The following is a 144,179-nucleotide window of genomic DNA, read 5'->3' on the forward strand; positions in this document are numbered from 1 at the left end:
TTGGCGGAGCCGGGAGAGACAGAAAGTCCCTCCGACCAGCTCGACGCCCCACCAAACACTGAACTGCGCAGGTCAACTAGGACGAGAACTCGCCCTGGGCACCTGCGAGATTTTGTGTGTACTTATGTAAATTTTTGAATGTCAGTGCCTTCTGGGAAGGGAGGGGTGTTATGTATTGATACTTTTGAGCGGGAGTTTCAAACCTGCCTACGTTTCTGATTGGCTGACAGTCTCTCCAGGATTGTATATAAGGAGGACTGCAGCCTCTGAGTTTTTGCTGAAGTCTCACTGTAAATTAAAGAGCTGTTGTCACTTGCTTGGTTGTGCCTCTCGTTATTCCCGAACCACTTCACCAACCATTTAGACCAGAGGTGGAATTCAGCAGGTTCTGACCAATTCTGGAGAACCGGTAGCAGAAATTTTGAGTAGTTTGGAGAACCGGTAAATACCACCTCTGACTGGCCCCGCCTCCATTTATTCTCTGCCTCCCAAGTCCCACCTGATTGGGAGGAAATGGGGATTTTGAGTAACCTTCCACTACAGGGGGGAGGGAGTGGAGATTTTACACTACCCTTCCCCTGCCATGCCCACCAAGCTACGCCCACAGGATCGGTAGTAAAAAATTTTGAATCCCACCACTGATTTAGACTGTCTCCCAAGACCACTTGAGGTTCCCAGCAGGCCTAGGAAGATAGTCCACCTGGATATGAAAACCTCCTTTTCAAAGCCTTGAGAAATGCTGCATCTTTGCCACTACCATAGGGGTAATACCAGAAAGGTATTTATCATTTTAAATGAGTGGTTTACCAAAAAAAAACCCAGATTCACCAGAGGGCCCGAATATCAGCTGTGAAACTGCTGTACCTATCCTCCTTTTCCCCACCTTCCAGCTACCTCTTGTATTTTCTGTCTTTCCAACATGAGAGTGGTCTAGTTTTGGGTACAGTTGTTCTCCATCAAAAGTTTGGTGGGCCTCAGGTGTTCCCTGTTGATTGCTTTATTGATAGGAATATTAATGAGAAAATATATTTTAGTGTTTTTACAGATCAGTATAAATTTAATGGTCTGGCTTTTGAACATATGTTCTTTAACTTCTTAAAATTCTGCTAGCTATTATGTAGACAATGGAATATATGGGGAATAAATAAATGAATGGATAAATATAGATATAGTTACAGAACTTTTCTTATTTCAAGATATTGTTGTTCTTCACAAGGACAAAATACTGCACTACTGGCACTTAGCAGGAACTTGAATAAATGCAACACCCCCACCCCCCAAATAATAATTTCTTTAAATTTGTTTAAATGGCAGCTTCTATTTCTAATTTGTTAGTCAATTAAGCAAACAGATTTTCATAGCATTACCCTTTTCATCAGGTAAATACAAGATAAAAATGTCCTGCCACATTTTTATGTGCTCATAATCATGCCTTTTAAACTGTGTTTTATAAACCAATTCATCAAATGCTACACAGCTGGCTCTAAATTAATCTTTTTAATTTCCAAGTTTGCTTCATTCTCCTACCTCCAGGCAGAAATGTGTCTACATATACCCCCCATGAGCATGTGCACACACACACACACACACACACACACACACACACACACACAAAATTATAAAAGAACAAATGGTATATAACAACCTACCACTTTGGATCTGTACTTCTGCAGCCGACAAAAATATTAAATACTTCAGCATGATTCACTCCGTATTCAATTCTATTTAAATGATAATAAGCATTTTCCTGATAGAAAGCTTAATGAACATATATTATTCATGCAAAATATATAGACTTACACAATAAATTCATTAATCTGCCATTGGCTTTAAAATATTGCAATGAACTTCTGTTTGAGTTTCAAGCTAGCAGGTGGAAGTAAGAATGTTCCAGAAGAAAGCAGGTGGAGAAATGTTGCTAAAATTAGGCAATAAAGTCCTAATAGCTAAGAAAAAGCTCAATACAAATGTTTAGTTCCTATATGAAACTATAGAAAAATCATTATGCCCAGTTAGACTTTGCAACTTCTTAGTTCTTGAACATCAGAGAGAAGCAGCAGGAATACTCAAACCTTCAACAAACATATGTTTTGTCTTATTTGATTATCCGCCACACTAAAATTTTAGATCATAAATCTGATTCCATTTGTGAGATTGACAAAAACCTTTTCCTGTGTTTATAGCTCTGACTGGATGGGTCATTTGAAAACTTTCAGGTTTAGTTTTTTGTATTCATTTTAAACATTTTCTTTACCAAAGAGAAAAGTAACATCTTTGAAGGAAAAAACGATAACATGGACACAATTTCTTAATTATTTGATCTTGGTAGAATTGCTGGTTCTACTCCTGTCAGCACAAACTAGCAATTATCATAACTATCGAGTGACAGTTGGAATCTGGTTCAGATGTCAAAGACAAGTTTAACCATTTGCACGCAATAAATTATTCAGGATTGTGTCAGCTGTTCAGATGAGAATTGTGTCGGTGGTTAAAGACTCACCACATGGCTAATTTAAGGTGTGCCCACTGGACCTTCTATAAGTGATTCAGACAACTCCCCATCTGTTTATATAATTTCAGTGGAAAATTATGGCTTTGTGGGCAGGTGTTCAAATCAATGTCCAGATCTATCTTCTCACCTAAGGGGGCATTGGGAGGAAGAAAATGCATAATCATGTGCCACAAATCTGCAGATTACAGAAAAGGCCAGGGTATGTCACTATGCAAACTTCCTCGTTATCCCTTGTTGTTTGTGTGAGGAAGTGTACCAATTACTTTTTATTTTTACAGTTGTTTCTCATTCTGGAAAAAAATATTAAGCAAAGAAATCCAGGAACAAAGGGCTTAAGTCCATCATGGTAGAACATCTACCATCATGGTGGGAAAACTGAAGGAAGCTATTTCCCATGTTCATTTCAACTCTAAAGAAGGTATATGCAAACTAAGTCATTTTTGTGTTAATTGCCTGGAACATGAAGCCAAGGCAGGAGGTGAGATGGGGAGAATCAACGAGCCTTATCTCAGCATAACCAAGTGGAGATGCAAGTCATCCCCAAAGAGGGTGAATGTGGCTTGCTAGTCAATGCATCAGTCTTATGTGATGCTCTTCTTTATCTGTGGGTTTGGGAATGGCAGGATATTGGCCTCCCAGTGTGAAGATTGTCTTGAGCAAGAAACAAGTATGCAAATGAGCAGTGCTCCAGAAATGAGAGATGGATGCAGAATGAGTTAACGCTTTGCCATTCCAGATCAAGCCACCAACAAAGTTCCTGCAGGTCAATAGAGCTGCTTCCCAGACCTATGTGTAAATTTCCTTCTATCTGACAGCATCCTATAATGATAGGTATGTTCATCTATGTACACAGAATGTGTATGGTAGATCTGCACTTAATGATGATGAGTAATGAGGTAGAGGAAGCTATTCATCTTAACTTGGCTGCATTGCAGCACCATCAAATTATTGCTAGATAGATGAGTCCTGCAACTCATCAATTTAGCTAGAACAAATAATATTCAGGCCAATAGGTTACTGACTGGATTGCTTTAGGCTTGTTTCTTCCGTGACAATGAACACATTTCAGAGGGAAATATCTGTTCAAGTTTCCTTTTTTGGACTTGTGCAATGTAACTATTTATTTTAGTCTCTCTCAATCGTCTGCCCTACAGATGAATTAGGACTACGACTACCATACTTTCCAGCATCACTGCAGATGGAAGTACTTAGGATTTTAGTTACCAAATAATGCTTGGTATGGGAAGCTTTGATTCTCCCCCACCCCCTACTTTTCCAGTCTCCACCAAATGTTACTGATCCTTGCTTTGCAGATAGCCCCACTTAAGAATGAAAAAATAACTGTTCTTGTGCCTAGTGGTAAATTTGGCATCACTTTAAGACTGAGCTTTGATACTTGAACAAAGTATGATGTGCTCCCATTTGGTGAGATCCATCTAATTCCTTAATATTGGCAAATATTTGTTCTTTGAACAAGAACAAATACTGTAAGAAGTGGAGTTCTTAGTGTTCTGTGGTTGGTTATTTGCTTACACACATTTCATTATTCAATTAGGTAACATCATCAGTGCACCAATGATGTTATCTAGTTGAAAGGGTTCCACAGTTCAACCCTGACCTCGATATATTCTCCTCTATGGTAACTATAAGAAATGCTATAATTATTATTTGATGCCTTCAGGTAAGAGTTGACTCCTGGTATCTGGCTAGACAAGTCCCTGCAGTTTTCTAGGCAAGATTTCAGAAGTGATTTTCCACTGTCTGCTTCCTAGAGTTCCTGAGAAAGAATAACTAGCCCAAGATAACCCAACTGGCTTTGTGTCCAAGGCAACTCTAGACATCAGAGTTCCCCAGTTTTAAGCCTGATGTTTTAACCATTACTGGTGTACCAAATGGGCTCTCATAAATAGAATACCAAACTGATTTGTAACAATAAGCTTCTTTCCTGGAAGAATTGGAAATATGCTATGTACAGGCTGTGTTGGGGAGGCTTGCTGAAATATGTTCTATCAGAACCCCAAGGACCTTAAATCGTAGTCATGGTTTGAATGTGTTCTGGATTAAAAGCTCAAAAGCAAAGGCCATACTGCTAGGGAAAGACAGGAAGGGATAGCTGGGTTTCTGGGTCACCAGTTTATTCATCCCTTCACTGGACACACAGCTCATCATGATTGGGGGTGGGGATTGTTGCTAGCAGAATATAGAATATATGTGTGAAGGAAAAATAGAAGGAAGTTCATTTTAAATCAGAGGTTTATTCAAAATTAATGTAGGATTTACATTGAAACTGGAATGTAAGGCCATCTCTAAGTTTATTACTTTATATACTGGCTTTTATATATAATCTTAAATATATATTTAATGACTTTTATCATGTAAAACATGCAGAGGATTTCTCACAGATTGCAGTATTTCCATTAAACTAAAAAAAAATCCTTTTATGATCCTGTGGTCCTTTTTGGGGGTAGAGTTAGGGTGACTGCATGGAGCTGAGCATTTACTGGATGGATGCCTCTCCTGATGCATACCTGGAGTTCACAGATATTTTTTCTTTGCTCAAGAGAAACATCTGCCACTACCTAGGATTGAACTCTCAATCTTCCAAGTGGGAGGCAAGCGTCTTCACCACTAGGCCACAATACTGATTATTTATCAGTATAAGTATTATTTATCAGTATATATATATGGTACCTCAGTGTACTTGTTCATTGGTTCTAGGAGGCGTGATGAGTACTAAAAGATTACCAAACAAACTACATGACTTATCACATGATCCTGTTTCTGGGAAGGACTTCCTGTCTCACCCTTTTCTATGTTAGTGACCTTCCTGGCATGGCTGACTTTCTGTCCGTTCCTTTCTTCCTATCTTAGTGAGTTAAGTACCAAACAAACAAGTACCGGGACATTTTTGTGTCAAAATGCATCAAGTACCAAATTCAATGAGTTTTGATAGTTGAATACCAAAGTACACTGTATGTGTATGTGTGTATGTACACACCCATACCCACACATATACAGTGGGACAGTTCTGAGTAGAAGCAGGTTATTCTGTAACAGTGAAATGGATTATAGAATGCATTAGGATTTACTTCTCATAAATATGTACATTATGCTATAAAAGCTCTGAATTTACAAAAATGCTTTTGAGACTACTTCTTTATTAATCAAACCACTAATAAATAACCGATTCACTATTGACAGCATAGGTTAGGCGCTGATGAAACTAAACTCCAGGATGATTATTAATTACTGCCTTCTAGGACTGTGGAGCAATCTGGATTCAAAAGGAAAAAAAATGATTTGGATCACATCTGGTTTGCATGCTACCCCTCCAAGAAGCCCTTCAAAAGGGGTCATTTTCTTTTCGTTGTACCCAGCAGTCAAAGGTCTCCTCAAAAGATGCATTTGATGAAAGGAAGTACTGACAAGTCTGAGTTGTTTCCCTTTCAAACCTGGATCACTTATATCCTTATTATATCCTTATTATCTAATTATCTATTATCTAATAAAACATACATAAAAGAAACATGGACTTGAATTTAAGGGAATTTTCTCCCCAAAGGAATAATAGAAAAAAGAACCTCAACTCCCATTAACACACTTTCTGCAAATCTTAAAACAACTGTCTAAAGGTAAATTTGGATGGATGAGTGGATGGGGAACTAATTTCCCTTCCAGGGAAATTCAATATGTAACTCACACCACAATTACATAGCCATGGGATTTACAGCACTGCCAGGGTTATCCACTTTTGTCTAATCAGTATTTCCACAGCTGTTCTATAATTATGGCTATTGTTCACTGATTTATCACTTCAAAGTAATGAATTGGAACTGGTCGTATACAGATCCTATATCTGGAGGTACCCTGAGCACCCTTCAGCTTTCTATTTTACGTTAAAATGCTGAGAAATGCAACTTCCTGGGATAGGTGCTGCTTAGGCATCTTCCCTACCCACCCACCCACCCACCCATCCATCTGTGCTATTTGTAAAATTTAGAATAACTTCCATGTGAGCTGTTAGGTTCACATGAGAGAAGGATCCCAAGATGGTGGCACAGGAGTTCTTTTCACGATGGCTTAAAGTTCCATGACCCTCTCTAACAGGGCAATGAAGCAGCAGAGAGGACAGCTCAACATGCCGGCAACAGCTGTAGACCCTTGATCTAGAAAAAGTCCTAAGAATAATGAGCTGGAAACAGGTGCAGGGCTAAGCCAGAGGCCTTCCTGGAAGCTTTTGCCCTTGGAAATGATTGGGATAGTGGCTTTAATCTCCCACCCTCATCCTTTCCATGTATATTCAATATAGAATGGATTGAAATTAAAAAGTAAAGCTCCAGTGTTGTGTCGCAGCATTTTTACATTTGAGTAATTTCATCAAGCTTTTTTTTTTTTGTGAGCCAGCTAGCCCGCCCCTCCCAAATCCTGAAAAAGGAGTGAATACTTTATTTTCTAAAGGTAATTTGCAAAAGAGTTCCAAGAAAAATCCTATTTTATATCTACTATTTTATACAATAATTTTATAGATATTTTTCTAATAATTAGTTGTTAAATCCATTTTCAATTATCATTAAGTGAAACATAAGGTAGAAAAAAATCAATTACTGAAAATGAATTAAACCTTGCAACTGAAAACAGAACAAGAATAAATCAGTGGTCAATGCACCCACTGATTTCTGTTTGTCTGTTGCATTCTTCTGCATTCTACTATAAATATGTTCCTAACAAATACATTAATGCCCCCACTTCCAAATAAAAGCCCTCGAGAAATTATTGGCCCTTGAATTTTCAAGGCTCTTAATGAAAAGCACAACTAAATTTCCAATTAAGCTGTTTGATAGGCAAGATGACATGTGCAAAAGAGGAAGGCAAGCTCGAAGCTGCATTTTTTATCCAAATTTCTCATGACTACGGCGGCCTCTCTTCCCGCTAACAGCTGAAGAGTACACTTTCCCATGCCGTCAGGGGTGAGAAGGTTACAACTTAAGTATTGTGGCAGTTGTTTTTCACACAAGAATGCAGCTCGCTTGAAAGAATCCAGTGCTCTTGAAAGAGATGCACGCATTCCCCCCCCCACCCATGCACATGCACGCACACACACCAGCTCTTTCCTCTCCTTTCATTGCACGCTACGCCCCCCACTTGAGTGGGCAGCTCAGTTTAACCCACCATTGATCTGGGCAACTTGCAACACTAATTGGGAACAGGGCTTTCTTTTTTTTCCAAAGTTGCTCAGTCGGTAAATGAAACTTCAGCTCCCCTGTGATCCAACGTGTGCAGGGAAGCTGCAGACCAAAGGCCAAAGGGCACAGCAGAAAGCGATTCCAGGCAGCCGTTGCTCTTTCACAGCTCCTGTTTCTTTTGCCCCAAAGCAGGCAGCTTGCTTTGTCTGGTACAAGATGGAGAGACACAAACTTCCCACTCAAAAGTAGATAGGGCTGCTCAGGCTTATATTTTTTTCCTGCTAGGTTTTCTTACCATGGAAACAAGGCAGAGAAGAGAGATATACAAAATAAACAATAAACACTTATTGATTTATTTACATTTATATTCAAATATGTATACCATGATCTCCATAAATCATACGGATATGTTTCCGCACTTGGAATCCCTAAGATTTTGAATGAACTTGCAGATGTCATCTGAAGAGAAATACAGAGCTTTGATGAGCAACTATACTTAACAAATGTATGTCAATGTTTCTGAGTGTCCCAAAGGTGCTTTTTCAAGAGGCAACTGGACTTTCTGGTTTTTGCTTTGTTTTTTGTGTGGCATGCTACACAACTCTAGTCTAGGCCATATTTTCTTCAACACAGAGATATTCTCAAGGGAATATAAAAAGTAAAGATGTGGGCATAATAATTGGATCATAGCCCTGCCCCTTTTTAAACATGTATTTAAGAAGCTGTGGAGCTTCTATCATACAATGGTGGCAATTATTAAATGTGTGATTGACACAAAAATAATAGGGAAAGCAAATGGGACAATATCAAGGTTCAGGAGGATATTGACAAGTTAGGAAAACTAAAAATATGAATACTAAGAGGAAGAAATACAAACTGGGTTTTTGGGTAGGAGACTCAAATGTGTAACTATGCAACTAAGAAGAATATAGGTCAGCAGAACATATGAAATGGACCAAGGTATAAACTAAACTAAAAAAGCAAATGCAGCCCTAAACTGCATCAACAAAAGTACAGTATGAAGTTCAAGATGATTCTTGTTCCACTCTGTTCTGTATAGATCAGAAAGTACCTCGAATATTAAGTCCAGTTCTAGGCACTACATCTTAGAAAAGACATTGATAGAGGACAGCAATCTATTTTGGTGGTGTCAAGATTGGGAGGAAATGGACAAGAAAAAAAGAAATGAAAGATAGAGAAACTGGAGTGAAATAAAGGAAGATGACAAACAAGTCTTAGGAAAACATATTCTGAAGATAATTTCCCAACAGAATGAATAGAAAGTGGATATAAGAAAAGGATGTGAAAGCTGCTTGGACTAGAATAAGAAGATCATTATTAGAGTACCATAGGAGTGAATAATCTATCCTCTATCTATCTATCTATCTATCTATCTATCTATCTATCTATCTATCTATCTATCTATCACAAGGGTGTCAAACTCATGGCCCGTGGGCTGGATGTGTCACGTGCTGGCCAAGCCCACCCCCGGTTTAGCGAAGGGGAAAAAAGTCATGATTCGTCACATGATGATAATGTGATGTTGCGAGTTTGACAGCATGATCTAGAGAGAGAAAGGGAGAGAGAGAGACAAGGAGGGAGGGAGAAAAATGCTTGTGAAAAAGGTTTTCAAACAGAGTAAGGAATAGTTAAAGAGGCATGGAAAATACAGAATGATGTTGACCGAAATAAAACATTGTCTTGGAAGTGAATAAAAGAGGCCAAACAAGCAAAATAAATGGATTATGCCAGCATCCTTGAAGAAGATTAAAGGAATTATATAAAAGTAAGCAAGCTCATCCCTCCGTTAAAAACAAGTTTCAAATTTTACTATTCTTTAAAAATATAAAGCCATTAACATTCTTCTGATGTTTTGTTTGATATTTAAATGTACAATTTTAAAAAGCGATTCATTTCTGCCTAATCCTAACCACAATGAAATCACTAGTCAGAAATGTGGAGGGATGGGTTGGGCAAATTAATTTTATTATAATAAAGATCCAATAAAGCAAATTTAAGAACCTCTAAAATGGGATTGAATGGGGGAGGATATGGTCTACATTCAATATTTTAGAGTTGAAACTACAACTCAGCATATTTTATTGAGGCTTAATTAGACTTATTTGTGATTTCCATATTCTAATCTGCTAACCAACCAACAGAGAGGAAAAAACCAAACAAGAGCAACTAAAAAAGGAATGATTATGAAGTAGGACTAAGCAAAAAAAAAAAAAATCAGCATGATTTTGCTCATCTCTAAGATTTGCTCTCACTTGAGTTAGAAAATCATGATTTCAATAAATGATGACTATAGTCATCCAATATATTTTACCTGCCGAAATTTGATGTAAATTGTAAGATAATGAAATCTGGAAAAATCTACCAAATTTCTCATTTTTAGTATGAATGTAAAATTGAAAGAAGAGAATAAATTTTATTGCCAATAATAAATAATCTACAAAAGTTTATCTTTACATTTAACTTTATTTTAACCACAAAATAATTGAATGATTTCAATATTTTAATTCAAATGGAATATTCTGTACAAATAAGTATTTAACAACAAGAGATTTTTTTAAAAAAGAACAAACATTTATTATTTATTTTTACTTTCTTTTCCTTCCATTAGTCCCAAAAGCACAGCATCAGCTTCCAATAAGAGTGTATCATTTGTTGCACCCAAGAATTTGGAAGAGAGTTCGAGGTCAATAAGTTTCAGGCGGACTTTGGATCCATTTTCATATTTCCTGGTGAAAAAAGAAAAAAATGCAATGACATATAAACTTATATATTTTGAAGTGGCATTTTAAACTCGACTGTTGTGAGTCTATGTTGCAAAATTCCATTAATCATATATATCCTTTGCAATCTTCAACAAGATGCAGTACAAGATGCAACCCAACAAGACAGACACAGACTTCAGAGGATAATTAGAACTGCAGAAAAAACAATTGCTACCAACCTGCCTTCCACTGAGGACCTGTATACTGCATGAGTCAAAAAGAGGGCTGTGAAAATATTTACAGACCCCTCACATCCTGGACATAAACTGTTTCAACTCCTACCCTCAAAACGATGCTATAGAGCACTGGACACCAGAACAACTAGACACAAGAACAGTTTTTTACCAAATGCCATCACTCTGCTAAACAAATAATTCCCTCAACACTGTCAAACTATTTACTAAGGCTTCACTACTATTAATCTTCTCATTGTTCCCACCACCCATTTCCTTCCACATGACTGTATGACTGTAATTTTGTTGCTTGTATCCTTACGATTTATATTGATATTGTTTCCTGATTGCTTATTTGTACCCTATGACTATCATTAAGTGTTGTACCTTATGATTCTTGATGAACTTATCTTTTCTTTTATGTACACTAAGAGCATATGACCAAGACAAATTCCTTGTGTGTTCCAGAATTCTGTTTTGTTCTATTCTGTTCAGATCTGTTCTATTCTATTCTATTCTATTTTTATTTCTATTTCTATTTCTATTCTATTCTACTTTAACAATAAGTCATTTTCCCTCTCACAATGTAAAATGTAAAAATAAAACTAGCCTTATTTCAAGAGCTGTCAGAAACAATGAGTTATACCAGGGCTGTCAAACTTGCGGCCCGCGGCCCAGATGCATCACGTGATGGCCACACCCAGTTTAACGAAAAAAAGTCACAATATGTCACGTGACACCGCCACGTCGTTCCAAGTTTGACACCCCTGAGTTATACTAAGTCAGAAGAGTAAAAACCATGGTTTGCTGAATACACAACAGCCTGATTTACACATAAAGTAGGCCATAATAGGTAGGTTCAGGCTACGCTAAAAGCAAATGAATCAATTTTAGGCAAAGTTATGGAGTTTTCTGGATTTAAAATCATCCACTTAAAATATGATTGACAATTTCAAACATATGTGTTTTTCAGGTAACTGTTCTAAAAAATTGAATTTTATAGCTCTCCCATCCTCATACGGAGTAACAGCCCACACACTTGTGCAGACTGCACTTATTGAGATGAATATGGTAATTGGAATCATACTCATTTGCATAAGTTGTCCCACTGGACTTCTCTTGTTTAAATTCTTAAAAGTAGAATTCCAGCTACCCTGCTCTGTTTCTAACCCTTGTCTGCAATCACTGGCACTTTGGATAAATTTGGAGGGCAGAAAACTGTTGTTCATACTCAGTTTCTTTCCCTCCCAAGAGGCCTAGATTCCTTAATGCTCAACCATGGATGTCAATCTACCTGGAAGTAAACTTGCCAACTCGTCCCAGATTATGAGCCAAGGTACTAACAATATACCATAGAAAACCAAGTGTCAAACTGACTCTGTACTATCTCTCTTTGAAGGCCTGAGGGACTGAGGAGCATTGGCAGTGTATCTTCTGCAGCTAGAAGCCTCTAATCACTGAAGGGCCTTCCCTCCCTCTGGTATGCTGCAGCATCCTCCCTTTGGCTGTGTTAGAAGAGAGGAAAAGGCAGATCTAATCAGCCGGCAGAGACAATACAGTTGCATCTGTCTCCAGACATAGAAAGAAAGAACCTTTCACCTGACCTAGGTTCAGATCCCTTCGACAACATGGCAGCGATGAGAGGCTGGTGTAAAATTCTTGCACAATCGTAAATCACATAGGGATCCTGGCTCAACTTCATCTACTGCAAAGGGCCACCATGATATGAAAGTAGCCTGTCTGGGGCTGGAACTGGGACCATCTCTTTGAGGATAAGCAGGGGAGGTAACTTAGCAGAAGGAAGGAAACAGGCCAAGTGATGCTCCACACGCATCCATCGGGGCACACTCACATATGACTAGCAAGGAAGTCCTAGCAGAGAGTTCTATGGGGAATATAACAATGTATTACTTGGCCCCACACTGGCCATGAATGTCAAAGCATGGATGGTGAAGACTGCACTAAAAGTGGATCTTTCTTTCCGACATCCAGGCAAGGGAGTTCAACCCGCCTTCACAATGAAAAGTTCAGCCCCCCTCCAGGCAAGTTTGTTAGGGCTTGCTAAGAGATACTGTTGCACCCCATCCTTGCCCACTTTTCCCAAAATGGTCACTCTCTTATGCACTTACAAACACCTGTGGAGGGTAAGGAGACCCTGGTGATGCTGGTCTTACCTTGTTTACCCTGCTGTTCCCCTCCCCCCATTCCTTTAGCTAGGGAAGATGGGAGGAAAGCCAGTGGGAGAGAGAACAAAGGCAGCAGATAACTATCAGTCTGTGGGATTAGATAATGCCAGAGGGCTGGCAAATGGGCAACAGAAATACAGATACTTCCAGAGCAGAGATGATGGTAATTCTTATGCTTCCCTTGGCAGGCTAAGTTCTGGCAGTGATCCAGCTTTCCCTCGGGGAAACGGCAATATGAACATTACTTCTAGCACTTTCCTAGCAAATGAGATTTTGATGCATATGGAATAAACTGCTGAAAAAAATGTTATGTGCAGTATATTTTTTATCAATACATACATATATATACATTGAGTTGCCTGTTATAATAATATATCTAAGCAGAAGCCGTAGTGTTATTTTCATAAATACCATTCTTCCTTCATAAAAGAAATTTTAAGCAAATATTTGCACAGATTATACTTTCTGTGCGATTGATTTTTCTCACAGAACCATCGTCAAAGGCAACGTAGATGGAGGTATCTGTAAAAAAGTATGAGCACACTGAAGTAGTCTAATGCTCCATTTTAAGATCTATTTGCTTCCTATTATTAGAGTTAAAAGAAAACATCTGTAACTCACACAGAATTGCTTCTTATAACAACAATACTGAAATGAATTCAGCTGTAATGGCTTCTTTTGCTTGAATGAGAGTGGGGAAATTCTTGAAGTCATGGCCAAGCCCCTTCCTAGGGCAAAATATACATGGAAGGGAATTTTCTCAGCAATTTTTATCTGTCTAATTCAGGGGTTCTCAAACTATGATCCGCAGGCCAGATACAGGGCACCGAAGTCATTAATCTGGCCTGCGCGGGACCATGAGGCTGTCCTGCCCACATTGCCCCACCTATCCACCAGCCCCCACCTGCCTTCTGGAGGCCGAGGCCAAAAATGGGATCTGCAGAGGCTTCAGGAGGCCAAAAACGGACTCGTTTTTGGCCTCCCTGGCCTCCAGAGAGAGAAAGAAAGGGAGAGGGAGGGAGAGAGAGAGAGAAACACACACACACACACACACACACACACACAGAAGTCCCTCACCCCACCCCCCCCAAGGCATCCACATCCCTTCACTAGCCTGCTTTCTACCCCCAGGAGCATAACAAATTAAAGTTTGTGTGTATTGTTTAATGGATTGCTAAATTGGCCACGCCTACCCAGTCACATGACCACCTAGACACGCCCACCTAGCTGGTCCGGCCCCCCAACAGTCTGTGGGACCATGAATTGGCCCCCTATTTAAAAAGTTTGAGGACCCCTGGTCTAATTAATGTAAAGAGAAAGAGAAGATGACACAAACAATCAAATTAAAAGACAAATTGTAATTTTAACCAAAGCTGAGACAATCAACAAAAGAAATTATTCTGGTATTAAAATGGTCGTTGCTTACCTGAACGACCCTTTTGTACTCGACGTTCAGACACTCCTCATACTGGGATACGATCACTCCTATTTGCTCAGCTGAGTGTCAATCAAATCCCTCTGGAGCTGCATCCTCCTCACTTCCTGCTTCCTCCTCAGACTTTTCACGAAGACAACTTGGCTCAATAGCAGCAGAATCGACCATTAGAAACTCCATCAGGTAGACACACAGGAAGCAGACAGCTACAGAGGGAGAAAAAGCAGACCTCCACCAAAGCCAGGCACGGCCAAGAAAGGGAGGGACGGAGTGTCTGAACGTCGAGTACAAAAGGGTCGTTCAGGTAAGCAACGACCATTTTCCTACTCGACGTTCAGACACTCCTCATACTGGGATATACCCAAGTTAGAAGGAAAAGGGAGGGAATTAAGCCGTAGACTGGCCTTGTGGAGAGATTACAGCCTGTAATACCCTTCTGCCAAAGGCAGCATCTGCAGAAGCAAACTTATCCAGCCTATAGTGACTTACAAAGGATGAAAGGGAAGACCATGTGGCCGCCCGGCAAATATCATCTACCGAAGCCTGGGTAGCCCAAGCCGCAGAGGTTGCGGCGCTACGGGTAGAATGGGGCAATATACCACCCGGGACAGGGGCCTCTCTTAAGTCATATGCCTTAGAAATACAGGCTTTGAGCCACCTCCCTACTGTGGTTGAAGAAACCTTCTGACCCAGGGAAGAGGGAAGGAAGGATACCAACAGAGCCTCAGTCTTTCGAAAAGGGGCAGTCCTTTTAAGATATCTTCTCAATGCCCGTCTCACATCTAGAGTATGCCACCGCTTCTCAGCAGGATGACGCGGGTTCGGGCAAAAGTTAGGCAAGACAAGTTCTTGGGCTCGATGAAAACGAGTATTCACTTTGGGAACAAAAGCCGGGTCGAGGCGTAGAACAACCCGGTCAGGATAGAAGATGCAGAGATCACTTCTCATGGACAAGGCCGCAATTTCGGATACTCTGCGCGCCGAAGTTATTGCTAACAAAAAGGCCATCTTTAAAGACAAATAGCGTAGACTGGACGAAGCGATGGGTTCGAACGGTGGACCCGTCAAGGCCTGCAACACCAAGGTAAGGTCCCAAGTGGGGTAGCGATGAATCGGTGGAGGCCGCAAGTTTGAGACCCCTTGGAGGAAGGAACGGATCCTGGGGTCCTGAGACAGAGGAACACGAGATTCTCCTGACAGGACAGTGGCTAGAGCCGCCACCTGTCGGCGTAGAGTCGCGGGGGCCAAGCCCTTGGAGAACCCCGCATGCAGAAAACACAAAATGTCCGGAACAGAAGCAGTTGTGGGGTCTACGTGATGATCTCCGCACCATCTCGTGAAGGCAGTCCATGAGGCATTATAAATACGAATTGTTGATGGCCTTCGAGCTGCCTGAATGATGGAGATAACATCGTCAGACAAATTGTCCTTAATGAGCTTTATGCGCTCAAATGCGACACGGCTAATTGAAGCCATTCTGGTTCCGGATGACGGATGGCTCCTTGAGTTAGTACTATCTTGTCTGGTGGAATCCTCCACGGTGGTTCGACTGATAAGTTCTTGAGATCGGCGAACCACTCTCGACGGGGCCAATATGGTGCTACTAGTAGAAGGTTCGCCCGTTCGTGAATGACCTTCCGCACTACCTTGGAGATGACAGGAAGGGGAGGGAAGGCATAAAGAAGGCCCCGGGGCCACTGACTCCGAAGAGCATCCAGCCCCTCCGCTGCTGGACATGGATAGCGGGAGAAGAATCTCGGCAATTGGGTGTTCTGAGCCGTCGCAAACAGGTCCACTAGGGGAAGGCCGAACCTCCTGGACAGGTCCTGGAACAAGCTGGGGTCCAACTTCCACTCGGCGTGATCTATTTGGTCTCTGCTGAGCCAATCTGCCTCTCGATTGAGAGTCCCCGAGATGTGTTCGGCTTTTATTGACGAGAGGTGGAGCTCCGCCCATGACAGAAGACGCTCCGCCTCCTGCATTAGTGTCCAGGAGCGGGTCCCCCCTTGTTTGTTGATATGGGCCTTGGTGGCCACATTGTCCGTTAGAATCAGAAGGTCCTGGCGATATACCAGGCGTTTGAAGTGTATCAGGGCGAGTCGGACCGCTCTGAGCTCTAGCCAATTTATGTTGTGCAGCTTTTCCGCCAATGACCAGGCACCCTGGGCTAGCTGACGGTCGAGGTGAGCCCCCCAGCCTCGCAGACTTGCATCTGTAGTCAACACCATCCGAGCTGGTTCGAGAAAGGGAGAACCCTTGTTGAGGGCTGGAGACAGCCACCACCTCAGGGAAAGGCGAACTGGAGCTGGAACCTTTACCTTGAGAAGAGACTCCGCTCGACCTTGTCTCTGGTAAGGGAGGAGGAACCATTGGAGGCGACGAAGATGGAAACGCGCCCACGGAACAATGTCTATGCAAGATATCAACTTCCCCAGAAGCTGGGAGAGAGACAGTAAGGTCACAGTCCGGTGTAGTAAGACTTGAGATGTCAGTTCCCGAATGCTGGCTTGTCTGTCGGGAGATAGGGAGACCACACACAGTGTCGAATCTATTGTTGCTCCGAGATGTAGGATACTCGATGTGGGAACAAGATGGCTTTTGGCAAGGTTCAAAGTGAACCCGTGGTTTTGAAGGGACTGAAGTACTAGCTCCCGGTCCTGGGTCGCCTGTTCGGGAGAAGACGACAGGATCAAAATATCGTCGAGGTAGCACGCCAGATGAACAGGAACCTTTCTGAGCGACGCCGCTACTGCCGCTAGCAACTTTGTAAACGTCCTCGGAGCGGACGAAAGGCCGAAAGGCATCGCCCGATATTGAAAATGGTGGTCCCCAAACGCAAACCGGAGGAACTTCCTGTGCGACTGATGAATAGGGACGTGCAGGTACGCTTCCTTTAGATCTACAGATTGCATCAGATCTCCCGGACGAATGCAACCCAGCAGAGACTTGAGGGAATGCATCTTGAACCGACGGTACAAGATGTGTTGATTGAGACGTCGAAGGTTCAAAATGCCTCTCCAATCGCCCGAGGATTTCGGTACCAGGAATAGTGTTGAATAAAAGCCGGTCTTGAGTTGATGCAATGGAACCTGTTCTATGGCCTGGATTTGCAAGAGATGGTGAATTTCGAGCAACAGAAGAGACCGCTTCTCCGGCTGAAGTGGCCAAGGGCATTGAAGGTAAAAGTCCTGTGGCATGGTGGTGAATTCCAAACGTAACCCTTCGGTGACAGTTTGGACAATCCAGGCATCCGAGGTGGTAGATGGCCACAGGTGAGAGAATGCCTGGAGCCTGCCCCCGATTGGGACCAGAGGCGGTGAGTCACTTACCGCGCCTGGAAAAACGGCCCGCTGACTGTCTGAAAGGTCGCCTGAAGTTGGATTGTCGGCGACCGCGGTCACGAAAGGGCGCCCTGTCCGAAGTTGACTGGTACTGGGACTGCGAAGATCTGTAATAAGAGGCGCCCCCGGCGCCGTGGTCTTGTCGAAAAGGCTGTCGATTATAAGGAACATAGCGCCTGTCCTGACGTCGGAAGGACGTGGGTAACACCTTCTTCTTATCCCTATTCTCGACCAGCACCGAGTCCAGGGATGAGCCAAATAAGGCAGGGCCCTTGTAAGGGGCAGCAGTCAAGCGCCATTTGGACTTGGCGTCAGCTCTCCAGTTACGGAGCCACAAGAGACGTCTTGAAGATACAGTCGAAGCTAAGGCCCTGGAAGCAAACTTAGCTGCGTCTAAGGACGCGTCAGCCGAATATTCAGCAGCTGCGACCAGTTTGGCCAGGTCCTGCTGTAATCGTGCGTCCTCAGGGGGAAGCCTGTCCTTCAATTGACGTAACCACACCAGCGATGCCCGATTAAAGAATGATGAGGAGGTTGCAGCACGAATGGCCCAAGCCGCCGCTTGGTGTGTTTTGCGAAACCCCATCTCGGCTCGTTTGTCCTCAAACTTGAGACCATCCCCAGCCTCACCTACCAGGATGGAAGACGATGTAAGACTCGCCACCGGATCATCAATTGAAGGTAACTGCAGGAGGGCATCCAGCGCAGGGGCCGAGGCATAGAGTTTTCGATCAAATGAATTCGGACCCGACAACGAGGCGGGGCGGTCCCAAGGCTTTTGAACAACCTGGCAGAAAAGATCTGGACATGGAACAAAGTCCTCATCAGGTTGAGGTAGATTGAACAGGTTACTGTTGGGACCAGATGGATTAGAAGAAGAGGAGCCCTGAAGAGGTGTGGAATCCATATTAGTGGCAGCTTTTGCCTTGCGTAGGAGAGAGCGAAACAAGGAAGGCTTAAATAGACCGGGAAATGCCGGCTTGTCCTGAATCTCTTCTTCATCCTCCGACATCTCAAAATCTTCCAGGAAATCGTCCTCCCGGGCTGATTCAGGCACAAGGCTACAGTCAACAGACCTCTGCTGATGTTGAGCACCAGGGGGATGCATGGAAAAGGCCGAAGTGGCAGGGCACGTAGGAGCAGGGAAGGCACCAGTGGCTTGTTGCAACCCCATTTGATACATATGGGACATGGCCTGAGTAAAAAAGGACTGAAAATCCACAGGCTGAGGGAACCCTGGGCCCGCTTCAGGGCGGAGGCCGGCTGCAGTGGGTGTAAAGGTAGCTTCAGGGCCTGGCCTAGAAGCTTGAGAAAAATGGCTTGCAAAACTAGAGGAACGGGACCTAACACTGGCCCTTGACTGATTAGTCGCAGACATTGGAGCCTCCTGAGAAGTTGATGGGCCATCCTCCCTCAGACCACTGGCCAACAATTCTACATTATGAGAGGCCGAGGGCTCACAGGTCACCTCATGGCTCAAGCCTTCAGGAATTGGTCCTTGACCAGGGTCCTGGGCCCGTTGCCTAGCCTTAGCAAACTGCTTTTCTAATGCCTTATGCCTCCTTTGGGCATCTTTATCTGCTGTGGCAGATTTGGAGGACTTTGCCTGCCTGGCCTTAGATTTCTTCCCCCTGAGCTGTTTAGGGGAAGGTACTGGGGAGGGGGAGGGACTCCTGTCCATATCAGAAGAAAGGACACCTTCCTCCCTGTCCTCCATGATCAATCACCCCAATGAATTATTAATTAATTAATTGTAAATAGAACTTATCAATTCTATATATATGATGGAATATTAGCAATATAAATTGTAATATATATATCTATATGCTCTGTTATTATTATAATCAGTAATATTTTTTTTTGATATCTTTAATTGTAATAAATGCAATAAATATGAACAATCACAACCAGTTTATCAATATAACAAAGCAACAGCCCCCCCCCCTTTTTTTTTTTTAAATAAGAATGTAAATTAATTTAAACAATGTGTACTTCCCTGAACTTTCAGGCACCCCTCTGCAGGCCGTTGTGAATTGCAGGTACGATCAGGACAGCGTCCCCACCTGCCAGCAACCTAGCGACCCTGGAAACCAAAGCCCAGGTCGCTATGGCCACGGAGCTCCAAAAACTGTGCCGATGGTCAGGGCTCAAAATGGCGGCCCGCGAGGGAAAATTCCAAAAGTCCTAAGCCAGGCGAAACACAGCGCCTGCGGCCGGACTGAAGCTGCAGCCAAAAGCAGTCACAATTTTCAAAGGCAGCTGATGAGTATGCCAGCCGGCAGGGACTCAAGCTGCTCGATCAAGTGGTCACTAAGGCAAACCGGAGCCTCGCAAGGTGACTGGCAGCAAAATGGCGGCAATGGCGGGAAAAACGTTAGAAATAAAGCGCCAGCCAAGCCAAGCCGCAAGCGGTGGCCGGAGCCCCGAACCGCCGCTACGCGCTTAAACCTTCTCCAAACGAAGGGAAACGAAGCGCAGCTCTTTTAAACAGCAAATAAAAAATATTTAGCCAATTCAGAAAGGAAATAACTCAATTCAGAACGAAATGTAATCAAGAGAACAGACACTCGATGCTATTGCAAAGGCTGAGTGAAAAAGTCTGAGGAGGAAGCAGGAAGTGAGGAGGATGCAGCTCCAGAGGGATTTGATTGACACTCAGCTGAGCAAATAGGAGTGATCGTATCCCAGTATGAGGAGTGTCTGAACGTCGAGTAGGAAAATGCTTGGTTTGGTCACTGTCACCATTTGGAACCCAGAAATTCCCAAATAGTTACCAAAGAATGTGATATTTCATCTTTAAACCTGATTTGGCAGATACCACACATGCCTATGCCAGAATGTTAAAAGTTCAGTCCCCACCTCCCATCCCAGCTGCATTTTTTGTTCTTTCATACTTATTTCTATTTTTTCCCCTGATTACTAGAGCTAAACAAATCCCAGCTCTTACCATTATGACTCTTTTTTACTATGTACCAAAAGGAGTCTGCTTGTCTGAACAGGACAGGAAGAGAGCAATTAAATTTGATTTTGCATTTCTGCATGAAGAGGTAATTTAAAAGCTTTTCCTTTGGACAGGTTTCTTGACATTTACCCCTGCCCCAAGACATTCCTTAGCATGTGCCAATTCACTCCAGTAACTGCTCTCATCCCAAGAAAGAGGAATTCATGTCTTTGACACAATAAATACAAAGCACACTGAAATGAAGATATCCTCTTGGGGTATCACACTGAACAACACAATCCTTGCAAATAATCAGGGGTCCCTCAAACATACATTCACACAGGAATACTCCTTCACTCCTACCATGTGAAGTGATTTAAAATTAATGTACCATGCCATTAACGTGTCAGAAAATCAATTATTAGTGGCTAAACAAATTAGATTTGCTGTTATTGTCAATCACAAAATCCAACCTTCATTATGGAGTCCCAATTCAAATTGGTAAAATAAACCCTTCCCACATGTAAATCCATTCTCAGTTCATGAAATAAGTTTTTACTTAAATTCTTAGATGACATTTTTTACATCTCTAAACATGCCATTCCCCAAACTTATTTATTTGGGGTAATATTTTTCTTTAATATATGAAAGTATTCTATCACGCTTATTGACCTCTTCTATAATTTTGTCTTCCAAAATAGAGGTTCTCAAACAGAGGTTGCAACTCCTTCCCCTTAGGGGACTACAGATGGTCACTTTGATGGGGTTGCAAATGGGGGAGGGGGGAGGTCTTGCGTACAAAGCTAAAAGTGCTAACCAACTGCCTTGCCTTTGCCTGACCAAGGAAGCTGGTCCAAGGAAAGGAGGCAGTAAAATTCAGAGCAAGTTTTAACAACAGCATTTCTTCCACATTTTAGGAAGGGAGCAGAGCAGTGCTTCGGCAAGTGAGCTATTGTTGAGGGAGGCAGCACAATGCCAATTTGGAGCACACTGGGAGGACAGGTGGCCTAGTCTCTTGTCAGAAGGCAACAGTAATGGTGATGCTGTGAGCACTGCAGGGTGAACCTGAAGAGGAGGGGCACTGGAGAATAGAATTGCAGCAGCCCTGCCAGCTGTCCTATTCCTGAGACTTTCATTCCTATATCACCACCTAGACTTTTGCCAAGTGAAGAAGAGTTGCCTTCAAAACTGCTAGGGTATCCTTGCTCAATGCCACCACCAACTGGAAATTCTCTGCACACAACCTGTAGGGGTAGGAACAGAATAATTGGTTCACTGCAGTACCAAACATGTACTGAATGTTTTAAGGTTCTGGGTTCTATATGTCCAGTATTTCACTGTTAAGGTTCTGGGCTTTATAGGTGCAGTGCTATGAGCTTGTACTGTTTGAGCCAGCAACTCAAGTGATCCCTCAGGAGAACTGAGAACTAATAGTGAACAGCCAACAGCAAAGTGCAAAGGGAGATGTGTGAATTGAAAGCTGATTAGATAAGCTTAGACCTCTCTCTTGCAGCAGGGTCTTTAAGCCCATCACCTGCTTCCTCTGGAGATGCATTTTTTCCTAATGGAGCAGAGCCACCAATCATTCTGCATCATCTAGGCAACTAAAGAACAGAAAAGACCTTCCACATTTTTAAAAAGCAAATTTGCTACAATAGTTACTGCCCAATGGCAGTATTACAGCAGCATATTAGTGTATATGAAGACAGGTAATACCGGTAGAATCAAGTGGGAAAGACGGCACTTTTTCCAAGACCACAGCTACCAGAGGCCCTTTTACATTTGGCACTAGTAGAAAAGTATTTGGAAGGAGTCATTACTTAACAAAAAAGTAACTAAGCACATTTCAATCTTTGAGCACATCTTTAAGGAAGCAAGAAACAGGAACACTGAAGAGCTGCACATGAAAAGCTAGAGAGCTATCAGAATGAATCCTGCTTTCCTCCACTTGTTTCGTCAAGTTAGCACTTGACTTGTCCAGACAACATGGACGCACAATCTCAGGGACTTCTAAGTCAGCTAAACCTGTGACAAAGGGGTGGGGTGGGGTGGGGGAGAGACCAAAGCCCAGAAGTAGTTTTGACAGATGGCCAAACCTGCAGGTTAAGCCATCTGTTAAAACCACCTGCCATCCACAGCAGTTTTATTTATTATTCCTCATTATTTATTATTTAGCTCAATCTATTCAGGGTTCAGCTAGGTATGAGAATCCTAATGTATTAAACTATCTTCCAACATTTCCGGTAACATTTTACACTGCAATATTGTATAGCCAAAGGGACTATATAAAACTAGATTATTTATACACACACACACACACACGAATATATATATATATATGTATAGAGAGGGAGAGAGATTCCAGATTCTATCAGCAGCATAGTTTCCCATGGTCCTTAGGGATGGTCTTAAATCACTTTTTTCAGTGGTGTAACTTCGAACAGTCACTAAGTGAACTGTTGTAAGTCAAGGACTACCTGTATTCAATTATATTCTGCGCAGAGGGAAAGTTAAAAGCTGAATTCATGTTTCCTAGCATGTTATGCCAGTACAACAATGTGCAGCCCTTCCCTAACTTAGAAACAGGTCTATTTCCAATAAAATAAAGCAAAATGTTTCTGTGTGAAAAGAACAGATAGCGGCAAGCTTTTATATAGTTAGATTTGAGCTTCATCAGTTACACAGAGCAATTTTAATGGTCAGGCATGACGGAACCCGTACCACACAAAAGCATTTGTAACACCTTAGTATTTAATAGCATCTTTTAATCCAAAAACTGCTGAAAATTAGCAATATATTTATGATATTTAATATGTAATAAAGCATTAACCTGAGTGGTTAGGATGCCCTTCCAAGACTAATTTGATAATTTTCTTTTTAATTAACTAATACTTCAATTAGCCTATTTGGTGACTTGCCTGTTAATAGATGTCCCATTCTGAAGAAGCAGCAAAAAACAAAACAAAACACACCCAACCCCACCTACTGATGTGGTTCTCAGTGTGTGGAGGTGGAGGGACTGGGGGAGGATAATATGCTGTTATATACAGAACTGACAAAAGAAGTCAATACTTTCACTGCACTTTAAGGCTTCTTGTAAAGCTGAAATTTCAGTTAATGAATGGATTTGTTCGTAAGCTTCCTTTGCACTTGAAATTCAACAGAATCAGGTCTCACACAAGGGAACATAATGATGACAAGCAGTTCTATGAAAGATACAGCTCAATTTCCTTTAGTCATTCAGGTTTAGAGCCATATTCATGCTCTTAAAGGCTCAGTTTGCAAGAGAAGTCAGGAATACTTTCCAGATACTGGAAGTACCTAACGGTATTTCAGCATTTTTATTTTTGTTGTCTCCTAGGTTTGAATCAAGAATTTGTTTTCGACTCACATTGCTTCCACTTTGCTGAGACTCAAACACAGAAGGTGACATTCAAAGAAGGACATTTATTGCTGGCTGTCCCACAAGTAAGAAATAGGAAAACATCCACAAGGAAACCAAAATGCCACGTGAAGCCTTCCTTGATTAACCATTTTTCAGGGATCACAATGAATTTAGCAGGGTGGTATTTTCAACATTTCACAATATGTTGGGGTTTATAAATGGGGTTTTAACATGTATTATGACTCCTAAATGACTTTTGGGAGTTGAGGCTAATTTTGTCTCTTTTAAAAGGCAAGACTGGGCTTGTAACTATACTGCTCAAAAAAATAAAGGGAACACAAGCAGAAGACATCCGAGATCTGAATGAATGAAATAGCCTTATTAAATACTTTGTTCTTTACATACGGTAGTTTATACACTGCTCAAACAACTAAAGGGAACACAAAACTACTGTATGTAACGAACAAAGTATTTAATAAGGCTATTTCATTCATTCAGATCTCGGATGTCTTCTGCTTGTGTTCCCTTTATTTTTTTGAGCAGTGTATATAGATGGAAAATCACCACAGAATATAATGGATAGAGGTTTAACTAAGAATTTGAAATAAACCATAGGAAAAAGCAATGGCAAATCACATCCATACCATTCCCAATAAATCTACACAGAAGTATGAGATATTCAAATCAAAAATTGTACATTGAGAAACATATCCATCACACGAAAACATTTATTTTGTAGTCATGCAAACTAGTCATTGTAAACCCCACAAGAAAGAAAAGTAGGAAAAATCTGGAAGCCAGTGTAAATACATGCAGAGGTCTCTAATATGCTGAAGAAAAAAGGGATATGTATGGGAAATGAAAATAGATGCATAACAAAGAAAGATATAAGACAGTAGAAAAGCATAAAGCTCAGACTGAGCAGAGGCTTGTGAGATATACTAAATGTAACCACAACAAATAGGATTAAGGTGAACTAAAGAAGGCATTTCTCTATAGCAAGGAGAAAGCAATGAATCACTAATAGATGATTGAAGGAAGGCAGAACTTTCTAAGTCCTATTTTGTATCCATCTTTTCTAAGAGAAATGAACATTTCTCAAACAAACCATTTCTATTTTTCAACTAATTTTTCTCCTGATGTATCCAACCTCACTTCCATGCAACAAAGTGGGCAGAAGCACGCTCTTATATTCATCTGTTTTCATCTATTTTGATGAAGATGCATTACTTGCAACAGATCACAATACATTTTGTACACTTATCCATAAACACATGGAACAAGTGAGGGGAGTTCACACAATCTTGCTCTACTAGACCTATTTACCCAGCTTTCCATATATTCTGACACATTTTTACGTCCATTATACATCATTCTTATTGCATTCAAAAACTTACTTTACCTTCCATATTGACACAACACATTCCATAATCCAAGCCATTCACTTAATCATACCTTGTGAAGATACAATCAAGATATATGAGTGTTCTCACATTCATACATTTTATTCATTATCTCCTTTAGTGCCTTTATAAACACTTTCCTGCGGGGGAAAAAACCTCAGGGGCATGCTTGCTTAACAATTTATTTACTTGAAGTTTTTGCACTCTTGCTACATTACTCTATATATAACAGTGATTTTCCAACTTGCATGCATGGATCACTCTCTACACAGATTCAATGAATTGCATAACCATTTTATAAGCAAATCATATCTACATTTTAACATTTCTTTTATATCATCTGTGCCTGCAGCCTTAACCATTTTCAGCACTTCATAATATTTATGGCTTCCTTTTCATCCATACTTTTGAGGGCCTACTATTCATAGGATTCATTTGAATTCCACTCTTCAGATTATCACAGATATTCTCACAAAAATCTTTAAATACTCCCTCCAGCATTCTTTTCCTTAACTTCCCTAATAACTTCATCATGTGCATTATCAATCCACTCTGCAGGAAGCTCCTTGTTTAATCCTTTTTATCCTCTTCTATAACCATTACTATTTCCACCAAAATTATGCATTAATTGTCACTTTTAATCCTAACCATTTATGTTTTCTGAGTACTTTTTTTGCAACTATCTTTTTCTCTTTAAAGAGATTATACAATCAACTCAAAGGAGATACTCCCTTTTAATAGATCAGATTACCCCTCTAGATCTATCTGTGTTCTGACCTAGGCTTCCTGAGTTAGTAAAACACATCAGTAGTCCCCAAAACCTCTTTTATTGCAACAGCTATGAATTCTGTTCATTCACAGATGAGTTCCAAATAGTTGTAAAGAGTCCTTTGGGATAAGGCTGATAAGCACCCACCTTTATCTCCCTTGACACGCTGCCAAAGACCTAATTGGCAAAGCCTCACGGAGTCCAGAATCAAACAGAGCTTCAGACTTTAAACTGAACAGAATTAACAATGTTGCTTCCTGCAAAGGCCCATGTGACATTGCTCCTCCTTTAAGTCTTATGGGAGGGGCCAACCATCTCCAAACCTACTCCCAAGTTGTTTCTTTTGTTTTAACTGTTCTTGCCTTCTGGCAGCTCTGCGCATGCACGCACTGGGAACAGGCTCCCCCTGTTCCTCTGCCTTGCTGAGGTCCGACTCTGGAGGCTCCAGAGGCAGCACATACCTCCCAGATGGCCCTTTCTCTGCCTCCGATGCAGAGCCCTCGTCTGAGCCTTCCCCAGACTCCAGGACTGGCCCTTGTTTCTCACCAACCTCCTCACTGTCCAACTCTGCTGCCGGCTCCACCGGCCGCCGGCAGACCACAACAATCTGCATGGAAACTGCAATTATAGTCTGAGACTAAGATTAAGTTCCAAGATGCTGACCCCCCCCCCTCCAAGATTTGGCAAGTGGCTATAAGAGAAAGTTTCATTTAGAATGTCTTTCTCAGAAAAGATCACCTAGAGCAGGGGTGTCAAACGCAAGGCCCGGGGGCTGGATCCAACCTGTGGGGTGCTTAGATCTGGCCCACAGGGCCACCCTGGAACCAGCAAAGGACTGGCCTGTGGTGCCTCTGCCAGTGAAAACAGAGCTCGGGAGGGCAGTGTATGGCCTTCCCAAGCTCTATTTTCATTGGCAGAGGGTTACAGGAGTTCATTGCAGCTGAAAACGGAGCTCAAGAGCCCATTTTTGCTGGCAGAGCGCTCAGGCTGCCACAAGTGCCCCCGATATGAGTGACATCGAGCTGGCCCTGCCCATACCCACCCTGGCCCCCCGAGGTCAAAAACAACTCTGATGCAGCCCTCAATGAAATCGAGTTTGACACCCCTGACCTAGAGATACATTATGGTCATTGCTGTGAGGTGGTGCAAGCTAACTTCTGTCGACAGGATCAACAGAAGTTCGATCCTGACTGGTTCAAAGTTGACTCAGCCTTCCATCCTTCCAAGGTCAGTAAAGTGAGGCCCCAGATTGTTGAAGGCAATATGCTGACTCTGTAAACCACTCAGAGAGTGTTGAAAAGCATTGTGAAGTAATATATAAATATAAGTGCCATTGCTATTGCTATTTAAGACTGCCTTTAGCTTTTTCTGATGTGTGCTATTATATTACGTTGGTTTAATCTTTTTAATTTGTATTGTGGTAGCTGTTTCTTTTGGGAAAAAAAATTCCCCCTAAATATGTTACAGTATTTTTCAAGAACATATTTAATTTCATTTTCCAAGTTGTTAAGTCCTGAGCTTAAAAATCTACATTTACATGCAGACCTGAAACAAGCCATGTGACTATCTACCATGTGAAGTACCTCTCCTATGTGCTAGAAGGTTATGTTATTAGCCAGGCTTGGCTGAAACAATTCACTGCCCACAAAGCAAATCTACTGTCTACAAGGAATGGAGTGGGGGAGGGAAAAGGGACATAAAACTAAAACAATACATTATACTACATTCCCATCAGTGTAACAGTTCCCACCACAGGCAACACTTTGTCTTTAACAAAGAAGCTCACATTCTATGCCTGTAAAATCCCTATACAGACTAGTACTGTATGAATGCCAAAAGGAACATCTGTGTGTTCAGAATCATAGCAGCCCAACTTTTTAAAGTCCTCTCATGCACAATAGTCCATCAAAAAGCCCAATGAGAAAGAATTCCTTCATTCCTTTCCTATTCACTGACATGTATTTTAAAATTTCAACGCCTAGCATTCAACCACATGTATTCATATTTCTTTATAGCAATAGCAATAGTATATACTGCTTCATAGTGCTTTCATGGCCCCTTCTAAGTGGTTTACAGAGTCAGCATATTGTTCCCACCAATCTGGGTCCTCATTTTATCGACTTTGGAAGGACGGAAGGCTGAGTCAACCTTGAGCAGGTTAGGATCGAATTATTGGCTGTGGGTAGAGTTAGCTTGCAATACTGCATTCTAACCACTGCGCCACCATGGCTCCTAATATATTTCTTCAGATTATTCATTTGTCTATTTAATAGTTTGTATTAAATTTAACTTCTACTGCTATTGTTAATCTGAAATTATTTTTACATTGAATTAATCTGGATTAATTTTTTTGTTAAACAATTGCAAGAGAAATTAAGAAAACTCATTTCTAAATAGTAGAAGAACCAAGATGGAAAAAAGTATACAGTCTAATTCTAATGATAAGATATATTTTGAAAACAGAGGGTACATCCAACAATTCAAAGAAGTTTAATGGGAAAAGCCAACCAAAATATACAGATTATCATGATTTTATAGGACTTGAGCACTAATTTATAAATGCATGCTAAATACTGTAACCTATAAAGAGAAAGTACAGAACTGTTTTATAATGTATTTTATTAATGTTTATACTTTTTTTTTTTTTTTGCTATTTGGGTATTTATTAAAGGTAAAGGTTCCCCTCGCACATATGTGCTAGTCGTTCCTGACTCTAGGGGGCGGTGCTCATCTCCATTTCAAAGCCGAAGAGCCAACGCTGTCCGAAGACATCTCCGTGGTCATGTAGCCAGCATTACTAAACGCCAAAGGCGCATGGAACGCTGTTACCTTCCCACCAAAGGTGGTCCCTATTTCTACTTGCATTTTTTACATGCTTTCGAACTGCTAGGTTGGCAGAAGCTGGGACAAGTAACAGGAGCTCACCAAGTGACGTGGCACTAGGGATTCAAACCGCTGAACTGCCGACCTTTCAACCAACAAGCTCAGCATCTTAGCCACCGAGCCACAGCGTCCCTTCTGGATATTTATTAGCCTTTAGCAAAAAGATTATTTTATAAATGCAAACCAAACAAAATACACATCTGTTTTTCACGTGTACTTCAATAGTGTTGTCTTCAGTAACTTTAACTACAATCTACACATCCTACACAATGCATCTAAAAGGAGCCCACATGACTGCTATACCTCAGGAGAACAATGGTTAGGTAGACTTTTTGAGTTATACCAGTCACTTAGGTAAGGCTCCACAACTTTATTTTGAAAAATAGTGAAAAGAATAGGTTTTTGAAGCACTACTACTATATAAATATTTATGTTCTGATGGCGGGGTACAGTTTGTAATACTGTAAGCTATATAGAATGTAGAAGAGGAGAAGGAAGGAAGGAAGGAAGGAAGGAAGGAAGGAAGGAAGGAAGGAAGGAAGGAAGGAGAAAGAGAAAGAAAGAAAAAAGAAAGAAGGAAGGAAGGAAGGAAGGAAGGAAGGAAGGAAGGAAGGAAGGAAGGAAGGAAAGAAAGAAAGAAAGAAAGAAAGAAAGAAAGAAAGAAAGAAAGAAAGAAAGAAAGAAAGAAAGAAAGATTGCATTAAAACTAGGGAAGTTCTTACAGTCCAGTTCTGAGAAAGATTTTGAAAGCTGTATCCAAAATTTGAGGGTCCACAATCTGGTTGGAAAGAACTGAAAATATCAGGAAAAAGGCATTTATCATTTATACCCCACATTTTAACAGATTGCATTTCTCTTTAATTTGTTGATCTTTGCTTCTATCTGCCCACTACAGGCTGTAATGAAATTAAGTTGAAATATGTATTAGAACTTCCAAAGTTAACTAGGCTCATTCAGAAACCTCGCTATTGGGCTCCTGGCAATTGTTCAAGTAAATAATAAACTCCTGAGGTCAAGGATGCAAAAGGAATAGCCAGCCTTAAATTGCAGATCACGGGCAATTGGTTAAGGCTGTTAAATTATCATTATCAGTTCATTACAAATTGCCTTTGCTTGCAAAAAGATCAGTCTTCTAGCAAAAAGAGAACAATAAATTCTGTATTGCTTGCTCAGAATAAGCTCCTTAGAGTAAAAAAGAAAGATGAGGACAAACTGGTCCTGGAAAGAAAAGAATATACAGTTATTCAAAGAAAGTTTATTGATTTCAGCTATTTCGGCTCAGGATTTTTCTGGCCTAGGGCTTTGCTATGAGATTGTTCTTTGCCACATTTTTCAGTCTCAACAAATATGCAATACTTGTGTTATATATTTCATTTCAAGTGTATTAAATATATATGATTAATTTCCCTTCAGCTCAAAACAACTTAGCCCATACTATTAAGATTTCAGCAAACATATCTTTCTATTCAAGTAACCAAAGTGACTGTATGGAAGAAAAAATATTTAAGAGAACCTATCTTTTAAACATAATAAGGGTGAACAAAAGGGATGCGCTGTTTAAATGCAAAGATGTATTATAAACATCTGAGAGGAAATCCTGATGTTGTTTTCAGTGCAGGTAGTCCTTCAGTTATGACCATAGTATAATCATCCCCATCAGGGTTGTAACTTACGACATTTGTAAATTTTACTAATTTTACAACTTTTTATGGCAGTCAACCTTTTAAGTGATCTATCATAAATTAGGATTGCCTGCACAAAATTAAGCTTACATTACTTTAATATTATTTCAAAAAAGAAAATTTTAATTCAGTTTAATATTTGAACTATTTTGTTAAATACCATGTTTGGTTGGGCAACTGAAAGTAAATCAAAGCTGGTGTTTGTGTATTCCCTTTAAAAACATAACAAATGTGTCTTCTTATAGATTTATTGTTTGAAAAATATTATATATGCCAAATATTATATATGTTCCGCTAATTTTATATAGAACCATCAGCATCTAAAAGTAGTTTTCTATTATTATCCCAAATCGTATAGGTCTTCCCTTAATTTCAAGACTGTGTTTTCACTGCACCAGATGGATTTAAAGATTAATGAGCTCTCATTATAAAGTCCTTCAGTTACGTGTGACTATCATTGAGAAAGATTTGTTATATTTAGAGCTTAGTTACAAATTATACTACCGTATGCTAGGCTAGAGTGACATTCCTCAATCATGTGATATAGTAGTCTAGAAAATAGGGGGCCATCACAATAAACAGAGCAGGGCATAACATTATTTTTATTGAACAATTGTAGTCAAACAATTAATTTCACATATATTTGTAAAATAAATTAATATCCTGATTTAAATCAGGCATGTAGCACTATCCATAAACTCTTTGTGTATTATTGTGCATTCCGTTTATTACAGCACCACCTATAGGCCCCAGCTGGTTAAATTAGGATTTTTGCTCTACTATATATTGTTAAATATGGATTTTTGAAATCTAAACTCAATATCCATTCAGCTCTATTGGTGAAAATTTTAATGAGAATTAATATAAACTATTCATAATTATAGTAAGTAATCGGATTATGGTTTTGCAATCTCCTTAAAAAATATCAAAACCTACGCATCGAGCAAAACTGAAGTTTTCTGCTTGGCAAATTATTTGAAGCGTACACTGCTGATTTGGTTTATTGTGCAATGTTGACACATTCTACCGATATTATTATGTTTCAAAATTTGATACTATTAAGAACTGGTTATTTTGCTAATGGACAACTTGGTAGAAGGATTTGGAATACAATAAAGCTTCTTTGCTTGCAATTGAATGGGAAATACAGTTTGCCAATTTCTCTTCCTCGTTGCAGTCCTAATGCTATTACACCTGTTTTCTGGAAGGTTCTCCAACCCTCCAGAATCTTTTCCTGATTTTTTAAAAAGCAGATTATAACTATTTTAAAAAATGATTCACAGAAAGCAGATTAAATTTCAATATTCAGTGTCTTCCTGGAACACATAGTAAACTATCACTGAAAAAAAAGTCAGTCTATGAAAAAATCACTTAATTAATTTAAAAGATTATTTTTTCTATTTTCTTATCTTGTTTAGAGACTATCACTGCAAGAAGGGGGGAAAGGTCTATAGCTAGGCTTATCAGCATATACAACAAACCACATAATAATAGCTAAATCTAAGTGCGAGCAAGATTAATTGCATCTCAGTCGCTCTTTTATTTGACATCTCAGAACTGCTTTCAGCTTTCCCACAATATCGAATTGCGTCTGTGTACACACCAAACACCTAAGAGATAATTCATTTCACTTTCAACTACCTTTTCAAATAAACTTTTCTAAACAAAGGCATTTATCTACATTTAAGTGGCAGCTGAAATTCTAGCACACTTCTCAATAAAAAGAACAGAGAGGCTTTACTCCTTCACAAAAGATTTGAGGCACGTATTAGTGGTACCAGCAATCTAGAAATACCCTTGGGCTACAGAATTATTTTCTCACACTCTAACAAAAGAGGAAAAAAGTAGTCACATAAAAGTGATTTTATCCACTCATACATTGGAGTCATCCAATCTCTCACTTCTGTACCTCTATGCACCTAAATAATATTAAAAGCAGGCTCTCTGATGAAGAAGATGCACGATTTGGAAATGAAGCAATGCTTGACCTAGACTTAATCATGAGAATAGGCACTAACTGTGATGTGAAACGTATAATAAGCCAGAAGTCCACATTTCATGTATCCAAATCGACACTGGACATCAACATTTATCACTGAAGCATTCAAAGCGCAACTTTCCATATAAAGACCCCATTTTATAATTTGTAGGTTTTCTCCTTTTACTTCTTACTTACCTATATATTGCAAAACATTTAGGCAGTTGATAATAAATTATGATTGTTAATATTTTCATCTGGCTCCTAGGCTCCTTCTCTGAGAACTTCATTTAATTTTTAATAGCACATTAAATAATTAAACTGAGCACATTTTTTTCTCTTGTATCAAAGTTTCAGTACGGTTTTACACAGTTTTAGAAAGAGTTCCTTCCGACTCATATCCACTTGTATTTTAAATCATTTAAGTTCATTTAGAATTTGAATGATAATTTATCGAAATTGTTTGAGCCAACCTTATCAGATGCTTTTTAGAATTGTAATAAAACAGCATTGTGATGATTTACCCCAATACGTTAAATCGGTGCAAGGTTATAAAATAGACTTTCAATATCACATCCCTGAGCCACAGATATAAAGTTCTGTTTGAGTTTTATTTTTGAAAAACAAACTAACACCTGGAACTATTGACATAATTAGAATAAAACAAGCAGAGAATAATTTATAATCCAATATTTTAGCTTTTCAAATCTTAATCCTAACCCTAGATTTGTGGCTGTATTCTGATATTAAGCACCCATAATTTGCATCAAGGATACATTTGCCTTGTTCTTTCTTTCACATACTTTGTAAATGTTTAGTTTAGTACAATATTCACTTCCAGTTTCAATGCGGTTTAATACAGATAGTCCTCAAATTACTACAGACTTTTTGGGACCAGAAGTCCCATTGCTAAGCAAGACAGTTGTTAAGTGAGACACACCTGATTTTCTGACTTTTTTTTGTCAGTGATTTAAGCGAATCACACAATCATTAAGTGAATCTGGCTTCCCTTATTGATTTTGCTTGTTGAAAGCCAGCTGGGAAGGTCACAAATGTCAATCACATGATGCTGGGATATGTATACTGTACATGCCAGTTGACAAGTGGCCAATTTTGATTACTTGATTGTAGGGATTGTGCAACAGCTGTAAGTGTGGCGACCTGTCATAAGTCACTTTTTTCAGTGCCTTTGTAATTTTAAATGGTAGCTAAACGAATGATTGTAAGTCAAGGACTAGCTGTATACTGATTAAATCCTCTCACTCATATCCATTGCTTCATATTCCACGCTTTGTACAAAGCTCATTTTAAATGAAGGATATTTAGGTTTAAAAATGATTTGCTAAATTCAGGTAATACATTGCAGTCAATTTAAACTATAAGTAACAGCTTCTATCATCTTTGCCATCAGATATGGAAGAGCCCAACAGTCACTATATTGTAATGTATTCTTATCATGTAAAGCATGAAATGACACAGTGTATATTTTACTTAAATGAGATATTTATTCAACTTTGATTTTACTGCTTCTATTAAGAACAGTTAGACTAGGAACTGATCCATGATTGTTTAAACTTCAGGACAAACATTCAACATTATTTTCTTTTACTGAAGAGAAACATTCATTTATAAGACAACAGGGATATTTATACTGTAATCCAAGTAAAAAAAAACATTTAAATTGATAAAGTGAAAAATAGAGTATTCTTAGGTGTATATTCCAAAACCTTAATTGCAACATTCATCTTTTAAAGGACGTTTTGAAGATCCTAGAGAAAAAGCATTAAGAAGTAAAGATTTCCTCTTCTATAACAAAAGGCATTTTTCATGATACCAAGACCTTTTCATGTTTTATTACTTACATTTGAAAATAATCTTTACCCAGGAAGCTTGTATTAAAATCTACAAGAAGCTCAAAAGTATAATGCATTCTGTCACTGAAGCCTCGTCTGAACAATGAGCAGTATTATCATATTAGAAAAAAATGAATACAATAGTATATTAAATATCCTGTTGTGTTCTTGGCCTCTCTCCAGATTCTCTGTTTTGAAGACAAACTCTGGAGTTCTCTGCCGTATTTCTCAGAAAAAACTGAATGAAGTAACAAAGTCTAAAGAGGCTTAGTGATAAGCTTTGACCAATTACCACTGACAGCATGGCTTTATGTTACACATCGTATTTTTAGGTTTTCGCTAATCCCTCTTCTTTTTCATTCCAAACCTTATGTTACTTGAGAATTTGACAGGAAGTTGCAAAAAGACAAGGCTGTCCACATATTGGGAGTTCAAATGGTCAGTTCAAATATTGAAAGAAGATTTTTCATTTAACCAAGAGTAAGCAAACAAATGGTCAAAACAAATGGAGAAGTATCACTTTAGTACCACTAAACTTAGTTAAGTCTAATACTCATTACACAAAACAGTTAACTGTGACATGCATACAGAACTGTCAAAAGTTGCAAGCCATAAAAATGTTTAGCGTTCTATTAACTATTGGAAACATTTATTACATATGAATGAATTCTCAGATTCCAACAGTCAACCTAAGTAAATAAATACATGGCTTGAACTGGTGTTCTGCAATCAGATATGGATATCGAGGAAATTTGGCAGACACAGGAACAGCATTACTTTGAAAGAACTTCATATCATCTGTTTGCAATTCCTTAAAGCAGCCATATCAATGATATCAAAATAGTATTTTTTTTACTTTAATTAACTATATGTTCTAATTATAAACTGTTGGTAAGTTCGTAAAACAAGTACAGTAAAATCTCCATAGTTGACCACCTCCCTATATTAACCATCTCCCTAAGTTGACCTAATTTTCATAGACCGGACATATCCTATATGTACACAACAGAAAGCCAACCGCTCTATATTGACCACTTCTGTAAGTTGAATCTTGGCCACCTAGACCTTGACACATGGCATTAATTCACCCTCTATAACAGGGCTGTCAAACTTGCGGCCCGCGGGCTGGATGCATCACACATTGGCCACGCCCACGGCCGGTTTAACAATGGGGGGAAATGTCATGATACGTCACGTGATGATGCCGTGACGATGCGAGGGTGACACCCCTGCTCTATAACTTGACGAGTTGAGTCCAGTCTGCACCAAGGGCAAGAATTGGTAGCAATGAATTTCTTTCAAGAAGAATATCAAAGAATACAATATTTTTTACTTTGATTCGGTGCTGATGAGTGTGGACTCTTTTTCAAGGCGATGCCTGACAAGAGCCTCGTTATGAGGGGTGACAAATGTAAGAGTGGAAAACTTTCTAAAGAACATTTCAGTGTTCTGCTGTGTGCTAGCTTAACCGGAGAAAAGCTAAAACCTTTGATGATTGGTAAATCAGCAAAGCCATACTCATTCAAGAACCTGCAGCCCAAAGACCTTCCTGTCAACTGGAAATCTAACAAATCTGCATGGATGACTGGTGCCCTATTTGAGGAGTGGATAAAAGGTATAGACTGAGAAATGAAGAGGAAGAAACGGTCCATTCTCCTTGTAGTGGACAATTATCCTAGCCATCCCCAAGTGAATCATCTTACAATCGTAAAACTGACATTTTTGCCTCCAAACACTACATCAAAACTTCAACCTCTTGACCAAGGCATAATCAAAACATTCAAAATGAACTTCCAAGCCCAGCTTCTGTAGTGGGTCATTGCTAAAATGCAAACCTATAGTCTGCCTGCAGAAGCAAAGTCCTAACCCTAACCCTGAACCAGAAGCAATTTTCCAATCAATATTGACTGAGGTACAACCCAGCAGAAAAATGCTGGAAGCAACTGATGAGGCAGAAGAATTAAGTGAGAACACAGAAATTGCAGATATTCCGAAAGAAGAGGATGTCAGTCATTTGATAATGCAGTTAAAGTCATTTGCCGGGGGAAATGCTCAGGTATGCTGAATGGTATAGCCACTGGTTAGAGTACTTTCTCTGCTTACCTTCACAAAAAGAATCAGAAACAGACTAAAATTCTATCTTTTTTTTTTCAGAAAGAATGACCAAGCCATGAGAAAACAATACATATGTAAATGTATTGATATTATATGATACAGTATTGTGTGAATGAGATAATAAACTGTTCAAATCTAAAACCACCTATATCCAATCAACTAAATCTATAGTGTTATTCTAGTTCAGGGGTGTCAAACTCACGTCGTCATGTGATGTATCACAATTTTCCCCTCTTTGCTAAAACAGGCATGGGCATGGCCAGCGCATGACACATCTGGCCCGTGGGCCGCGAGTTTGACAACCCTGCTCTAGTTCATGTTAATATGCAATAAACTTCCTACCAGTAATTAACTTTCATGGACAAGCAGTATTATCTATACCAGGCACAGGTTGAGATTTGTATAGCTTTGAAAAAAGCAGAAAGCATAAATAATAATTTGCCATTGAGAATTAACATCACACTGCACTGAGAAGAGTCAATAAAGGAAGCGCTAATCCTCCATCCCTGGTACAACTGGCACTGATTACAATTTTAAGAACCAAATTATTCAATACACCAACCTATTCCCAAACAGACTATTCTATACTGGACCTTGTTCCCACACTTAAAAGCTTTCACCCATCTTCTCAGCCTCTGACACAGAGGCAGCAACATTGCCACGGGTTAAAATCTGGATCAATGATAAAGTTCCTGAAACAGGAACTCAATCTGCTTCTCACTAGCAGAGACCTGGCCACTGTACACCCATTTTTATGTTTTCTCATTTGGGAATGATTCATAAGACTACAGGGACGATATCACCATATAATTGGTACTCACATTGCTTTTTCAAAATTACACTAGGTCCTCTATCTTGTTAGATTTCAACAGGTCTAAATTTTGGCTATATGTAGACTTTTCTTGCTTGTGGACAAAGTAATTAATTATATTCAATTTCATCAGAAACCATAAACTTGGTTATCAGACTGCAGTGACTGAATCATGCAGCTGCCAGGATAGACAACATAGTTATAGCCCTAAGGTTGCTCTGGCCTCATAGTGGAGCCTGAGAATCTGTCAGAAAGGTGCTCTCACAGGGCAAGATATCAAGAAACAGCTGCATAGGTTAAGCATATTATGTTAGTTTTTCCTTCGTTTTCAATACTGCTCTGTCTGCAATATTGCATCTTGTGCTTAATAGCATGCTGGCATACACTAGTGAATAGCGAGGAGCAGACGTCATGAAGTATCTCATAATTCCATTTGTATTTCTTTTGATTCAGAAATAAATCAAGAGAAATTGCATTCATCAGTTCCTAACGAAGTTCTCCATTTTGTGAATGGTACTTTCTTCATGGCAAATATTTATTTTGTTTCTTTTTAATCAAGGAGTCTGGTTTAAGAAGCAATCTCATATCCTTGAGATTGGATTAATTAAGATTCTACCCATATCACCACTGCTTTTCATGTACATAGAGTGTAATAATTTGTTCATTAGGTAACTTGCAGTTTTTATGTAGACGATGTTCGGCCTAACAAAATATGGAAGGTCTTATGGCCTTTCTACTTCTGCATTTTGTGTCCAGCAGTGACCAATCATAAGCACTTTCCAGGAGCTCATAAATAGAGCCTCTTCTACGGTTGTTTCCTAGCAACGAGCATTTCAAACACGTTGCCTTGATTCCAAAGTATGGCAAAAAGCAATGGATCACCAAATAATATGTGATTTTAAAGAAGCTATGTTAAACTATCACAGCAAAACCAACCCCAAAAAGCTTGTTTCAAGGGGCTCAGTCTGGTGGGGAAGGTACTTATACAGTAGGTAAGTATAAGCAAAGATGCTACAACAGAAAAGACTTACAACAAATATTACAAATTTCTTCTATTGTCTTAAGAACCACCCATTTTACGATTGATGGCTTTCTGCCAAAATCTGTTAGTATTCTCTAGACCAGGGGTGGGAAAATATGGCCCCTTTATGACCTATGGACTTCAACTCCCAGAATTCCTGAGCCAGCTTGGCTGTCTCAGGAATTCTGGGAATTGAAGTCCACAGGTTGTAAAAGGGCCACAGTTGCCCACCCCTGCTCTAGACTACAAAAGCAAGAAAGTTATTTATTCCAAAGGGCATTACAACATTTCAAGGAAGCTTAAAGCAATGTATTATTCTTTAGATATGGCATTCAGTGCAAAATGATTTAGTTTCATGTAGTGACATGCCAAGGTGAATCTGCTGTTTCAGTTATAGGAACAGGAGGGAAAGCAGACTATGCTAATGACATTACAAGCAGACCTAGATATTTTTACAGGTATTCCACGACTTATAAACATTTGTTTAGTGACCATTCAAAGTTACCACAGCATTGAAAAAAGGGACTTATGACCTTTTTTTCACACTTATGACCACTGTAGCATCCCCATGAATAGTGACTAAAATTCAGATGCTTGGCAACTGGTTCATGATAGTTGCACTGTCCCAGGGTCATGTGATCACTTTTTGCAACCTTCTGACAGGCAAAGTCAATGGGGAAGCCAGATTCACTTAACTACTACGTTACTAATTTAACAACTGCAACGATTCACTTAACAACCATGTCGGGAAAGGTTGTAGAATGGGGTAAAATTCAAATGTCTCGCTTAGCAATAGAAACGTTGGGCTAAATTGTGGCCATAAATCAAGGACTATCTATATATTGCACAAATTCTGCAGACAAAAATATACAGTTAAAACTACCATCAAAAGTGATAAAGCATTTATCTATCTCCAGTGTCATGAGCCGTGTTGGTGCAGTGGTTAGAATGCAGTATAGCAGGCTAACTCTGCCCAGAGCCTGGAATTTGATTTGGCTCAGTTGACTCAGCCTTCCATCCTTCTGAAGTCTTTAAAATGAGGATCCAGATTGTTGGATTTTTGAATTTTGAAAAGAATTCTAAGCATAGAAGTTTGAGTTCAAATTACTTAGAGTTCAGAACATTTTCCATGGATCTGAAACAATTCTCAGAGTAGCAGAAAATTTGATAGCCCTGTGCCTCAGAAAATGCCTGCCAAATAAGCAAATCTTTAAACGGAAGCAAAATCACCTTGCTTGAAATATGCCTGAATCTGACTGGGAGATTATTCCGCAGTGTAAACACTGTAGCAGAAAAATGCCCTTCTGCTACCATTAAATGGCATCCTCATCAAAAAGACTAAAGATACAAAAACATTTTATGGTTGAAATGTCCTGACTTTAGAGCATTCTGACGTTACTGGAAATGTTTTTACCAGTTTGATGCAGTTGTTAAGGTATATCTCAAGCCCAAGGATGACTTGGGGTCAATTATTCTCTTAGCCCACAGGTGTTAAACTTGTGGCATCACGTTGCCGTCACGTGACATTTTGCGATGTTTTTCCCATTTGCGGAGCTGGAATGAGCGTGACTTGCGCATGACACATCTGGCCTGCAGCCCGCCAGTTTAACACCCCTGTCTTAGCCGAACCTACTCCATAGGAATCCTACTGTGAGAAGAATTGGACTAGAGGGTACTGTATATGCTCCTTGAGCTCCTGGAGAAAAGTTGTGATATAAATATACGAAAGAAATAGATGAATTAACAAGCATTACATCCTAATCTCCACTTCAAGGTCAACATGGAGAATTCCAAACCATGAAAAATTTTGCTTGCAAACACTAGATCCGTGATGGAGAACCTATGGCACATTTGCCACAGGTGGCACGCAGCGCCCTCTCTGTGGACACAGAAGCCGTCGCCCCAGTTCAGCTGTGCCGTGGATGTGTGTGTGCCTCCCACCGGCCAGCTGGTCGTCAGTTCTCTGCCGCACATGCGTGGGGAGATAGGGTGCACATGGGGGGTGCATGGATGCACAGGGGGTGGGGCACATGCACAGGGCTGCACGCACATTGCATTTTGGGGGTTTGGGCGCATGCGTGTATTCACACGTGCACATGCACACTTTGGGCAGTCGGTCCGGAAAAGGTTAACCATCACTGCACTAGATGAATGGAGTGGTTAACAAATATAGTAAACTAATTAATAACAATCAAAGAGCTTCAGTGCTAGAGTTAAATATTTGAAGGAGATTCTACTGAATTAGCTGCGGTTCCTAGACCATTCTCAAGTCCAGTTTTGAATGTACCACTATGTGGATTAGTTTGACTGGGCAATCCCTGTCAAAGAAAGTTAAACCAGTTGTAGTTATCACAGGAATTCTAAATCCCTCAGGTTACTTTCAAGACCTCTAGCAAAAAGACAAGTCTTGAAAGCACCCAGTACGCACATTTTTATGCGTACTGAGAAGACTCATCATCTACACCTCTATGATTCAATCTATCTGATGTATTGACTAATGTATTTCTGATATCTTTTTTATTATTAAAGTCCATCAGCTTGATATAAAAAAAAAGAAAGCTCACCAACAATCATATGGAATTTGTCTGTAATTATTTAGACCATTATTAAATGTGCTTGTAAGCCTAAACATCTGCAGCCTTATTTTCCAAATTCAAGTCTCTTTCATCCTCAAAGTCTTTATACTGCACTATTAAGCCCTAATGAAAAAGTGTTGCTTTTTAAAATAGTTGTCTTTGTTTCCTAAGAATAGGCAGGAAATACTACTTTGTATCAGAGCAGGATTTTCAATTGGTGCAACGGGTGTCAACCTTACGTTACCCTGAAAGGCAAGCAATCACATAATTTATTGCCAAAAATGTTATTACTACCCCAGCATACTTGCTCCTTAAAGGACTGAAGCCTACACATAATATTGCTTTAAGTATTCAGGTTCTAGGAACTTAATATAGAGGAATGGTATAACACATATGTGGGCCACAGCAGTATGTCAGTTATGTGAGTAGAAATCACAATAGTATTAAAATATGAAAAGAGGTGGGAAAGTAGGTTATAACATTTACTTCCCCAATTCAACTCATAATAGTTAATAATTTCTTAATTTTTATTGAAGAAAAATCACTAAAAACCAGGAGTAAGGTAACATGAACACTGCTATCTTTCTTACATATATAAAAGTGTCTACCTTGTTGACCTGTCCTATCATATTAATCCATCATCTCTTTAAATTTAATATCATTAAAGTCAAACTTTAAGAGCCTAGACATGGCAGAGAAAACCACATATTTTTCCCCCTTTGGGAGGTAACCAGATGTCAATAGCTGCAGCTGTGACTACATAATTACCTGTTTGCATTAACATAGACCACAGTTTAGATTTAATAGGTCAGATGACAATGCAGCAAAATGCATTTACCCTATGATTACCCCTTTTCAAACATTCTCTCACTCGCAACTTCGACCCTGGGAACATTGCAGGCACAGACTTGGGTCAATAAGAAACATTGGCCAGCACAATAGGCCTTGCCTCAAACAGCGCTGTTGACAGACACCAGCACAAAGGAAGTGAATAGAGTCCCCCTCAGTTCTCACACAGAGCGAAGAATGACTCAGTGTACTGCTGCTTTGGTGCACTGTTTGTACAGTGTATACAGCTTTTGTCCTCAGCCACTGTTCCTGGCTCAATGCGGGCTAAAGAGCCTAGGAAATGAAGGAGGAAGAATAGCTCTGCACTCTTTCCTGCAGCCAACAGAATATCCATATGCACATGACAAGGTCAATGAAAAGCCTAAAGTCACCAGTTGACTCTCTCCCACCTTAATTACTCCCACAGTACCTCTGGACTTATATTGGAGCTCCAGCTGTAATACTCAGAACAATTTTGCCTATTAGAATATTAGCTTGAGGTTCCTTTTCCTTTGAAAATGTTTCTCCTGTTAGTTCTAGTGCATCACTAAATGACCGCATCATTGGGATGTCTGAGAATTGAAAATAAGAGAAGGGCACCAGAATTCTGAGCACACATTTAAAGAACTGTCAGTAGAAAACAGGAGAAAATGAATTAGGTTCAGGCAGCTTAGTACACAAACAACAAGCAAGCATGGTAGTTTTTTAGAAAAAAATAGGAACACTCACAATGTATCTGAGAGTTATTGGCTGTTGCACTTAAGGAAGTCATTCTTAAGTAGTTACTTGAATTAGTAGAAATTAGAGCAAAGAGGACTAGGTGGCTGCCTCCCTTCTCTTTGTGAGTGTCCTATGGACATTCAGATGGTCTATGTGCTGGATAAACTATATTTTGACCAAGAACAATAGAATACACCTTTAACAATTTCAAGAAAACAACATGTTTATGTTGAAAAATCTTGCCTAACCACCACAACAAAATATTGAAATGGGATTAAGTGGGCTCTACTGTGTGTTCACCAACATTAGACCCAATGTGGGACATTCAGCTTAAAAACCCCACAAATTTTCAGTAAGTATAATCAGTGGAAAAACTGCTCTACAATAGTTTTTGTTGAGCACAAGAACAAAATGAATGTGCGCCAGAGTTACAATACATAATAGGTATGTAATTAATAAAGAAAACAAATAGTCGTATCTAAAAATACCGCTATTCCAAATACATTGGTCTCTCAGATTCCACAATTTTCTTCTTTAGTAGCTATGCCACCTGCTTATTATATCAATTACAGGTACAGACCTGACATTGCTGAGTATTCCCAGTTTTTAACAGTAGTGTTCTTGTTCAAAATATCAGGCAACTCTAACTGTAGCCTTCTTCAGAGCTCCCAGATTACACAGCTGCCTGAATAAGGAAGGAGGGAAAGATATTCTCTCTGATATGATTTCTCATCAAAAAGGATCAAGATCCAAAATGGCTGCTTATATCAAATCTGAGTATATTTTTGCATTTCACTGATAGACTGGATACAGTTTTGAAGAGAGAGAGGAAACATTAGGAAGAGAAGCACGAAGAACACTCTTCCTGTATTTTCTTTAAATTTTAACACACAAATACAAAATGGATTGTGGGGGAGAAAAAAGTAGTTCTACACAGAGGGAAAAAATTGGATGATTTTCTAACCTGTCAATATCTATTATATGAAGTATCTCCACTTTGTCCAGGATTCTTAAAACAAGGCTACTGAATGCTTTTCAGCAAAAGCACTTCAATCTCTCAGGCTAACTTTCTGCATAGTCCATCAATAGTTGGATTATTCACAATTCTCCCCTATTGACATATACTGTACATACTTCCAAAATCAGATTTTATCCTCTCTGGACAGCAATCACCCTTTAAAAAAGACTTTTAGTGTAAAATGTTTTTCATGTCAACTTACCAATATTAAAAACTATACAAATACGAACCTGCATTTTACGTTTTTTATGACCTTAAAATGTGTATATGTGATTTGCAACACAATCTGGTATGTAAACTACCTTCACTGAACTTGCTAATCAACCATGCCTCATTCCCCCATGTTGCTCCATTTCAGCTCACTGAATTGCCATCTTTATTCCTAATCCAAAATAATATTGCAAAGAAATAATGTAGAGGCAGGCTCAGGTCTCTGTCTCTCTGCATGTCAGCAAAGTAATTCCTGAAACCTCTATAACAAGAAGCAAATTTGGTGAAAGGTGGGTTGGGTTGGTGGGTGGGACAGAAGTCTGCAAAAGAAAGATTCAAGTTTGAAATTGGGTAAGATTCAGCCAGAGGTAAACAGAGGTTGTAGAGTAAACCATCCTAGAAAAAACAATCTGCCAATACAACCCTATGAGAGAGATGATTGGGCTGTATCTTGAAGCCCTGCCAGCATTTTCATTCTAAACTTCCTTCTTCTTCCTTAGTCACATGATCCAGAACAAAACTTATTGTAAATAATTCCAGAAGGCATCTTCTGCATGCTTTTCCTAACCTAGAAAGTTTCTTTTTAACTGACACTATTCTATGAATATAAAGCTTTTGCATGGTTTTTATTTTTCTTAAATGGCTAAGATTTCATAAACCCAAGCACATTTTTGTTTTTTAAATGTTCCAATTGACTATATATCTTGATAACACTTATTACTTTTTAGTCTCAAGAGTGATTAACTTTGCAGCATCGAATTAGAGTTTACTTTTTATGTTAATGTACCATTTATAATGATTGGTTAAAAGTTGAGTAGAATTTCATAGTTGTGCAATTTCTTTCAAGAAGCACACTCATAAATAAAAGATACATCTGCATCATAATTTTTTTTTGATGTTTAAATCTACATCTGGTGCAATAAAACAGTGCTGAAGTCTTTAGCCTTTTTAATGTATTTGCTACCCCTGTATGCTATCATATGTAATACTATTTAAGGAAAATTGAATTATTAATTATAATGTCTATTTTGAGGAAGGTGATTTATAATGACTTGTATTTTGTCTCCTGGTGTGAATTCTGCTGTCTACGCTATTAAAAAAAATAGTCCAAAAATATTTAGAAATTTATGGTTTCACCCATTTCAGCAACACCATCTTTGTGAAATACTGAACCATAAAAAGCAGCACCTCAGTTTGAGGCTGAAAATAACTACTGCAGAACAACACAGTGGGTGGCAAACAAAAAGTGCACTGTAAGGCATTTAAACAAATAAGATGAAGTCCACAAGAGATAAAAAGTTATAATTTCCTAAGTGTACATTACTATAAATAATCCTGGGAGCTATTTGCTGAAAAATGCATAGATTCAGTCTGCAATCACATAGCTAGTCTGTAAAAAATGCACTCTAATGTTTGACAGTAGACATAGAGGCACCACATGCATTGTTTGGGCGAAGAGTTACTGTGAATAACCCTGTAAAAGCAGTTTTTTAAAAGCCACCTTCTTGAATCTAACCTTCTCTAAACAAAAATAGTTGCTATTTCTTCCTTCCATTTCTTTAATCCGTGAAAATAGCACAAGGAGAACAATCTTACCAAAGATCTGAGACTTTAGTGGACTATGACTAAGAACAAATAAAACAAACCATTTTTTATAAGTCAACAAAAATTACTAAAAGTCACTGTGTCAGACCTGCCACCACTTAAACCTCTAAGTAGAAATGATCCTTGGCTCCATTTGTTGAGAAAGATATATATTAGAAAAGTGTACTGCACTACTGCAATACACTTGACTTCTAATAAAACTATGCCCTCCTGAACAAATGGAGCCAAGGATCGTTTCTACTTAGAGGTTTTAAGTGGCGGCAGCACTGAAAATCACAACTAACAAAAGTCAAAGTTGATGCCATGCCGTTTCTTTTTCTAACGGGGAGAGGTGCTTTAAACGAAAATATAGAAAAGCATTCTTGTCAGCAAATGTAATCATTTTAATTGGGATTTTAAATTTTATGGATTTGGGGTTTTAAATTTGGGTAGCCAATGATTTAATTCTTTTAATTATCTTAACTTTTGCATTTGTATGTTTTTTAATTTTGGCTGTTCACCGCCCTGAGTCCCTTCTGGGAGAAGGGCGGTATACAAATTAAATTAATAATAATAATAATAATAATTTATAAGTTGAAAGTGTCAGGAGCAAACAAGCAGGCCCACAGGTGAAGATTTCAATTAGCTGTTTTATTGCTCTAGTCTAGCCTGTACAAAGGAATCTTCTCAGAATGAGAGTTTGCACCTGAATGTGACTAGATACGGTTCAACTGCATTCAAGAGGGGTCTGACTTCGCCCTCTGGTGCCCACATAGGGATTCCAGACTAATTCTCCGTTTTACCCCCTGCCTTAGCCAGTCTTTCCCCTCCACAGAAAGGGCGGTATCACCTATGTGAAATACCTATTTCAGAGAAAATAACATTTTTCACATTCATATTTGATACTGACCTCATTTGATGTTCAAATGCTACTGTAAGAAAACATGAACTACATGTATTCACATGGCCTCTTTGCTCTTGTTGCACAGTGAAACAAATGAAGAAGCCATAAATACCCATAGCTTGATATATAGGAAATTAGGAAACATAATGAATTGAGGAGGGAGCTTCATCTTGACACATTTCTCTTATTCTTTTGTGGTTTATATTACACTAATTGCTGTGTAATAGAATGTCTTTAACATTTATTTAATCTTGTATTGCTTTTGGATCTTATTCATTTTTCCCATTCTCATTTTGTGGCTGTAGGTAGCTTATACCAATTTTTATATTTTATTTGTTTTATTTATTTTGTAATATGTTATTATAAGACAGTGAATAACAACATATATAACAAGTAAATCTAGATTTCTTCACTCACCTGAACTTACATCCTGATCACCCCACTGGTTTATGTAGCATTTTATACATGAGACAATCTTTGGAGATGTGTCCAGAATGCAATAGCCAGACTAGTAAAACCATTTCTCCACAGCAGAAAAGTACCACTTTTGAGATTGCTGCAATTCTGAGGTCCAATTCAAAGTGCCAATTACTTCTTAAAAATCCCTTTATATCACAATACTGGGCTACATGAAGTATTGCCTTGCCAAAGTTGACTTGTAATTATCATTAGAGAATTCTCTTGTGAAATTCAATGACTAGAAGCAGCAGCAATCTTCTCTCTAGTGATCTCTGTATAATGCTTGCGGATGGGCATTTTTACATTTTTTTTCTAGGCTGAATTTATTTCCTTTCTTGAGTTTACTGTTTTTACATGATTGTATTATACATCATTCAGAGACATATGATTGGTGTGGTAAAATAAAACACATAGTGTACACACACCCAATTTACAGAGCTAGAATATGACCATTTAAAGATGGCCACTATTGATAATTATAACTACTTTTAAATGAATATACAACATGAAAAAATAACAGACGATTCAGGAATCATGAAAACGTTATACTACAAATTTGGATACAGTGCAGTAGGCCTTCGGCAATTTTACTGAAATTTTTTTTAAAAAACCAAGTGTTTTCAAGGAAAAGCTATCAAGATAACATTCCAAGAGAGATGGCTTTTGAAACAAGCTGTTATGTCCAGTTCAAGTTGCTGGTGCCATTTAGGTTAGTCCACATAGGTATAGGTCTAATGCCTTCTCAAAGACTTTAGTATAACTCACATAAGTGGAATTTCTTTTCCACCTTGTCTCTTCCTTTTAATTAGTTTTATTCTTTATATCTGAATAGAACACTGGAAATAAATTGTGTAAAGGGGTTCAAAACTCTGCCCGTCCTATTCAACAGCAGAAAATGCTCTGAACAGAACAGGACCAAATTGGGTAAAGCTGGAGCAACCAGCAAAAGAAAGATCAAGTTTGAAAATGGACGAAATCTAGATCTGAACTCCAGACAAAAGCATCTTATAAAATATTCCCCCAGGGCTGTCCTATGGAGCAGCATTTGGGCAGCTGTTCAAAAGGCTGTTAATAGCTCCATTCGACACCCTCCTGGTCCTATGGCCCAGGCCCCAGAGCATATGTGCTTCTTAGTGTATACATACCAACAAACCACAAAGAGCAACATGAGGAAAAGAAACACAAATATAGACATATTACTATATTACACAAAAAAAATGTAGATGCTTGTTACGGCCACTGTGGGTATAGGTGTTGAAAAGAATTTAAGAACTCATAACCTATATGTTTTCCCCAAATTATTTTTTCTTTGAATTTGTGTTGTTTGCATAGTAGGTACGAAGCTGTAAAAGTTTGTACCCATATTGGTTGTTGTGAAAAAGGACCCACTTATTCCAATTCAACTAGAAGAAACTGTCCGAAAATGCATTACTAACATGACGAGCTCTTATCTTTGCATCTTCTCCACACAGCTATCAGTATAGCTAAGGCTATTAAGATAACTGCAATTCACAGTAGGAATAGGAGCAGAATGATTTAGGAGGGGGCACTTGTGGAGAGCCAAAGAAATGACCTTGGGGAAACTATGCAGCAACAGTTACAAAATATATAAGCCTGGGAAAGGCATTTAAGCATTACAGCATTAAAAACATTAGGGGGGAAAACCTTCAAACTGGCTCTGCCTTAACACTCTGGAGCAGTGTTTGTCAAGCTTGGCAACTTGAAGAAGTGTGGCCCTTAACTTCCAGGTTGTTGGAGCTGAAGTTCATACATCTTCAAGTTGCCAAGATTAAGAACACAGCGCCAGATATAAGAAGGAGGGAAAGGGGGAAAATCCTGAGGCTTTAAAGACTCTGCTAGCTCAATAAGAATTCCAGTGAATAAAGTCTGTTTTCCTGACCTGGTCAAAGGAGAAGAGTAATATCATCAAATTTTGGCAGTTTTTTCACTTGGGAGGCAAACCATAAATTGCTAGGTTCCAACTTGAACGAGGTACTAATAAATGGCTCTTATTTATGGATTCTTCCACCTCAGTTTCTGCTCTTTCTTTTTGCTTCCTTAAAGATAGTTCTGAAATCCTTTTCTCCCCTTCCCCTGCAAAATATTTTTTCTTCTTCTCTCACGCTTGATCTTCTCAACCATTATTTTCTGTTTTCTGAGCCTCTTTCTGGAGACCTGCCTCATACCTTTCTCTCCCTTTAAAAATGCAAAATTTGGCCTGGGTTAGGCAAAATGCAAAAACTAAATGCAGCAATCTTGAATACCAATTTGATGTTCCGTTCTTCTGGATGTCAACTCATCAGGAAAATGATATTCTGTATAAATGTTGCCATATTTAAGGCAGCATATTTGAGGCAGAAAGACATAAAAGATCCTTTTTGCCATTGAAGCCTTGCACATGCATGATCTCTTAAGCTGATTACTCTTTGTAAGGAAAATGCTCAGTCAGTATTTTTAAAAAATGAAATATTTAGAAAATTTGAAGAAGAGATATTATTCAACAATAACATCATACAAATAGTTCACTATAACACATACTATCTAGATTTGTGCATACTAAATATCTATAGTATGACTATACTTACTTGCCATCTGCTGGTCGCTTGCAAACACAATGAAATTTGCCACCAAAATCAATGTATAGATCATCTTCTAATATGTAAAATATTTTTCCTATGACAATTTTGTCTTTGGCAGGTCCCATCTGAATTAAAGGACAGGACCTCAACATTGACGCAAAGGATTCCACATTCTTGGAAGGCACCTAGATAAAGCAGTCATTTTAATTTAGGAAATTATCAGATTTGATGTATTAACATTCAATGTAATTTTTACAGAGACATTTTTATTTTATAGAGAAATTAAGGGTATCAAGAAACAGTAGCAGGAATCATATGAATAATCTGAAACATTCATTCATAGACCATTGATCTTGATGGAGATGTGGGCAGTGTTACACTTATTTATTCCTAGATAAAGAGTTCTGCATGGAAGTTGAAGTGGCTAAGAATGTAACATGTACGGCAGTATGTTCCATTTCATAATAGTTAAAAAACAGCAGGCAGTGTAAAATACAGCTATGGAACACCTTAAATGTGGAGGTCGGCTCCACAATTGATAGGGCTTTTGGTTAGGACAGGTAGAGGAAAAAGGATGCCATTCCATGATGGGAAAATCGGACTTCCGTTCAGCAGAGGAAAAAGGACACTGCGCTAGGAGACTCTATGGTGGGGGAACAAGACTTCCCGTTGGCTCCACAATTGAACGGGGGGCTTCCGGTTAGGAGCTTTGTGGCTCTTTGAGTGTTTAAGGTTGCGGACCCCTGGCCTAGTCCTACAATGAAATAACAGGGCTTTTTCAAAATCTCTCTCCAGAGTTTCACATGGCCTTTCTTTTATAGTATTAACAATTTTATGCTGTGCATTTTAATCATTGTTTAAAATAATTGTAAGATTAATTTAGAATAGTGGGGTCCTGGGTGCCCTCTGAAGTTGGCTGTTTTCTTGCAGACATTTCATTACCAAATTAGATAATATCATCAGACTTACCTAGTTATTTAGTTTGGTAATGAAATGTCTGCAAGAAAACAATCAAGTTTAGAAAGCACCAAGGAGCCTCATCGTTCAACCCTGAACTACAAAAATTCCCTTCTAAATTTAGAATGCCCTGCTGTATATAGTGGAATTAAGTAAAAATAAATAGTCTCAAATGCTTGTCTTGGAACCTGAACTTAACAGTTCTTAAAGAGTCAGACAAACTAATGTAAATCTGTGGCCTAAATCTGTAATCTAGTATGCCAAAAGTATTCACTTCACTGAATGCTGTAGGACTGCCAAAGATGATCAGGCTACAAGGCTCTTATTTTAACTGCCAACATTCAGCCTCAGATGCATGAAATAATGCAGTAGATCATAATACATTAAAAAGCAAATATGACTGGATATTTTAGGAATAAATTAGGCTGAACAGCACAGACAATTTTAAATTATACAATATGCTATCTAGGGCCGGGATGTCAAACTGGCGGTCCACGGGCCAGATGCGTCACGTGCAGGCCACGCCCACCCCAGCTCCGTGAATGGAAAAAACATCGCAAAACATCACGTATTGGCAACGTGATGCAGCGACTTTGACACCCATGTCTACAGTATGAGACCCAAATGGAATGAAGTGGCAATAACACTAAAAATGCACTACTAATTATATGCTCAGCTATAATACAATAACAGATTTTGCCAGGGTGGAAAAAAATTGATAATTTTTTTTAAAAAAATCAAAAAATCAGATTTTTTAAAATTTAAATTGGATTTTTTTTATTCTTATCAAATTTATTTTAATAAAATGCTTTTGGAGTAAAAATCTATCTAAAGTTAGTTTTCTATTTAAGATAAATTGATAATTTAGTATATTCAGCATGAAATGGAGCTTAGTTATGTAGCATGAGGCTGTATATTCTGCAATATCAGGACTGTTGGTGAATCAACAGCAGATCAGAGGACGAGCTGCTGCGGGACAGATGACAACTGCTCTTTAAAAATTAGGATTTAAATCAAGCCTTTTTACTAGTGATTTAAATCATGATTTAAATCGTGATTTAAACTGACTTGATTTAAATCAAATCTACCCTGTCATTTTCTATCAAACTGTTGCAGAAATGTATGAGCCAACTACAAAAACAATTTCAGAAGGTAGATTGAAAATCTTTGTGGAATCGCTCTATGTCAACACATGTGGAGCAAATCTCTCTGGGCCTAGGTATTAGAAGGCAGGTGTACTTAGGTGTTCTTAAACTAACAAAAAAAAAAAAGCAAAAGAACACACAAATTACTGTATTGCACGAATTCTTTAGGAGATTTTGTTTACTAAAAAGAATAGTGCCATATGTTGATACAGATAAATCAAATGAACAGACAAGTTTTGGAAAGATTGAAAGACATAAAACCAGATAGTTAACACTGAATGAATAATGGAGACTGAGCAATATATTTTAAAAACAAAAGTTTCCTTTTGGATTATTGCTTACAGAAAAGCCTTTGATTGTGTAGATTTATGCCAGAAAATTAAATATGTACATATTGGACTAATGAGTATGCCATAATATCTAATTATTTTTCTATGAACCTCTAAAATTTGGTTTCCATTTGGAAACCAAAAGAAGGACTTAGAAGTAAAAATGGAAAGTGAATCATCTATTCTAGATTAATAATATGTCAACATGTCAAGCCATATGCCTTGTAGTCACTGCCATTGACAATCAAGAAAACACATTTGTTTTCTGTGTTTAAGGATAGAATGATGGACCGTGTGCTAGAGAGGTAAAGAGATAAAATAGAAGGAATGAGCTGGAAAGGACCTTGGAGGTCTTCTAGTCCAGTCCCCTGTTTAAGCAGGAGAAGATGGGTCCTAAGGGGGAAAAAAACATAACGGCAAACTTATATAAAAGAATGAGAGAAGGCTGTTCTTATGATAACAAAGATCACAATAGTTAAAGCCAGGAAAAAGACAGAAGGGCTGTAAAGGGTGCCCAGCATTAGAGAGATTACAAAGCTGTCTTCGAGCCTAGGCAAGAGGGAAAACGTTTCTCCGTACAGCCTTCAGATACCGAATTAATTCAGGGTCAGCCTCAGGCCGTCCCCGGACAAAGCATTTAGGCCAAGGGTCCCCAAACTTGGCAGCTTTAAGACTTGTAGACTTAAAGACTTGTGGACTTCAACTCCCAGAATTCTCCAGCCAGCATAGCTGGCTGGAGAATTCTGGGAGTTGAAGTCCACAAGTCTTAAAGCTGCCAAGTGTGAGGACCTCTGATTTAGGCGAGAGCGTTAAAGGACCCCATTAAGGCGGCACTTCTGCAGTTCCGGGGGAAGAGTAAGAAAGGATGCACGGAGCCGTACCTTGCTTCCACTATCACCGCCAACTTCCCCTTCTTTTGAAGAAGCCTCCCGGCGACAGCCAAACGTCACCCCAGGACTGACGCAGGAGACGCGCCTTCCTACCGAAGCAGCTCCCCGATGTAGAGTTCGCCCAACAGCAGCAACAGCTAAGAGACCGGCGACTACCATGACTGAAGCCGAACGCGGCGGGCTAAGCTCCGCCCACACCGGAAGCTGTACTCTCCAACTCGTCTCCACACATCATTAGAGATTCTGAGTAGGAGGGGCTGTGTCTGGAATAGAGCGGAAGTTCACCAAATGTCATAGGGGGGGAAAAAACTCTCGGGTTGAACCAGAACCCGAATCCTTCGTTCCGCTGCGGCGCGGAGCTTTAGACGCTCGGCTGCTTTCTTCAAGGTCGAGTAGTTCGAGTGTGGTTACGTGATACACGCTTGGGAGCTCACCTAATCTTTCTAGGGCGATAAAGCTGATGCTCCTTCTCAGCAAAGCCAGGGATTAGGAGGGAGAATGGGAATCCCAGCTGGGACAGAGAATTCTGAAATCTTGTTTTGTTTTGTATACTTTGTTTTTACAAATAACTTCAAGGCTGTGAATATATCCAGCAAACCTTCTTTCCTATATACTCCCCACAGCGATCCCCGAAGCGGGTTGGGCTGAATGTGACTGGCCCAAAGTCATCCAGCCGGCTTTCGTGGTTAAGGCAGGATATGAACGCACTTTCCAGCTTTCTAGCCCCTGTGCCTTAATCACTAAGCAATTCACGATCTTGAAAAGTGTCCACTTCAATAGTGAGCGTTCTAATAAATCAATGGTATTTATTTCATCATCATTGGACCGCTTAGGGCATTATAAGTGAATTTCAGATTCCCCCCCCCCCAAATTCCATGCCTTCCCGCTCCATCTGTTTCTCCATTTCTCAAATATCAGTAAATGTCAGTCTTCCACTCAACTTTTTAACATGTTCATGAAGTTTTCTCAGAAATACCCAGAATTAAGCTATGGTTGATAATTATATTGTAAAACTGAAATCTCAAAATAACTGTACATGTATGAACATCCTATTGCTTAATAATTCAGAGTAACCAAATCAATTGTGTTTTAAGTTACCAAAGTTTAAAAAGATATACTCTGTTGTTCTATCAAGAAGTTCAGTCTTTATTTTTGTTCAACTACTGCCGCCTTGTGGTTTTTACTTGGAAGTTAATTATAGCAAGAATTGTTTTTCTAAAATCTAAAATAGTTGTTTTATTCCTGACAGACTGACCCACAAACTGGCCTAGTGGGTTCACAAATTCAGCTTGTATTGTGTGTTGGGCAATTCAATCAATTGGGTAAGGTAAACCTTAATTAAACATGGTTAAGCATGTTATAGTAGCACACGAGTGAATGTTAGTACCTAGAGTACCCTGGAAGATAAATAAACTTTTCAAAGGGGAGATCCTGGATTTAGTATGCCACCTAACACCATTCAAGCCATCAATAAATTGGCAAAATGACAAAATGTAATACTTATCTGCAAATCTATTCTTGGAATATCAAAAGTTTGGTGTTACCTGTCTATATTAATTATTTAGTATAACAAGGCTTGTACACCTGTAAGGAATAATGATTTCCTAAAATAAATATATTTTCATTTATTCTCATATCTTCTATGTTGTACCTTATGACGTCTCAGGATCAGGCTGCATCAAAATGTATCTCCATTTGTAAGGAAAACTAAAATGTATCTGTAATACAGTTATTTATCACTTGTGCTTTATAATCCAAAATTGTATTATGCTGCTTTGGAGACTCACCTATGGTTATGACCACATGCACCACATACAGCCCAAGATTATAAAAGACTTTATAATCTTATAACCCTATTTTGCTTTTTAGGGTATCTTTACCCTAATATTTTAAGTTACAGAAACTATTGACAAAACCAATGATCAAAGGAAGCATTACACACTTGGCATACCCCCAAATGAAAAGAGTACTGTTGACTAATCAGTACTAAGAGTACCATTGATTAATCCAAGGCCTGGGAGAAAAACTGGGTTTAAAAGGCCGTTTTAAAATAAGATTGAGGAACCCCATCAAATATGTTTTTATCTATGGGATCTGGAGAATGCAGAGATCAGCCCTCCTTCCAGTACCTAGCCTTTTTCCCATGAAAGTTACTCTAGACAACAACTAGCACCTGGAATTGTGCTACTGGTTACTAATGCAGCTTCTGAACCAGAGGTATTACATGAGCATATCAAGATGTGCCTGTAACTGTCCAAACAGCCACCATCTGCAGTTTCCAAGCAGTCTTCCAAGATCAGCCCCACATAGGAGTGCACTACAATAGTCCACACCTGAGATGAAAGGACAGCGGCAGTTTTCATCTTGTTTTACATTGTCTAAACTCTAACATACCAGTTGGAAGCCAATATTTATTTTACAAAAGTTCTAACTGCAATTGCAGTGCAGAATTTGTATGCGTGTGGAAGAGCATATGATTCCAAAGCACAGCAAGAATTCAGTACATATAAATAGGGAAAAATTCAACTGAACAAGATTGTTGTAAACAAAAATAAAATCACACTATATGAAACCGACTGGAACAGTTAAGAAAGGATTCTCTTGTTAAAAAGACTTATACCCAGCACAATTTACCGGTAATTCTGATGGAGCTGAGGAAAGGACGGTGGAATAGAACTAGGAAACATGGTGAAGCAAGAGAAAAACCAATAGAAAAACAAAGTACCTAAAAGCTGCATGTACTAGAAAAAAAACCTTTGAGCTGATATATGAAAAATCAGAAAACTGCCAACTTAACTCTCTAAAACAAATTAACATCATGACTACAAGCAGATCCTGGGAGCAATATACCGTGTGTTAAGAATTATAGCTAAGTATTTTAAAAGTAACTAATATGCAACTGAATTCAAAGTAAATATGCATACAACTGAACTGTATGAAACATAGAACCATGTTTGAAAACATTCAGGTAGCCTTTTATGTTTGACAATACAATGCATTTTATTTGTATACGTAATCAAGTATTCAGATTAAATCTGAAATGCTACAGAAAGCTGTCAAATACAGCGTAAGTTGACTTATATGATGTGTAACATTTTTGGTGCAGCTATAAAGACAAAGCCAAAGATACGGTGCATCTTAAGGACGTGTTCTAGTTCAGTTTAAGCTTGGTGATTAAAAGTAGCAAAAACATATGCAAAACATATTTTATAAGGTGCCAAAAAATAAACATATAAAGGTGGAGTACATTTTGCTTCTGCAAAATCAAATCTTTTTAGAGCAACAAATTTAATTAACATTTTATCTGTGAAATTGATCTATGATCGCAATATTTAAATATATTCTCAAGCTTCAACATGGGTTTTCAATTTAGATAGGCTCACTGAAGGCCTTTTCTTACAGATGCAAACTCCTAGAATCCATGTACATAAGTATATAAACTGCCCACAGCTTTAACCAATTATAATTGAGAGGAGGATGGAATATACTGGCCCATGATTTAAATTCATGCGAGAAGAATAAACGTATAACACTTTTAATAGCATGGAATGATTTGAAAGCACTACTGTGCTGTATTAGGCTTTTTACATTTATCATCTGCTTCATGCCTATAAGCTCATTTTACTTCTGCAACTTTCAGTAGATAAGGCAAAAACTGAATTAAATCCTCCTGTAACCTCCAAGGAAAAAATGTGTCCCAGGCTGGGATCTGTCAAAAGGAATATTTTCTGGAGAACTTCAATAAATCAGATGACATGCTTGGAGCTACCCATCTTCAGCTTTGAAACCGGCAAAAAAAATGTGGTACAGTAGCCATTGCAAAACCCAAACCAATTTATTTGGCCAAAGAATATTAGTGAAAGAGTATCAATTAAGAGTATCCACTTAATAACTAGACAAAGACTTTCAAGGTTTGTCTGTGAAAGCATACATGAGGTGATGGGTCATAATGTAAATGTCACATGTGCATAATGTTCCAGCTCTGTTTTTAATTTTTTGTAATGCAGTAACTTAGTGATTACCTAGACCGGAATTAAGCCTAATCCTCAAAATACATAAAAAATTCCTGTCCTGCAGAATAACAAAGGCAAGGGTATTTTCCTATTTCAAAAATACTCTGAACCTCAAGAAACTATTAAATATTTGGAAAGCTAACTGCTAAACAGATGAACATACTGGAGGAGTCAACAGCAGAGGTGATGCACTTCAGCATTTGCTTGCAGCATCTGGCAGTGGACAGTACAAAGGTGAGGCAATCATTGAGTCTCCTCTTCAGTCTGCTTTGGAGTAGCTTCTGTGGCACTGGCGTTGGCAGCAGAATTCAAGACATCTCCAAAGTCAGCTCCAGCAGGCTTATTTCCCCCAACCTTAGACTAAAAGGGCAATTTAAAACTTTTATGAGGATAATCTATGGATACTGTAAATAATTTATGCTTTAGACCAGTCTCTTTCATCTTTAGCTACTGCAACATCAACTCCCAGAATTCCTCAGCCAGCATGTAGATGACTATACATTTATATATTTAGCAGTCATTTACCAATTTAAGGCAGCACATCAACTTAAGAAGGGTTTCCATACAACTATAAAAATTCCCCGTCCTATCCAAAATACCCCTTTAGCATTTTTCGGGAAAATATGGCATTTCAACAGCTTTGCGGTAATTTGTGGCAAAATACTGGAGATTAAAAAAAGACCTCTAATACTGAAGAAGGTAATTTTTCCTTTGTAATATATTTACACCCTATTTTATGTTAAAACACTATTTTTATTTGTGCAATTCTTTGAATGGAAACTATTACACCTAGGAAGCCCATCATCTTGGCTTGCTAAGAGTGTCAATTCAGAACCTTTTACACAAAAGCAATTCTAAAAAAAAAATTCCCGTTCTCCAGATCTGCTACAAGTACACCACCCAGAATTCCTAGCAACATGGCTTTAGTTGGTTTCAGGTGTGGATTTATAATTTCCAGAATCCTGACATATTGTGTACTAATAAAGCTAAAAAGTCACAAAGTGGAATAAAAGCACTTTCCACTACAGTACAATATTTCCAAAAGTATTCATGCTGAATCTACTTTGATCTACTTTCAAGAAGAAAAGCTCTTCTCTATTCTATCTTGAAGTTGCAATAGTGCTAATTGTTTATCATTCCATTGTTGGGAGAAATATAAGTGTTAAACTACCAGTATCTTGGTAAATCAATTCCTTGGTAACCAATTCCTTCTCCTTTTAACAACACATTTTATTGTTAAAATTTACCTTTAAGTTTTCCACTTTTTCTTCAAATGACTTGAATGTTGGAGAATTTCTAATTAAAAAAAAAGAAAAAAATGATTTCCAAGTTAGAAATATACATGCAATCTCAGACAAAATAGTGGGAGCCTACAAACAAAATTAAATAGTATAGTATTTAAGATATAACCTCTGATACTTTAAATTTAGTAAGCACCCTTCTTCCTCATCACAATCTGGTTAGCGATGAGGATTTAAAATTTTTTAAAACGGTTATCACCCTCATTCTAGATTTGTTTACTGAATTCTATAGTTAAAATAATTTTACTCTGAATCAAGTTCAAAGCTGTACCTTTACAAATAGGTTTCCCCCGCTATTGATTACATTTTCAGTGTATCTCTTACTTTAAATACAGATGAGTGGCCAAGCAGCTTATATATAAATCTGATATTTTATATATATTTAATATCCTGGTGTACCTGTAGCAACCAAAATGAGAGACATTCCTATCCACATATAGCAAGTTTGGGCACTCTAGCAAACAACGCATACTTTACCTCATAGCAGGCATACTAATTGAATGCTGTAGACAGCGTATACTAAATGGCAGCATTAAAAGAAAGGAAAATCTGGTTATAAAGACTGATTAGCATGTTCCTGAAGAGAACAGATATTTTTTGACAGTATCGTAATGATAGAATTTGTAAAAGAATACAGGAGTTTCAGGTGCCTTTACATAATGACTCATACTTTTTCCAAACCTTTTAGACATCTCATTTGAAAGAATAAATGTTTACACTCTGTAGGATAATAAGCAGAATTTAGAAATAAGAATATGATTCTATATAAAAGTATAGAATATACTATATACCGTAAATACTTTTTCAAAGTATTGTAAATATGTAGATATCTGAAGATTTCAAGAAAATAGTGTCAGTACAAATTATTCTCTGCATTAAAATAAAATAGAGTGATTTTTTTATCTGTGCCAGGAAATCAACCAGAAGATTCCAGCTTTAATTTGACATATAAATTTTGCGTTATCTAAATATTCTGTTATATTCAAGTTTTATTAATAACTGTCCTACTTTCAACTTGCAAATATATAGCCTAATGCTATGGAATGGAATTCAGAGGCATAGTCTATATAATACCAGGGCACATAAAAATCTTGCATCCCGGTGCCGAAGCATTTTTCTGCAAATCCTCATTCATCAACTATACAATAATTCAAAACCATATTAACAATTTAATTCTAAGTGAGGGAGATTGGGAGTTTTCAAAGTCCACGCAGGGGAGTTCATAACATTCATAACATGCTAATGCTGAGAAAACCTTCTATTTTTATAGCCTGGGCTGCCTACCGCTCCTAATTCAAATTTTAGATTATTTCCTTTTGTTAATTTGTGCGTTAAGAGAAGCTTGTAGAAGTGAAGAGTTCATGCAAATATATTTTAGTCAAGTCTCTGCTAACTCAGTGTAAATTGCAAAATTCTCAACTAATCATGTACAAAAAAAGTTCTAACAAAAAACATTATTATTAGGTGTTGTTTTTGTATTAGAATCAAAATTATATATCTATAGCAATCAAAATTATTTGAATCAACATTATATCCACAATAAAAACAAAGTCTCTACGGCCTTTTACTGTCCTTCGATCATTGTTTTCGTTTATTATGCTTCACATCTATACGGCAACCGAAATTCTTTTGAGTGTATTACAACATCAGTAAAATCTTAATCAGTTTAATTGCAAGTAATAACACAGGAAAAGCAAAGAAAAGCCATTATACTGATATCACCATTAGAGCTCTGTTGCCTGTCTGTTGGTGACAGTCTGCTGAAACATTTCAAAATGACAGCTGAGAAAGAAAGTGTTTGTATTCTTCTACAATCTAAAGAGATTCTGCAGCACAGACCGTATTAGGCTTTTTTAAAAAAAAAAATCTGGTACAATTAAGCTCCATTACAACATAAATAACTGGGGGTAGAAATAAAACATACTTCACGTCTTCCAGCTTCTTTGTGATGGCAGAACCCACTGTTGAGAAAGCAGCCGAAGCTTTCTGTCCAGCCTGAGTCAATGTTTCTGATGTCTTCTTATACCTAGATTGGAAAGTCAGTCAATTTAGGTTATCACGGTTTTTCTACCCCCTGAATCTTAAAAGGTTCCGGATGTAAATATTCAACTATTTCCCTTTCAGGATGTTTAAAATTAAGATGTAATGTACCCCCCATGAAAAGCATAATAAAGCCTTTTAATGAACTAGAATTTCCAACTGAACATCAGCTTTAGATTGAATTCTAAACTAAGCTTTCCTTTCATCTATTAAGATAAATTAAAGCTACTGATCTGTTGCCAGGGTTTGTTATTGTATTTGATTTTTTGAAAGGCAACTACGTACAAGAAAAGTCAGGTCTCTTTCATCTTAGACAATGATTGGCCTTCAGCTACCAACATTTTTAAAAATTGAAGTCTTTATTTAGTAGTAGTAGTAGTAGAAGTAGTAGTAGTAGTAGTAAATTGGGCAAGGATGTTGATATACTTGTTAGGAGAATTCTAAATATTACCTGCATCAAAATCATCTGCCATGCTACTTTAACTAATAAAATTGCCATGACATAAATAGTACATACATATTAAACATTTGAAAGCTCTCCTAATGGAAGAAAAACCCGCAAACAACTATATTCACACGTCCTGCTAAACCATCATGTGTTTTGTTTGGTTTTGTCTACCTGTAATGTGTGAACCCTGGCTTTACAATTATAAAACATGATCTATGGTCTAACTTTTGTCTAAATTAGACTATAATGGCTTGTTTAATAACCATGTTTGTACACTAGAAAAAAGCAATAATCAGATATTCACGCAGAGAAATCAACTTCCCACTCCAGTAGTTCCCAATTAAAAAAAACAAACAAACACCTGCCTCCTTAGATCTCAAATTATAGGTTTTTCTGGACAATATCCAAAGAACTCAACTACTTAAACTCAAGTACTTTCACATCACTCTCAAATAGCAAGATAAACATACGCATTTGTCGAAGTTACATCTTGCCACCCTTTAGAAATATTTTGTTTCAGTTCCTGCAGTGAAGTGATGCCTAGTTTCCTCTTTAGTTCAGCTAGATGCTTCTCTTTGGCAGCTAACACCTGTGACAAAGTCTGGATTTCTTCTTCTACCTATGGGAACAGAATCCACAAAGAAAAGCAACAAAAAGAATGTTACTAATAAGAAAAATTTCACACAATTACTAGCATTTCTTTCAGAAGATTCGTGTGTATATTTTACCGCAGATTTCAACATACACACTAGATAGAATTAAATCAAATACATTAGGTCAGTTCAATAAGTATCTGGTATTCAACCTCTGTATTCTAGTTCACAGCAGGATCTACACTATGTTTCATAAATTTAAGCAAAAAAACCTTTACATATCATAAACTTGCATAAGTGCTTTATCAAATCTCAACTTTACTAAGAATCTACTACAACACTATATATTTGTTTAATTAATTTGTATAACTTCTATGTCAACAAGTGGCTGGGGGCAGAAAACATTTTCAAATAAAAAGTAACTGCACCCCAAATACAAAAATTAAAACGCATAGCAGCTGAGGAAAATATTAAAATCAGCAACTTTAACACAGCAAGGAGGTGGGTCCTTTCACAATCAGGGGTTGAGGCCCCAAGACAGGTCTTTAGAACCTCACAAAAGGCTAGAAGGGTTAGGGTCATCCTAATCTCCAGCGGGAGAATTTTCCATATGATCGGCATAATGGCAGAAAAAGCACATCTTCTAGGCTCCACCCATGAGCATTTCTTAACCAATAGGATCCAAAGCATGCCCATCCTGTTGGCCCAGATTGGATGGGTAGACACAAGTAGGCAAGAGATGGTCCCTAATGTAACCATAACTATTTATAAAGATCCCAAAATGACCTTTAATTACTGTATGTGTTGTGGCCCTCCAGCAGAGCTGGTGGCAGACTCAGACAATAAGGAGATTGGGGAGGAACATGGCCCAGTCCTGGAGTCTGGGAAAGGCTCTGATGAGTGTTCTGCATCAGAGAAAGAGATGGGGCCAGGGCCGTCTGACAGTTGTCAGCTGACTTCGGAGTCAGACATCAATGGGGCAGAAGAACAGCTGGAGCCTGTTCCCAGAGGGCGCATGTGCAGAGCTGCCAGGAGAAGGGAACAGCTAAGGAACAAGGGTCGACTCAGGAGTAAAGCCACAGGTGGACGGTGAATGGCCCATCCCATAGGAGCAAAAGGGGAGGGGAGTTTGCAGGAGATAATTAGTTCGCTTAATTGGTTCATGACTCTCAGAGACTCCTTGCCAAGTTTTGAAGATGTCAACAGGGCAGCTCTCCAAGCCAGATAAGGTCTGTGACTATAAATTCTCCTTTGAAAGACTTTGCTAGTTATACTTATTCCCCTAAATCTTAACTTAATAGTTTCTTTTTACATTTTCTCCCTCTTAAGTATAACTGTATTACCTGAAAGACCATTACGAAACAAACACTTCAAATGATTGATTATTTATAATTGTTTACTGTATAATGTATTTTTATGTTTTTGTTATATGTGTTATATGTGTTTTATATGTGTTTTAATAAAGTTTATAATTTTTTTTTAAAAAAAGAAAGAGACTTTGCTAGATGTGAATGAGAGGAATTCATAGTAACTTAATAAAAAGGGGGTTTTGTCAGGACAAGGAGTCTGCTTCATGCTCTTGGGAAGCTTAGGTCAGAACAGTATGAGGGTTTTTGTTTTTTGTTTTTTGTTTTTTACAGAAGAGCAGTCTATGGAAGTATAGCTTGGGATGTCATCATTAGACAGATGGCTTTTTTAAATTCATAGGGAAGTGTTAGTGGATGACTTAGATTATTTTAAAGACATGAAATGGGTGCCTTGAGCCAAGCAGGGGTTTACGGAATTCATTTGCTTCGTTGCTCCACCAAATGAGAAATCAGCTTAATTTGTAAATTTCTGTTGATTATGAAACTTGAAATAGGTACCTTTAAGCCTTCCGTTTCATTCCAACTCACCCAAAACATTTTAGCTCCCCCACACGCCAGGGATACTAAGGGAGCCACATGCTGATATATGACTTTCCAAAAGGATACACCATACCATTCAGATCATTTTGAAAAACCAAGCTTATTTTATTCACAGCAACATCAGAAAAAGAGCAGACAATACATACATTACCGTATTTTTCGGAGTATAAGACGCACCTTTTTCCACCCTAAACGGGGATGAAAATTTAGGTGCGTCTTATACATCAAATGTAGGCCCACCTACCCACTGGCCCCCACCCTTTGACCTCTGCCTCGCAGCAGTTACCTCCTTGCAAGCAAACAGCAAGAAAAAACAGCTCCTTTCAGCTTCAGAACATCCTAATTAGCACAAGTTGATTGGATCGGCTTCCCGACTCTCAACTGATTTGCTCTCAGCTGTTTTGCGCAGGCTCTGCTGCTTGCTGCAGAGAGGTAAATTGCTGGAGCAGATTTTTTTTCTCCTTGGGCTAATCAAGCTATGCTGAAAATGAAATGAAAGTAAAGCAGACTGTTTGCTGTTTGCTGCAACGAGGCAAAATTGCTCAGAGGCAGAGGCAGATTTCTTTTTCTTCTTTTCCTCGCCAAAAAAGGTATTATACTCCGGTACGTCTCATACTCTGAAAAATACGGTATGTCAATAATAAGTTCACAGTCAACATGCAGGCAGTTGTATTTGTAGCGCCAAACCTCCAATAGAGTTAATTAGGGTTAAATTTTAGATCCTCCCATTCTGATGACATCTCTAGGCATAATCCTTGAAACCTTTCAGAAGGACAGAAAGCAGAAGTGTGGCTTCCAGATTACCATGATTTCTTAAATCATAGTTAAATACAACATCGCTTTGCACAATCTGTTAATTCAATCATTTTATCTTTGCCAAATATAGGTGTATAAGTAAATGTTCCTAATTAGTGTTAAAGATTGCACAAAAAGTTATCATTCCAAATTAAATTTACCTTAGCAAGCTCTCTTCTAAGCTCTTCTTGTTCTTCTTCAGAGAGAGCTTCTACATTAATTGCAGCAACCACATCTTCTCCTTCAGGAATGGCTTCATTTTTCAGCAGACCTTTAAAAAAGCAGATCAAAATTGTCAACCTGACATCACACTACAAAGATGTTCCACAGTGAGGTAGAATGGAAGCCAATAGGACAGGCTAAGTATGAAAAAAGAACTGATGTACTGCAAGATGTGAAAAAAGCTAAGTATCAAATGTGAAGTTCAACTGACTAAAGCTCATTTTAGGGAAATTATAAAAATTATAAATCAGGGGGCAAAGAAACAGGTTGTTGGGGTTTTGATTTGTTTTGTTTAGGTAATTTAAATGCCAAGTCAAGAATCAATTCCAATCAAAACCCAGACAACTTAGTTTCAAGTAGCACATTTCATCATAAATAGCTGCGAGGAATAGAGCACACTATTGATGGTTGCTCCTTCCCCCGCCCTGTCTAACAGTAAGCTATGCCAAGCAATTTTACTTAGCCACCCTTTCTGATCCACATGACGTCAATGCCCTGTTTTCATTTAAAGAGAAAATTGAAAGTATGGCTGGACAGAACTTTGTAGCCCCACTGTAATTTTTGATTATGATCTGCAAACTAAGTATTGGACCACAAGTTGATGCTTCACTGGGGGCTCCCTATATCCAGGAGCCAATCCTATAAATGAACCTGAACCAGTTATTTTATAATTAAGAATATTACCGATTATTATATTGCAAAGCAATTACAACAGCAATAGCTCTAAGCATAACCCTTTTCTTTTAGGTCAAGGATAAGCAATTCTCCTATTGGTCTAACTTTGACTCATGATGTCCTGATTTGCCAGTAGGCTATAGGAGCTGTCACCCCTCTCCCCCCAGTAAGTTGATCATATTTTGAGTGGATGCCAACGTCGATTTTCCATTCTGTTATTTTTGATCTTATAGTCACTCCATAAAAATTTGACAACTCAGTCTTGGGGTGCTGTAGAGCTGCAAATGAGGTGGCAAAGTCCTAATGCATTACAGCATATAATCTCCACCCACTGCTAGTAAATGTATTTATTTATAGAAGGTGGGGTGGGAGCAGAAGTATGAATTCCTGTCAGGGAGAATTATTCTGATGAAAAACCAAGACGCCCTGCTTAAAAACAGTTTAATAAAGATTGAAGAAAGCCATATTTAATAATGATCAATTAAATTAGTAAAACATTCCTAATAGTGACCTGCTTTGTTTAAGAGGGAAAAAAAATAAAAGTCTCTTGTGATATTTAGATTTTGGATCTACTATGTGGCTTTCCTCTCTAGTATTACTGTCCTCCGAAGATTTCTCATTTCAGACTTTCAAAAAACTAGCCCCGTTGGCCTTAAAAGTAGCCACTGAACTTAAGAAGCAAAACTTGGAGAGATTCGTGACACAGCATATTGCAGTAACTGTCAACAATGGGCACATACTTATCTCCAGACACAAGATACTGCAAAGAGTATGCCCATCCTCCTTCTCTCCCCATAATATACTCCTGTCACAGAAATTTCTTTCTACTGCTCTCATTTTAGAGGAATGGCATTTAATGTTACAAACAATGAAGAAGTGACACACAAAACTATTTGTTTCCAGACCTGAATAAATTAATACCATGGCAATTTATTAGAGTCCCTGTGATTTGAAGAGTCAGTAGTTATCTGCATAGTGTGCTATCCATTTGCAGTAGGATTGAGTTTATGACCAAACTGAATCCTATAGTTATACTGAATGAACGAATGAACAAACAAACATGAAATAATTACAGGGTATGAGAATATAATTTTACAACATTCCAAGTCAAAATTCAACAGGCTATTCCATGGGATGTATTAGGCCATTATTATTATTTTTACCAAAATATTGCTCTTTGCGGTTTTTGGCTTGATTTACCCCATTTTCAAACTTTATTTTCTCCTGTGATATTGTATTGGTTTTTATCCTGCTTATGGATAGAAAGACTGAGTTCTAAGACACTTTATATGTTATATTAATTACAGAAAACTTAAATCTGACATCATTCACTTAGTGTAAACATGGAAAATTTAAGTTGCAATGGAAAGTATATAGATATTTTTCAGCAACTGAATAATAATGGGGTACTATTTAATATGAATAATATGCAAACTCTTTTATCATATGTAGCTGAAAAAAGTTGTAGAATTTTCCAATCATAAATCCCTTTTCCTCTCACCATGAAGTAGAGTAGGAAGACAAAATATTCTCAAACCTGACATGCTAATTTACTGTAAGTTATCTGGAATACGCTTTTTATCATTATTATTGATTTACTAAATTTGTTTGCTGCCCATCTCACTGCCAGGCGACTCTGAGCCACATACAACATTATTGCAATATTTGCAAACTCCGGCAAATTCATAATGAGCATTTTCCAATATTTAAAATTTACAAAAGTTTCACTCAATCCATTTAGAAATTAAGATGCCTACAAGTGGTAAGGATATATAAAATGTGGGGGGCTCTAGGGGTTGTTGAATTACTGCTCTGAGCATTCTACACCATAGACCACATTGTCTAAGACAATTTAAGCACTGCCACTGGGCAACATTAGAATGTTTGCTCCTGGTTTAGAAATTAATGCTAATTAATGTTTATTGAACACTATTTATAAATTCTCCTATTGTATAATACTTGGAAGTATCCAAAGCACAATTCGCATCATTGTAAAGATTTAGGGGCAGGAGAAACAAACAGTGAGTTTTGTCATGAACTATGGAAACATCAAATCTACGACTTCCTGATCTGAATCAAATTATACCTCTAGGCTGTCAACTACTTTGAAGTTGTTGTAATCGGATAGAAAAATCAAATTATATACCAATCAGAAAGCCTCAAAATCACTTAGAAGAGTACTATTGCTTGTTAATCAAATACAGAGGCAAAAATTGCAAAATAAAATAAATGATGCCTGAACACTTTTATTTGCAAAAAATCTAAAGTAACAGTGCAACTTGTTATTTATATCTAAATAGTATGTTATGAATTTTCTAAACAGCTAAATCCACCATCTGAGGTGAGTTTTATTTAATCCCTAAAAGAGAAGTCAAATCTAATACATTTGGAACACTATTTTTCAATAATTACATTTTGGGTATACAGTCATTTCTATTTCCCATGAATCAGAAACCAACTGTTCTACAACCCTAAGAGCCTCAAGGCAGGTTTAGAAGTTGCATGGCAATATCAAATATCAAGATTCCATTTTATTTATTCATGTTCTAAACTAGGCTTTCAATAGTTTCTATCTAAGCAGTAATATTCCTGTACACAGTAAGATTACAGTACAAAAAAGGTTGTTTCTAAATATTGAGAATCTTTTTACAGTATGACTGTTTTCAGAACCTTATTAAATGTTAAAAGCAAGCTGATCTCTTCTTACAATAGTACTCATTTTCAAAACATTACAGCTATTAAAATATAAGAGAGTTACCAGAATTCTTCAGTACAGGAGATTCAGGAGGGGAGAAAGTCATTCTGGGCAGTAAATAAAGGTAGTTTTTATTAACTCCAGTGTCAAAATCAAAAGGAGATTTGTAATCTTCATAGAGATCCATATCTCGCCAGTCCATCACAGAGACCTTAGAATGCATGAGCACTCCTTCTTTCCTGTACCTAGTGACACATCCATCTTTCTTATTCGCTTTCCACCACTGTGCCTTTGCCCTGAAGTATGTCTGAAGCTGATCTGATCATAAGATTTAGGCTGCCAGATTGAAATGTCACTGCAGAAATACTTCTTTATTGCATGGACTAATGCGAGCAGCAAACCAGAAATATGTGGTTTACGCCCCCTCAATACACCAGAATGGTCTTTAGACATTAAATACCTATGATCCTGGAAAGCCTTAGCCCTTGCCGGATTATACCAAGAATTTTTAGGGTTTTTTTTTTAAAGTGTCAGCTGACTGCTGTTGCACCAGAATATCCTTAATCTTCTAGGACACAAAAGGATTACTAGACATAATCTATTCTATCAGCCATCTGTGTAAGACTTCATGCTTGATTAATGGAATAGATTTTTTTTCTCCCAAAAATACAAGCTGAGTTTTGCAGCCGTTATCCCTACAAAAAAATAAAAGTTACATCGATTTCTTGCATTGTAGGAATGCATATTTAGCAGTTATACAAAAGAGAACTGTATTCTGTTTCATAGTATCTCATATAAACTTTGAAAAATATTTGTTTCTTATTTTAGAATAAAATAAAGAAAACACCTTTCTTAATTCACACCCTTGCAACTTCTAGCATTAACTGGATATGAAGCTGTTGCGCATTCTAAGTTTTAATAAATAGACAGATGAAAAAGATCCAAGGCCTCAGATGAAACTATCCTGTTATTAGCTACCGGTGGCATTTTGGTTTTATTAGATGTTATTTCCTACAATCTATATATAAGGATATAAAATCTAGTCTTCTACAATCTAGACAACTGCAGAAATGTATATGTCAATGTATATTGAACTTGTGAGTGAGATATAGGTTTATTGGATATGGATATAGTTTATTTAGGAGGGATTACGTAGTGTGCTTGACATGTAAGGAAGTAAGATATATGTAAATTTGTATATAGATTAAGGAATATATTACTTATTAATTGGAATTAGACGGAAATGTTAGAAACCAGAGATGTCAAACCATGTCCACTGTTTTTAAATTTGAATTATTAATAAAAAAAGTTTTTATAAAAAAAAATAAAAAATAAAATAAAATCTGGACAACTGCTAGATGGCAGCAAAAAGGATTAAGAGAGAACTAGAACTCACAGTGTCCTGTTTCTAGCCTGGCGCCTTAGTCACTAGACCAAATTCGTTCTCTATAGACACATTACAGTATCTTAATGTATTTTCCATGACCTCCATGGCTGCTCTATCAAGTGCTACTCTGCAGCTTCTTTTTTGACTACAGGTAGTCCTTGACTTAAGACTCCCAATTGCGCTCACAATTTCCATTGCTAAGCAAGATAGTTGTTAAGTAAGATAGTTGTTAAGTGAGTTTTGTCCCATTATACGACTTTTCTTACCAAAGTTAAGCCAACCACTGCAGTTTTTAAAGTTAATAACATTAGTTAGTAAAGTTGTTAAGTGAAACTGGTTTCCCTATTGATTTTGCTTGTCAGAAGATTGCAAAAGGTGATCACATGGGAATGAAGATTTGAGAAAATCAGAATGGACAGTCAATTGAGAGGAGCTGTCAGTGCAGATGCTCACTCTTTATAACCCCAACCACTTTACACTTCTCCCAATTTGTTCACCTGCAACAATGTCCTTCATTGTTATTATGGATGGCCGCATAGTCAGCCAAATGTTTAGACTGGGGTTGGCATTTTATCCACCTATCGAGTGCTTCCCAAGAAACTGAGATAGACAGATATTGTTGTTTGATGGGTTAAAGGTTAAAGGATGTAAACTTTTTCAAATATTGACTGATGGTCAATTAAGAGTGTGCTAGAAATATGAGCTTGTCAAAAGGACAGCTATAAAAGTATTCAGGAAGCTACATGCTATGATACCAAGTACAGGTAGTCCTCGACTTACAGCAGTTCATTTAGTGACTGTTCAAAGTTACAACGGCACTGAAAGATGTGACTTATGAACATTTTTCATAGTTATGACCTTTGCATCATATCTCCATGATCATGTGATCAAAATTCAGATGTTTGGCACTGGTTCATATTTATGACCTTTGCTGTGTCCCAGGGTCATGTTATCACCTTTTGCGACTTTTTGACAGGCAAAGTCAATGGGGAAGGCAGATTCAATTGCTTAAGGTTACTAACTTATTAACTGCAGTGATTCACTTAACAACTGTCACAAGAAAAGTCATAAAATGAGGTAAAACTCCCTTAACAAATATCTCATTTAACAACAGAAATTTTGGGTTCACTTGTGATCATAAGTTGAGGACTACTTGTAGATACCTCCAAGTTTTCCACTGCCATAGCGGAAAGAAGAATTTAAGAGTTTTCAATATGTGAAAATAGAGTAGAGGCATGGAGAGGAAGTCACGTGTTTGTCTTATCCATATTACTATTGTAGGCTAAGCTGCCTTCTTTTATCTGTTCTCATTGCCCTGTCTCCCAAAGTCATTTCCACATACCATCACACTAATGTAAAAGTTAGGACAAAGAGACAAGAAAAGTGCACACCAGATGAATATAACATTCCTGAAATACTAATGCTAAAAGTATTATAGGATTTGCCTCAAGTGTCTTCATTTAAAAATTTGTGCAATTTTATTCAATAGAGTAGGCATAGCCGGAGAAAATATTTAATTCTGCTTGCAAGTATTCTTTAGGACATTTTCCAAAATGAACACAATCTGATTTTTTTCCAATTTTTAGTGACAACTGTAGATCATCATTTTGGCTCAAAATGAATATACTGAATTAGGGAGTTAATTTTTACTAAAGAGAGATAGCCAAAAGGTTAGAGCCCAATGTGATTCCCTCAAGATATATTAAACTTGAAATCTCATCCTAATTATTAAGTTCAACAAGTGTGGAGGACTGGGTTTGAACACATCTATTAGAATTGTGGGCATTGGCTATATCCCTAGTATTTTGAAGCTATCAGAACATAACAATTTCTGGATTTCTTGATCATGGAGGTTAAAAGATCCATGCACAATAGGAATGCTATGTTAAATATGCTGTTTAACTTAACTCAGTAGGAGGGTTCAGTTTTATTTATTTATGAAAATTTATTTTGCCAGTTTCTCACTCACGACACATGGGGAAGAAGACTTTCAAACAATATAGTAATTTTTAAAGTTCTTCATTGAAAATAAATAATAAATTATCAAGGCCTTAATAATATTTTTTTTCTTCTGTTACCTACTTTGATATTTTTTTTAAAAAGATACTTGAAACTTTGATCTTACATTCTTCAAGATATTTAGGATCCCAGAACACATTACAGGTAGTGCTCAACTTACAATAAGAACTGAGATCAGAATTATGGTTGAAAGTGGGACCAAGCATTAAACGGGTCACCACATGACCTCACCTAATTTTATTACCTTTATTGCAGCAGTCATTAGGTGAATACAACAATCATTAAGCAGAATGTGGCAGTCATTAAGGTAATCCATTGTCTGCAAATGGGAACTTTTTTTTGCCAAAAGCGAAGTAAATGTCAGTTTTGAGTAAAATAAGTCATAAATCAGTCACATGACCATGGCATGCTGTAGGTCAGTTATCAAGTGCCTAAAATGCAATCATGTGGTTTCAGGGGGCAATAGTCGGAACACAAAATGTTTCTAATGGTGTGAGTTGCCATGAACAAGGCCTCCCAGTCCAGGAAAAGACGCAATTGATGTATAAAACAAGTCTATGCAAAGACCCCCTATTCATAGCTGTCACCTACTCCTTGAGCAGGAGCCATAAGTCTAGAAGCACCCTAAAATTGTGCACCAACTGAGTCCAGGGGAATGTCATTCACTCAAAGATGGAATTTCATTCAGCTGGGGGTACCAAAAACCTAACCACTGTGTCTTGTCAGGGTTTCTCCCCATCCAGACTGTTACAAACTCCAAACATATATAATTAAGCATACTGATTATACAACATCCCATGTTGGCATCCCACACTGCAAGGCCTAGGGTTCATCTATTCTCTCTCAATACTGAAACTGGCCATGGAGGAAGGAAGAGAACCACTGTAACACAGTGCCTTCCACTCACAACTCTTGAAGCCAGATAAGAAACATACCTTCGTAGATGGTAGCAAAAGCCAATGAGAGGTCCAAGAGGGCTAGAACGATTGTACCACCTCCATCTTGAGTTTTCCAAAGGTCACAAGCATGACCAATGCTACTTCAGTGTTGTGCCTCAGTCCTAACCCACACTGAAAAGGATCATACTGCAAAAGTCTTGGAGCCAGAAATATACCTGGATTCTTATTCTGATTATAAGCACAACCTCCGAGACAAGCCCAGCCTGAAAATTGCAGGTGTTTTTCTAGAAAATGCATGTGCCATCTTAATATGTTGAATCATCTAACTATCAATCAGACTCTTGAGTTATTGCATATCTGAGTTTTTGCAAGAGGAATCTGTATTAAAGATACTGCACCATTGTGCTATTTTAGACAATGGACACATTTTTTGGTTTCACAATGTGGCTGCATTTAAATTTTCAGCATTAAAATGCAAGCAGGATGATTCCAAAACTACAGTATTTTTATAAGCAATCCAAGTGTATCATTAATGTGTTATTTATAAGGTTTGCAATAAAGTGCTGGAATACCCCATATTAAGAAATAAATTAAGGTTTTTAAAGTATATTTACGATCTTTAGGATTTTAGGATTAATTCAGAAAAGATTTTTGTTTGAACATTCTGAAAATGTTTACAATGGTTTGGAAGCAATTTCATTATACCAGAAGTATATGAATATATGGGATTGCTACTATTTTCCTGTTTGGTTTAACAGCTGTAAGTTTTGTAAGAATTCTGGGAAGAGTAGCATATGTCAACATGATTCTACTTTATCTTAAAACTATAGAGCACAGCAAATTACATATATAAACAGTAAAAAACATTGCCAACCCAGATTTTCAGTCTTGGACCAGCAAAGTTTCTTCCCTGTCTGCTTCTGAACTGGTTTTCTATGAAAATTCCTCCTATTTTCCCCACAACAACCCTGTGAGACGAGTTTGGCTGAGAGAGACTGACTGGTCCAAAGTCACCCTATTGGCGTTCATGTCCGAGATAGGACTAAAATTCAGTCCTGATTTCTAGTCTGGCTCCATTTAAAATTTGTTTTCTATATATGTCATGACGTTTTTGTATTTTGCCTTTTTCTATTATTTTTTCATTTATGTAACCTAAAGAAAATGAAATATTAGATTTTTCAATCCAAACCATTTGTTCATTTTTATTAAATCGTACTGATTTGTTCACTGCAGAAATTATATATTAAATCATAGTCTGAGGTAATTAACCATTTTGGTCAACTGACAACAAATACAGACTTGCTATTTAATCCAGCCAAATGAGATTCTTGTTTAATTTATCAACAATATAACTTTAATTTATCAATGCAGAAATAGTTCGCCACTACTTCTTTGAAGCTTGTTTTGATCTTGGCTTTTCTTACATATCCCAGCTAAAATATTAACCAAAGTTGACAATGGCATTTTTTTAAATAAACCAAGACAGGCTAAATATTTACATTATAATTCCAGGTGAATGTAGTGACTAGCCTGCTGCAAAGGCAAGACTCGTATAACCAGTGCTGTGGAGTCGGAGTCAGAGTCGGAGTCGAGGAGTCGGAGGAAATTTTGGGTACCTGGAGTCAGAAGTACAAAAAACTGAGGAGTCAGAGTCGGAACATTTATCTCCCAACTCCACAGCCCTGCGTATAACATTCTAAATAAAACCCAATTATTCCTCAAGCAAGCAAGCAAATAATGTTATGTTTTAACCTTATACATTGAACTAAGCCACTATGTACTGGTACTCATAACACTTTGGAATATGCTTTAATAAAAGGTAGTTGATTTACTGGGGCCTATTTACTGTTTTGCCAGACAAAGAGCTTCTCCATATGTAAATCTTTGCTTGGGATGGAAAAAGAGTGGAACTCCTTTCTGTCAATTATTTTAGAGTACATATTTACATCATAATACAGGTAGTCCTTGACTTACAACCACAATTGAGCCCAAAATCAATTGTTGCTAAGTGAGATATTAAGTGAATTTTGCCCCATTTTACTACCTTTCTTGCCACAGTTGTTAAGTGAATCACTACAGTTGTTTGATAACACAGCTGTTAAGTGAAACTGGCTTTCCCATTGACTTTACTTGTTAGAAGGTTGCAAAAGGTGATCACATAACCCCAGGACATTGTAGCCGTCATAAATACATGATGGTTGTCAAGCATCTGAATTTTGATCACAATACTCATGGGGAATGCTGCAACAGTCGTAAGTTTGAAAAATGGTCATAAACCAATTTTTCAGTGTTGTTGTAACTTCAAACAGGCACTAAACAAAGTGTTGTAAGTCGCGGACTACCTGTATAAGTATATTCTCTCAAATCACTATCCACTGCAAAACAGATATCAGAAATAAAACATAGTTCTATCCATTATCTTAGAATCCTTAAAAAGAGTGTAAAAAGTCAAACCTCCAAGAGACCATGGCTAGCACCAATTCAGCCCTTCTCCTTCAGGTGTATTAAGACCAAATCCATCTAGGCTGCCTATAATTTCTATTAATCGTCCCAACCAACCTGGAGGGTATGTTTGGTAAGATGATAGACCTTAGTGCTAGACATTTCTTGTTTACTCGAAATGCTATGTCCATATAGAATGTCCATATAATTTCACAAATGAGGCAATGCAATTCACCTATTCTTGGACTTTGGCTATTTGCCCCACGAGCATGGCTAATAAACATCTCAAGTTATAGTCCAAAATTTTATGGAAGCTACTTTTTTGCATACTTCTGGTCCCATCCATAAGCAAACAAAAATTCAGTGCCAGTATAAGTGGGAAATGCTATGCAATAATCATTCTTAGCTGTACAAATGTAACAGGAAGTTTTAATCTGGACTGTTAAGCAAGCTAATGAAATGTGACTTGCCTCATATATTGCCAAAGTTTGTTCCTTAAAAAATGCACATAAACTCTAAGTGTTCATCTGTCTAGCAAAACTTATTCAAATATTCCCTAGAAAGCTTCCCACTTATAGCAATAGCACTTACACTTATATACCGCTTCACAATGCTTTACAGTCATCTAAGCAGTTTACAGAGTCAGCAAATTGCCAACAATCTCATTTTACCGACCTCGGAAGCATGGAAGGCTGAGTCAACCTTGAGCCGGTGAGACTTGTACTGTCGAACTGCTGGCAGCTGGCAGTCAGCAGAAATAGCCTGCAATACTGCATTCTAACCATTGTGCCACCACTTATACTATTCTCAGTACTTTATATAAATTTTTGGAAAAGATAATAAAAGATTATTTTGAAGGACAAGATTTGCTCTATTGTAAATTTTGAAAAACTGTAGTATTTCCTAGGAGCATATTCTGTCAAAATAATGCAGTACTACAACAGAAATTCATTCTCTTTGAAATTAAAATAAGCATTTATAGTAGTTCACTGTGATTTTGTTACCCCTTCCTCTTTAAATAGTCTACTAAAAAGTGAGATTTAGAAAGAAAAACCCAAATCCTGTTGTTTTTACACAAGCCCAGCTGGGAACCTTGTTTAACCTTAATCATAGTTAAGCTCACAAACAGCATTTAAGCACAATTATGTCTTCCAATTTCTTGATAACATTGTTGTAAAGAATGATCATTCTTTACAAAGAACGTAAAAAAGCAAACATTAAAAACACACTTATTTTAGACAAAAAAGGAATGGAAGGAACTGCTTTCCTCTTTGCATGAAAAATATTGAAAAGGGTAATTTAATTTTAAAAAACTAATTCTTGTAGATTGCACAAATATTGAAATGACTCAATCTTGAGCACAGTAGTTACTATTCAGTCCCATTGTGTAATGGACATTACACATTTACACAAGACATTTTTCCATGTTTCTTTTTCTCTTCCAGTCTACTCTTCCTCTGTGTCATCATTAATGTAGGGTCAATTTCCTTTGAGGTAAATATGGTATTAAAACAACATAGAAGACAAAGACTTGAGAAAGCATTTTATGTTGAGGATTCTGTTTTTTTTTTTTTAGCGTATGGTTGATCACACACAGTATTAAAACACTTCATTTTTACAGGTTAAAAACAATAAAAACAATAAAAAAGCAGTAAGAAAAGCTAAAAGGAAAACAGAAAAAAAAAAAAGTACGAACATTTCAAAGTTTAATGTCGAGTTTGGAGATCCAGTCAGTAGCTGCCGTAGTTATGAAGAGGAAGTCCCTAGAATCTCCTGGATACCTTCTGTTAGGGCATTCCCTCACTATATGCTGGATAGTCTGTCGAGGGGCCCCGCAATCACATTGTGCTGAAGGTGTCTTTCCCCATTTATACAGGGAGTCAGCACACACCCTGTGAGTTGTTCTAATTCTATTATATGTCACCCATATGTGTCGGGGTAGGCTAAATCCTGGAGGTATACTACTAGGACTGATATGCTCGGAGACATCTTGGGGGGAACAGCTATTCCACGCCTCCATCCACTTTTGGGTGGTGTTCTGATGATCGGCCATCAATTTACGCGCTGTCAAGATTGGAGGATTCTGTTAATAATAGCCTTAAGTTATTAGTACAGGACATATTATTATGAGAAATTGCAGATCAACTAAATTATTACTAAAGTAAAAATTCCAAGTTCACTTGTGCCATTTTCCTGGCAACAAAACATAAAAGGTTTGCCAATCAATATTTATTACTATCTCATTAAACCAAACCAATTTCTTCAAGTTACAGATTGCTATACAGATGGTCCTCAATTTATGACCATAATGGAACCTGCCCATTATGATCATAAGTCATGATAGTCATAAAGTCAGTCATCACATAACCAACCAATTTTATGACTTTTTTGGCAATGGTCATTTAGCAAATCACCATGATCATTAAGTGACTATGGGAACCTACTGTTTGCTATGAGGTGTGCCAACAACCAGTAAACTCTGGTTTTTGACAAAAACATTGTAAATTGTGGTCATGTGACCACATATTGCTGCAAATGGCGATAAATGCGAGGTGGATATCAAGTACCTGAAATGCAGTAATGTGACCATGGGGGGCCCATCAGGACCAGGTCATAAGTACTTTTAGGCGTGCGGGGAGGAGTCCGTTGTAAATTCAAAAGGTTATAAATTCAAATGGTCAGTAAGCCACCAGTCATTAGTGAAGAACTACCTGTATAGAGTATACGTAAGAGAATTTCATCCATTTTAGCATTTCACCCATCAATATATATTAATTGGGGGGGGAGGAAATAGAGCACATCAACATGTTGAAGATTCTTAGTCATCCAGATAGAGTTGTCTGAAAGTTCTTTTCTAAAAAAGAAGTCCAGTTGCCACAATGCAACTTCCAGATAGAGCACATCAATTCAGAAATCAGGAGACGATGTGTTCTAGCCCCATCTTATTGGATTATCTTGGGCCAGTGATTTTCTCTCAGCACCAAGGAAGGAGCAATGGCAAACTACTGCTAAAAATCTTTGCCAAGAAAACCACAGGGACTAGTCCACGGAGTTGTCAGAATAAAAAATTGACTTGAAGGCATATAGAAATCTAACAATAAATTAGTTATTAAAACAGCTACCACACATGCTGTTTAAAAAGTCCATGTATTAACATTAACAACCAACCACTATCAATTCGCACAACACACAGAGCCATAAAGTAAGCAACCACATTTGAGGTTAGCCTGCTGTACAAATCCAATACGTGCAGTTAGTTCATCATGCAAACTGTGGGCTATTCCAAGTCTTAAACCATTATTTCCTTTCAGAGGCCAAGGACCTAGCAAATCAGCTGCATTTTCAGCTGCACTTTCATACAGAGGTTCCGAGACTCTGAAACAGAAATGATTCTATAGAATACTGGTATTAAATGATGGATAATCCTTCTTTAGTTTCAATTTCTCCACACACAGAAAGTGAGCATGGCAGTCTGTTTTATCCATACAAAGTGAACCTTTATCTGTTTTCTGCACTATATATGAAAAACATAAAACACTTTATTTACTTACAAGATTTATATGGCTGCCTATCTCACTTGGTAACTTTATATGCCAATCAAAAGCCACAGCAACCACTAGATCTGAATGTAACATTTACATATTATTGTTGCTTTTCAGATAGGCTACCTCACAATTTCCATAATCTTGTGGAGGATATATTGGGACTATTGCACAAATTCATTCAATATGCTTAGTTTATGATTGAGAACAATCAGAATTCACTAAATCATGACAATGAATTTTATGTGTGGTCCTTAAGAATTTTTTTTCCAAATATGTTTTGGTTAATACTAAAAGATGCATTTGGTTAATACTAAAATATGTTTTGATTAATACTAAAAGTTAAATTAAAGGTTCACTGTATGTGCAGAAATGCACACCCATACACCTAATAACGTGCCAGGTGGAAGAAGCAACTCATATGGTGTCCTGGTTCTAAGTATTCTTGGATTCTCTTCCTCTTAAAAAAATCCTACAAAGTAAAAGCATTAATGTTTATTTTCAGCTAGTAAACTGCTCTTGGAGTTGCTTTAGTAGCAAGAAGTCCAGCTGCCTAATTTTATTAGTTTTTCATTCATACAGGCAGCACACTCTTTGGGAGAAAAAGGACTGTGGGTTTCCCCACCCAAATTCAGTCTAAGTCAAGCTTGTTAATCCGCTGACTGGCAAGTTTTCCAAGATCAGTTCAGATGAGAGAAAGGGACAGAAGCAATAGCAATCTCAGCTTCTTGCAAGTTGTTCACGCTGGTCTTTGGGCCCACCACCAAGAGATTCAAGTCTGCTGCAATCTGAAATTTGGCAGAAGCAATGGTAAGACCAACCTACAGGATCAGAGTAGGTTTTACCTATCTTTGCCCTTCCAGAAAGCAATACTGTATGTGTAACACCAGGGTGGAAGAAATATTATACAAAAATGGAAGGCTTCAGTGCTATTACCATATGCTGCTATGTACCGAAAGCTGAGGAAGCCTCAGAAAAGATACCCTGATAATAAATAGGAGGAAAGGTCTATTGTCCTTCCCTGGCCGTTTGTAGGGCTGTAGCCACACCTCTGGCAATGTCCTCACCCGGTAGTAAGAAGGAAGACAGCTGTTCCTGTTCTGCCGCTGGAGCCTAAAGCTTTCCAAGGAGCAATTTCTAAATTCGGGTGGGTTTTTTTTTTCTTTTTTGAGGGAAGCGTCTCCTAAGTTTTGGAAATCACTCCCCGCCTAGTCAAGACCCGTAAGTCCACGTTCTGGTAGCACCTCGTAAAAAAACCGGGCAGTTCCCACTTCCTGGATACAACAAGCGCCACTGCAAGAGGAAGAGGAGGTGCGGGAGCGAGCCAAGGCACGGAGAGCTCGCAAAGCAAACACACCGCCGCTGGTCTCTTTGGGTGCTCGCCAAAACTCGCAGTGGCGAACTGCTGCCTTGTGCCCAGCTGTTCCTCGGGCTTCAGTCACCACGGCTTCGCTTGAAGGGCGGACCATCCTAAGGGCCTCGGGTGAAAGAGGCACATAACGCGCGCCACGCCTCTCGCTCGGAAACGCTGTTCTGGGTCGCAAAGTGGTGGGGGGGGGGGGGAAGAGAACAGGCGGCGGCTTTCCGAGCTGCATGGTGTGAGCTGCGCTTCCTCCCGCCGAAGCAAACCCTTCCCCAAGTGTAACGCGGAGTGGCTACCCAAACCTTTCCAAGGCGCACAGTTGCTTTCCCACGAAAGACCCTCCGCGGGAGCCCAAAGACAAGGGCAGGCGGGTTTGAACGGAAAGGAACGGCCACCAGGGAAAGAAGAAAAAATAAAATAAAATACCCCGCTCCCCTTACCTTGCTGGCTGCCGGCGTTCGTCTCCGCGGCCATCCCCCCGTCGGGCTCTCGCGGACTCTTCCTCCCTCCGGTGGCGCCCAGAACGGAGAGCGGCGACGTCGAGGCACCAACTGCAGCCTCCCACCCTGGGAGACGCCCGCCAACACGCCCCACAGCGCCGCGCCGCTCTCGCCTTTTGCTTCGCCGCGCGCGAACCGCCCGCGCCTGTTATAGGGCGGATTCCCGTTGGCGTCCACGTCAGCCGGGGAGGCGGAAGAGCCGCCTACTAGCCCCTCCTGAGCCCACGGCGGGAAGGTGCGCAGCGGCAGGTGAGGAAGCGGGAGAGCCCAGGTTAGAGTCTAAGGAAAAAAATAGGCCGCGGGCATTGTTGACATCCGCTTTAAGAGGGCCTGGCTTCTAACAGGGCTTGCCCTAGCAGAAGCAATTAAAAGTGTCGAAAGGCGGCGGATGCAAGGACTCCGCCCCTATCAACAATACTAGAAGTAAAAGGTGCATGGAAAAAATGAACGTGTGCAACCACTTTTCAGTGCAAAACGTTGCTTCCCACTTATCTAAGATTGGAGCTAAGAAGAGTTCCAGCATAAACTGAATCTGGCCATCACTGCTTTAGTTTAGAAAGTACCTGCTGGATATTTCCAACCATATAGTAGGAGCCCAAAACTCTAGAGACTTGTCCAGACAGCTGTCAAGATGGATTGGAAGGGACCAAAATGAACCCAAAGTGGGGGGGAAAATGATATTTTCAGCGTACATTTATATACGTGTGTAATGCATGCATAAAAAGACTTGCCCAGAGTGATGTGTTCCACTGTTTTTAGTTACACTGAATTGTAAGTGGAACTGTTTACATCCAGTCTAACTCTTTACAGTATTAAATTCCATAATCCATTTCTCCAAGGAAGTTTAGACTGCAAACTCTGGATCTGTGTTAAGTTTGCTCTACCTCCAGGGCTTGATAACAGTGGAATTTAGAGTGATTCAGCTCTAGGCAGTCTGAGGCCTTATTTGGCTCCCAAACCTGTTTTTGGCAGCCCCAGTATCCATCCAATGAAAATCAGTATCATTCTAAAAAGTTTTTATGATGGAAAAAAATGGTAAACATATAAGATCTAAAGCAAAGGAGGTCCTCACAAAAACTATGAAAAACAAAAATCAAACCACCTATCAGCATGATTTAATCCTGTCCCACTTGCAGGGTCCTGCCTAATGTTAATTGGGGTCTTGAGCTGTTCAAGCTGCTTTCTCCGTTATAAATAGATAACCCAGAAAGCGGGTCTCTTTCCCTCTTTTTATTTATTTGTATCCCAGCTTTATTATTTTTATGAATAACTCAAAGTGGCAAACATACCTAATATAGTAGTCCTTCCTCCTCCTATTTTCCCCAAACAATTCTGTGAGGTGAGTTGGATTGAGAGAGAGTGAACATCTAAATGAGAACACTAGTGTTTAGAGAACACTAACCTGTTCACTGATTCTCGTCTTTCTGTCTTTCTGAGCCATCTTTCCTTCCCTCACATCAAAATACAGTACCGTTTTATAATTTCATTGTCTTTAAACTTGATGGTATGCAAATCAATACCTTCTAATATAACTTCTCAACTTATTCACTCTTTCATGTTTGTTTGTGATTTGATCTTTTTTGCTTTTATTCTCTCTGTTAATGACAAGCGAAGAAACAGCCTTGAATTTCATCTGAAGAAATGCAGATGTATACAAATGTATTAAAAGAATTAATTTGTTTTGCTTTGTGGTCAAATTTAGGACAGATTTTGAAGGTTTAGCTACAATATTTAAAGGTAAAGATCTGAAGGGTTCAAGTTTTTCCCTGATATATCTTAGTAGTTTGCCCTACATTTTCTGGATTTAAACACTTCTAGAAGGTTTTAAAAGCTTGGATCCAAAAATCTGTTTCTATAAATAGAAGTTCTTTTCTGATGCATGGATGGTTTCATCATTCCCACTCCCTTCCCCTGACACTTTCTATAGTAGCTCTTTGCACTTTCATCCAAGCATGAAGTTGCAGCAATAAAATAAAATCAGCAAGACCCCAAAATACATGTATATAAGTACATTTCTTTTATGCCAACAGAAACTCAAATGCAACTGTGTATTTTTATTTAACAGTAAATTCCACTGAGCTTAATGAGAATTTCTCTGTAGTTATGCAGAGACATACATAATGTAAAACAACAATTTAATTAAATCTGAAGCAATAAACAATGATCTATAAATCACAGTGCTAGGTTCACACCAGTAGTGGGTTTCTATTTCGTTCGCTACCGATTTGCTTGTGGGCATGCACACACGTGTGTGTGATGCTACTGCGCATGCGCAGAGATGCCCAGCTGGGTGAGCAGAGCCTCCCACCTCTGCCGCTACCGGTTCACCTGAGCTGGGGCGAACTGGTAGCAACCCGCCATTGGTTCACACTTCATGCTAAAGAAATAAGTCGCCTAATGGTTTAATGTGATATGTGACCTCAGATGTGGTCCTGTATTTTCATTATTGTAGCAAACCAGCCAAAAACGGGAATCCAGCTTCAAACTCTAATTTCAAGTCATTGATGTTTTGTTTTGTTTTAGGGGGGAGGGGGAGTAACAAACCAAAAATTTAAGAAGAAGTTCTAAGTACTCTCATTAGCTAGAAAAACCAAGTAGAAGCAGTGAGGCTGTATTTATAACACAGTTGCTAACAGCTCCAACAACAACTATGATGTACTGGACAACTTCCCCACCCCACAAATCAGGTGCTGTGCTTATGGCTGATGCATGGTAATAGGAAACTATCAATGTTCCTTAGGGGGATAGAGGTTGCCTTATAAATCAGACAAGATAAATCAGGAAGATTCTCCTGCTTCACTGCTTCACAGGAGCAGGGCTCTGGTCCACTTAGTTGATTTTCTGCTGCATAATCACATTCTCCTTCCCTCACTTGTTGGGGGGGGGAAGCTGGCTCATCGGCATTGGTGAGTTGATCTCCCTATCTGCTGTTTTATTTTATTTTTTTATTTTATTTTTATTATTCATATTTTTATGCCGCCCACTCTCCAAGGACTCTGGGCGGCTTACACCAAAGACTAAATAGCATATTGCCCCCAACAATCTGGGTCCTCATTTTACCCACCTCGGAAGGATGGAAGGCTGAGTCAACCTTGAGCTGGTGAGATTTGATCTGCTGAACTAGCAGTCAGCTGAAATAGCTGCAGTACTGGGAGCAGGACTACTTTTAGCTGCCTCATGTATGATCTGGGACAAAATAATAGGCACATTATGAAGACACAGACTTGATTTTTTTTTGGGAAAGTAACAGAGCAGGAACTTAAGAAGAAGCTCTAGGTTCTCTCATTAGCTAGAAGAGTCAAGTAGAAGGAGTGAGGTAGAAGGGACCCTAATCCTTTGGATTTAATGTAATATCTTCTACACTGCTTTGAAATCAGAAGTTGATCCTACATTCTGCATTTTCAGTCACACTGATAGCATTAGCTATCATTGCCCTAGTTATTTTAGGATGAATGATTATAATGATTTATTTATCTCTACTTCTACCAGTACTGATCATTGGACTAAAGGTCCTTGATTTTCCAAGACGAAGTTGCACTTTGTATTTCTATGTCTTATTTAGCTAAAAAATGTTTTGAGCAAGCATAGATAATCTGACTTCCTGATCTGTTGCATGTCTCTTTAACTAAGCTATCTATAGCAATGGTTAACGGTTAGGTATTTAACTTGGACTGGGGAGATCCAGATTCAAGTCACCATTTGACCATGAAGCTCACTGGATGACCTTTGGTCACCCAGTATACTATACCTGTTGTAATTGTGGTCTGTAGTTCAGACACCAGCATACATATTCTCACAGTTTCACTGATACAATCCATTCAATGTTCCCTTAAGTGACAATGACCCTTGAGTCACTAGAGTTAGATTACCTCTTCGCCTCTCTGGATTAGAAAACAGGGTGGATAAAAATTGATGCTTTTTTAAAAAAAAATCAAAAAAGTTGGATTTTTTAAATTTAAATCGGATTTTTTTATTTTTATCAAATTTATTTTAATAAAATGCTTTGGGAGTAAAAATCTATCTAAAGATAGTTTTTTGTTTAAGATACATTAATGATTTAGTTTATTCAGCATAAAATGGAGCTTAGTAATGTAGCATGAGGCTGTATATTCTGTAATATTGGGACTGTTGGTGAGTCAACAGTGGGTCGGAGAAGCCAGTGCGGGACAGAGATGACAGTTGCTCTTTAAAAATTATGATTTAAATAGAGTTGATTTAAATCAAGCCTTTTTACTAGTGATTTAAATTGTGATTTAAATTGACTTGATTTAAATCAAATCCACTCTGCTAGAAAACTAGAAAAAATATGGGATATCTCTAAAGAATAGGTTGAAGAATACGTTAAATAATCTCTCCATGTATAAAGAATATGTCAGATGTAAATGCCTTATTCTCCAATGTGTAAATAATGTATATATGGAACATCAGAGGTTAACTTATTCTTTGGACTTTAATGTATTCATAACTTACCACTCCCATTCCTAGCTCCACCCCTTGTATATATAAGGAGCCACCCTCACCATTCTCGTTGCTTCTACCTTGAATATTCAGTGAATATAGAATGCCTATCATAATTAAAAAGAAATATATTTAAAGCTTTAACTTCTATTATCTTTATTGAGTCTGATCCTGAAAATATTGCAACAAGCTGGTAGCAGAGGATGGTTAATTGACTCAATAAGTAATTAAAAATGTCCAAGAAAGATAGGCCCAACACCAGGGCCTACAGCAAAGAAATAGAAACTGATCAAGAGATGATCAACGAATCCACCAATGCGATTTCGAGAAAATCCGAAGAATACACCACTGAAGAAGAAGAACTAATGAGTGAAAATAATGACCAGAAAGAAATCGAAATAGAAAATAACGAACTCAGGTCAGAGATATTAAAGATACTAAAAAGCCAAAAGAATGATGAAAGTCTCATCGCGGACCTCCAGGAGATGCTGAAGAACAGCGGAGCAGCGAGAGAGAAAAACGTCATTAAAGAAAAACCCAAAGATCAAAAAATCGTAAGTGAGATGACTACTGAGAAAATAGTTGTTAAAAAGAAAAGATGTGATCCCGCGCGAAATTTTGAATGGCAGCCATCTTGGTTTCAACGAACTTCAAAAGAGAATGGAGCAGAGCCAATCAAAACGCTCAGTTCAAAATTTCTGGCGCGAAAAACACTATCAGACGAAGAAAGTGAGAAAGAAGTCTCAAACTCTTCAGATGATCCAAAATCAGAAAGTGAAGACGATTTAACAAAATCTCAAGTAAAATCAGCAATGAAAACGCTTTTTGCTGCTTTTGGGCCAAGACTGAAAATTACCAAGACATCTACGAAGAAGCAAGAAATCAAACCGGCGACTCAAGACCTGCACGCTCCCATCCTGACTTCGAAAGCGACGACGCCCGAGCCCAGAGAGCCATGCCCATTTCGCCCTACACCACAGACAAAATCGAATACCAACGCACACAAAAAGAAGAAAAGAACCGTCACCACCACCAGAACCCCAAAAACCGAGCCAGAGACCGACTCATCTGAGGAGGAGCGGATCGAGAGAGCTGAAAGGGAGAGAACCTTCCACGACGCCACCAAAGAAGAAATGAACAGCGCGCATGTGCGAAACTACGTAGACGACCCAGAAGGACTTGAACTGGCCAGAGAACCGCGCAGACTCATTGCAAGCATCCCAATGCCGTTCTGTAATTTCCTGCACTTGAGAGATCACGGACTGCCCCAGGTTGTAAGTAATGGACAGAATAATGTAGGTAACTTACCCAGTGACTTCCCAAAACTTAGAATTGATGGCATTAATTTACAAGAGTGGTATCAACAGCTTCAGGTTATTTTCATGAAAGAAAATTTACTATTCTTTATAACTAGCCCTCCAAGAAGACCTTGGACTTTAAAAATAGATTGTTTACATCATAGAGCATTTTTCATAATAATATCTAGCGTGTCTCCTGCAATGTATCATAGCATCAAACCAAACCTAACTGTATCAGAAATAATTCAATGCATGTTTAATCTATTTCACAGCGATAGCGTAGCTACAACCACAAGAATGTCTAAGGATTTCTTTTCCTCTAGAGTAAAACCAGGGGTTTCTATAAGTGAGCATTTGATAAATCTAAACAAAATAAGAGCTGAGCTACAATTGAGGGGGGAAGTGATTTCAGATCAAACAATGAAAAGTGTTATTATCAATTCACTTGATCCATCATGGGATAGCTTTATGTCACACTTAGATACCATTAATTTGGGATATTTATCCATAGAAAGTCTATCTAACAAATTGATAGCAGAAGACAATTCAAGAAAAAACCGATCCAGTAACCAAACAGATCACAAACCTTTTAGGAAAGTAGTCTTTCAAGATAAACATAATGAGGCCTTTAGATGCTACAATTGTGGATCCAGGGAACATAGTAGAAGAGACTGCCCCAAAGTCTCAAGAGAGAGACATAGACCAGAATATAGGAGCAAATATAATTACAGACAATCTTCCACAGATAGACACAAATATAGAAGCCCACCAAATTACAAAGAAGGTAGAGGGGGTAGAGAAAATTCAAAAGAGAGGAAATCTGGGTCACTGAATGGGCTAAATAAACAAGACAGCACCAGAACACAGCAGGATGAGAATAACAATTGGCTTATTGATTCTGGTGCAACAAATCACACCACCAACAACAAAAGTATATTATCTTCATTTATAGAAGATAAGTTTGTGATAAAGGTAGCTAATCAAGAAAAGGTTCAAGTACTAGGCAAAGGAAATGTGACCTTGCCTGGTCTAGGGAAAATAGAGGGGGTATTATTAATCCCAGAAATACCTCACAACATACTAAGTGCCATAAAATTAAGCAGAGAATCTGATATCAATATAGTTTTCTCAAAGGGGAAAGCAACTATAGAAAAGAACAAAACAAATGTAGGTACTATAATGATAAAAGGAGGTCTACCCTATCTGATAACTAAAGAAAGATGTTTACATAACATTGATTCAAATATGGAAGATTATACTGAAGCAGATGATGAAAATGTCAGTAACAGTGACAATGATGAGTGTAGAATAACTCATGATCACAAAAACACATACAAGGAAAAGAAACCAAAAATAGGTAAACCAATTCATGATGAGTGTGCTCACATCTTACACAGGAAGTTAGGACATGCAAGCTTTCCTGTAGTACAAAAAATGACTGAACACGCAGAAGGTGTCAAAATAAAAAATTGTGAAAATTATTTGGAATGCTCAGTATGTAAGTCCACCAAACTAAAAACCAGTCCCAGACCAAAAAAATCTAACAGATCAACTAACAATATTTTTGATTTGGTACATATGGACTTAGTTGGTCCATTAAGTCCCTCAATTACCTATAGAAAACGTTACTTCCTAACAATAGTGGATGACTACAGCCGATATGGTTTTGTTTACACATTAAAGCACAAGGATGAAACATTTCAGAAATTTAAGGAATTCTACAAACGTATAGAAACACAACATAATATCAGAATAAAGCAAATTATGACAGATAGGGGATGTGAGTTCATGTCTAAAGAATTCTCCCAATGGTTAAAGGATAGAGGAATGTTACATTTCACGTCCAATCCTTTTTCTGCATTTCAAAATGGAGTTGCAGAGAGGAAAAATTCCACACTACAAACCATGATTAGGTGCACATTAGAGGATGCTGGTTTAGGCAAACAATTTTGGTCAGAGGCATTACATTATTCGAATTACACTCAAAATAGAACCTGGTCCAGTATTGTGAATAAGACACCATATGAGGTGATGTACAATAGAAAACCCAAATTATCACACATGCACATATTTGGAGTCACTGCAGACGTACACATACCTAAACAATTGAGGAGAAAGGGAGAAAACGTATCCAGGAGATTAAGATTCATGGGATACGAAACTGGAACCAAAGGGTACAGATTTATTGATAGTAATAACAAATTTATAGTATCCAGAACAGCTGTGTTCCATGAACAGGCCAATTGGTCAAAATTGCACCTTAATGAAATATTTCCTAATAAATGTAAAGATACGATATCTTGCGAGGAAGGAACAACAGAAAATCAAAATATTAACAAAAGTAAGAACAAAACCAAAACTTGGACTAATAGTCAGCATAAAATAAAGACAGACACATTAACAAAAAAGGAAGCTAGATATTTGCATGATAACCATAGCAAGCCTGAAAGAACTATTAGAAACAATAGAAACCAAATACCAAATAAATACAAAGATTACATAATGCATATGAATGGAGAACAAATAACACCTAATACATATGAAGAAGTATTGAAACTTCCACATGAAGAAAGAGAAAAATGGGAACTAGCTATGGAAAAAGAGATGGAAAGTTTACAAGGATTAAATGTATTCACACCTGCGATCGCACCTAAGGATAAAACAATTATAGGTACCAGGTGGATTTATAAAATTAAGAACTTAGAAGGAGGCAATACCTTATACAAGGCTAGACTAGTTGCACAAGGCTATGCACAAAAATATCCAGAAGACTATACTGATACATATTCACCCACAGTGAGAACAGAGAGTGTCAAAACAGCCCTTGTAGTAGCATCTGCACTCAATCTGGACGTATTCCAATATGACATACAGACCGCATACTTACATGCAAAATTAGATAAGGAAATATATGTAAGAGCACCACACAGTCAATACACTAATAAGAACGAAATTTGGTTATTAAATAAGAGTCTGTACGGATTAAAACAATCCGGCAAAAGATGGTACGATTGCTTGGTAAAAGTACTTAAGACCATGGATTTCAACGCCACCACTGCTGATAACTGTTTCTTTGTAAAAAAGAGTAATGATCATATTGAATTTGTATTAATTTACGTGGACGATATTTTATACATTGGAAAGCATAAAGAGAGCAGGGAAATCTTTGTAAATAAGTTAAATGAACACTTCTCACTGAAATCTCTGGGTAAAGTGAATAAATACCTTGGTGTGCAAATTAACAAAACTAAAAGGGGATTCAAACTTACACAGAAAGATAAAATCATCGAACTCCTAAACAAATGTAACTTAAATAATGCTAAAACCTGTGACACCCCTATGCAAACTGATTTTCTTAGAAACACTGATGAATCTTCCCCTGAGTTTAAAGACAACACATTTTACAGATCAGTTATAGGTTCACTCCTTTATATATCTAATTGGACTAGGCCAGATATTGCATTACCTCTCAATCTATTGTCAAGATATGTTAGTAAACCAACCTTGTATCATTGGGAAGCTGTCAAAAGAATTCTAAGATATCTGAAGGGTACATTAGATTTTTGTTTAATGTTGGAACCCAATAATGACAGAGAACCAAAAATTACTTGTTATGCTGATGCAGATTGGGCTGGTGATACATCATGCAGAAAGAGTACTTCTGGTTATGTTTTTCTATTGAATGATTGTCCAGTTTACTGGTATACTGGTAAACAAGAACTAGTAGCCACTTCTACTACAGAAGCGGAATATGTTTGTTTGTCCAAAGCTGCAAATAACCTTGTATGGTTCAATGATCTGATCACTGATGTTTGGAAGAAACCCACCTTACCATTTATTATGCATGAAGACAATAAAGCGGCCATTGAAATATCCAGATCCGATGCAATTGGACAAAGGTCCAGGCATATTGATATAAAGTTTAAGCATGTGAGACAACTGTCTCAAGACGGATTCATTAAAGCAATACATTGCGATACTTCTGAACAATTAGCTGACATATTAACAAAACCCTTACCTTCTAAACAACACAAATATTTAACTTCTAAATTATATGTATTATATTGTCCTGAATCAGAATGTAATTGGTGTTGTGTAACGAACCGGCATTTAGAGGGGGATTTGTCAGATGTAAATGCCTTATTCTCCAATGTGTAAATAATGTATATATGGAACATCAGAGGTTAACTTATTCTTTGGACTTTAATGTATTCATAACTTACCACTCCCATTCCTAGCTCCACCCCTTGTATATATAAGGAGCCACCCTCACCATTCTCGTTGCTTCTACCTTGAATATTCAGTGAATATAGAATGCCTATCATAATTAAAAAGAAATATATTTAAAGCTTTAACTTCTATTATCTTTATTGAGTCTGATCCTGAAAATATTGCAACAGAATAAATGAAGGCTGAATTGCAAAATGAATAGATGAAAAAAAAGTGGATTGTGTGGGAAATGATTCATTGTCATTGGATGGGGTTGATGAGATTCTGAAGGATTGGAGAAGTTTAAAAGACAATATATGAATTGATATGATCTGTGGAAACAAGGATAGTTTGCATAAACAGAATGGGAAGAAGCATTTACATTATTTATTTTTATTTACTGCTCTTAATTTTCTCATGTCACTACATCGTTTTCGGCTTTTTAAATAATTCTGCTTAAGTTGAAATATAGGGTTAGTTCAGTTAAATCAAGTTTGTGTGATTAGATGGACTCCTGAGAGAAGAAGCTAATTATAAAAGGTTAAAAAATAAGATCAGGAAATGATGTTCTTAATCTCTAGATAAGTCTGTCTACTTATTCTTTCACATCAAAAAGTTGCCCATAAAATTATGATGCATAATATACAAGAACATCAGATTCCATTTATTTCCCTGCTTAAAGTACAATAAATATTTAATAATTACACATCCACGGTACTTAGAAATAAGGCTGGGCAGAAAAATCCCGCATACATGGCTGATGTTCATTCTCTTCCGTGTCTAATTTGATAGCTCAGGAGAGTTGTTGCCATAGCCACTTCCACATCCCTCTGCAATTGCACTGCCTTTTAATTTAAAGGGCAAGTTGCAAAGAAACCAGATATTTCATTCAGATTTAGACCTGAAATATTCCTGTTGGTTTCAGCACAATGCTGTAGTATGATTCAGGGTCTCTTAGCAGCTTGTGAGGCATAAGACAGTTTGATTCAATGTTTGTAGGAAATTTATCTAATAGGAATAGTAGGCAAAATCCTACATTGTGTGATCAGACTTCTGTTCCTCTCTCCTCCACTCCCCTGCCTTCTAGTCCCAGATCTACTGTAGAGAATCCCTGACCTCCAGAGATTGGTTGATTGATTGATTGATTGATTGATTGATTTGCAACCTGCCATGTTTTATGTGCCCCAATTCTTGATGACATGAATTGAGTGAAGCTCCTGTGTCTGTTCCAAACTGCTGCTCTTCTGGATATGTTTTAGGTTTGCTGCAGAGGGCCTCAGCTGAAAATGGACCCTGCTAGAAACAGCTCTGCCTTTACCTCTTTCTACAAGGGAACCAGAGGTTTCTCAACCACACAAACCGAATTTGTGTGGTTTTATATTGATGAATAATAAAATGTCCTTGATACTCTCTGAGCTTAGTTGTTGGCTTGCAGACATTTCATGACCTGACTACAATAGGCAACATCAAAAGTGCTAGTGAGTGCGAGCTTTGCTTCCTGTTGCTATCAGTAGTGTGTCCTGCCAGTGTTGATAGGGGTGTGGTTTTCTCCTGGGTAGTTCCTTGATTAGGGTATTGTTTTCTGCTTCATGGCCTGGTATTAACCACAGGGATTAACAATAGCAAACAGTCAGTGAGCATAATCATAATAAAATGTATAATTAGAATAATAAAGGATACACACCATAACTTGATCCTCTAAATAAAAAAGGAAAAGGGAGAGGACAGTGAAAAGGAATGTTTTTCTTTGCATTGCTGTGCTGGAGCTGGCTCATTTTCAAACACAAACTTTTCAAACATTTCTTTGGCTTAGTTGCCACACCTAATTGGTTCCGGCTCTGTTCAATTTTCTAGGAACTCTCCTGCTGAAAGACAGAATCCAGAGCCCCTTTATATAATTTTTTTTCTAGGTTCTATTGGATTGGAAAGAATATTATCAGCTCTAATCCAATGTATTTCTTGGCCAGAAAAACTGATATTCAGTGAGATAAGGAGAATAAAACTCTTTACTCAGCAGCAATTATTAAATGTTATTCAGAGCTGTGCTCTTTCCCTGCTGCTCTTATATTCTCCTAGACCTGAAATAAAGCTGTAGTTGTACTCATCTTAAAATGTTCAACCCATGTTTCACGAAGTGTTCATGTTTTGGATGTGCTTAAAGGTGCACTTTACAACACTGCTAAGAACATGCTTTCAGTCATCTTGAACAATGATTTGGAAGTGGAATATTCCAAGTCAATCTCTTTAGGCTGCAACCTAGATATGTTGTAATGAAGCATATGCATGCATGCAGTATGATGGATTGAGCCTTTTCTAATTCCCACAAGGAGTCTAGATCTATGGAAGTGGGGATTTTGTGTGTGCGTATATATCTTTGGGGCATGATGGCTCAGCTCTTAAAGATGCTGAGCTTGTCAGCTGGAGAGCTAACAGCCCAAGTGAGCTATGCAAAGGGGTGAGGTCCCATTACTTGCCTCAGCTCCTGCCCACCTAGCAATTCGAAAACATGCAAATGCAAATAGATTAAAAGGTGCCACTTCGGTGGGAAGGCAACAGTGTTACATACACCTTTGACATATAGTCATGCTGGCCACATGACCACGGCAAATGTCTTTTAGACAATGCTGGCTCCTTCACCAAGAAATGGAGATGAGCACTGTGTCCTAGAGTCGGTTATGATTGACAGGTAAATATTTACACACAGAGACATCTCTCTCTCCCCTCCTGTCCTCCCCCCCCCCCCGTGTGTGTGTGTGTATGTGAAAACTCAATATATATATTTGGTAAGATCAAAATAGAACAAATGGGAAACATCTATCTAAATTAAACAAATCTGCACAAGAGTTGTTGGGAATTAGGCAGCATATACATTTAATATATTTTTATTATTAAATAAATAACAACCTAGTATTTTTCAAGGTTAAAAAAATATCCATTGGGTTATTTTTCTTTATTTACTTGACGATCATTACATCAATTGGAACCAATACCATATAATCCCAGCTCAGAGGCCAACATACATGGAGACTACATTCTACAATACATTAAACCTGATATGGTTTGCTTAGTTTTGGCTTATCCTGTTGTGTAAAGAAGCTAAACATGGCCTATTTAAGCAGTCATGGTAAAGATACAGCAGTGCAATGTATAAACATAATTGCTGTGTTTATACATCATCTTAAGATAGTCCTTTCAACACAGTTGCTTGACAAAGTTAAAGTGTTCCGATTTATGCATCTCTAATTCTAAAGCAATTTGTGGTGGTGGTTATTTTTTTTAAAAAAGCCGAGCCACAGTGGTTAGGTTTACATATTACTCTAAATCAAAACTGAACAGAAACAATTACATCCTCTGCCTTTCTTGCCACTGAAGCTTGAAAAAGAAATGTCAAATAATATGTTTCCAATCATTGGCCAGGGGAATACTTGTGTCTTTTTGAAACTCCACACTGTGAGATAGTCTGAACCAGTGTGTGGGTACCCCATTTATACAATAATCATGCTCGGTAAAGGAATTCTTCTTTAGTCTTGATAGAAGAGACTGCACATATTTGAAATCCTTGCTAGCAATAATGGGGTATTCTGGCATTTTCATTCTTCTGTAATGCAAAATAATTAAGTGGGAGCTCTCAATTTTCATATCCTGTGCAAATAGTGTTATGTTAGATATGAAGATTTAAAATATGTATGAATAATTATCAAAGCAGCTCCAAAATGTTTATTTCAAGCAAGAAATCTGATTTATTTGTAAAAGTTGCCTTGTCAGTGAGATGGGCAGCATATACATTTCATAAATAAGTAAAAATTTTAAAATAAAGCATATGGTTGGTAGATTTGAACCATCAGTTTTGCAGAATGAGTTTGATCTGTGCACTATAGCAGTTTTTATTGTACAGTATTACCATTTCTTAAGAGTTTTCTCTAGTGCCATCTTCTGGATTCCTATGGCAGCAATCTATCTTGTAGAAATGACTGAACTATCCTCACAAGAGATATATCAGAATCTTTATCTGGATAATTGAACTTGAAAAACATATATAATCAGAATGAGTTAAAAGTTAACTTTTGGAAGAACAGAATGATGGGTCTGTATCATCCTAGAAATGAACCAGTCAATGTACTTACTTATAGTATATTCTTCCTATCAATACTTTCTGCAACATTGACCTGATATCTTCACCCAACCTTAGAATCCTAATTATACCACTGCAAATTTGTTTGGAATAAATAGAATTAAATTAGCTTCATTTTATTTTAAATGTACATTTACTGAAATAATCCATATCCTTAAAAGATTATGCTGTAATTATGAAGTCATTTATACTTTCTATTTCAATCATAAAACAAGTTTGTTTTTAGCATTCTAAACTATCATCATTTTTCCATTCAATCTCTGACCTGCTTAACTTCTTAATTAAAAAATTCCCTGAAATGCTATTAAACAATACATTAAAAGATACTTGCTGCACAGGTTTAATGTTGTGGGTATTTGGTGCCACTTGCTGGATAATTGTGCATTTTACTACTGTACACTAGTATTTGGAAGTAAAAATGAAAACTTAATTTCTTTAGGCTATTAAGAAATACTCACTTTAATAGCTGTGTACATAGAATTCCTTGTTAATAAATTACAATTTTTTGAGGTACAGTAACTTATTATTTCTGTCTCCATGCTGCTTTTCATTGCTGATTGAAATCACTGATTGTGAAAAATCTATATCTTTTTGGTTTAAAATAACCTGATCTTTCATGAATGCCTTTATAAACCCAACTCTTAAGCTAATCAGCTGTTAGTTGCAAAGGTATAGCCTCCCTGAAGTCTTACCTATAATGCAAAAGTAGTTTACCACTGCCTTCTTCCAGTACATCTTTTGATTTCCAGTTTAGCCTCCATTGCTAGATTTCCAAGGAAATCTTGCATCCAAGAATTAAGGCCTAACTTTGCTTAGCTTCTGTCTCCTTAAAAGGTTGTTACCACCTATTGAACACTTGGAAATCGTAGAAATAAGTAGCACTTTGAGATAAGGCAACAAAGATTGTCATAAGCCTATGTGTTGGCATGTTGCCTGTTGTACCAATGTAGCTTCCATACTTGAATTGTTATTAGATTAGGCCAGTAGATGAAATGCAGCAGTTTGGCTTTCTAGTTAGGAAAAAAAGAGATCTTCAGTAGGTGCTCTGGTTCTCCAGAAGTCTGGTTTATAACTATATAAAAACTTCAATGCCTTACTTGACATTAGGTATCTAAATGTAAGACCATCAATATATAATGTTACAGAGCATATTTGTTAAATTAACATGCTTTGATTTCTGACATTTTCTGTAAATTAGATGCTCTGTTTTGGACCTCAGCTCCTAGAGAACATAGGAGAGCACAATGAAAATATTTAGGGTTAAGGTATCTATCTATCTATCATCTATCTATCTATCTATCTATCTATCTATCTATCTATCTATCTTACTTATGTTTGTCAAACAGGTACAAGATAGCAGGTATAGTTATAAACATAAACAAAGGTAAGTACAGATAAATGGGGACAGTAAGACACACTGGTGCGCTTATGCATGGACCTCTTAGGAATGGGGTGAGGTCCACGGTAGACAGTTTGAAGTTGAAGCTGTGAGGGTTTGAGGCTATAACAACAGAGTTGGGTAGAGCATTCCAGGCATTGACCACTCTGTTGCTGAAATCATATTTCCTGCAGTCGAGTTTGGACCGGTTTACCTTGAGTTTGTATCAATTGTTTGCCCGTGTATTATTGTGGTTGAAGCTGAAGAAGTCGTTGACAGGTAAGACATTGTAGCAGACAATTTTGTGTACTATGCTTAGATCAGAATGCAGGCAGCGCAGTTCCAGATTGTCTAAGCCCAGAATTTCAAGTCTGATGGCATAAGGGATTCTATTGTGAGTAGAGGAGTGGAGTACTCTTCTTGTGAAATACCTCTGGACCCGCTCAATCATGATAATGTCCGATATACAGTGTGGATTCCAGGCTTCAAGGATGAGCAGTATTCAAGAATTGATCTGGCAAAGGTTTTGTATGCCCTAGTTAGTAATACAATGTGTCTGTCTCTCTGTCTCTGTGTCTGTGTCTGTCTGTCTGTCTGTCTGTCTGTCTCTCTCTCTCTCTCCCCCTCCCTCTCTTTCTCTCTCTTTCTCTCTCTCAGCAACTAGCCCAAAGTCACCCAGCCAGCTTTCATGCCTAAGGCAGAATTAGAACTCACAGTCTCCTAGTTTCTAGACAGCCTTTTGGAATTCCTCAAAAGACATATTATACTTTTTCATCTGAAATTATAACTACAATAGTTTAATTTTTGATAAATATAGTATTATGGCTAAATATTATGGTGTTAAATTCAGTTTGCTTCAGTTGTTGCTTTTAAATATTGTAATTCTCTGAACTCACAAAAGTTGTATTTAGATATTTCAATAACATTATGGCCCTTTCACTATTAGACCTTTTCTTTATTTAGCTAATGCAGAAAGCCACTATTTCTGAGATCACTGCCTGGATTAGAATTATGATCATTTCCTTATTTAAACAACTATCCCATCCTTGTGATTGCATCATTTTTCAGAACTATACTTTGAAGCAGAGCTTGTTTCTACACATTATTTATTTCTAGCCTTTGGAATAACCCTACCAATTGGGTTGGCTATGGAGTCATGCTGAACCACAAGAGTTGTAATGGTTTTCTCAAAATCTGCAACTGGAAATTTAGGAATGGATGTAAACCAACATGGTGATTAATTTGAATTACAGTTTACTCAATCCAATTTTCTGGTCTCACACAATAAACTGCATCTTAATATAACTGCAGATAAAGTTTTATCCATACGTTAGCATTTGTAGTTCACTGTATTGCAAACATAACCAAGGAATCTAATAGAATAATGAGAATTTCCCATTGGCAATGGGATTGGTTCATTTTTATCTCAGCCTAGCTCTAAGGAGTGTAGACAACATTCACTGTCTATTTATTTGGTTTCACGTAAACTCAATTACTGTGGCTTGTAAACCATAATTTATGATAGAATAAAGCTTGACCAAACAAGGCACTATGTAGTGTAATGTGAAAATCTAGTTTTGCTATAATTTATTTTTTACACAGTACTCAAAACAACCCCCTAAGCCTTAAAGTCATTCAGCAAACATCATTAAAGTCATATTTGACCCTGTCTCTATTTTACTATGCATACCATATTGACCCTTGGTCATTTTAAATTTGCCTTATGTTTCACAAGCTGCTGTGTCAGAGTTCAAGTTGGTCTCTTTGTTTGGCTTCAGACATCTTAATTTATTATGCTCATGTAGCTTTTCATAAGAAGCAACTGTCTTTTTTTTTTTTTTTTTTAAACCCTCTTCTTAGTAAGCTGAGGGAGAGAGAAAAATTGGGAAACCGGAGAGTCAAAATAGCTGCAGCCAAGAGGCATTCAGGAAGCATATAACCTGCCTAATTGTATTTCCGGGTACTGATAACATTTCAATAAATAGCGTTATCAACAGAGAAGGGGGGAAGGAGGAATGCCAAGCAAGCAACATGAAGACATGCCTTTTTTTTTTCTTTGTTATGTCTGGTCTTTTAAAAATACTTTGTTCTCTTTATTTTTTAAAGGTACCCTTCCTATTATTTCATGCCCTGGTATCATAATTGTAGAACATCATATATCATTCTGTATTAAATTGACACTGGGAAATGAGCCTTTGAAGATCAAGGCAGATGATTAATCTAAAATATGATCCTTCAACTTGATTCTATCACCAATTTTATCCTTAGGTTTCAATTAACCACTTGCTTGTGGAGAGGGGGGGGGGTTCCCATGTAATTTCACATAACTAAAAAACTAGTATGATATTTTGCCTCATTAAAAGGAAACTATTACCAAATTTCCTTCCTTCTATATGGGGGAATCAAAGGGAGGCAAAAAATGAAGGCAGCATCACACTTTCACAACACAATCACAAACCTTTTGAATGTATATTGATAACATAAGCACTGTTATGTATAGAGGTTTTGGCGGGAAGTTTGAATAAAGTAGCCATCAGCTGATTGGCTGACCGCCACAGCTGCAAGGTATATAAGGGGAGCTGTTTCCCCAGGTCAGCCGCTGGATTCTCACTCTAATAAAAAGAGCTGTTGTTACACACTGCCTGGCTTGCTGCGTCCTCTTTCACCCCCACTTAACAAGCACATATGAAACGTGCAGAGCTTATAGATCCTGTAAAATGTCTTTATGTGTTGCATGCACATACAAGAGGGATTGGACATAATTGCAGATTTTGATACACACCCTGAAGATACCAATAGAAGTTTAAACAAAAATTTTGAGGAATCCAATAATCTGGATCCTATTGTTTTTGAAAAATTAATATACTGATTCTTTATTCCACATTATATTATAGTTAATAATCAACTCTCTTTAGTTTTGTATGGAATATTATTTCAAATATAACATCTTTTAAATTTCCAACCACTTCTATAACAACTGGAACATACTGCTTTATCAGTACATCTTTTAATTGTCCAGGCTATAAAGGAAATTATTTTTGTAAGATATAGTCAAAATGTAACTGCAAAATCCTTGAAATAATAGCAATTTCTATTGTTTCAAAGTACTAATCCCTTATTTTGGCCAGGATGTCTAATAAAACATACACATCTCTGTATTTAAAGCTAGGATTGTGATCTCATCAGGATTTACCCTGCATGGGCAAATAGATTTTATGGGTGTATATCTGTAAACAAATAGAACTGGTTAAACATTTGGGAAACTGCTATCACATGGCTGGGACATCATCCAAGTCAAAATTCAAAGTTGCATTTCCTAAAACTTGTGATTTGAGGAACTTGGGACATGAAACTTCCAGGGCTGAAGCCTTTGCTCAGTTGCTTAATCAAAATACATTTCCTTAAACCCTTCCCCCTTACACAATCAAATCAACTTAAAGAGATGCTTATCTCATAGAGAGGCTTTCTCCTGCTGCATTAACTACCATATCAAGAAGTTTAGCAAAAGAAACACCTCAGGCTGAGGAATGTGATAAAACTGGGAAACTTAAACATTGGTGGAATTTGGGATTATTTGAAATTGCTACTTTTAAATCTGCTCTTTTGCAAATAATTCTGTTTTTAATGTCTTGGGACACATAAACTCTTTGGACTGCCACTATAACACCCTCAATTCTGAGCTAAATATAAAGCTGAGCCACATAAGCATCTACATGCAGCATCAATATTCAAATATCCAGAAGAGTGGTAGGAGGAGGCAAACTAGAAAGGAGAATAAGCAAACCTGCATGAAACCTCTCTCCTTGATGAAATCATAGGTAACATAGTTGAGCAGCAGAGATCACCTGACCCAATCAGCTAATACTGCCTTGCTCCTTGCTGGGGTGGTTGTTTACATAAGAGGAGAATAACCATGTGTGGAGAAGGCTCATTTCAAAGCCAGACGCATAGAAAGAAATGAGAATTAATTCCCCCTCCTTTCTACCATTGCTTCCCTTATAGAAACTAGTGCAAACTAAGTTTGCTCATGCTGTTCTAATATCTAGCTTAGATTTGAACTATGCACACACTGATTAAAGAGTTGTAGAGTTTTGAGTACAGACCCAAAGAATGGTTAAATAATGCAATTATTCCCTGTGCTTAAGAGCATGTCTGTGACCATTCTATACTATTAACGATTGTGAAAGACAATGGTCAAACGTATCTGTTTTGTAGTGTATTAACAGATGGAATTAATGGGATAGAATAGGCAGTTGTTTGGAAGTTCTATGATTATCCCAGAGCCATACATACAACTCTACCAGAAAGAACAGAGTACAAATCTTGACTTTAATAAAGAAAAGGACAATACGTTTAATCTTTTCTTTTTCTTTGCTACTGCTATATTTATTTGTATTCCTTTTTGTTGTTACTATCCAGCTTTTTTTTTTTTTTGTACTTGCCTCTTGGAACAAAATAGCTTTGGAGATTTCCATATGATACCTGAGAAAGCCATTTCAGAGGAATGACAAATCATGGTTGAAATTACCAACATAACCAGATTTCTGGAAGAGTCTTGGTTTTCTATACTTCCTCTCATCTGCCATACACTAGAGTAGAGGTGAGTAACTTAGACCTAGTGATTCCATACAGTCTCCTGCCTCATTTCTGTTGCTCTTGGAGCCCTTAGGACCACGCCACCTATTGGAAAGAGCAACATTTTATATGACTAAAATAATATATTTATTAAGCCCCGCTAGGTTTAACATAATCATTTTGTCCCAAACTTCCCTTCTGAACTCCAAAATACATACACGCCCAAAATGGACTGAAGGATTTCATCCTGCTTTCTCCTGAGAAGTCCTGCTCCCTCCAGCCTGCCAAGCCCACTTGTGGTCCTCAGCAGCCAGAAGAATCTTCCTGTTCAAGGACAAAAATCATGCAGCTCATAGCTGCAAAATGATCCTTCTGTCCTGCCTTAAAGAAAGAGGCGGTGAACTTTCCAGAAAAGCAGAGTTCCCTGCTGTGTTTGTGGATGTTCAAGTCTTACCAACAGAGCAGGATTTGAAGTCAGAGACTGTTGAACTGAGTAGCTTTATATAAATCACAATTCTCTTTACTTCAGAAATAATGGGGAAAAATTGTTTAAAAACAATAGTCTCCTCCTCCTCCTGGATTGAAAATCATACTTTCTTCCAAGAAATGTTTAGGTGTAAAATACAGTTCCATTCAGATTTGGTTTTATGCAGCTGTTGCCTCTCAACTCTTTATCAGTAAATAACTCTCATATTTCATCCACAGGATACTGTCTCTGTGGATTCTAATATATATCCACTTCAAATTTAAAATACATTTGGTCTGTTCAGAAATAAACACTTAGAAATGCAAAAGAGTAATTTCTTGTTTAACAAAAGAACCCGAGCCTTTGATTTCTATCAGTGTTAGAAGGTCAGGTGAAACATTGCCAGAAAGTTAACAATTGCATGGCAGAGAGCAGCATAGCCTTTAGGGTTGAATGTATTAGCAAAACCTGTTCTACTACTTAGGATTTCAACTTGCTCTGAGGTCATAAAATTTCTAGGGCTCCTTTTAGTCCTGGACTTTTAACTCTTTAAAAGCCCTCAGAGCAAAGTATGCACACAGCTCTTTTGTATTATATTTTACTATGTCTTATCATAGTTATTCATACAACTCATACCTAAACAGCATTTTGTAACTTATGTTCAGTAGGAGCCACTGCATAAAAGTGGAGTGATATGTTCCATATAGGGTCTCTCTCAATCATTCCATGCAATGATTTATATTAAGCCATGTGCTAAGGGCTAGATTGTGCTAAGGGCTAAAATATGCTGTGCGTGCTTTTAATGACTGAAACACATAATGACACATTACACTTCTGAATGGCCCATCATATAACCAAAAAGTATTTAATCTACAGATGGAAATTTAATGGCTGCATCTCAAAATCAAACATGCACTGAGCAGCCTATCTTCACATGTATAAATATGAGAAAAGAACAATCGGGTTGTAGGCAAGTGTGGTTGGAATATTCTTCCTTACTAGCATAGGCATATCCATCATACGGCCTACAAGAAAATGTGCCAATGCAGTAAAACTATGTTGCATTCTATCAATATTACTGTATTCTGTCTTCCTTGCACTCCTTTCTGGATCCTTTCATCACAGTATTCTGTGCCTAAAACATGTTCAGGCTGCTTGAGGTTTTGTAGTTTTTCAGATCTTTCTCATTCATTCAGTGGTCCATAGGTTCATTCACTCATGCATTTATTATTCTATTGAGAACATAGGGTAGCAACTACTATTATTATGGTTGATCGGTCACTCAGTCAGTCAAATGTTTAGACTGGATTTGGCATTTTTATCCGTTATCAAGTCCTTCCCAAAGACCAGGAATAGGCAGGTGATGTTTGATGGTGTTAAAGGTATCATCAAAGGATGTAAGCTGTTCCAAGTAAAGCTGCCATTTACAATTGACCAGTGATGATTTTGTCAATGCTAATGGTGTTCAAGGGATGCTCCAGTTGTTTTGGGATTGCTTCCAAGGTGCCTATTACTATTGCTACTATTTTTGCTTTCTTTTGTCACAATTGTTCTGCTTCTATTTACAGATCTTTGTATTTGTGATTTTCTCCAGTTCTTTTTCTGTCAGATGCCTTCAGAACAGTTCCTTGGGAGTCAGCCTGAGATATAGGACCGGTGGGAAACTGTTCAACATGCGAAGACTCCAGGCTGTCACCAAGATAAAGAAGACTGTGCTATGAGACCTCCTTTTTACTGACGACTATGCCCTGAATGCTGGATCAGAGCAGGAAATGCAAGACAGCGTGGACAAATTCACAGCAGCATTCGACAACTTCAGCCTCCTCATCAACACAAAGAAGACCGAAGTGATGCGCCAGCCAGCTCTGAATGCCCAACACCAAGAGTACATTGTTGAATATGGCAATGAGGAGGGAAATATTGAGCAAAGGTTTTCCTCTGGTCCGCCTGACAGGCAGGAGAACTGGAGGTTTAAATTGATTGGCTCAAATACTTTAGGAGGGAAATTTGAGGGATCTCAGTGGCTGAGCTGTCAGGCAGCTCCCTTTAAAAGAGGGAGCTGCCGGACAGCTCAGCACTTCTTCGTTCCTGTGCCATCCTTCAATAAAAGAGCTGTTTGCCTGATATGTGAGTCCTGCCTCTTCATTCGATCCACATTTAACATACATCATCCCAGTGAAAGGACAAAAGCTGCAAGCAGTGGACCAATTTACATACCTTGGCAGCATCCTCTCCCATGCAGTGACAATTGACATTGAGGTCAACTGCAGAATCACCAAGGCAAACTCTGCATTTGGCAGACTACTGACTTAACATGTGGGACCACATGGAATAAGCTTTGCTACAAAGCTCAAAGTCTACCAAGCAGTAGTGCTAACTACCCTGATGTATGCCAGTGAGACTTGCACTGTATACAGGAGGCACGCTAGGCAATTGAACCACTTCCACATGATCTGCCTCCACAGATTTGTGAGGATCTGGTGGCAGGACAAGGTGCCAGACACAGAAGTCCTCTCCAGAGCAAGCCTGCCATCAGTTCACACCCTGCTGATTAAAGCCCAGACAGGGCAGGCCATGTTGCAAGGATGCCAGACCACCACATCCCCAAACAGCTCTTCTATGGTGAGCTGTCTCAAGGAAAGCGATCACACGGGGGACAAAGGAAGCGATACAAAGACAAAGGGAAAGGCTGAAAGCCTCTCTCAAGTCCCTGGATATCGACACCACCTCCTGGGAAACCCTGGCACAAGATCGATCTACATGACGCATATTGATCCACCAAGGCTGCCGGACATTTGAAGACAGAAGGACAACCATAGCACAAGAGAAGTGTGCATTCCACAAAGCCAGAGTTGCAAATGCTGCAATAGTGCACAGTGTGTACGCAGGTGGCTGGTAAGTCCTATATGGGCACGGAGTGTTCTGCCTGACATGTGGCAGAACATTCCGTGCCCATATAGGACTTACCTGCGTACACACTGTAGACCGCCCACAACCCGTTAGATGTCAAGGTCCTCTTAGAAAACGATGGACGATCATCATCCTCAAGCTGTTCCAAGTAAAGCTGCCGTTTACAATTGACCAGTGATGATTTTGTCAATGCTAATGGTGTTCAAGGATGTTCCAGTTGTTTTCAGATTGCTTCCAAGGTGCCTGTTACTATTGGTACTATCTTTGCTTTCTTTTGTCACAATTGTTGTTTCTATTTGCAAATCAGACAGGATATGGAACTAAAATAGCATTGGTAGCACTCATAGATGATCTTTGGCAGGAATGGGATGAAGGTAATGAATACATCCTTTCTGTTCTTGATTTCTCAGCAGCTTTCATTACCATTGACCATGGTATCCTTTTGGACCGACTGAGGGGGACATGAATTTACCCTTGAAAAGTATCTGGAAGCTTCAGCTGGTGCAGAATGTGGCCATGCAAGCAATTCTGGGAACCCAAAAAAGGGCGCATGAAACCACCTGTGCTCTGCAAATTGTGTTGGGTACTGGTTTGTTCTGGATCCAATTCAAGGTGTTGGTTGTTACCTATAAAGCCCTACGTGGCATGGGGTCAAGCTACGGAACTGTCTTCGACCCATTACATCAACTCATCCTACTCAATCAAGCAAGGAAGTTATATTGCAGACTCCATCAGTTAAAAGAATTGACTGGCCGGGTCTAGGAATAGAGCTTTCTCTGCCATCACCCTGACCCTGTAGAATATTCTCTCCCCCCACTATTCCCAAGAAGTAAGGCATGTTTGCACTCTCCTGGCCTTCTGAAAAAGAATTAAAACATCGCTGTATAATGTCACATGAGGCTGGTTGGTACCCGTCATCTTTTTAACTAATTTTTAACAGGGATATCTCATCTTTGCCTACTTTTAAATTCTAAATTTTATTTTTTTTAAAAAAAAATTAAAATGAGAATTTTTAATTTTTATGTTTTAACATTTTATTGTACACTGAGGGTGATAAGTGATTCAAAAATGTGATAAATAAATGTCAATAGAATTTATGTGGGATAAAAGCTAACAGAGAATCTTTATATTTTGGTTGTCTGATGTCCTTCTCACAGATTTATACCCATCACAAAGAGAGAGCTAAAAGTTTTCATCTATCCTCCCTGTTTGTCATAATTCAGTGTGACAAGAGTATCTTTGTATTTTCCTCTGTCCTTTTCTTTTGCCTATTGACACAACATTTCTTAATCTAAGCTTGTTTTCCAGATCACCAGTTTGCTTTTTGAGTCATTTTTATTCTCCACAGTAAGAAGTAAAAATTCTAGTTTAAAATAAAGTTTAAGACTGAAGTCCATACATCTGGAAGATGATGAATTTGAGAAAAATGTATATTGATTATAATGTTAACTTGTGACTTGGAAGTTTCAGATTCCAATTTGCATTCAAATAATTCACTGAATCAGTCTATTATTTTTATTCTACCTCACAGCTACTTCATAAGGTAGCTATATTTTAAGGACATTTTAAGAACAAAATTGGAGAACTAGAGACTTAGAGAAAAGGGAAACAAACAGATAAGTAATAAATAAGAACTTTCTTATGTGCAAGAAAGAATGAACACGGGCATAAAGTCACATCTAAAAGGCACAGAAGACTGAGAAGATAAAGGTCAGGGTCCCTCTAGGAGCAAAAAGGAACTCTAGAGTCTTATATGAGAAGAGGTACATTGGGCATGCTCTATTGCTCTATCTATTGTGCCATCAAGTCACTGTTGATTCTTGTCAACTCCCTAGACAAGTCCCTGCAAGGGACTTGTTTTCTTGGCAAGATTTCAGAGTGGTTTGCCATTGCTGCTGGCTAGGGCTGAGACAGAGCAATTGGCCCAAGGTAACCCAGCTGGTTTTGTGCCTTATGTGGAACTAGAAAATACCATCTGTTTTCTAGCCTGGTGTCTACACCAAACTAGCTGTCTTCACACAATCTAGGCTAATGTCGGCAACTTTAAGATGTGTCAACTTAGAACTCCCCCCGTACCACATTTTAGCCTAACAAGTGGTGCAAACCCAGCAGGTGTAGTTTTTGTGTATATCTTAAAAATCTAATTATATAACTATAGCTCAATTTACCATACAGAAGCATAGCTAGTGGTAATAATACTTGGAATTAAAGGTTAATCTCAGTCCTCCAGATCAATGCTTCTTCCTTGGGGATACTTTGTCAAATTTTTCTGTTTGAAAACTCAATTACCTTTGTTGACCAAAATGTAGAACTGATGGATACGAAAATGCATAGGGAAGAAGTTACAAATGTACTTTCAATAAATGCCACACACAAATCCTATTCTATTTATTTATTTAGCTTAATATACAGAGCTACAAAAGCATTTTTATGCATACAGGAGCTATTCATTCAATTGTAGAATGTTTCAACTTCTTCATAATTTGTTCATTCTATGTCACTTATATCTATAAAATAGCAAGGCAAGTTTAATTAATCAGTTTGGAACTTTTTTCTGCTTCAGTCACCATTAGGCTGACCTGTTCAGAAAAACCTTCTAGAAAGTGATCTTTTTTTAAACAGAAAGAAAGAGAATGAAATACAGGTAGTTCTTGGCTTATGACCACAACTGAGCCCAAAATTTATGTTTCTAACTGAGACATTTGTTAAGTGAATTTTGTTCCATTTTATGACTTTTCTTGCCACAGTTGTTAGTGAATCACTGTGGTTGTTAAGTTAGTAACACAGTTGTTAAGTGAATCTGGCTTCTCCATTGACTTTGCTTGTCAGAAGGCTGCAAAAGGGGATCACATGACCCTGAGACATTACGGCCATCATAAATATGAATCAGTTGTCAAGCATCTGAATTTTGATCATGTGAACGTGGGGATGCTACAGCAATCATAAGTGGGAAAAACTGTCATGTTACATTTTTCAGTGCCTTTATAACTTTGAACGGTCACTAAATGAACTGTCAAGGACTACATGTAAACCTTTCTGTATGAATGCTAGTTTGATGGACACATATTGTAATTTTTGCACGGTTTTTAAATTCTGATTTATTTTATTCAGATATAGTGGAGAATACTGTTCCTCTCCAATACAGAAATAACATTCAGCATTCAGTATGATCAATTGCTATACAAGGAATAGAAAGGGATACAATCTTTTCCTTCATCTGGAATTGAATGGATCTGATTTTATTCCTTTATAAAGCCATCAAAGATGGTAGCCACCACTGAGACTATATCTCATCCAGGACTGCAAAGTAGACAGCCACATTTTAGCTAGGTTGTGTGAATCCAACCATGAATAAATACAGTATGAAAACAGGGCTGTTATATCATAATTTTAAGAATCCACAACATAGTGTTCCGTGAAAAAAACTTTGTCCTGAATCTATTGTGGTTCTGTTTCTTGGGATGATCACAATACATCAACCATCATAGTTCTTACAAGCCTTTTTTAGTGTGAAACACATACACACCCGCAACCTTAATGCAATTTGTGCTACAAAAATCCAGACTACCACTACCGGTAAATGACAGAAAAGTGATACAAACAAATCTTTGCCTCCTTTTGATGGTCATGTGAATTTTTGCAGCCCAGAATGTGCAGCTTGAATCCCTAAAACCTCGAAAATCTTGTGAGTTTGCCTCATTGCTTTAGACGTAAAATAATATTTTCTGTACTCTTTTTCAATTCTACAATATTGTTTTTTAAAATGAGGCAACCAAAAGGTACAATGCATTCCAAATACAATCCCAACATAGAGCCAGTTTCATTTAGTAGTTAAAGGTTCTGAGCTAGAAACCAGGAAACAGTTCTAACCTTGCCTTAGGCACAAACCAGCCAGGTGACTTTGGGACAGTAGTTCTCTTGTCATTCCAGGAAAAAGGCAGACCAGTTCCAAAACTGTTGCTAAGAAAGTTGCATGAACTTGTCCATATAGTTGCCAGGAAGGATTCAAGACTGATTCAAAGGCATGATGGAATTTGCCTTTGATTCTACCCAAAACTGCAGAATAGCTATTTGAACTTTAAGTAAAATAAATACTAGAACTATCATAATTCTTTTTTAGTTAGTCATCAGAAATTTAGCCCTCTGAAGTTAGGATATATTGGCCTCAATATAAATAATTTTCTGCTTGCTTATCCTGAAATATATTTACCATTTAATGCTAATTTAATGAGTTTGGAGTTTTCCTGTTTTTTTTAATTACCTCACCTTTGTTGTTTTTATAAATAACTCAAGGCAGCAAACATTCTTAATACGCCTTCCTCCTCCTCTTTTCCCCACAATAACCCTGTGAGGTGAGATGGATTGAGAGTGTGTGTGACTGGGCCAAGGTCACCCATCTCGCTTTCATGTCTAAGGTGGGACTAGAATTCACAGTCTCCTGGTTTCTAGTCTGATGCCTTAACTAGTACAGCAAAATGGCTCATAATTTCTTTTTATTTAATAATACAGAATATTTCACTTTCCTTTGAAAACTTTTATCAACTCTCTATTTCTTTATAATGTCTTTATATAATCTATATCGATGGTTAAAAATGAAAAAAGACTTTTACAATAACATTTTGTATTGATCATACAGTTAAGGAGGAAGGAGGAATTGTTATAGTTTTCCATTTTAAAAAAAGCCCTATTGACTTTTTTTTACTTGCTGCACTTTTTTAGCCAATGATGTTTGTTAGATGATGGAGTATAATTAATATTTTTTAGAAATGTGAATGAATCAAATTAAAAAATGAAATATGAAGTGGAAGTGCCATCCAAAGATAAAAATGACAAAATGACACAATTGGAAAGCTCAGCTTGCATAAACGAATACTGAATGTTGGGGAACAGATAGGTCCAAGCACACAAAAAAGTTTGTTATTAAAAAGAAAAAACCTTCAGCATCTTTGTAAGTAATATTACTACTCATCTGCAGATGGGGCACTAGAGCTAATCTGAAACAATATTCATTCATTTTTAAGAAAGAAAAATTCAAGCAGATGTGCCCAAGTACATCAAAAAAAATTTACAGTGCACATATATGATTTTCTTTACATTCATTATCTTATTTCTATTGGCAGAACTGTGTGTCTATGTTGTGTTTTGATAATTACCATTAACAATATATGTCTTCTTTTTCCTTTTTTTCCATGAGACATCTTGCACCAGTATCATGGAACACTGCCTATTCATGACAATCCATACTTCTCTTTCTGCAATGACAACGGCACTTGGTGATCTTTTAAATAGTTAAATCTAACTATTTTTCCGCTCTTATCAGGTCTGCAGAAAACTGCCCAGCAGCCCTGTTTAGGGTGACCCGCTTCCTCCTTCATCTGGGAGCGAGGGAAGACCCCTTCCAGGGCAGGGCTGAGGATTTTGTGCAATTCCTGCATGACAAAGTCACTCAGATTCGGGAAGGCCTGAACTCAGATTGGGTAGATCCAGATGGGGTGACGGAGGTGAGTCTTGTGAATGTTATCTGGGAGGGGTTTGACCTTGTGACTCCCGAGGACATGGACAGGATTCTGGGTAGGCTGAACGCAGCCACATGTTTATTGGACCCGTGTCTCTCCTGGTTGGTGCTGGCCTCCCGGGCGGTTAAATGAGGCTGGCTCCAGGGGATTATTAATGCTTCTTTGAGTGAGTGTTTCTTCCCTCCCTCTCTGAAAGAGGCAGTGGTGAAGCCCCTCCTCAAGAAGCCCTCCCTGGACCCAGCTGTATTAGCGAACTATCGTCCAGTCTCCAACCTTTGCTTTGTTGCAAAGGTTGTTGAGAGTGTGGTGGCGTGACAACTTCCCCAGTACATGGATGAAGCTGTCTATCTAGATCTGTTACAGTCGGGCTTCAGGCCGGGGTACAGCATGGAAATGGCATTGGTTGCATTGGTTGATGATCTCTGGAGGGCTCGGAAAAGGGGCTGTTCCTCTGTCCTGGTCCTATTAGACCTCTCAGCAGCTTTTGATACCATCGACCATGGTATCATGCTGCAACGATTGGAGGGATTGGGAGTGGGGGGCACCGTTTTGCGGTGGTTCTCCTCCTTCCTCTCCGACGGTATGCAGTTTGTGTTGGCAGGGGGATAGAGGTCGACCTCGAGGCGCCTTGTTTGTGGGGTGCCGCAAGGGTCAGTCCTCTCGCCTCTTCTGTTCAACATTTATGTGAAGCTGCTGGGTGAGATCATCCATGGTTTCGGGGTGAAGTTCCACCAGTACGCTTATGACACCCAGCTGTACATCTCCACCCCAGACCATCCCAATGATGCCCTTGATGTGATGTCCCGGTGGATCTGGATGGGGAGAAACAAGCTCAGACTCAACCCTTCCAAGACCGAGTGGCTTGGGCTCCCGGCGTCCCGGTATAGTCAGTTGGTTCCATCGCTGACTATTGGGGGTGAGATCTTGGCCCCCTCAGAGAGAGCTCGCAACTTGGGTGTTCTCCTGGATGCACGGCTATCTTTGGAAGATCGTATGACAGCCATGGCCAGAGGAGCTTTTTATCAGGTTCGCCTGATACACCAGTTGCATCCCTTTCTGGACCAGGATGCCCTGCGCACGGTCATTCATGCCCTCGTCACGTCACGTCTGGACTACTGTAACACTCTCTACATGGGGCTCCCCTTGAAGAGCACTCAGAGGCTCCAACTGATCCAGAATGCAGCCATGCGGGTGATTATGGGGGCGACATGGCACACCCATGTAACACCTCTCCTGCGTGAGCTGCACTGACTCCCGGTGGTCTTCCAGGTGCGATTCAAGGTGTTGGTTACCACCTTTAAAGCGCTCCATGGCTTAGGACCGGGGTATATACAAGATCGCCATCTGCCGCCGATAGCCTCCCACCGGCCAATACGCTCCCACAGAGAGGGGCTCCTCAGGGTGCCGTCGGCCAAACAATGTTGACTGGTGACCCCCAGGGGGAGAGCCTTCTCTGTGGGGACATGAACCCTCTGGAATGAGCTGCCCCTAGAGGTTCGTATGATCCCCGACCTGCGTACCTTTCGCTGTGCCGTGAAGACTCTTTTATTTCAACAAGCCGGGCTGGCCTAATAGGAATTTTTAAATTGGGTGTTTGTTAGTTTTTAATTTCGTGGGCCAAATTTTATATATTTGTTTTTAAATTGTTCTTAAATTTTGTGGTTTATATGTGTTTTAATATGGCTGTACACCACCCTGAGTCCTTTGGGAGAAGGGCAGTATAGAAGTTCAATAAAATCTAAATCTAAAATCTAAATTAAAAAAAAAAGCCAACAAAACTGTTTGAGAAAACAGATTTGCCTGCTGACCCAGGTGGTTGTTCTGCAGCCCATCCTTTTAGAAAACTGAAGTTAGAAACAATCCTTCTTCTGCTCTACTGTCCATTTGACTTAATGCAGTCCTCTAAACAATGAAAGGAGTTGGATTACAATTCCCGTCCTAACAAGCCAGCATGAACAATGGTACCATTGAGATTAGAGAACCTGCAGTACAACAATTAAAATAGGAGGAAAGGAAAAAAAATCTTTAAGATTGCAGGCCTTCTGAATTCAATAACATTTGCTTCTGCACAGGAACATAGATCACCATATTAAACCGCCAGCCCTCATTCCTCTGTTGCATTTATCAGTTTGTCTTCATTATATCTGTCTAACCACTCCCTGCCACATTAGAACCTAGCCTATTCTGGAAAGCATGTTAAGAAATCCTTCTTCTATCTGACTACACCAGCCCCAAATACTAAAACTCTTCAGTGCAACCCTGGTCATGAGTGAATATTATCACTGAGTTTAAAGGGGTATACAGAATAGCCTCTCATTTTCACAGAATGTTTGGATTGGTCTATCACTACTTCAGCAATTAGTAGCATAACAAATATTACATTATAATGTGTTGTTATGTAATTTTGAGAGCCAGTTTGGTGTAGTGGTTAAGGCATCAAGCTGTAAACCAGATGACCATCAGTCCTAGTCCTGCCTTGGGCACAAAATCAGTTTGGGGAACCTTGGGCCGGTCACTCTCTCTTAGCTCTAAGAAGCAGTCAGTGGCAAACCACTTCCAAAGAACCTTGCCAAGAAACTGCAAGAACTAGTCCAGGCAGTTACCAGGAGTCAAAAACTGACTCAAAGGAATCTTAAAGTTTTACTTGATTTAAATTTAGCAGGGTATGTGAATCCAATCAACTGTGGCTTTGTAAAACTATGATTTTAAACATGAATTGATTAATGTACAAGTCTTTATACCAATTTTGTAGGGGAGAATGAAGTGAGCTACATGAAAAAGGAAAAAATGGTAAAAAATGTGATATACCAGAACCTTTCATAGCATTAACATTGGTATATAACAAGCATTTTTGAAAAGCCGTTTCTAGGAACCAGTAGATATCTATCAAAATATATTTAAACATAGCTTGGATTATTTTTGTTTATTTAATGAAATCCCAAGTAGGCACACTATAGATAAGAAAATTAATGCCAAGAGCCTTGGGAGAACACTGATTAGTTGTTTATATAAAAGATATTAGTAACATACAGAAAGGGAAGTCTTCATCAAAAAAAAAAAGCGCTTACCATTCCATTGAATTAAAGGGCTAATGGGATTGAATTTAATTATCTAATGCATTACTATGCATCATTTTTTTTTCATATGGAATAGGCATATACAGGAGCTACAAAAATCACTGGATGGTACCAAAGATATAGCCAAAATGCTATTATTTTGCTGCATCCAATGATGGTCTGGATTTTGCAGCCCACATGTAAATATAGTCAAACCTATATTATATTCCTCCCTTGAAATACTGGTCTGTATTTATTTGTTATAATCAATTATTTGTCTGTGTAACCCAGTCTTAATTATTCCCTAGGACAACTATAGCTCTAACATGCAAAATAAGTTAATTTTATATGGCAATATGTATAAAAGGAGCTCCACTGTGGCTGTCATTTATTTATACTCATTATACTCCTGTTATAAGTAATTTAAACAGAAATGGCCTAAAATTCCATGCTGCTTCCCCTTTGTTGAAAACAGACCTTTGATTGCCACCTTAAACCCTTTCAATTATTCCACTGTTTCAAACACATACAAAGTAAATGTCTTTCAAGATGAACTTGAATGATTATATGACCAGAGCCATGTTGGATTTGGGGGAACACACTAGGGAGGTCATTCCAGTCTCTCCATCTTTTTTATTTTTCTAACTGTACAATATCAATGGAATTGCCTGGTAGCCTTTCATTCAAATTTCAAACAGGCCAAACCTTGGCTTTGTTTTTTCAAGATCAATCCATGTTGGTTGGGTATTGTTACCCACTGTGACTGGAGAATGCTAAGCAAGCCTAAAAACTGAATGGAAGAGCAATTTAAGCTAAGAGACAAGACGGGTAATGAAATGGGGCCTCGCTATTACTCTGTAACCTTCCAAGTCACTGCCTGGAGCAGCATGTAAAGCTCAGAGTGAAGTACCCTGATGTGGTTCTGACATTAGCCTCCAGAGACAGCTGTAGCAACCATCTCACAATATAACTGAGATATTCTAATCCAATTCTTTTTCTACTTGTAATCAGATTCAGATGTAGCAGTTCACACAACCCAGTCTTTCAACAATTGCACTAATTTCTGGTTTGCTACAATTCAAGGTGCCATCATCATCCTGAAGCTCTATGTGGTTTAAAATCAATGTACCCTAAGGGCTACCCAAAGGATAAAATCAGTTTCACTCACTCTAATCCAGTTTTAGCTAGAATTCGAGCTGCAAATTATTGTGAGATTGATCAATTTTTCAGATTAAAAAATAAGTTTTATTATTTTGTCACTTACATTATTTTGTCACAGCACATTAAGCCATGGTTGCTTGTTCATGGTTTAATTAATAAACCAATTGATTGGGTTTGTAAAACATGCTAAGTAACAATGGGTTAGTGTACAATCTGCTAATTCAAAATTAAACCAATCACATTTCAATTTAATGTAAGGACCAAACCAACCTACATTTTAATTAATGCAAGAACATTAATCACAAGACATAATCTATGACTGTGTTTAAACAGTTATGCATAAACATTGTGCCATTAATTATCACAATCTGCAAGTAATTTGTATTTTGCATCTACTTTTTCCTCCACTTTCTTCAATCCCAGCTCATTATCAAAAAAAAGTTGTTTTTATCTGATGAAATGAGCCACTGTTAATTCTTATGATGCATTGCTCTCACTGTTCTTTTTTTTTTTTTAATCCATCTGGAATCTTCCTTCCTTTAACTTTTAAATGTTTATTCCATAGTGTGAACTCTGGAATGACATGAGAAGAGCAGTTTGTTGGTAATGTTTTTCAGAAGTGATTTGCCATTGCCTTTTTTCTAAGGCTGAGAGAGAATGAGTGGCCCAAGGTCACGTAGCTGGCTTAATACCTAAGGCAGGACTAGAACTCACAGCCTCCTGGTTTCTACCCTAATACCTTAATCATTACACCGAAGTGGTTCTCATTCCACTTATAATCAATTGCTAGTCCAAAGTCTTTTTCATAGGCAGTATTTTCCTGTCTACACATATGCATATTGATTTTTGTTTCCTGAAGAAGAACTCTGCATTTGTTTGTTAAATTTGATTTGATTAATTTCAGCCCATTGTTCTAACCATTATGGTAATTTTAAATTGGTCTTTTAGCATATTAGCTACACTCCCAACCTTGTGCCATATGCAAACCCAATTAGCATTCCAGTCACGTATAAAAATACTTAAAACTTTACATCACTTAAGTAAGACAGGTGATAAGCCAAGAAAAATAGAATCTAGTCTCTGGTATTCTTTTCCCAGGAAAGCTGTGTTCATGTAACACACTAATTAATATTCCTACTGGTCTATTTGTCTAAATTACATCGAATTTTAGATTGTACATTTTTGTGAAAATTGAAACTGAAATGAAATTGAAATGAGAAAAAATGTAGCTATTAATGAATAGGGTATATTTTCCCACTTCAAAAATATATTTCCATAATTGCCAAAAAAAAAACCAGATCCCCCAAATGTTGCAGAGAAGTATCTGCCATTCTTAGAAATTCTAAATGTATATTAATAGACTTCAGCAGTGAGTAAGTTGTACAGTATGAATAGCAAAGTGCGGGGTTATCTAGCCAACATAAGCAAAAAAAAATTTAACCTCAAATCATTATTAGACTGACATTTTGATCCCCGAGTACAATTTGGTACAAATTAATGATCAAAATGTTCCTGCCGTGTTTAAAGGAGGAACCTGAAGTTTTAGTACCTAGCTAGAATCCGGATGAGGAATCTAACGAGAAAGGCGTGTTTTGCAGATTAAGTCAATGGATCTTTTTACTGAACATTATGAGTAAAGAAAAAGGAATGTTTATATTTGAAAGCCCATTGTATAGGAGGCCTAAAATTACAAAATAATTAATGGGCTAACTGTCGCTTCAAGCCCTAGTTAATCAGGATCAGCTGATTTTAAATGGTTGGCTTGTGATTACATTTTAAATCACCAGTTTGATAATATACAACATAAATCTATTCTAAAGGAAAATGTGACCATATATTCTCTATAGTAGATAATATCACTCTAACCTTAGTGTTTTATATTATATACTATAGAATGCTAAACAAAGTATTTTAAAAGCTAGACAAATATTGGAGATATTTAAAATATTTGAGAGATTTTACATGTGAACAAAATGAAACAAATGTGCTTTTTCAGAATATATGTACATGCCAATATATGCAAATGTAGTCCATATTTGAGTAATAAGTTAAAATCCATTAGTCAAAAATATTTCTTCAGTTTAGTGACCTATATATTAGCAAATGGGGGAAATAACCAGAATCCCACTCTCATATTAAACAACTTTGTTCCTTGCTGCTTTTGTCAGTGAGGTGAGTCCATACTGCAGCTTTGAAGCTGGCTGAATATTGATTCTATCAATATATTTAAATCATTGTTCTCAAGCTAACATATTTATTTATTTATTTATTTATTATATTTCTATACCACCTTTCTCCCGTAGGACTCAAGGCGGTGTACAGTCAAGAAAAAATATAGACACACAAACATCATAAAATTGCTAATTAAAATTATTATTATAACAGTTTGGCCCAATTAAATAGAACCCAAAATTAGATAACATTTTAAAATCATTCACATGTTCATATGTTTAGCCTCGCCTGTTGGAACATCAGGGTCTTGAGGGCACGGCGGAAAGCAGGGATATTTCGGGATATTTCGTATCTCGGGGGGGGGCAGTTCATTCCAAAGGGTTGGAGCCCTCACAGAGAAGGCCCTCCCCCTGGAGGAGACATATATAGTTTGTCATTTTAATTTAACAGTATACTTGCAGTTATACATCCATCCATCTATGTACCCACCTATCTATCTACAATATCATCATTGGCAGTATGGTACTTATTGCAATCCATATGACAGAGACATATCACAGTGGAAGGCTGTATTATGGGATCATAAAAATCCTTTCCCTCTAGTCCTGGACAATTTTGCTCCTGAATTAGAATTTAATGCTTCTTGTTTGGCAGAGAACCAAGAAGCTACTGAGCATAGAAAGTCTGTTTAGATCCACAGTATCATAATAAAAAAATTATGAAACAAAGCTTGAAAATTGATTTTAGGGATCCACCAAATTGAAGTTCAGGAAAACATGCATCAGAGTTAATTGCATAGAAATAATCCAATTAAAATAAGTGAGCCATATTTCTCCCTGCACATGCATATATCCTGACTCTAAATGTATATTAACATTTCAACATTTAATAATGAAGTATGTTCCATAAAATTTAAGGACAGTATAACTTAAGTCATTTAATCAGTTGGAAGCATTAAAACATAATCAGATAGTGATAAAGTGCAGATAATGCTACTTATAAAAATGTTAAGTTGTGGGTATTACAGTGGAAAAGATTCCTTTCTCCTGTGGGAAGTAATGCTTCCTTTAACATTAATGAGTTGGAGGCTTTTTTGCTCTTTGTTGAAGCATTATGTCATCATTTGTCAAGATTTATTGTTTTAGTTATGCATATAATCTAATTGTATTCATATATACAGTGTATACACACGCAAGGAAAATGTCTTAAATTAGTTTTAAGAGTGAAAACATATGAATAAGTGTTTTATTGAACAAAAGCCTTCTCGGGGAAAGAGATGAAACGAAAGGATTCAGAGATCCTACACATTTACACTCTGGAGAAAGCCCGATTACTTAGTGAAAAGCTCCCACGTTCAGCAGGGAACTTAGAAAATAGTCGAGAACAATTCTGAGAAGTTCCAATGAAACGAAAGCAGCGGGCGGTTTATGGTCCTATCCGCTCCTTGAGCTACGATCAATTCCTTTAAAAACGGCTTATTTTTAAAGGGAACCTTCGTTTCAATGGACTTCAGGCGCTCGCAAGCCTGCGCAGGATCTGCTTGCAACGCTTCTTCGCCTTTCTCTTGCTCTCCTTTTGCCGGTCCCTATGCCTCCCGGCAACTCGCTTAGCAACCTTTTAAGTCGCCGGGAACGCAAACTTTAAAAGCCCAAATTTCGAAAGCCGTTCAAGTAGCAACATGTAGAAAAGGCAGCGCTACCCTCGGTTGCCAAAGAGGCAACGGCCGCGTCAATAAAAAAGCCTTGGCTCAGCGGAGCGGCAGCACGTGCGTGACCTTTATATTTAAATTCCCTGTTTCCCAAGAACAGAAATAAAGGCACTCGGGGCAGTGCAATTTCCAAGTAATTACTAGGGCCTGGCACACCGCTGCTGCTCGTCAGCGGAGGCGGGCAGCCCTTCGCCACCGTAGCCCACGGGCGGCCTTTCCGAGCTCACAACCCGGTGGCCGCCAGCGCTCAAGGACACGCGAGGCTCTCCCCTAGGAGGCCATGGGAGGGAGCGCCCGGTGTGCTTCAGGTGAAGGGGCTGTCCAGCCGTTGCTCCCGCCTGCGCGCGCTGGCGAAGAAAAGATGGCTCGTGGCGCGCGCCGGGGGAAGCATCGGTTTTTTTTTCCCCCTCTCGGAGGGGTGAATGTAAAAGACCTGGGTGGGGGAAAGAGACCCTCTTTCGGCAGAGCCGGGGCCGGTAGCGGAAGTGCGCGGGACGGGCGAAAGAACTGACCAACGAGGCGTGGTGGCCTGAGAGGGAATTGCATTGAGGAGGGACCCAAGATGTCCACTACTGGGCGCTGGAAGGTGATGATGTCAAAGGGGTGGGGATTCATATGTGAGCCTCCGATGGGTGGGGTGCCAGCGCCTCCTTAAAATGAGGGGGGGGGGGAGAAGCGCGCCGTGCCTTTCGGGACGAAAGTTTGAGGAGGCAAAAACTCCTGCCAAGCCCGGGCGAGCTTGCGTCGCCCGGCGGGCGTGACGCGGACGCGCAATAAAACCTGACACTCGCCAGCTGTTCGGGCTCCTCCTCGCCCCCTCCTTCGCCTTCTCCCTCCCCCCTCCCCTCCCCTCCCCCGCGGCGTCGGCCGCTATTGCCGCCCCAGTGCATTGTGGGCGCAGTCCGTTGTTCATTTGCCATTCGACCTGGGCCGGGGCCTGGTGGGGCGGAAGGGCTGCTGCTGGTTGAGCCGGATCTATTGTAGGGGAAGCGCTCGAGGAGGAGGCGACGACGAAGGCGGCCGTGCCAGCGACGCAGGCTGGAGCGTGGGGATAAGATTTTGTTCTTGCAGCCGTTAAAAGCGCTTTCAAGCGGCCCGGCGAACTGACTGACCGGGTGGGTGCTTCGGTTGGTTGGCCGCTTTTTCTGCCTCACCTTTTCCCCCAGAGCGATCAGTTGTGGGGTGGGAGGGGGGGGGCAGCAGAGAGACAGTTGGGCCGGAGCGGGAGGAGGAGGGGGCGCGCGAGGGAGGGAGACAGGCGGGCGGGGGGCGCGCGGTCGCCCGCCATGTTCGCCGAGATGAACCGCAGGACCTTGGCGTTCCGGGGGGGAGGCCTGGTCAGCGCCGCCACCGCCGCTACCAACCTAGGAGGAGGGGGCGGCGGCGGCCCGACAGCTAACGGCAGCAGCGGGAATGGTGGCAGCAGTGGCCAGGGCGAGGCCTGGGTCCGTCAGGAAGCCGAGCAGTTGAACGGCCAGGGGGTGGAGGAGGAAGTGGAGCTGGAGACCGTGGAGCTGGAGGTGGCCGAGTTGGAGGCCGCGGACAGTGCCGGAAAAGAGCTCTCGCCGACCCCTCCTTCGGACTCGGCGAGCGCTCCTCCATCCGTCCCTGCCCCGGTCGGCCCCATATTCGCCGAGAGGAATCGTCGGACCTTGGCCTTCCGTGGCGGGGGCTTGGTGGCGGCAGCAAACAATGGCTGCGACGGGGCGGGCTGGTCGCGGCGGCCGTTGAACGGGCGGGGTGGCGGCGGCGGCGGGGAGGAGGAGGAGCTGGAGTTGGAGGGGCTGCTGGAGGGGAAAGAGCTGGTGCAGGACGGGGGGTCGCTGAGCGACAGCAGCGAGGACGAGGAAGACGGCGAGGGGGGCAGCCTGGGAGATGGCAGCGGCGCAGAGGGCGGCAGCTGTAGCAGCAGCAGGCGGTCTGGGGGGGACGAGGCGGAGGTCAACAGCGTAGGCGCGGGGGAGGGGGAGAGTATCCAACACTTTCCGCTGCCAACCCGGCCCAAGTCCCTCCTGCAGAAGCTGCACGTCTCCTTCCAGAGCTGCTGGCTTAAGGAGTTCCCGTGGCTACAGTACTGTCAGAAGACGGGACTCGTGTCCTGTGTTTGGTGCACGGCTGCCGTCCCTACCACCTCTTCTACTGACGGCGGCGGCAACAACAACAACAGCGGGAGTCACGACGATCTCTGCAAGGGTACCCGCAATTATAAACGTGCCCTATTTCTCAGGCATCATCTGTCAGCTGAGCATCGCCTCAATGAGCCAGTCACTGCTGAGCAGGTAAGTTGAATTGGCGCAGGGGGGAGGAAGAGAAACACGGTCTACTGGACAGTGGTGGTAGGGGAAAGCAGTCATCTTGCTTGCCCTCCTTTCCTCGGAGAGCCTTGTTGTCAGGCAGCCTGCCTTCTATGAATTACTTTAAAGGGCTTCTAAAGCATTGACTGAATTTGAGGGCATTTTATAATCCTGGTTCATGTTCTCCCCCTAATAAAGAATTCATTCTGCGCTCTGATTTTAAGGAAACTTAATCAACAATTTGACTGAAAGTTTAAGGGCTGGCATGTAACAGTTTTGAGGTTCAATAATTGTTACCTTTAGTATTTCTTAATGCAGTTACTTATACTGATTGTAGGGGGTACAAGTCTAGGTAGGCAGTAGTATCTAATTGGTTTGTATAATGTATGTGAATATAAGGTCTTAATATATTTTGTACTCCCTGTATTCGCCACATTATACCATGTGGTGCAAACTATCCCTTTTGCCCATTTAAGTTACTACATTCAAATAGTACAGTAAGGTTTATTCATAATTGGAAAGTCTATAAATGTAGTGACATCAATCTTTCAAAAATCTTGAGAGTTCTTGAGAAATAGATTCTTGCACTATACTCCAAGTAAAATTGTTTTGGAGGGCAAACTTCGTACCTATCTGTAACTCTTCAAAGCAGTGGTTTTTTGGCATCATAGGATCCAGAGAAAAGACCGCTACTTTTAAAGAGGTGCAGACAGAGTGTTCTGTTCTCACTATTTACTCATTTATATTTTTTTTAGAATTGAACCCGGCACATTATGAACCCCTGTTTTGTAATTCTTGATATTTTCAAATGTGCTGAAATTTCTGTTATTTTATTAACAATGCTAAGGTGGTTTTTTAAAAAAACCTTTTTGTGTCGTGGATTTTTCTGCTTAGTAAACAGCTCACTGAACAATACTTCAGAAGCAAAACAATGAGATTAAAGTCAATTATATTTCCTCATCTGAAAATCTGCATGTTAAACTTATCAAATTTCAGCTATCTTTCCATTTTCCTTCTGATTAAAATCAAGACTCTGCCTTGATATAGTGGTTAAGGTGTTGGATAAAAATGCAAGTACAAATCCATTCTCAATTGTGGAAGTTCATGAATGGACTTTGGACCATTCATTACTTCTCTACCTCATAAGGTGATTGTGAGAAAAATAGAAGAGAGTTTCTATATTCCACTTAGAGTTACTGGAGAAAAGGCAAAATAGAAATATAATAATAATGTGATAAAAGTTGCTACATTTCAAATAACTGTAAACATTTAGTTTAATAATAAAACTTTTGAAGGTGAATAAATTGATAGATGAGATTACAGCAAGAAACATGTGAATATAGACACTGCATTCAGCATTTGAATATTGAACAATTAGATCATTTTAAATTTATAGCCAGTCAACCATGTACCCAGATATAAATGTGAGCTAGCCTGTATGGGATGTCTTAACCTAATGTTATCCAAAGAAACATCAAAACTTTGGGGATTTGAAGTTGGTTTCTTTGTATCTAAACTGAGCAATCTGCCCTAATGGACGCTTAATTTCTTCTAACGTTGTGTAGCTGTTCCATTTAAGTTCCAATATTTTATCTGATTCTTTTTACTATTTTCATTGTCCCTTCTTATACTTTGTTGTAATTATTTCTTTTAAGCCATATAGTTTCCAAAATATTTTCCATGTTGAGGGTCCCTTTTGTTTCAGAATATGATGCAGACACACCAGAGTGACTGAAAATACTTTTTTTAAAAACTAAAAAACCCTTTCTTAAATTGTGTTTGCCTGCTAATAACTACATCAGTATTATATGGTATCTTTAATCTTTATACATTATACAAAGCTTAATTAAAGATACCATATACTATTGAAAAAAACAGTCTCAATATTTAAGTTCTGTTAGCTCACCCAGTAAAGTAGCAGGTTTTATTTTGCCTTCAGAATATTTCAAGCGATTTCCTTTATTTATATAAAAAAAATGTTGATAAAACATTAAAAAATAGAAAACACAAATTGATAGGGGAAATCATGTAAATTGGGTTCCCCAGTTTGGTGCTGAATTATAATTGCTGTCAATTTTAAGTAGTATAAACACTATTATTCAGTACTATATTAACATTGTTTGAAGTTGGTGACCATTATTTAATACTTTTTTCAATAGGAAATTTTATCTAAACTAATATTTAAGTAACTTTTCTTGCCAATTTTAAATTTATTCACTTGTTAGCATTAAGTTCTCATGATTCACTGTACTATATTAATACCTCCTCATTCCTTGTCGGAGACAGCCAACTGCAAGCATATGAATTGCTGCTGTCCTCTCAGCATATCCCATTTTCTCCAAGACTAATTTGTATCTTACATGTATGCTATTGCTGAGAGGTACTGAAGAAGGATGAGATGATAGCTCAAGTATTTATTTCCTTAGAACTGTGTTTCTCAACCTTAGTAACTTTATGATGTATGGACTTCAATTACCAGTATTCTGGAAATTTTGGGACTTGAAGTCCAACACACCATAAAGTTGCCAGAGATGAGAAGCACTGCCTTAGAAAGATGGGAAGACTGGTGAAGTGTGATTTACTTCAGGATAAGAAGGAGAGCAAGCAATTATCTATTCCCCTGAACTTTACAAAATATTTCTCAGTGCAATCTAATATACATTTGTTATTGTACTGTACTTATAATCCAAAGCAAAAATGGAATATTTTTGCTAAATTCATGTTCTGTTTTTCTATATTCCCCCATTAATTCATACAATGCCAGATGCAAAATTAGATTGCTGTGAATAAGATTGAGGCACAGTAATCATGGATTTTTGTGGGCTTTAATAGCCAACTGAAAACTTGTGGATTTCCTGGTGAGTTACAGTTTTCATTGGTTGTATCCAACTTTTTAACTATTACAGTTAAAAACCTGTTTCTCAAATTACAAATTACACTTTGTTAAAATCCAAATTGTATATTGAATTTTTGAAACAATATTAGATTATTTTCTGTGCATTGTGAATGTCCCTTAGCATGCAATACTTCCCTGTATTTCATTAGTGCCTGCATTTATATTAACAGCAACAATTTTTTAAAAATTGCAGTATAACAGTTAATAAGAAATATTATATTTTATTATATATAAATAATATATATAGTCAGAGAAGCTGTCCTAACTTTCATACTCATAACTGAGACATACAGGGATTTGTGACGGAAGCAATTTTGAATTATGTGGAAAAGTATCAATAATATAAAATTATTATATAATCTTCATTAGATTATTGATTATTGATTTAGGTTATGTCCTTAAAATATTTTCTGATAAAAGACTGCATAAATATCCTAAGAAATGCATTTTTCTCCAAAGATTAGATGTGTGATTGTAAATACTTTTTAGGCTGTACAAAATGGTTGAAAATACTTTGGTTTTGTAAAGATTCCTGATAACATATTAATATTGAACAAATTTCAGGAAGATGAGTGTGTGGGATATATTCTAAATAGGGACAAGGAGATGATCTCATTCTTCAGTTTAAGGTTACTTAAAATAGATGTAGGGTATAAATCTTCAATCTTAGGGCTTGTATCTGAAAATCAGGTTAGGGATTAGGTTGTTAAGCTAATTAAAATCCTCCTATTTGTACTTCCTGCATATCAGACATCTTGAAGGAACAGTGTCTTCACTATAAAACCAGGATCTATTTAACCGAATAGCAGATAGTAACAAACTTTCCTTCATATTTATGCCATACATGATTATACAGAAATCTGGAATAAATATGACATAGCTATTTTCAGGAAAATAGCTTCTGGATCATCAGAATTTTAAAAACTTGATTCTTATGGAATGGATAATAATGCCTGATACTTCTAACACTTTTTACCAAAAAATGGTATATATAATTTATTGGTATTGAATGACCTCTTTGATTAGTGATAGATATTGAAACATTTTGATGTATAGGGTACCAGGTAAAATAGTAGTTTTCCCAAAGCTTGTATCCTTTACACTGTCTAAAAGTATGAGTTTAGTATCAAAAGATCTTGAAGGTCCCAAATTGAAGATTAGAAAAATATGTTTTAGTTACAAATGATGGGTTTTATTCCTCACTAGACTATCTGGAGGATAGCAAAATCAAAAGGGAAACATGATATATAGTTATCATAATAAACAGCAGTAGACAGCATAACACTGGTAAAATTTCTCCCAGAAAACATTTGAAATAATACATGATATTGAAAATGAACAATGAAAGTGTTATGTTTTATTTAAAAATAGTTCAACCCAGAGCAGAAATTAATTTTAATATTAGGAGGAGGCTTCTTCAGTTCATTATTCCATATGGTATTGGTACAAGGAAAGAAAAAAAATTTTATGATGCCCTCAAAAGTGGAATCAGTACACCCACAAACGAATTATGGTTCTAATATTATTAACTAAATACTATCAATCTTGTACACAGATACACAAGGCTCTTTTGTCATAGTTGATTAAGTCTGTATAGTAATGACATTGTGGTCATAAGTTATTCAGAGGTTTTTTTAAGGATATTCAAGTTGATCTTAACGTCTAGTCACTGTATTACTACAGTGTCTTTGAAAATGTTACCATGTTTGTCACTGCTTTCATCTGGAATGTTTTTTAATTTTCAGTGAGCACCAATATTCCAGGGAAGAAACTTTAATTTTGCTCAATATTAATTAATCAATTGTCAGTGCAAATGTGTAATATGCATCATATATTATACATATATATGCATAGGGCTGTGCATTCAGATGCAGTACTGTTGACATAGCATTGGTCAGGAACACCTTAAAACAGCTGCAGCTTTTCCTGGGTTCGCAGCCACCCTCTGCAATTGACATACAACATGTAAGGCATTTTTCTAACAGTTGTTGCATGAGCACTGATGCACATGCCAAATTGCCTTTTGCCATTTGAATCTGAATTATTGATTGCCTTTCTGCCATATTCTGCATGACCTGTATCTCCTAGATCAAGATTAGGGATGGTCTGTCTTACTGTGATTACAATAAAGTAAACCTGAGATTTCCAATCTATGAACAAATGTTTTATGTATTTATCTAATTTGTATGGCCACCTAACTCAACAATTGACTCTGGGAAAGAAAATAACATTGAAAACAATTGCACTAACAAAAGCATATATTATACAAAAATAACAAAAGGTCTTAAGTGCCAAGTGCTAAAAGTAAAATATACAGCAGCTGAGGAAGATTCCTTCACTAAGAAGGCACTTTTGTAAATTAGCAGATTTATCAGTGAGCTATGAAGTAATGCATTTGAGTGAAAATAAATTAACCCATATAAGGAGCTTTTCAAGGTAGTAACTTCTTATGCAAAAGGAACTTTGGGGCCCAGTCAAAGCAGAATTTTATTTGCTGAACTATTAGATGTACTCCAATTATCAATATTCTATACACTATGTTTAGATAGTAGGACATCATAGCAATTGTACTATTGTTCAGTTTCTGGCTTTAAGTATACCTGTATTTTAGTATCAAAAGAGAGATACCTCCCTTTGTGATAAAGTGTGTAAAACGAATTTCGAATATAATATGAGTTGGGTGGCTAAGGAACTTGTTGAAAAGGACATTAGAAAATATCAGTTGTATTAGTAGGAATAGTTCTCCAAATATAGGAAGTAAAAATCCCTTGCTTAGAGTCTACCTCAAGAATTGTGTTCAGTTCTGGAAATCATATTTTAAAAAGATTCAGACAAACTGAAGCAATGCAGTGGATGATGAGGATGGTTAGCAAATTGGAAAGTAAGAAAATAATTGAGGTAACTTTAGGTTTAATTTTAAGAAAAGATATTGGGTATTAAGAGCCACCAAATACTTTTGGCTATTGCTTAGCACATTGTAAGCCGCCCTGAGTCTCCGGAGAAGGGCGGCATATAAATCAAATAAAAAAAAAATACTTAAAGAAGTGTGACTTGGAGAAAAAACTAGGAGAAAAAAGGCAAGGCACAGATTTATATTTTGAATTTATATTTTAAATTCATATATATTTCTCTAGACTAAGAAGTCTTATTCATTATTGCGATGGTATGTTTCAGCAAGGACACAGTGATATCTTTTTAACTTGCAAATTGCATAAGGGTATTTACTACCCTGTTTTCCCCAAAATAAGACATCCCCTGATAATAAGCCCAATTGGGCTTTTGAGCGCATGGCAATAAGGCCAAGCGCTTATTTCAGTGTTCAAAAAAATATAAGACAGGGGTCTTATTTTTGGGGAAATACGGTATTACATGGCAATGAAATAGCAGTTATATTCTAATTAATAGCTGAAGTTTTAATGGCACTGAAAAATTAGTGTAATGTAATTGAATGTCCTTTGTACATAGAGATAGTCCTTGATTTACAGCATTCGTTTAGTGACCATTCAAAGTTAGAACAGCACTGGAAAAAGTGACTTTGACCATTTTTCACACTTACGACCATTGCAGCATCTCCGTGATCACATGATTTACATTTGGATGCTGTCTCATATTTATGACAGTTGCAGTGTTCTGGGGTCACGTGACTATCTTCCGCAGCCTTCTGATCAGCAAAGTCAATGAGGAAACCAGATTCACTTAACTGTGTTACTAAGTTAACAACTGCAGCGATTCACTAACAACTGTGAAATGGCAAAACTCACTTAACAAATTTCTCACTTAGCAACATAAATTTGGGGGTCAATTGTGGTCGTAAACTGAGGACTATCTATCTTCACATTTGGTGTGTGATAAAATTAATTTCAGTGCGTGCTTTATTGAACTGGAAATATATAGCATGGACTAGACTATAAAATAATATAAAGAAAACAATAGTATTTTAGAATTGTGTTGTTTAATCCTAAAAGTATCATTTAGAATTTAAAACCAGTCAAGCCTCAACTCATATGTATAATCTTAATTCCTCCCTCTTTTAATTACAGGAATCTGAATTAACATCAGAATTGGCTGAGAGAGATTGTGATTATAATATTAGGCCAAATGAGAACTCTTACTGCTATCAACTATTGCAAGAATTAAATGAGCAAAGGAAAAAGGGCATTCTCTGTGATGTCAATATTGTGGTGAGTGGAAGAGTCTTCAGAGCTCACAAAAATATTCTGGTTGCAGGCAGCCGTTTCTTCAAGACTCTGTATTGCTTTACAAACAAAGAAAATCGTAACCAAACCACTGTTACCTACTTAGATGTTGTTGCTGTTCAAGGCTTTTCTGTCATCTTGGACTTTCTATATTCTGGTAACCTTGTGCTTACAAGCCAGAATGCAATTGAAGTTATGTCAGTGGCCAGCTACCTTCAGATGACAGAGGTTGTGCAATCCTGTCGTAATTTTATCAAAGATGCCTTAAATATAAGCATAAAATCAGAAGCCCCAGAAGCTGTAGTTGTGGATTATAATAGAAGATCGGTGAGTAGAGACGGGTTAACTTCAAGGGATCAGAAAGTTGCTAGTTTTTGGGCCACAAGAAATTTAACTAACTTGGCAAGCAACATAAAAACTGAAAATGATGGCTACTGCATTGATGAAAGCCAGTCTGAAAACTACCAAATTAATGATTGGGTCCAGGACAGCTCACCTGAAATGGCTGAAAATGAATCTCAAGGTGAAGGAAAGGTCTTTGTGTGGAATGATATGGGTTCACAGGGACAATCACTTCAAGAACCAGGAAAAACAAGAAGGAAAAACCCAGGTGCAAAAAGATTTGTTTACAATATACCACCCAGTAATGATGAGCCATTAGAAGACTGCTCAGCTACTCAAACGTCAGTACAATATCCAGAAGAAGATCTGCAGTTTATCAAAGAAGAAGTAGCAGGTAAATGCTGGCATGATGGATAACAAACATATAATTAATTAAAGCAACAGAAAGTTACTTTTTCCAAGTTTCAGATCCTAACATTTTTATTTTTTATTTATATATTTATATATTTCTTCTGAAATACAAAATCATCCTTTTCTCTTGTAATTTTGAAATCATTGAGTCATTTACATATAGATCATAGAATTGGAATTCTGTTTAGAAGTTTATAGAACCAGAATCATACTTCTTTTGAACCTCTTGAATTGCTCAGATCTGGTTTCTGTCTACAGGATATAAGAGCATTGTTAGGAGCATCAATAGCCAGAATATTCAGAGGAAAAAAAATTCAAATCTTTGAAATCTGGTTTATATGCCTACCACTAACAGAAGAATGGCATTTGGGGAAACTGAAAAATGTATAGCATTTGAAATCAGATCCTAATTCTAATAGTTTGGTAATGTAAAATATATGACACATAGAATTGTATTTTGGACTATTTATAATTTAGAAGTTGTATGCTTTTAAATAAAAAAAACAATATTAAGAGTAAATTATACTATCTGTGAAGGTATTTAAACATCTTCCTATAATTAGCTGAGAAAAACAGGCAACAAAGCAAATCTAGAAATATATATTAAAAAAATAGTAGAAATTACCAAGGTACATTTAAAGGAGATCTGAATCCATCAACAATTTTTCCTGTATCATCTTATGCATTTTCATAGAGAATATAGGTTTTCTCCTTCAACTTCATTAAGTTTTTCCATATTATCACCATTATGAGTGCAGTGGTTAGAATGCAGTAAAGTAGGCCGACTCTGCCAACTACCAGGAATTCAATCATGACCAGCTCAAGGTTGACTCAGCCTTCCATCCTTCTCAGGTCGGTAAAATGAGGGCCAGATTGTTGGGAACAATATGCTGACTCTGCTTAGAGGATGCTGTAAAGCATTATGAAGCAGTATATCGAAGTCTAAGTCTTAAGTGCTATTATCTCATAATTAAAAGACATACTTTTTATACTCTCTAAATATTGAACAAAGGTTAATTGAAGAATTCAATATACCAAGAGTAATTTGCTTAGAGTTAGTCGTTGACTTACAATCACAGTTTGTACTGGAATTTCCATAGTGAAGCAATGCAGTTGTAGCGTGTTGTATCATTTGACTGTATCACCTGCAGTCCCAATTGCCTTCATAACCCAAAGCTCACAGGAGGTTAAGCGGTAAGATGTAGGAGTCGCAGGTGAGGAAAGGTGCTGTGTGGGTTTGGTAAAAGCCTGAGAGGGTTGGTGCAGTGCATATATAAGGGGGATTATGGTATGGCACAAGCTCAGGAAAGCTGGCATAGCAATATGCTGTTGCTCAGGAACTTCTTGGTGTGCCATAGCTTTGGGAATGCAACACTTTTGCAGCTGCAGTATGTCATGTAGTCCCTTTTTGCTGCATTGCTGGGCCAGGCTGGGGCTGGACTTAGTGCCAAGTGTAAAGGGAGTTTCTGGCACTTCGTGGTCTTTAGAGCTGCAAAAATCTAAAAGCCATAGATCTGTGGTGTGCCAGGAAATCCCTTTATATTTTGCAAAGCCTGGCCCAGTCTGGCCAAAGGGGCTTCCTGGTACACAACTCTGGAACTTTTTGCAGACCCAGAGTTTCAGTGTGCCAAGAAGCTTTGCACCGTGGAGCTCGGTAACACTGTACAAGGCACCGCACGCTGGGAAGCCCCAGTTCAATCACCCCTGCCACCCTATACACCAGTGATCCTCAACCTTCCTGGCTCCATGATGTTTCACATACTTGCCTTGCCACTTGTGTAGCCTGGTACCCAACAGGCCATGCACCCTTACCAGACTGCGGTCCAGGGGTTGGGAACCCCTGCTATACACCACCCCTGCTGACTTTGCCATCTTTTTGCTCCTATTGCTGACAAGATGTGCCAGCGCTGTGCTGCTGCCACATGGGCCATCTTCTTCAGGACTTGTGAGACCTTGGGAAGAAAACCTCGTGCAGCCAGCAGCTGCCTCACAAAGGGTCAGGTGGGTGGGAGGGAATTGGTGTGCCCCTACAGTTGTAAATGCTTGCAGCTCAAATGCCCAAATTTTGATTACCCAAATATTGGTTCATTTGTTCAGTGCTGTCATAACTTCAAACAATGCTGAACAAGGGCCCTAAGTTCAGGACTACCTGTATAAAACAGTATAGTTGTGCTTCTTCCTGTCTTAGAATTAAGCCATCAATGAACACAGCTGTGTTTCATCCCAGAACGTTTCTATACGCTATAAATATTCCAGACCAAAATATATGAAGTTGCTGGGGGAGGGGACTTAAACTGAAAATACGTTGAAATCATTGAGTTAAGTTTTAACTAAACAATGTAGTGTTACTTGTTTAGGAATCCTTTCACTGCTCGTCTAGTTAAAAAAGATTAATTGTGAAATAAAGGTACAAAGAAATAACTATTTATTTAAAACAACTATAAAGCCACTCATATCACACTCTGGATAGTTCCCAATCAAAATTAAAACAGCATAATTAAAAACAACATAATACATATATCAATTAAAACAATAAACATTAAAAATTTGGTACCAAAGTTAAGTTTTCAACAACTGCATTAACTGCTTTTGTCCTTTGTACCCTCCTTTTATTTCCTAACACTAGCCTTTTTATACCTAGAATAATTTTCTTGCGTCTGTAGTCTGGAACTAATATATACCATCTCTATATGAATTAACCAATCTCGTTGAGCTGCTCTATTAACAGTAACACACAACCAACCTTCTCTGGGCTCGAAAGCTAAGGAGGGCAGGACTTGGTCATTACTTTTAAATCGGAGATCTGCAGAGAATACTAGTAATATACTATTGTTTAGACTGGGGAATTTAAAAAGTCAGCAGCACAGGTAGTTCTCAACTTACAACCACTTGCCTAATGACCATTCAAAGTTACGATAAAGCTGAAAAAGGGGTCTTATGACCCTGTTCATAAGGTGTCCTCCACAATCATGACCACATGACCACATATTACAACAGTTTTGCAAAAGCCAGCACTTTGGTTTTCAACAAAACCACACCATAGCAAACCATGGGTTTTCTTAACACAGCATTTGCTTTATAATCGCTGCAAAATGTTTGTAAAATTGGGCAGGCTCTATTATGGTCATAACTTGAGCATTACTTGTAATGGCAAATCACTTATTGCTGCCTCCAAAAGATACATGGACATGAAGTCACTTATTCCAACCTCAAAGAGATTTTATATTTCTATTAAAGGCAGAGGAGATATGGCTCTAATGATAGTTGGGAGAGAGATGTTTTAACCAAAACATACTAAATTGCTTTAGGGAAATCAAGCCAGTGCTTTTTCCTTTTCTTTGTTCTTTTTGTTACTGAAGTGAGATTTATTTTTTATTTATTTTTATATGCCGCCCTTCTCCGGAGACTCAGGGCGGCTTACAATGCGTTAAGCAATAGCCTTCATACTTTTGTATATTTTATACAAAGTCAGCTTATTGCCCCCACAAACCGGTCCTTATTTTACCCACCTTAGAAAGGATGGAAGGCTGAGTCGACCTTGAGCCTGGTGAGAATTGAGCTCACAGTAATTGCAGGCAGCTGGATGTTAAATGCTGCCTTAGTAGGAGGTCTCCTACGCCACTCAGGCTCTTTTTATTTAGATATTTAGAGTATAAGGTTCCTCTAGAAAATAAGAGGAAGTTCAATATTCATTCCTCATTCATTCATTACAACTGACTCCACTAACTCATTAGTTGATTGTGATGATAGGTTTCCAGGTTTTCCAGGTTTTCATTCCTGTTACCTGGTCTGAGTACAAGTTCCAAGAACAGCTGGAAGAATGTTGGAAATAGATTGCAACTTTTCTGTCTTTGATAAATGGGTCATATAACAAATTTGCCCAGATAACCAGTCCTGACTGTTTCTGGGCAGACATTCAAATTAAATGATGACTTGTTTACTTTAGCTATGATTGCCAAGTTAATATTTTAATTAATTTCTATTAATGTGTAATAATTGGAAGAAATCAAAATAAATTAGATAACTAAAGTTTGAGATTTAAGCTGTAGTCTATTATCCTGTTATGCTAAATTTGGTGAGAGTGTACTGTAATGTGAAAAGGTTTTGCCTTTTTTGCTTTTTTTGTGCATTTTGCATACCTTTACCTTTAATATGGAGCCTTGGTAGTACAGTGGTTTAAAGCACCCTGTTATTAAGACCAACTGCCTGCAATTACTGCAGGTTCGAATCTCGCCAGGCTCAAGGTTGATTCAGCCTTCCATCCTTTCTAAGGTAGGTAAATTGAGGACCCAGTTGTGGGGGCAATAAGCTGACTTTGTATAAATATACAAAAGGATGAAGGCTATTGCTTAGCACATTGTAAGCCGCCCTGAGTTTCCGGAGAAGGGCGGCATATAAATCAAATTAAAAAAAAATATATCTTAAATATTGAGCTTCATATGGGTCCTATTTATTTATGAAGAAATTTTGAGTGGACAAGTAAATTCCAAAGTGTGCTTGTTTCCTTTTTCATACATAAAGTTATTCAATATGAGAAAAGTAATTCCTCCATTTCAGTTAGCTCAGTTAACTAGGGCCAGCCAACTGAGAGCTGATTTGGACCTTTTAAAGTGTTGTTAGTTTACGTGTGAATTATCCAAAAACAAGGTAACATTTTTGTTTAGCTATTGCTTAGACCAGGGGTCTGCAATCTTAAATACTCAAAGAGCCATTTGGACCAGTTTCCCACAGAAAAGAATACACCGGGAGCCACAAAACCTGGGTGGGCGTGGCCAACTCAACGTCACTTACTCCCACCCAGTCACATAACACACTCCCAGCCATGCCTTCCCAGGTTCTGTTGCTCCCAGTAGTTTCTTTTCTGTAGGAAACAGGTATGTCTGTCTGTCTGTCAGCGGCATCTGACTATATATAATCAGCAAGTACAGGGGTACTTTGCTCCTGTTCTGGAATATGGAGCAAGTCTCCATCCCCCGCCGTCACCCTTACCTTCTCAGGCCAGGCAAGGAGTGAGTGGGAGGGGAGGGTAAGGGGCGGGGCCAGTCAGTGGTGTTCAGCCAACAGAGAGCTACAGCAGGGGGACGAAACAGCCACATGCGGCTCCAGAGTTGCAGGTTGCTGACCTCTGGCTTAGACATTTTCAAATTTATTTATTGCAATGCACTAAGCTCTCTTAATAGTCCAGTAGTCAACATGGACTTCGCAAAAGAATGTTGGAAGCAGTTATTTACTACAGTAATTTATTTTGGTGTACGTCTTCAGACTTGCATGAGAGTTAGGGGACATTTTATGGGAAACATTTCTCTATTTTAAAATAATAGATTTTAAAATATGAACCAGCACTGATAGATTTGAATGATTTTAAAATGTAGCTTTTGAATACAATTGCTACTAATACCTAACTCAAAACATTCTTAGAAGGCACTAATTATTCTATATTTATCTTGTTTTGATTTCAGTCTATTTTTTTAGATTTGTAAATAATTTGGGATTTGCTCTTTTAACTGTAATCTTTCATTTTATTTGTTAAGGGTTTTTTAGCCTCAATAACAGGTCCATTTTAGAGAGCTGGTTGTAGCTTAGCTTTCCTCAGTAAAACAAAATTCAAAAACAAAAGTGAGTCTTGATTTATAAATTTCTCCTATTCCTCCAACATTTTAAGCCCTTCCTTTCATAACTTTCTCAGGTTCTGCCAACCAAAAGATGTTTCTATTTGCTCTGTCCCTGAAAGTTCTTCTGGTCATGATGGCCAATAGAAAGTTCATTGAAACAGGAAGTTAAAACTTAGGTGATCTGTTTTTGTTTCCTCTATGAAATAGCCATGATAAATTACAGATTAGACTGGGTGTTGAATTTAGAACTGTATGTAGAATTTTCTAGTTGCAGTATGTAGCACATAGAACAGATAATACTCAAATTAACTAATACTCAAATTACTATTCATACTCAAATTAAACTCAGGTCAAGTTTTTGTAGAGTGTTTTGCATCCCAAAGATGTGAAATGAATGCATATAGCATATACAAGGTTTAATGTACACTTTTGAACCTTGAATCTCAATATGCCTAGGTAAAATCCTCATATGCAGGGCTGGGTTACTTGTGGAACTGCCTGTCTGTGTTTTTTATGTACAATATCGTTGTTTATTTATTTGCATTAATATGTTTTTTGTACAGATTTTATACAATGTATAATTTTTTAAAAAAAAATCTCTCATAACAGGTACCTCAAATGATTTCAAGTTTGGAATATTTCCTAGTATCACCAATGATTTCAAGTTTGGGTTACTACCAGGGACTTCAAATGATTTCAAATATGGATTGCTACCTGAATCCTGGCCAAAAGAAAACTGGGAAAATGGTGAGCAAATCTTATTAACTTCTGTTCAAACTTTATATTTTCTATTTATACAAGAGTAATACAATTGTACTGTATCAGAAGTGAACACTATTCTCCAAAAATCCAAAACTGCATAGAAAGAATCTGCAATGGTAACTATTAAGCAAGATATCTATTGTTGAATGATAATTTGCAGATCCACAGACCATAAGAATTTTGAAGGTCCTGGCATATGTTTCCCTTCTACTAAAGATTTCTTATGAGGGCATGCTTCCCTCAAACTTGAAAAAAAGCTTTCCTAGTCCGTCTTTACATATTTCCCAGAATTTGGAGGATCTAATCATATGTGTGACCTTATCTTCATTCATTCATACAATTTAAAAATATACTTAAACTCTGCTACAATTCAAAAATGTGCTTTTTGAATTTCTGGCACAATTTTAAAAGGTTTTGAAACTTTGGTACAATTCATCTTATACTAATTAGTATACTAATGGTGAACAAATTTCTTGTGTTTATTTGGTTTTCAATTAGAATTCTAAAATTCCAGGATCTATAATTTTGATTTCAACTGGTGGGTCAATGGGGGAGGACAGAGTTTTTAGCATTTTAGATTAAAAACAGTATCTCTAGGGATTTGCTTTGTCTAAAATTTTGGTTGAACTTCCATACCTATAAGAATGCATGAGTCTTTACCTATAAGAATGCATGAGTGATTGACTCAGTTAGAGGGCCTTTTATTTACCAAGGTTAGTACAGGTAGTCCTCAAGTTATGACCACAATTTAGCCCAACAGTTGTTGCTAAGCGAGATAGTTGTTATGTGAGTTTTGCCCCATTTTATGACCTTTCTTGACACAGTTGCTATGTGAATCTCTGTGATTGTTAAGTTAGTAACACAGTTGTTAAGTGAATCTGGCTTCCCCATTGAGTTTGCTTGTCAGAAGATCACAAAAGGTGATTACATGACTCAGGAACACTGCAACCATCATAAAGGTGAGTGTTGTGGCCCACTAGCAGCCAGCAGAGCTGGCAGCAGAGTCGGACAGTGAGGAAGCTGGGAAGGAACATGGGCCAGTCCTGGAGTCTGGGGAAGGCTTGGATGAGGGCTCTGCATCAGAGGCAGAGATGGGGCCAGGCCATCTGGGAGTTATGTGCGGACTCTGGAGCCTCCAGAGGCAGAGGAACAGGGGGAGCCTGTTCCTAGTGTACACATGCGCAGAGCTGCCAGAAGGCAAGAACAGTTAAAACAAAAGGGACAACTCGGGAGTAAGGCTTGGAGATGATTGGCCCCTCCCATAAGACATAAAGGAAGAGCAAAGGTACGTGGGCCTTTGCAGGAAGCAACGTTTTTTTTTTTAATTTGATTTATATGCCGCCCTTCTCCGGAGACTCAGGACGGCTTACAATGCATTAAGCAATAGCCTTCATACTTTTGTATATTTATACAAAGTCATCTTATTGCCCTCATAATCTGGGTCCTCATTTTACCTACCTTAGAAAGGATGGAAGGCTGAGTCAACCTTGAGCCTGGTGAGATTTGAACTTGCAGTAATTGCAGGCAGCATATGTAAGTGGATGTTAATTAGTCTGCTGAGCCACCAGAGCTCCTGATGCGAATGGTGTCTACGTTGTGGATGGTGTCGGTTTATACTTTGAAGCTCCATTTTTGACTTTGTGTTTCCGTGTGGCCTTGCCAAGATAATTATCAATTAGGTCTTTGGCAGCAGGTCAAATAAGATAAAGGTGGTTATTTACCAGCCTTATCCAAAGGACTGTGGCAGACTTCTGTTGGACTATTTATAAACTCTTGGTGATTCAGCACGTGCTGTGAATGAAAAGAATTCACAGCCATTAAAATAAAAAAAGGGGTTTTGAGACTAATTGTGTGCTTTTTATTATATCAGGAAGCCTAGGTTAGGACAGTGAGTCAGTTGCCAAGGGTTTGAATTTTCATCATGTGACCGTGGACTGTTGCAGCAGTTGTGCTAAAAGCAGTCATAAATCACTTTTTTCAGTGCCATTGTAACTTTGAGTGGTCACTAAATAAATGTATGTAAGTTGAGGACTACCTGCATTAGCATTCTGGCAAACCTTGAACAGAAACATTTCTGAAAATCTTTCTTTACAATTTAGGGGATTACAGAAATCTCTGCCTAGGACATTTTTCTGTATGCATTAGAAAATTTCCAATTTGTATACTTTATGTTGTTTATTTAATAAGGATAATTGCGTAAACACTTTCAAGACACTGAAACACTTTATGTGCAATTATCACCAATTTTTCTGATGACCTTAAAAGTGGATGAATTAAACACTGGAAAAATTTTCAGAAAGTACCATGTATGTTATTGTATGTAGGCTGTTACTAAACAGTTGGAAATCACACTTTTGCTAACCTGTTCCAATTATGTGGTAAATTGCTGTTATGTTCTGTTTAACCTTGGTCTCAACAGAAGTCAAGTAATTTAACGCCTTAAAAATGAAGGTGAATGAACTAGTTATAAGTAAACATACTTAAGGTATGTGGGTGAAATAAATTTGGCTCTTATGGCTATGCACAGATTAGCTTTGTACTAAATGGCAATATATACACACATGTACATATACATACACAAACACTATATTATACTATGTTATTATATTTTGAAAAATATTTTTGCTAACTTATTAAATCATTTTTGTTTGGCTCTTTAGGTGATTCTTCTCTAATCATGAATAAATTGAAGTGTCCACACTGTAACTATGTAGCCAAATATAGAAGAACACTAAAGAGACATTTGCTCATTCATACAGGAGTGAGGTCTTTCAGCTGTGATATTTGTGGAAAACTGTTTACTCGTAGAGAACATGTAAAAAGACATTCCTTGGTATGTAACATCTACAATTTGCTACAATAAAACTTAATATTTGTTGTATTGAATTACTCTGGTATATCATGTTTCATATAGAATTAAGCTACTAACTGATACCACATTTGTGCAGTTTACAATGAAAGTGTTTAAATAAGTAGCCTGCTTCAAACTACAGCATTCTCTGTGGCAATATTTGGAATTATATTTTCCTATTGGACAAACAAACTAACATCTATAATTGGATAATGGTAAGAAGTTCCTTGAGGTTGGGCTCCAGCACGAGTCCGAAAGCTCGGAAGACTAAACCTCTGGTCCTGGTGACTGACCCAGATTGGATCCTGTAAAATATGTTTAGACATTCAAAATTAATGAATTGGATAATTAATGAAAATTTGTTGCAGTTTTTTTCTAAATACTGTAAAAACGGAAATACTTCTCTGGTTCATTATTCAGGAAGGCTACTATTGTAGATAAACTAAATGTATGAATAGAGGTCTGCTCTGGTTGAACCAGTAACCAGATTTAGATGAATATGTAGAGTCTTGCTCTGCTTTTGTTTCAGTAGGCATAAATATAAATCTGCATCTCAGCTATTTTCTCATGCTCTGATTCAGTAACAAGAATACAGTGTGGGATTTTTGCACCTTACAATGTATTGGTAATTAAAAAGCCAAGAAATTTGGTGTCAGAGTTTATTTCCTTTTAATCTCAAGAATTGAAGGAAATTTAAGATTGGCATTCCTTGTTAAAAGCTGCTTGAATATCTGCTTCAGGAAGTAATATTGTATTGATATTAGGTTTTAAATGGCCTCCTACAATAATTTATAATTCAACTTACTAAGGAACTGGGGTTGAAATAGGAGCTGAAAAATATAAAAAGAACAAAGTAACAAGGTTGTATTTTTGTCACTGCTTGTGAAGTGCAAAATTTAGATATGAGTGTAGCCATATTGTGGCTTTCAAGTATATTAAAATTCTTAGTTTGGATTAATTACAAAGCCAAAATCATTTTTAATAAATCTATATTAAATCTGTTGATGTAATAATTCTATCCTTTGTGCAGGTTCACAAAAAGGATAAGAAGTACAAATGTATGGTGTGCAAGAAGATTTTCATGCTAGCAGCCAGCGTTGGCATAAGACATGGATCTCGGCGTTACGGTGTTTGCGTTGACTGTGCAGACAAATCTCAGCCAGGAGCGCAAGAAGGAGTAGACCAGGTACAGGACACCGATTTTCCTAGAGATGAAGAGTTTGAAGAAAATGAAGTAGGGGAAGCTGATGAAGAGCTACCTGATGATATAGAAGAACAGAATGACCAGACTCGGTGGGATGAATCTGGGGAAGTCTGTGTGCCTTTAGAAGACTGAGGAGATTTGATCTTATAGATGCTTTATTTTGACGTCATACAGACTGACCATGTTGATTTTTGGACTGAAGGCTTGGAAAAAATATGGTACAGGCTGGATGAAAGTTATGTTGCTGTGAAATTTATAGGGTTAAAGCCTTATAGCAAAAAAAGGATTATTAATTTTTTAAAGATATTTGCACAGGACTGTACAGCATACAGTCATTTGGTTGAATTATATAGAGTCCTCACACCTACAGTCAATTATCAAAGGAAAAATGTATTTTTATTATTTATAGGATATTACTGTTTGGGTCCTAATCTGGCATAGTACTTAACTATGCCTATGTTAATCATTCATGCGTCTCTTAACATGGATGAAATAGATTGCGATTTTTGGAGATGGCTCCCTTGATTCCAATCATAGTTTTTGAACAAAAGTGGCTAGTCTGGCATAGTGGCTCGCGTTTCCTAAAAGGAGGCTTTACCTCACCTCTCTTGCCATTGCCCTTCCCCCAATAATTTAAATATCCAGCTTCTGGATGACATGAATCTGTGTCACTTAATTTTGTCAGGATATGATAGCTGACAAATCCTGGAAACCTAATCACTGATATTTAATTTCCTGAGTTACTTAGGTTTCAATACTTTTGAGTTTGCAAAATGCTACAGCTCTTTCACCAAATGTTAATAATGATTTAAAACTGCAAGGAAGATTGTGATTGGAATGAAAGAAATGTTCTCCTTGTCACTTAAAGAACTTTATGTTAGACACTTTTTGGCGTGGCTGCCCATATTTTAATTTATGTTTTTGTTAGCACTATTCTATTGGCTATTACTTTTATTCACTACTGTATACCTCAATCCATCACAAAGCTTAGAGTCCTAGAATCTGAAAAGGAGTGTAATTGATATTTTTGATTTTAATAGTCCAGCCCAATTTGTCTGCTTTTGTCTAGTTTTTGTTATGTGAAAAATTAGACATAAGGCTGTCTATTTTTTTGTGCCCCTTTGCTTTTCATTAAAGTAAACACAAACTGAATCTTTGCTTCTCTCCTATTTTGGGGGTTCTTTTATATACCAAACAAACTACGTTTAACTTGGCAGCTTAATTTGCTGGAACTTCTTTTTTTAAAAAAGAAAATTGTTAATATAATTGCTGGAGCTATTTATCCCCAATGCTCTTTGCTTCTGTTTTTGGATGAGAAGTTGAAACTTGAATTTTTGTAGCCATAAATCTTTTCTAAACTTGTTATATTGTACCAATGATTTCAGGCCTTTTTTTCTGAGGGAAGGGAGGGTATTGCACCTTTTTTATGCTTAGAATTCTCAGCTTCATCTAGCCTGAATGCACGTGAGCTACCTGAAGTTTAGACACTGCATTCAATATATTACTATGTCACAGTGAATAAATATGCACAGCATTTATCATAATACATAGCTAGGCCAGTGTGATAGTACTGTATTATAAGTTGAGGGTCACCATATTTGAGTTTATTAACTTTAAAATGAGTATATTTTCCTATTTTATATCTGCAAACTAAATTATGGTAGTTGTGTGGTAAACTTAATTGCTTTGACAGATAGAATCTTAATGGTGCTCCATCTGTTCAAAGTTTATATATATATATATATATATATAAAATATATATAAAATATATTTAAAGAGACAGCTTTATTATCCCTTATTTCAATACAACAATGGATTAATGTTAGACACTGTTTCTGCTGGATGAAACAGAGACTGAATCATATGGGTATTAAATTGTATAATCTTTTCTATCCAAATACATTATTGGTAGATTCCACATCACTGTAAACCTGACAGATAAGTAGTTCTTGGGTTTTGTTTTTAAGAACTGAAAACATCTTATTCTCTTCTAGACTGAAATGAGTAATGTGTAATTCTGTTGGGGTCCAAAGTAGAAAATAGTGGGGAAACATAATATGAATGGGAAGTATTTTAACGTTAAGTAAATGTTCTGCTCTGTGAATATGTAAGTTATAGTATAAAGATTTCTTTCATCCCATTTATTCCCCATAAAATAGTTTACAATTGATCTACCTATCTTTAGTCCGAAAATCACCTAAATCTGCTTTATTATAACATACTATTCACTTAATGCTTAAACTGGACCTGGCTTTACATTCTTAATGTATTTTACTTACTCTCTTGAAACCGAATCTCCTTTTGCTACTTAAATCATTTGTGTATATCTGGTAAATTATGACCAAATCTGTTGTTAGATTAAATACAGTAAATTGAAATATACACTTGGTACATTGCAGAATTGTTGTGATTTGTTCGGGTTATCTTTTTAAAAAAAAAAAAAACTGTAGACATATTCAGGATTTTCTGTTGGCTTTGGATAAATTACTGTGCATTTTGCATCTCTAATCAGGCTTTTTAAAAGTTACATCTTAAGTGTGACATTTTGGCTATTCCTTTAACAAAACACAAGCATTATCAAAATTACTTTATCGAAGAAAACTGTTCAATTTAAACAACTGATACCCCATGGTAGTTGTCTCAACACTGATCTTTTTATTGGTTATGACTAATTGGAAGAAAAATGTTGGTAATTTATATTTTGGAAAAAGTTCTTTATAAACCAGAGATTAAGAATCAGTTATTGTTGAATCCTAACTTCTACATCAATCCTCAAATTGGCTTAGATTTCTGGGGTTTACATTCTGCACAGCTATTAAGAACCAATCCATCTAGTACCTTTCTTTAAGCTGGATTTGGACGGTTAGCTATACTACTATTAAGCAATTTTCCAAAATAGCTTCAGGCAAGAAGCATGTTTATTTAAGCAAGCTTTATTTCCTTAATACACTGTTATGGTATGAAAATGTACATAACTAAAGCAAAATATAGTAATTAAAAGAGTTACATGTAAATATGTGAAGCATAATAAAAAGAATGAAGTCCATAGTTTAAAATTTATTTATATATTTTAAGCTACTGCATACAATTTAAGAAACTGCAAGAAATAATGTAGATGGTATCTCTTCAGTCTCCCACTCCTAAGGGTATGTGCCTTAGTTTAGCTCTGGACTTTGTTTATAACTTTATAAGAATTATGGCATTATGGTAATATATTTGTTTTGCTTAGCCTGGCTACTAGCCTTAAAATCACAAATTTGCTTACCTACTTATTTTTTCAATCAGATTAGTTTATATAAGCCCCTTTGAATTTCAGTTTTCCTTTATATATGTCTGCAGGGCTTTATAACATTTTAAAATATATTAAATGCTTTTTGTATATGTGTATTGTTTTAGCACCCAATAGAGCATGGTACGCTTCTGTTTATGCAGAAGTATAGGATAAAATCCACCAGCTCCATCTAACTGGATATGCACATTGCTAAGTATTGTTAAATTAAACATTCTGAATCATGGGTCACTATTTTTTCTTGCAAATGGTGTTTTCTCTGCCAGAACAACCTGGGAACTCTTAATATGCATACCAAACAGCAGTCTTAATTTCTGCACTCTCTAGGTTTTGACATATTCATAATCATGTATATATTGTTCATTAGCAGAAAGACAAAGAAGAACTGCTAAAAGGAGTACTAGGGCTAGGCAATTAATTGGAGTTGGACCAGGGAAAGATTCAATCATAGCAACTTGCCAAGTGAACAGAAATGTAAAACGCAATGATTTAATATAAACCTTTTCTCAGTTCATGCATTTGTGTGCACAAAAGATCATCTGAAACCGCCAGTGAAGAAAAACGGGAGACAGGAGAAGATCTTTGAAGCAGTCAAACAGAATCTTTAGCATGATATGGTCCTGCTTGCAAAGTTGTGGGTATTGAAGTGTCCTTTCAAATTATTTGCATGGCTATACTAAGTAATAGATTCTTTACTGAATTGGTGTTGTAGAGAGAATTGTGTAGAACATGTACAACAGCAACATGGCACTAAGCTCTTCTCTTCATACTGCTGTGCTGTAAGTTTGTACATTCCATGTACTGGTACTTTTGTGGTTAGATTTCCCCTCTTTATAAATGGGTTAATTTGGGCTCAATGTCTGCTCAATGGGATGATTCAGATGGCACTAACCATTATAGATATTGTGAAGAGTTGATGAATCTGATCCTTTATAGGGAGAAGAATACGGAAAGAATTCTGACTTTTAAAAAAGGTAAATTTTCTGTTTGAGATGGTTGATCATGAAAACATTGCAGTTTTGTTGTATGCTGAACGTAATCATGTCAAAAAGAATACCATGCAAACCCTATTTTTTCACTGGTACTAATTTGTGACAATTTCTTTTCACATGTGAATTTGATCCATTAATAACGATAAAAGTATTAAAATTACCTTGAAATTAAGAGAATATACAAATACTTAAAATATTATCTAAAGTAAAAAAACTAGTTTATCTTAAGATATTTCTCTAAGTCATTTTTTTTTAAAAAAATAGTCCCAGAAGTTGTATAAAATACAACTTCTTAATTTAAAGAAACTTTTCAAAGAATGATATTTATATAAGGGAAAATTAACTACTTTTCAAATTATTAGTTCATTGAACTACAGTTTGTTGTTAATATATTGATCACTTTCCCTTTTCCTTCTGAGGAATAGAGGCCATATTGACTTCAGATTTCAAGTTGTTGAGATCATACGACAAGCTATAAACATGGCTATGCAGAAAACTGATTTCATTCTGGTTTTCATCAATCTGTATAATAGGGAAAAATGTTAATTTTGAAGATTGCAATAATTGTACTAAAATTAATCTCTCTATTATATAATGTATGTATGTATGTATGTATGTAAATTATAAAATATTTGACACGGTGACCTGGTTTCAGCAAAATACAATGTACTCATGTATAAACTCAGAAAAATAAATGTTTTTTCAGGAGCACCTACACACTCCTAATTCAATAGTATATAAAAAAATCAGAATTGGATCTAGTACAGAGCAAGGAGATGGAGTAAATTATTCCTATGCTATTCTGAAAGTTTGGTTGGTCCCTTAATAATTTTATGATACATGCTTTCAGATGTTATAGTACTATCTATTGAATTTTATGCACCAAATGAGAATTCTAGTCCAAAAAACTTGTCAAAAACTTAACGGCTATAAGGGTTTTTGAAGCTGAATCCTAGAATTTGCTGCTATAGTTGTTAAGAGGCTACAAAGTTGGGGAAAAAAAGATTAACTTTCCTATTGCGAAATGGAGTCATCTATTCTTCCAAAACATTTAATAAAAGCATCTCTAAGAATACCGGGGCGGGGGGAGAAAACCCTACATAAATGTCAGTTCATATACCCTTCCTATGTCAGTAAGACTGGTTTGGCAACTATTTCCCAGTCCTCATTTGCCTAATCCTTAAACTATTTGCAAGCTGCTCAGCATAAACAGGAATCTGAAGCTTTTATGAATGAATGTATGTAAAACAGTCATAATTGCTGCAGTGGTGATCATCTGTGGTGATTTTAATCTGGTAGAGACCTTAGCTGGTTGTCAGTCTTTGGGGGTTGACTTCAGGTCTGGCTCTCAAGTTCTAAAGTCATGCAAACTATCCTGTAGAATGCGAACTGGACAACCTTGTCAAATTATTAAATATGCAGAAAGGTCTCTTTTGAGGGAATCCTTTCTAAGGAACTGTTAAGTATGCATGGAACACCATGTTTAATTTGGTTTATTGAATTGCTAAACATGGCTTAAACATTTAACATTTTTATATCTTTACCATTTTTGTTATATGTTGCCGGGAAATGTTTATGGTATTGCAATAACAACCCTCTCTCTACTTTTAGCCATAATCATGATAGCTTTCTAGAAATGCCTGACAAACTGAAGCTATTAAATTTTGTATCAAGGTAAGCTAATTTCTGCAATGTATATGAAGAAGCAAACAAAAATATTTCCTTACTCTGCTAACCTTCAAAAAGGACAAAGTTATGTGGAGTCACTAAAATGTATGCCTTTGATCGCTGTAAATCTGATTCTTTGATTTTCTGAATATTTTACCTACCAATCACATTTTATTACAAAAGTCATTGGGTGATAACAGTCATTTTTGGCATCATGCTGAACTAAGCTTGTAAATTAGTTTGGGCTGAGAATGACTGATCTAAAATGCCCCAGTGAGCTTCCATGACTGACTTTAACCCCAACACTTGTGTGTCAATGAAAAAAGCAACAGATGCTGAAGCTAGAAGAAAAGTGAAGCCTTCTACCGATGTTAGGAAAAGCAGGTTTAATGATCTGCTTGTTATAGCAACAAAATACTATACATTGGTGAGAGAAGTCTGTGAATCTTTCACACACACACTAATTCTGCAGTATGGTGACCTTCAATGTGACAATGGTCAGAACTTCAGTAAGGTTCTATTAATAAAGAGACTGACAAAAACAGTGTATTGTGTCATGTCTTTATTGAATATATTAAGCCAACATTCACTGACTGCTGGAAAAAGTATGTAAGGTCCTAGAATAAGCAGCTTTTCAATTGATAACTTCAATCAAATGACAAATCAGATGTGTGTGTGGAGGGCTCTCCCACAAAAGATGGTGCCCACATATTGGTGGCTCCATCAGAACCTGTTATTTATGAAACAGGTTTATGAAAGTGAAGCTTGTCTTGATCCAGAGATCTCTATGAACATCAAAAAAAATTATTGAGGCTCATATTAGAACATTTGATCAAACTTAGTTTCTATCATCTATAGTCATGCAGTTAAGGATAATTGCATCTTCTATTGTATATAGTATATATACAATATATGTATATACTCTTCACAATGGCTGTTCAATAAAGGTCACTTCAAGATGAACCAGGATAGCTTTTAGATACCAAGTTCCATTACCTGCATATTACCAGATTCTACAAGAGAATGTCACTATGTCTCTGAGCCAAAGCCTAAGCAAATACCAATCATGCAGGACAAAAATGATCCTAAACAAACATATCTACAACAGAAAGACGGATGCAGAAGAATG

General features: G+C 37.9%; 3 protein-coding genes and 2 long non-coding RNA genes across 14 annotated transcripts in view; 2 read left to right on the forward strand and 3 right to left on the reverse strand.

Annotated features, from left to right (window-relative positions):
• Nucleotides 1-10,159: 10,159 nt before the first annotated feature.
• TPD52 (tumor protein D52) lies at nucleotides 10,160-79,631 on the reverse strand. 6 transcript variants are annotated; one of them, XM_087890726.1, is made up of 8 exons: nucleotides 67,406-67,660; nucleotides 63,912-64,021; nucleotides 60,926-61,074; nucleotides 59,892-59,993; nucleotides 58,445-58,486; nucleotides 57,914-57,962; nucleotides 49,339-49,517; nucleotides 10,160-10,442 (listed from the first exon to the last, which is right to left on the reverse strand). In XM_087890726.1, exons 1-8 carry the CDS (start codon nucleotides 67,563-67,565, stop codon nucleotides 10,292-10,294), a joined length of 942 nt encoding a protein of 313 aa, XP_087746852.1. In that variant the 5' UTR covers nucleotides 67,566-67,660; the 3' UTR covers nucleotides 10,160-10,291. The 6 variants fall into 6 exon arrangements, with proteins under 6 accessions (XP_087746852.1, XP_034285910.2, XP_034285909.1 ...); XM_034430018.3 differs by lacking the exons at nucleotides 10,160-10,442; nucleotides 49,339-49,517; nucleotides 67,406-67,660 and adding exons at nucleotides 55,628-57,026; nucleotides 79,435-79,631; XM_034430016.3 differs by lacking the exons at nucleotides 10,160-10,442; nucleotides 49,339-49,517 and adding an exon at nucleotides 55,628-57,026 and having other exon boundaries at nucleotides 67,406-67,670.
• Nucleotides 79,632-99,277: 19,646 nt separating this feature from the next.
• LOC117672917 (uncharacterized) lies at nucleotides 99,278-100,048 on the reverse strand. The gene is made up of 2 exons (XR_004593419.2): nucleotides 99,763-100,048; nucleotides 99,278-99,649 (listed from the first exon to the last, which is right to left on the reverse strand). It is a non-coding gene; the product is annotated as an uncharacterized LOC117672917 (long non-coding RNA).
• LOC117672915 (uncharacterized) lies at nucleotides 99,284-104,031 on the forward strand. The gene is made up of 2 exons (XR_004593418.3): nucleotides 99,284-99,569; nucleotides 101,605-104,031. It is a non-coding gene; the product is annotated as an uncharacterized LOC117672915 (long non-coding RNA).
• A 13,385-nt stretch (nucleotides 104,032-117,416) lies between these two features.
• On the forward strand, nucleotides 117,417-138,253 carry ZBTB10 (zinc finger and BTB domain containing 10). Its single transcript, XM_060681924.2, has 5 exons — nucleotides 117,417-118,812; nucleotides 125,764-126,655; nucleotides 132,894-133,031; nucleotides 135,707-135,879; nucleotides 136,928-138,253. Exons 1-5 carry the CDS (start codon nucleotides 117,820-117,822, stop codon nucleotides 137,231-137,233), a joined length of 2,502 nt encoding a protein of 833 aa, XP_060537907.1. The 5' UTR covers nucleotides 117,417-117,819; the 3' UTR covers nucleotides 137,234-138,253.
• Nucleotides 135,978-144,179, reverse strand: part of LOC117672919 (uncharacterized) — a 23,420-nt gene continuing 15,218 nt past the window's right edge. For 2 of the 5 annotated variants that reach the window (XM_087890727.1, XM_034430024.3), the window contains one exon: nucleotides 135,978-136,202. In XM_087890727.1, the coding sequence (XP_087746853.1) occupies nucleotides 136,074-136,202 (129 nt within the window). In that variant the 3' untranslated portion in view covers nucleotides 135,978-136,073. Of the gene's footprint in view, nucleotides 136,203-141,778; nucleotides 141,905-143,597; nucleotides 143,836-144,179 lie in introns of those variants that run through there. The other 3 variants (XM_087890729.1, XM_087890728.1, XM_087890730.1) reach the window with 2 other exon arrangements.

This window comes from Pantherophis guttatus, chromosome 3 (assembly GCF_059756535.1).
Source record: "Pantherophis guttatus breed Tessera chromosome 3, ASM5975653v1, whole genome shotgun sequence".
NCBI lineage: Eukaryota > Metazoa > Chordata > Lepidosauria > Squamata > Colubridae > Pantherophis > Pantherophis guttatus.

Bases quoted from the DNA above. Each gene is read 5' to 3' on its own strand.
- TPD52 (XM_087890726.1), bottom strand. From the start codon at position 67,565: ATGCATTCTAAGGTCTCTGTGATGGACTGGCGAGATATGGATCTCTAT. The intron at 64,022-67,405 runs GTAACTCTCTTA...GCTTTTTTAAAG, and splicing joins TCCTGTACTGAAGAATTCTG to GTCTGCTGAAAAATGAAGCC. The intron at 49,518-57,913 runs GTAAATTTTAAC...TGCTTTATCTAG, and splicing joins AAAAAGTGGAAAACTTAAAG to GTGCCTTCCAAGAATGTGGA.
- ZBTB10 (XM_060681924.2), top strand. From the start codon at position 117,820: ATGTTCGCCGAGATGAACCGCAGGACCTTGGCGTTCCGGGGGGGAGGC. The intron at 133,032-135,706 runs GTGAGCAAATCT...TTGGCTCTTTAG, and splicing joins AAAAGAAAACTGGGAAAATG to GTGATTCTTCTCTAATCATG. The intron at 135,880-136,927 runs GTATGTAACATC...TCCTTTGTGCAG, and splicing joins ATGTAAAAAGACATTCCTTG to GTTCACAAAAAGGATAAGAA.